We start from the raw sequence: 142,999 nt of genomic DNA on the forward strand, positions 1-142,999 counted from the left end.
GGATAGAGAACTCTTTCCTGGGACTTTCGCGGGACAGGCTGCTGCAACGGGATCGTTTGTGGATCTTGCGGATGATCTGACGAGTGCGCTTGAGGGCGTTGGGGTGTGAGGAACGGGACAGGGGCAGATGAGGATGCCATCATTTTTCCCCTATTAAGCTTATGCTTGCGGCATGCAGTATGCGTCTCTAGCCGTGTCCGGTCGTGATGCTTCTGAAATCTTCCACCGAACTTGTGAAAGATCGCTAAAGATGAGGAGTTCGAGACAACAGCTATTTTCTCTCACGGTTGGTTTTATGCGGCTACGATAAATTTGGCTCGTGTTGGTGAGATGCTTTGGATGAGAAGAAAAAACGAAGAAAAACTCACAACAGATGACGATGAAAATGAATCGTTCAATCGACTTGCAGAGAATGGTCAATGAGGAGTTGCGCTCGACAAAACTGTTGAACTTGGGAACTAAGTAAGCTCCTCTTCAATTGACCAATCTTTTTGAACCTTCGCTCGGAGACTCCTTTCTTCAGTCAGCTGTGCGCCTCGAATCAGTGGTCAAAGAGGAGGGAATTTGATGCGCGTAATGGAAGCTGCATCAATTTCCGCCACCGATAGAAGTAAAGAAATGAAGCAAAAAACCAAACCCACACACTTTCCACCCGCACAATCATCAAGTCACCCGGCTTAATCCGATGCAGGTCACCCGCGCGCTGGCCTAGGTTTGGCTTGGCAATAAGGTAAGGCAAACTACGCCACCGCATGACGGCGAGCGGAGCGGACCTAACAACAGCAGCAAAAAAAAGGTTGATTTTCAAACGAGAAGAAATGATGGACCACTTAGCGAAGGAAATGGTTAACGGTTTCAAAGGCAGAGGCAAGAAGCCAAGAAGTTTTACAAGAAAAACGCTTCGAGATGGCGCACGGGCTGGGGGGAAGCACACGAATTGAAGGTTAAATTATCCCAGGCGGTCTCGGATGGAAGGAGAATGGCGAAAGAGCCATCCCCGGAACGATTCCGGAGCGGAATGTTTGCAATGCGTTTCGTTACATCATTGCGGCCGGAGGGGAGGGTAAGTTACGGGAGTTTGGCAACATCGGAATTGTTCGCACGAACTACAGTCACAATAAGCTGAATTGAATATTTTAAACGTTACGTAAAATGGGAGGAATGAAAATATTGTTAGTTGTTAGTTAGAAATTATCCTAGGAAATCTTTGATTTTGATGTATTTTAGATATTTAGACATTTGTAAGGCAGTTTATAAACATAAGGAAACATGCCAAAAAAATCGGAAAACAATGTTAAATACGGTTATACTTAAAATCGTCCACCATCAGACCAGAAGTAACCTTTATCGGTGCATGTTTTGAACGAATAACACGACGAACGTTGCCGACGATGCACTCGGTGAACCCGTTTTCGGGATGGCTCGGCTTCTGCCTACATAATTTATTCCGACCGATTTATATCCGATCGCACCAGCCCCCAACATACAATAAATATTGTAACGTGATAAAATAATATGTATCACACCGGCTGCCACAACGTACGACACCGCAACCGGGGTCCAACCCGCTCGAGCAACAGCATCTTCCCTGCCATTTGCGCCATAAATCATCACCACCGTCTAATCATCTATCGGGCCGATTAGTTCGCTTTCGATCGGCCTATGTGGCTTGAGGCTGTTCCCCCTAAGGGCCGAGAGTCGGTCGGTGAAAATTAGTAGCCCCGCCCGACGGCATACCCGAGATCGGAAGGTTGCCGAACCGGAACACACACACACACCCCTCGGTACCATTATTTACGATCAACATCCCATAAATGTCGCCGGTCGACTTTTGTCACGCACCTTTGGTTGAACCGGGGTGGGTTTGAACCGGCAGTAGAACAGGCCACCGGTTATGGCCACGATTGTCCCCGCCCGCCCTTGTGGATCTCGCTAGAGCTCCTGCCCACCCCGGGAAACATGTCCGAAGCCGGTAGCGCGAAGCGTTGTGCAGCGAAGGAGTCCCGTCGTAGTACGAGCAGCATCGGTCACGCCATACGCTTGATAGGACGCAACCTAATCCGAACTCGATCCATAAATCAAACCAGCCCTCGCCAGGCTTTCCGGATGCCGCGCCAATGGGCGAGAACTTGTTTGCGCCGATGTAGGCCGGACCCTGGCAGTGGCAGATGTAGGACGCATCCGTAGCGGACGTGCCGATGCGCTTCCGTTTTGCAGGAACAGGCTAGCGGTGCGAAAGTGTAACAATGGCGGCAATTAAGCCGGTGACCATATGCAGAAGAGACCTTCCCGTGCAGAAAAGAAGAAAGTGGAGCAACCAGCGACGATCCTTGACGATTAGATCGATATCGAAGAGGGAAGTGAAGGGGTCCTCGTTCGGAATTGCAGGATCGCTGTAGACCGATAAGGAGGAAAGATATGCACGTCACAGAATCTACGCGCGCTTGGAATGCGGTGGTCTTTGATATCTTACTGTACCGGAGAATTTATAGCGCTAGACTAAAATTGCAAAGGTTCTTATATACATTTCCTCAGGCACACTCTCTACATTCACTTCTCGGACAAGGGAATACAGAAAGACACGAAATATGTCGATCACATCTATGAAACGCTGATCGCGAGCACCGATAACATCATCAGCTCGTTTCGCTAGCTCCCGAACGAACTCTCTGTTGAAAACCTGGTTCCTGGTGGACAAAAACATAACAAGCAGCATAACGCAACGCTTGGAACCGGCTTGGGACCTTCCATCTCTCCCCCTCCATTGTGGGCCACCTCACGCACTCTAGTCGCGCTCAATGATAACAGCTTCGACATCTTTCTACCTTTTGCTTGTTGACTTAAAACATGTCGATAAAATCGTCAGCGGTGTCCGCTACGACGGCTCTTGGATTCCTTCCAGCTCGAGACGTGCATTCTGCAACACACGCTGCATCAGCAGCAGTTGCAGCCGGTGCACGGTGGTAGCCCACGGAACAGGTTTTCCGCTTTTGGACTCCATTGGAACCTTTCCACAGCTCCCGGGTCCCACTTTTCTGGTCGGTCGGTCCAGACACCCGGTGGAAGCGGACAGGTAATGTAATGCGCCCGCCGGCTTGTAGGATTCATGAATGGGAATGAGAGGCTCGTTTCGAGATATTGGCATGTTCGGGTTCGGCGAAATCTCTGGTCCTATGGCGATCTGGACGGCAGGGACCAAGCAGATGCCGCAGTGCGTACGTCCTAGTGTTCGAGTGGTTAAGTTGAGGCACTGTTAAAAAGGTGCACTTTGGACAGCGTACGAAGGTTGCCAGTACTTTTATGCAAATGAGTGTCCGTCTCCTCCGTGGATATGCTCGTTCGATTCTGGGGTGAGGGTCATGCTGTTAAAAGCGCACCGGTTCGTTCGAAAGCCACCACTGGCCGGGCGTGTAATTACCCACTCGCGATGTCACCGCAAGTGTCTAGTTATTTTGGAGGGGTCGATTAAGGTGAGAGGTGCATCGAGGGTGTGGTTGGTTTCGACGCAATAGAGGAGAAGAGCTGGAAATTTAAAGATATTACACCGTCCGCGGACATGATTACACTATCACTCTCGCGAATGCCAACAACTCATAAGACGCACATCTCCGAGAAGGTTCCAAGGTCTTGTGGTGAAGATGAAAGCTTGCGCCCCGAAGAGGATAATTATACACCCTGAGCGCAGGTTCAACGAAATGATGACGGATATTAAAGGGTCTCGCGGAGTCCTAGGTCGGTGATTATAATGGAATCTTTTTTCTCGGTCTCTCTCTTTCAATGCATCACCATCAATGCCCCTAGTATTTTGTCGAAAAGGGGATCATGGCAAAGAAGAACCTACGTCTCGAGCCGGTACGCAACCACTCGCCTTTTGCATTGCCGTTACAGCTAAACGGTCGATTTATTACGCTCGGAAACATGATCTCGCCGTGGAATGTGAGACAGAGTGACATTCTCGTGCCCTGTGGAGACACACACTTGAAACACTTGTCCACTCGGCCCCGGATAAATCTTGCTGTCGGAACGAATCAAAATAACTTCAATCGATCACTTCGGCTGTCCGGGCCGTTGCTGGTGAGAGGTGCTTGGTTTTGATTAAACTGACCGCTGACTCGATCGTGGCGTAATACGAACCTCGATATGGTTATGCCTTGCTGACTCCGAAGAAGTTGAAGCAAAGAATAAAACAAGCAGGACAAGATTAACATTGAATAAGCGATCATTCACTTCCTCCGCCGGTTGCCAAAATAAACGAAGCAGGCTAACCTTGACTTTAATGTTTGGATAACATTCGTTGGTAGCAGCATCGGAGTAGGCTTCGACATCGTGGGATGGTCTCCGGAAAGAGGTCATTGAGAATCGTAGCAATAATTTAACCAGTTACGGAACAGTATTTGAATGAAGAAGTCTCTCATCATCGTGACTCCGTTCTTACCCATCCTTGCGTAAGTTTTGTTTCTCCAACATCAATTCGTGATCTACAGCTAAAGGCGTCGTGTTGTGGCCTTGGTGAGAACTCATTGCGCCAGCACGGAGCATCAGAACTTGATCGATCGATCAATCCCGTGGCCTTTGGCTGGGTGAAGTCTAGCGATGCTAGCGATCGGTGGTGTTGTTCATGTTGCAAAATTCTCCGCCTTCACACGGTTGGTGGTACGATTGTGGCAAGAACTCGAAACAATGCCAACAAGTTCATTAATCACCGGAGATGCAAGGTACGGACGACACCCAGCTTAAGATGGGATGTCCTCTCCTTGGAGTGACATTAGCAGAACTGTCTAAATGGTTGAGTTAAGATAGAATCGCAAGTATTGATTGAGCATCGAGACATTTCGTATCGCAGATTGTACTGACGGGGAACAAATGGCGATGCGGGTAAGAAATAGTGCACGGATTGATGGTAATGTCTTGCAGTTTGCGACAGCTAGGCGTGACGGAATGGAGTCCCGGAGTGGATCTATTTGAACACGTCTGAAGCCTGTACTTTCTCTTTGCACCGCATTATGCAACTGCCACGATGCCATTGTTCTAAGAGGCCCTGTAGACATCGATATCGGTGCAGACGAAGGAAGTTTTCTCTCGTAACTGGTAGATTACTTGGTTCCAAGAATTCCGGGTTATTTCTTAAGCTCGTGCTATATGCAAAGACTCGTCGTTACACACCCTTGGAAGGGTGTGATCGTCTTTTTTGCCAACCGCTTTTACTTGGCAATGCTGGGAACTTCTCCTTTCCGAGCAAGAGTAGAAAGTACCGCAAAAATGGTACCCAACCTTCCGTCACCCGTTGTTGGTTACTTTGCTGCAATATTTTGCCAACACCGCGCTGGCCAAGGTTCTTAAGCTTCGGTCGAGATTTATAGTGGTTTTCTACGCGAGTGCACAGCTTCATCTGGTGCGGCGGAATGGAACGCGACGGATCGAGGTTAATAAACAGATGAAATTTATAGTCTCTTCAGTGGTAGGGTTGGGAAAAGGGCACCAAGTCGGGGAAACGCACGCGTTTCTTTCCACCAGAGTACACGACCTGTTGTGGTCGCCATGGAATGAGATGTCTTTTTGCTTTGATAGAGGGGAATTGTTTTTGCGCCAGGCATCGGAGTGGGAGACCTACATCGGCGGTTCTTGCAAATCCTTAAAGGTCCCCTCTAGTTTATGGGTTCCCTGTTTTTGCTCTCTAACATTTGCGCCTAAGTAGATCCAGTTTATCCTCCCGGGGCCGGGCGTCATTAGTGGCTGACCTTTTCCGCTTCGACTCTCGCGCTATGAACGCCGCGGCCAGGTCGCTCGCGTCCTAGGCGACAGGCCATGCCAAATCGTGCCAATCTGTCAGATGTTGTTGCCAATCCGGATGGAACTGTTCCGAGGAGGTCGGCAGGCGCCGCAATGCACTCCAGCGGAACGGAATGTGACCAAGATGGCGATGGAGGCGTGTCGTTCTAACTCCTCGTCACGTCGTCCACCATGAACGTGTCAGCACACACATAGCTCTGGGATATCTGCATGCCGGTATGGCACTCCTCCGGTGCGTTTGAGGTGTCATTCTTTTCACCAACGTCCGTACCGACATCTCCACACTCGGTTTTTATCCGCCGAACGAGGTCAACCGGTGTTTTATTACAAACGTTACATGTCCAACAGTGGGTTTCCACCAACAAAAAAAGGGTTCTGTTTATTTACATACTTTTTTGTGTCATTCTCTTCCTCTCCCTTAACAGCATAAGAGAGGTCATGGAGTTGAATGTAGGTTGTACTTACAACGGTTGACACGCACGGAAATGGCGGCGGTAACCCAACGTCAGGCGAACATTGAGGGGGTTTGCTGGAGATAAACCACAACCGGAGCGCTTATGAAATACGGTTCCAGTAGCACGTACGCTTGGTGTAATACACTTCATCGTGATTAATGCGATGTTGATAAGTTTTTGCTCGCGGTGTTTGCGAACCGTGGTACAAATTATAGTTGAGGCGGTGGTTAACGAAAAAAAAAACAACGGAAAAGGGAGCTGTATGCATATCGTCCGGCTCGTCGGTTCGTCTGTCATGAATTAATAGGTGGTACTTAAAATATGGCCCTGTTCATGTTCGCCGGGATCTGTAGAGTCGTTAATAACTCGATAGTGGATCTTGTTCGTGCCATGTGCAGCATATTTTATCTTCGCCAGCGAGTTATCTGTGACGCCCTCGGGGAGAAAATGGGGAGAATTAATTGAATTTAGTGAAATAGCAGTTAAATACATTGTTTTATTCTGTCAGGAGATAGACGTTGCAATTTGTATTGTTCGACGTTTTACATTTCAACGGTTAGCGTTTGTTTCAGGGACGAGGAACCAAGGAAAGGAATCGAACTCTTTTCCCGGTCGTTCGCTCGTTCGGTATCAACAATGGCGGCATCGGTTCATTTATGTTTCAACGACCAACCACCGGTAGAAAAAGAATCGAAGTAAGGAGTTACATCAGTACCTGGCTCCATGGCGCGATCAAAAAGGGTATGCGAATAAAAACAGTAACTTCCAAAAAAGGACCCAAAACGTTGCCCAAACTCGACCACACTCTGCTGCGTGTGTGGCTTTGCACGACTGCCTGGCGAAGCGCCGATGGTGGAGCTGGATAGAAACATGCAGCTTGGAATCGGTACACCCGGTGCAGATGCAACGACGGCGACGGCATAGGCTGTACTTATGAATTTCGCTACGCAGTTTGGTCGATTCGGCGGCGGAGTCTCCCTCCTTGGTTGTTGTGTGTTGTGGTGTGTGCCAAAAGCGACCGACATTTATGATGGAGAAACTGTGTTACATTGCGTTCCGATGGCCTTATCGGTTCGCGCATTCATTCTTGGGTGTGTTTTTTCTTCCCGCGGTCAGCGACAGCCATGCGTGAGAGCATCTCCCGAGATCGTGGTCCCGATTGGAAAGCGCGTGGTGCCAACGGGCCCGAATCTCGGAAGCCGTGCGCACGAAATTCAAGATACACGCGGCGACGGTTTGCGCAGAACTGGATGGAGCATGATCACGTACGCGCTCCAAATGAAGCTTCCCCTTGCAGTACTCCAGCCTTCAGGAGAGACCAGGTCGGCCCCAAGGTTTGAGTTTATGCTCGAAGCGTGTTGTTCTTTTCTGTGCTGCGTTCCACGACGTGATCGAAGATCGTTCCCGCGGAAGGGTTATCATCCTCGCACAAACACCTTTTCAGCGTTGTTATGCTGCGCTCTGCTCGGCATGGAATGGGAAGCAAGGGTGTCCGTGGGGGTCTTAAAAAAGCGCGCATAACTTCCGTTGGTGTTGGTGCCAGGTTCGTTCGTTCGCCCGGGTTTGTTGTGCAGAAAATCGGAGCCCGAGCGGTGTGGCATTTTCGTGAAACCACAACCCGGCACCAACGTCCCCACAGAGGATCACGAATGGCGGAGGAGGCCCTTTTCGGGCGGCTCCAGGCCAGCAGCAGCAGCAACAACGCCACGTTTTCTCAAATCTTGCGGTAGTTGTGTGCTGGCTGCTGCTTCGCGTTCTCGATGTTGTCAGGTCGAAAGCTGTGCGGACCTGCCTGCGACGCAAGACCGGTTCCCTGTCGGTCTCCCCGGGGGCTTCTTCGCTTCGCACCGACCCCAAACAATCTTCCTGCCCCGGTTGCCGTCCGCCTCGATCCACCACCCCTTTGCCCGTTTCGTGCTCACTTATGTTGTGCCTCCCCGCGATGTTTGCGCCCCCCCCCTCGTACGGGCTCGATCCCTCCCCGAGGTTGATTTTGTGTTCCCTCCACTTCACTTTTTCGTTCAACTTATGTTTTGCCCCCCGAAACCGGGTCCCCATTGAATGCGGCAAACTTCGAACGGTTCGCTCAAGGATGGGTACAGCTTTGAAGACGGTAGAAAAGAATGGGGGGAGAGAGAGAGAGAGGGTGCACAAGGGGGTGGGGATCTGTAAAGGGAACATTTTTCGCCCGGCGAAACACGACGCGAAACACGACGCTGTGTTGTGTTGGTTGTTGTGGCGCGCCCGTTTTCGTCGTTTCTTATCGTCGAGCTGTCTTCAAGTCGAGAAGAAGTCCTTTGCATTTCTTCTCTCCCTCTCTCTTCGCTCTCGGACTCGGGTTGTTGTTTTGGGGCGGGAGGTATTTTCGTTCAGTTCAGTTTAAATTGTAACGAACTTGTTTTTGAAGACGGCATTTTTTTTTTGTCTTGTGTGTGCCATGCCCACTTGCTTCCCTGAAGGCGCGCTTCGGTTCGCAGTTTTAGCGTGTGATGCGACCTGCCGGATGATCTTTTGCCTACTAGAGGCGAGGCCTAGTCGTTTCTGGGCGAGAAATTTCAACCGGATTTGAACGGCGCAAGACGACGAACCGTATGTTAATGGGCATTCTATTTTTAGCGCTTTTTTTACGAGACTGCCACATGCTGACATGGACTGTTACTTTGTTTTGCTTCACAAACGCGCGTGTCATCGTCTTCCTTTCATCGTCTTAGAATAAAATGACATAATTTTGGTGTATTTTTTTCTAATTAAAACATTTTCCACCAAATTCTACCCTCGGTTCGCTGCAGGTGGAGTGTCCACCTCGTTGTTGGTTGTTGATGGGTTTTCTCATTTTCGTTTTCTTTTCTTTTCTTTCCATTTATTTTTCAAATTTAGGTTTCCAACCAACGGTCCGCGAAAACCGCAAGGAAGGCTTCGCCGTTTTTTCGCCGTGCCTGTGTCGATGTGTGAGTGTTTTGTTCCCCGTGCTTCGAGCCGGCATTTTCAGCAGCATCACGCAGCCGTCGACGCCGTCGTCCCTCGTCCCGCCTGCCCGTCCGCTTCGGAGCTTGTTTTCTTTTCTGTCGCTCTCGTCCTCTCCCTTTGGGGGGGAAACTGGTCCGGGCGCGGACCGAACCGGCGAGGACCCACGAGGATAACCCGTCACGAGCGCGCGCGCGGTGGTCTCAGGCTGTGTGTTCAGAAGAGTCAGTGATCGTCAAACGATCGTCGCAAGCGGACGCCAGAGCCGTAACCGTTCGGTTTTCGGGACGGGCAACTCCGGTGGTGGGCTCCGTCTGTTGGCGCCTTTGCCGTCAGACACACACACACACACACACAGGCCGGTGGTGAATTGCACGTGAGATTTGAGTGACGCTGAGGAGTGAATCGTGTGCTCAAGAATTTCCCCTTCGAAGGCGAAAGAAATAACAAGGAAAAAAAGGTGGATAGCACTAGCGTTATCACGGGGAAGAAGGTATTCCGGTGGTCTGCCGCAGCAAAATCCATAAAGCAAAAGCTTCCAGTGGCCTTATCGCGTACGCCGGTGAATGTGTTTCTGTCTAGACTGCGACAGAACTCGCTCGCTCAGAACGGATCGAAGGCTGGCAGGCGTTTTAGGGCGAAGAGTGAGTGATATGATAAGCGAGCTTTAATTTTCCCAAAACCATCCCTTTTTCCCATCAAGCGGGAGGTCGACGACGTGAGGAATGCCCATCGCGGTGACGGTGAACCCGCCGACGATCGTGGTGATGTTGAAGATGAGCCTAATGAGCATGATGATGATGATGATGATGATGCCGATGTTGTGTAGTGCTACGAGTGTCACGGGAAGTGCTGTGGAAAAAGTTCGTGGTTCGGCTAGCGAAGCGGTAGTGTGATTGTGTGTGAAACCGTCTCCGGGGCGCTTTAAAAAGGCGGTGAGAAACGAAGGCCAGCAAGTGATAGTGGTGGTATTTCCTTTTCCAGGATCCCATTTGTGTGGAAAACGTGTCGATTAAGTAAATCGTGCCGCCAGCACAGTCGTTTGTTATCTAACAATTTGTTTTTTTAGTTGAGATAAAAGTCACATATTGTGCCCATAGTGCAGTTTCGAGGGAGTTGAAAGGAAGTGAAAGAGTGAGCGTACCGGCACGAGTCGTCTTTGAGACAAGCGTTGGTTGGTGTTTGCAGTAGGAAAAGAAATCGTGCCGTTCTAAACCGCATCGAGAAGCAGCAGACCGCGTTGTCGTGCTTCGCCGCCAACTAATCCTAGGTTGATTCAATCCAGCTTTTTCCACGCCGGCAACCATTTCCCTCCCCCGTAGTCATGACAACGAATAGTAGCAACCTGAAGCTATCTGGAAATATAATCAGTCTGACAGGCAAACAATCACAACAACCGCACAACCAACAGCAGCATCAGCAGCAACAGCACCAACAGCACCTCCACCAGTTACAACAGCAGCACCAGCTTCAGCAGCATTTACAGAAGCAGAAGCTGAAGCAGTCGCAACTTCAGCAGCAGCAGCAGCAGCAGCAGCACGCCTTGGGCAGTGTGGCACCAAGCTCGGTGGTGACGACCACCACGCTCTCGAACGGAACGGGCCATCACCATCCTGGCGGCGTGTTCACGTCGGCCGCCAATGGTGGTGGAATCGTGAAGCCCGCCAGTGGCATCCCCTCCAACTCGTCGTCGTCGTCGTCGCCCTCGGTGCAGAACGGAACCGCTCTCCCCGGGAGTCACATTCCGCCGCGTTATCAACCTCCGCCCCACCCACCGGGCGGTATCCTCAAGAACGGCTACACCAACGGGCATCTGAAGACGTACCCGCGAGGAGCGGAAATCGGTGGCCAGAACGGTGGACCGACGTTCAACGGTGCGAAGGGACCGGGCGGTGGATACGTCGGTGATAACCTGAAGAGGCCTCCGAATCCTTCGCGGTTGCTCGCACCCCGACAGCACATTCGCTTTTCGAACCTTCCGCCGCTGGTGAACGGTGGTAGCGGGACGACGGCAGCACTTAGTCAGCAATCTCAGTCACAGCAGGCTGCGGCGATTGTCGCACATCACCAGCAGCAACAGCTTCAAGCACATCACCTTCCGGCACCTCACACGCGGCTCAGCTCGGAGTCTTCCTCGGAGGATCAGACGACCAGCTCGACTAGATCGTTGCAGGCGCACCTGGCGCACGCCAAGCCGCCCCAGCAGCAACCGACCGGGCCCTCCGCCAGCCACCTCCACCAGACGACGGCGATAGTGCACCACAGCAACAGTCATCAACCGGTGAGCAACAACCCGAGCAACGGTCCGAGCAACGGCGTCCCGAACGGACATCCGCCGACCGGACTCGGGCTGGTGAAACCCTCGCAGCCATCGCACCTGCCCACGGCGACGTCCACCGTAGCCCCCTCCGCTCACCCGATCCACGCACTCCAGCATCCGCCTCAGTCACAGCAATCAGTGCATCAGCAACAACAACAACAGCAGCAGCAGCAGCAGCAAAACCAACAGCAAGAGATGTTGAAGTTCGTCCGGAAAGCCGAGTCGGAGACCTCGTCGACGCCGACTTCCTCGAGTGGCGGCGGCGGTGGTGGCGGTGGCCGGATCTCGGCGCTCGAGCAGAACCGACACTTTCAGGTGAGGGAATGTTGCTGTTCCCCCCGGGGGAGTGCACAGAGGACAGGTGCCTAACGTAGGGAACACTTTCGAGCGGGAGGTCCGGCTTTCTAGGCATGCGCGTCTCTCGCTTGCGGCAAAATTCGATCGGTGGACCTCGCCTTACCAACCGTTTCCCGATTTCGAACCCGGCCGTCTAAACCTGTTTTCGCACAGGTTCCGGCGAAGCGAAGGGAGAGAAAGAACTGGCTCCAGCGGATCCCGAAATGCCGGCGTGGCAGCCGTTTCCCCGAGTGTTTCGAGTGGAGCAGGAAGGAGGGGGGGGGGGGGGCGGGGAGGCTGTTGTTTTGAGGCTGGCGGCACAAACGAAGGAGAAAGTTTTTGACCTTTTCCAATCGTTTCCAGCGCGTTGCGGGATTGGTGGATGGACGGTTTCGACAAGAGTGTTTGCAGTCGTTAGCTCAACCCTACCGCACACCCTAACCTTCTCGTCCGTCCAAGATCCGCCGGAACTGGTTCGAAAGTTGTACATGTGTGTTTATCAGTGATAAAATTTCACCCAAAAAATGTCCCCTATTTGTGGATGGGGCCAAGCGTTGGGGAGGGTTGGTTTTGGCGGAGCGATTAGCGTTGGGAGCTAATGGGAAGCCGAAAGAGAGACTGGGCCAAGTGCAACCTGCTCGCCCGTACTCGTCCTCGTTCAACTCGTTTTAAAGATCCGACCCGAACCGAACACAAAAAAAACAAGGTGCCAAAGAGTGGACGAAAAAGAGGAAAGTTATCTCGCCACCCCGATCTCCGACGAAGGCTTCCCTTTGTCGCGGATCGTTGTCGTCCGGATTATGAATCTCGAGATGTTGCCGATGTTTGGAGTCGAGCACTTTCTTCCTTGATTTTTTTTGCCCCTCAATCGCTGAATGTCGGCGTAATTTGTCAATTCGATAGGGGTTGTTACATTCCAACGGGTGAGGATTTTCTGGACCCGGAGAGTGTGTGTGCTGGTAATTCGCCTTTTGTGTGCTCCCATTAGATTCAGCGGTCGACTTTCTTTCCTGGCGAGTCACCGTCGATCGGTTTGCAACAATGTTTTACCCCGGAAGGGATGAAAGGTTGCTTTGGCACGTTGTGGGGTGGGAAGGAAACTATCCACTCTCGGAGTCTGATTGTGATGAATGTTTCGTGTGTCAACTAGTAACAAGTCTGGGGTCTCAGAGTGGACAACGAAGCAACGATCACTCGATGCAATGGATTGTAATCGTGTGTAATGCAACGCTATTTGTCATTGCTTCCGGTGCAATCTAAGCCAAGGCCCTTTCCCTCGTGCTTACACATATTTTCCTTGTGTTGGAAAAATTGCATTAATTTTGTGCTCCTCTCAACGGATCGTGCAGAGTTTATAAAAAAAAATCAAAACTGCTTTTTGTCTACCCTAAAAATAGGTTACCATACAATGTAACACACATACCCAGAAATTACGTAGCGCGTTGCTGCAATCGTTCCGCTGCAATGACCGACGTGTACTTAGTCCATCAGCGGAGGTTTCGGTTTGATTGAAAAATGCCAACAAATTAAAATCACATACAGCGTCCCCGCAAGGCTGTCATTACGGGAAAAGGCCACGGCATTCATTGAATTTTTCACACTTTCCCACCGACCGGCGCGATCAGGTGCGCCACCGGGTACACACAATGATACGCAAGATTCGTATGACACAAGCGAGCACCAGGGAGGGAGATGGGGGGGCGGGGGGAAATAACCCAAGAAGAGAGCGAACTCAACCACCAACCCTTTTCCAAAGGTCATCGCTTTCTCGTTCCGCATATGTTTTTTTTTTGTTGTTTACGGAATATTGCTTCCATTTGCACGATTATTTCATTAACTCGAAAAAAATTACCCTTAATCAGCCCCGCCGCCGGAGCCAGCAGCCCTTCCTCCCTCCCCCCCTCTTCGGTGGCTGTTCGAGGGCTGCCCTCCTCCGGCCTTCTTGGCGCTCGCGAGTGGCGCGATCGCGATCGAGGCAATAAAAACAAATGATTCAACTTTGTTGTACGCCTGTGGCCATACCATACTGTGTGTATGTGTGCGGCTGTTCACGGGATCCGTTGCATTTGCAAAAGGAAGGGAAAGGGTGGTTTGGGTGAAAAACCATCAGAGGAGGTGGAGGAGGAGGAGGAGGAGTCTGGATTCTTCTGGTTTGTTTTTGCTGATTGCTTTTCGGCGTTTTGCGCATTGCGGATCGAGGGAGTTGGTTTGAGGTGCGGTTGGACTCCGGCATGCATATATTCTCATGCTGGCCAGGTAATAATGCCCCGTTAGGTTAATTTTGCTGGTATTATTATGCCGATCGAGTGAGTGAATGTTGCACCAGTCAATGTGTGTGTGTGTGTTTATGTAGGCCCAATCAAGGAAAGGTGAACATATTGTAGAGAGAGGCTTTGGCAATTTGTTCTTCGGTAAGTGGAAGACATGCTTTTAAAAGCATCAAATATTGTTTACCCAATGATAACAAAAACTCTGGGTTTATAACAAATTTATTTTAAAAATTTTATCAACGTATTTCTGTGCCAGACTCATGAATTAGATTCGAAGTAGACTTCATTCAGGTGAAGCTTCATTTGGGCAATATTCCCATGAGCATAAATTATTTATTGCTTTTCTGGTGTGCCAATTCACACAAAAATGCTCCGGGAAAGGAAGCTCCCTCAAGTAAAAGAAGTTTGAAATACAATTAAAAGCATCTGGCAATCTTCTGGCAACCATTACCTGGCCCGATTCGAATCGCGTTAGCGTTTGTTTCGGTGGCTATAAAATTGTGCTTTGTTTGGAGCAAAACATGGAGTAATAAACGGGCAAGATCGGATCTGTTTCGCGGAACATAAAATGGAAATGGCTTCTTTTTTCTCTGTACACTGTCGTTTCGTTTGGGTTTGTAGCTTTTTTTTACATACGATCCAACCGAAGTGAAAGTGAGTGAATAAAGAACTAATCTGCATCAATTTATCTTCCCCGGTGTGGCAAAATGGAATAAAACGTGCTGTAAAAGTACGCAAACGGACAAGAATAGACCATTTCCTGTACCGATGTACGTTCCGGTTCCGGCATTACATACACCTTGCATGAAGGAATTATAATGGTCGCTTGTGTTGTAAGGTTTTCCCCCTCGAACGTCATTTCGCTCCTTTCGTTTGTTTGGTTGGCATTTGCACCGGAACCAGCTGGGTGCGCATCAGCTTCCAAATATTGTTTGTCCATCTGCTGCTGCGTCATAAAGAAAAAAATCCAACACTTCCTTTCCGATCCCCACCCGGGTGCCCGGGTTCCTTCACTCAAAAGATTTCCTCGCTCTTTGTCAATTTATTTTTCCTCTCCTTTGTGCGCGCGCGCGCTGGCGAGGGTTCCTCGGCTCCAGTTGCGTTGAAGTCTTTCGTCCGAATTGGCTCCATCTGCTGCTGTGGCTTCCGAAGTAAACGTGCGGTAGCGTTCGCGGTTCCGGGCGGTTCGACGCGGGATGATGATGAAATTTCAATTGCCCGTTTCGGTGGCATCTGTGCGCTTATCCTCCCCTTCTCCCCCCTCCGGCCGGTCGTGTCTAATTACGGAACGCGCCTTCGGATCGGATCAAGTGTACACCGGTAATGCCACTATGCAGATCAACCGTAACACCCGGCCGCCGACTTCACGGTGCGTTAGCTCGGCTTCATCCCTTCACCGAATCCGATTGCGTGCGGCGGTTTGGGGTCCGTTTTTTCGGTTATTTCTTTCCGCCGTTTTGTGTCCGAAAAATCACCGATTTTCGGTTTTGGCATTTTGGTGCCAACCTTTGGCGGTGGTTTCGTGTGGTTTTTCTGCGGTCATTTAGCCACTAAGACCTACACGAACGCACGCATGCACACATTCGCCCCCCGTTTTCGCACCCATTTATTAGCAATTGCGGAAAAACGAACCTTCCAACCGAAATTCCTTCCGAAGGGGCCAAACTAATGATCATTTGCGTGTCGAGCTCCGGAGGTGGATGGGAACTTTTCTTGGTCGATTCTTTGAATTTGGTTTGCCCGGGGTTTGGCGCTGCTGACCCTGGTCCGGTCCCCGCTGGCGACGGAAGTTGTAGCCTCGATAAATCTGGGCATTATCTTAATTTTCTGTCCATGGTTTTGGGTCCGCGGTGTGTGTGTGTGTGACTGGTGTCCGGTTTGAGCGGTGCGGGGCCTACCGAAGCATAATGACTAAAATTATGACCCGGCCAGGAGATTGTGCAGGGTTATTTTTTTTCGCCAGCTCTTCAACACGTTACCACGGTGGATTGTAATTTCCACATTCCCCTCCGCGTGGCCATTTGTCCTCCGCTTGAAGTTGTTCGCCTGTTTTTTTTTGTGCTGTCTCCCTCGCTTTTATCGTGTGGAGGATGTAAATTAGAAAAACAACTCTGTACTCCAACTCCAGCTCGTGCTGCAGCGACCTCCCGGGGCACGCGTTTTAAACATTCGGGCTGCGGAAAACGGGCCTGTCAAAACAAACCTACAACTCGAGTACAACGGCAACGCAATAGTACCGACTCCGAGCGCACACGCAAAACGCCATAACAACCGCTTTAATTGCATTAACAACATCCCAACCCTCCGCCGTTGCAACACCGACGACGAGCCCGGCACGCCATACGCAAATAAACATCTGTTTACGCATGCGGCCGCAGTTTCGTCATTTCAAAACGGCCGTTAAATAAACGGGCCGCGTGGAGTTGATTGCGCTGGGAATAAAGGGTGCGAAGAAAACCCGGGTTGGTGGTGGTGATGGTGGTGGTGCTTTATTGTGACCCTGGTTTTATGGTTTGTGCCGGCTCTTTCGGTGCCTTCTGCGCAGTTTTCTTGCTATTTTAGCAACTGATTGTCGTTTGGGCGGGAGTGAGTGTGCGAAAGAGTCCCACGCCCTACGAAATAAACCTCCTCCACTCCAGCGAACGATCGAACAAAGGGTGGACGAGTTCTTTTTTCCGCTCCCCCACCGGAATGGTGACAGGTGAGCATAAATTAGCATTATTTTCAATTTGAATGAAAATTGGGTGTAACATGAATGAGTTTTTTCGGTACGCATCGAGGGCTCCAAAAGGAAGTCTCTATTTCAAAAGGGAAAGAGAAAAGAAAATGAGGGCTCGGTAGAGAGTTGGAACCGAAAGCTTACACCGAACCATTCGAGATGTGTTTCCTACACAAGCCACGTATTTTTGGTGCTGATTGTGTTTGTTTGCGATGTGATCTACCTTTCCTGGGCTGTTTTGAGCGACATGACAGCAAACGGTTTGTAATGGTTTATAGTTATGCACGATGTATGACATGAGAATGTGTTCCAGAAAATGGAATTAAAAATAAATCTTCACCCCCCGAAATGGGAATAAATGTTAAACACGAACAGCGTGGGTGTTTGATTGAGGGTGTGTATCGTTTGTATGGCAAACAAACTCGATCATCCGTTCCAAAAAAGGGATTGTCAGATTTAGCAATTGTTTAACACGAATCAGTTTGATTTCGTCTCGAAACAAGACCCGCTTGGAGTTGCTCAATGCAGATAGCATTTCATAACTTCTTCCATCATAGCAAATAATCACCAAATCACGCTTTTGTTTTCATTCGAGTGATTGTTTTTCCTTCGCGCGAGCTGTGTTTCATAATTCTTCGAAGAAAAGATCTTTAACTGGCCATTAAAATCCATTTCCATCTTCGGTGCATCAATTTATGGGACAGGAAATCGAATTATACTCCCACGCCTGAGGAGGGTTCTAGCTTGAAGGCTGCCTGTGGTTGCAAGGAAAAACTAACTTCTAGTTCACCCTTCATTCTAAACCACGAAAACCCCTCCCAACCACCGGGTACCGCTTCTCCACATGCTTTGGTCTTTGATTGGGTCGTTAATCAGCATAAAACCAACAGTCGCCCACGATTGATCGTGCAAGGGGCCTAAATTCGTTGATCTATGTTGAGGCGACGAGGCCTTTCCCTTGTCTTCAGTCCCCCAGCGACAACAATCACCGGCAAGATTAGGAAGACTCGTACCATTCCGATCGAGGGTGGAGCGGAAGAACCGAAGCTGGCTTGATTAGCTTAAGCTAGTACCGTCGGATCGGTTGTCTTAGCGTTTCTTCATTCCGCAATCCGCACGGTTGTCGTGAGGCTGCTCAGCTAGTGAACTGGTTATTTATCTACCCACCGGCGTGGGTCCCCGGGAACACTTCTGCCGCTGGATGCCGCTCTCGGCGCTCGTTCGAAAGTCGTTCGGATGTATCCGATACTTGCGTCTTGTGCGACGGTGCGCCGGGTAGAGCTTAGACAACACTGGAAGGCGGCTTAACGAGTGAGTCATGTCATAAAATTTAACGAACCAAACCTTAACGCGACGGGTTGGGCGTCCTGTCGCCATGGAGAGGCACCCTGTCGGTATCAGCGTGCCAGAGTGTGGCCCGACGCCAGTTCCAGATAAATTCCACCGATAGGGCACGGTGTGCTATCGTCAACCAAACCAATTTTCGCTACTTGCCCGCACCTTCCTCCGGGGCTAATGTCGCTGGAAAACAATATTTACACACACTGGGGAATTACTCGTGAGAGATCGAGGCAGGGTGAACGATCGCGTGGCGGCAAAGGTGAATATCAATTTACGATCTGGATAAAATGCATGCGTGACATTTCACCCACTTGTGCCCCCGCTTCGGGAAAAACCTACTCAAAACCCCTGGATCAGTTCGATCCCACCCACCGGGGGGAGCTGTAGGGCTCGGGTCTCTGGACGGGATTTAAATCATTTCATACACACACTCAACCTCATCCAGCCGAGCCAGAAGCCTATCCAATGTCGGTGTACGCCGGCATGTAAACAAAACATAACTCATTCGTCCACCCGAACGCAATTACACTCCGGATGTATGGGGTGCACATCGACCGGGGACCAACCTGGTGGAGTCGCTGAACCGTGGCACACCGACCGGCCGACCGTTCAACCGACCGAAACCGGAGCGGATGCAATGGCGTTGCACCACTTGAGGTCCGGTGTGGGAAGTTACCAAGAATGGAGGCGTTCTGGCAAAGGCGTACCCGCCTCGAAGATGTAGAACAACGTCGAAGTGAAAGTAGTTTTCTCAGCCTTCGGCGTTCCTATCAGAGCAGATCTTTCCCAAAGGTCTTCGGGCTAGAAGACCGCCCTGTTCCGGGGCGTATGATGGAAATGTTTTAATTACCACCCTCTCCGGGTTGTTTCCCAGTTCCGGTTCGTGTTGTCATCGGAAAGTGAGAACTTTTCCGCCCCGGGACGGTGGGACAATGAGGCGGGAGCATTGGTGAATCGGTCGGAATGCATCTCACTGCAATCACGACGAAGAATTAATCATATTCCTTCGACCTCCTCCCGGTCGGGTCTGTCGCGTGACGTCTCTGTTTTCTCATTGTGTGTGTGTAGAGCGTCGAGGCACGCGGACGGGAATGATGTGATTATATGCCCCACTCCAGGCGTCATCGAAAAGGAAAGTGTTTTATGGCGGTGCGGTAATTTATGCAGCTAAGAACTCCCCAGCAAAAACCCGTGGAACGCCCGAGGCTTCGGTCAGAAGTCGACCTGGCACATTAAACTGCGGTAATAATTATGTTTTTTCCCTCTGCGAAGCAACCCTCTCGTGCCCAGTTCGATTGCAATGCAGTTCTGAGGGCGAAGGTGCAGTTGAAGTCGTATTCTCGGTTAGTTATATGCACCCATTACCCGGTGGCGTTCCGTGGGCGCAGCCGTTTTCTTCATGTGAAAACCCGTCGCTTTTTTATTATGGTTGTATGTACCAGACGTAATTTGGAAACGCTTTCGAGCTCGGTGGCTGTTGCTTTATGTTTTTACTGGTGGCCAGTTTCATTTATTTGTGCGAACAAAAGATCGGCAGGAAAGTGACTTCACCGGCCTTCAAGGAACTGGCCGGTAGTTAGCAGACATATTTATCGGTGCTATAAAGATGTTATTACCGACATCGGGTTATCGGGTTGTTTTGCGGGAAAGCGGAAGGCTCGAAGCACCACTGCGAACGTTGGTGCTCGTTTCGTTTTTTTATTGATGATCAGTAGGGAATATTTTCCAGTAAAAGAAAATTTGTTAAAACGCTTCCTTTCGTACACTTGCCGTGCGTCGGGGTTTCTTTGTATTCTCCCAGAGAAAGTGAGCGAGCGGAACGTAAATCATTGTGTATTTAGATGCATTTCATTGCACCATAAAAGCGCGTCCGTGTACTGCTGCACATTCGATACGCTCGATCCGGTTGTTTACGTACCATTACCGGCCATTACCAGACGTCCCGGGCTCGCCATCTTGGAGGCCACTGGCGGTTCGAGAAAATCTGACGGCTCGCCCCCCCCTCCCTCGATCCCCAGGTCTCTCGGTGGTTGGTTCAATAAACTTTTATGAACTTCTTCATCCCGGACCGGAGAAGAGCCGACGAGTCGAGCGGGGTCGAGGGGTTAGATGCCGAGCACCTTATTTTGCAACACTTTTCCTGCTTTCGTGCGGGAAAGAAGGGTGCCGGGTGTTGGATGTGAATTCCATGCCTTGGCGTCCAGTGATGGAGAATTTTTGCAACGTGGGCTTTTATTTCTACATCATTAAAATAAAACTGAAACAATTTAATGAGGTTTTTCATCGTAGACTTGATCAGAAGAATTTCTAAAAGTTTATTTGTGAATGTTATATTTTTCATTCATATTTTTCAATTTAATATTTTTCGATCATGAAATATTAAGAATGCTAGATTTTATAGAATAGAATTGAAAGATCGAAACAATTTATTTTAAAACATACACAATACTTAGAGGCCCACCCCAATACTGGACCAACAGCTTTTCCCATGTGATTTTAAACACCTAACCAACATTATGTTACTTTCGGTTATGATCAGTTTTCTACTAAATATTCAAATAAAAAAGACATGATCACTCAGTGTCATTGAGTAATTTAATATTCAATCGGAAAAAATGTTTAAATGTATATTTCAAGACTTGGCAGCTAATATGTTTCATTAAAGAAACATTGAACAACGATTGAAAATAGATAAAAATGCATTCAAACGTGAATGTTGTCAACTAACCAAGGTTAAAAAAGTATATTTAAAAACAAACAAAATTTGTATAGGTTTGCCAGCACTGCCGGTGTAACTTTCCGCAGGTGGTTCCAAAAACCCTACCAACATTATGTTGCTTTCGGCTGGGCTCAGCTTTCAACCGACGGGGAAACCACACAAGTCCATCGGAGAGAAGCTGGACAGGTGAGAAGCAAATTCCCGCTGCTTCACCATTCCTCGCGGTCTGTCAGATGATCGATCGCTCGCAACATAGTCGCCCTGTAGGGGTGTGCGTGTGCTCGTGTATGTGCCCCTCAAGAACAAGATTGTCAGGGTCAAGCCTCTTCGATCGATCTCCTCCCTTCGCGCCCTTTCCTTGCCTTCCCTTTGCGGGATATTTTTCTGCCCCGTATCCCTTTTCGTGTGTGTTTCTTTCCGATTCGCGGTTCGCAGGGTTTTCGTTTCAGTTTTGGTGGTATGCTTTATACTGTTGTTACTTTCTTCGCGGTCAACCAAAACTCGCGCTCTGATACGGCCCGGGGTACACACCTGCACTCGGCGCACCTCTCCTTCGACGGTCGACCCGCTGACTTATTGAGATTGTGGGCAAATATTTGCCATCGGAGGAGCGTCCAATCCGTTCCTTCGTTTCTTCCAGTTTTTTTTTGTTCTTGCTCATGTTCCTTTCATCCCGCGCGAGCCCCGGCGAGTGTCGATCAAACAGGATTTGGCAGAAAAAGGTGGCCGGTCCCAACAATGTGTCCATTCACATTATCCCCGTTTGGTTGGAAAATCGAGGACGCTTGGAGTTCGAAGCCGGTTCCGACTCGTTGGCCAATCGATCTTGCACTGGCTGCGATTCACCTGACACTGAATGGATGATGATGGTGATGATGGCGGTCAGGTTGGCGCGATTCCGAACAATGTAACGCGCGCGCACGCTCTGATGAGAGCGAAATTCCACCCGACCGAAGTTCCGCCGGACGAATCCGGTGGTGGCTTAAGTCGATGAAAAATGATTCCGTTCCTTGACGCGAAGGAATCCTCTACCCGCTGGAAGGGGTGGAAAAGGTGGCGGCACAAAATGAGGTTCCTTTCCCTTCCAACCGTTTAACGTGTGCAAAAGTTGATTAAGTGATCTCTCAAGACTCGGCGATCACCGGTTTCGGGCACGTTCCTTCGAGCAGCAACAAGTGTCGAGATTCGGAACCGTTAAGAGGAGAGTGTTTAAACGACCGGAAGAAGACCGCTCGGGGTGGTTTGTTTTTCTTCTTTTCCGCCCGGAATCGATCGTTAATTGGCCATTGTTTCCGGAGTGCGTTTTGATCCGGTAATAAGCGCCGAAGTTTACCGCCGATCCATTTTTCCTCGCGATCGTCCGTTTGAAGCGATTTAAAACCAAACTCCCTTCCGAGGCTCGGGTTTTCCGAAACGACGCGTTGATGAATTGTTTGCGGTGGCGCGGAAAAGTGGCGTTGTTTGCCAAACAACAAATCGCCCCAAAACTGCATCCGTTTACGTGCTGCAGGGGGAGGGTGAAAAAGAGCGCCCGAGGGCGTTCGGTGTGCGATTTGGACTTGTTTGACTTGATCATCACCCGGCCCCGGGCAAGATTGCCGTGCAGATGATGATGATTATCGTTATTACCAGCGCTTCATTAGACGGAGAAAGGCAAGCCCATGGTGGTGGTGGTGTGGATGGTGGCCTCACCCATCGCACGCCTGTAATGACAGGCCTGTCTCATTAGGCAAAGTGACGACTTTACTCCAAAAAATGTGGTGCACTTAAAGGCGAACCCGTCGAAAGCAGGCAAACGAGAAGAAAACGGCAGACGAAATCACTCCAATATCACGAGACGCACCCGGGAGCCCTGGTCTTGGTGCGGCCTTTCACTCCGGTGCTGGAGGATTTGGAACAATTGGAAACATTTTATCATCATTAGTTGCGACGTCGCCATCCGTTCTTTTTTTTTCGCTTTATCTCTCGGGTTGAATTTGTTTTAATCCTGTGCGACGTTGGACGAGGTGTTGGTAATGGTAACAAATTGTCCCGAGTCCCGAAGAAAGGATGATTAATAGTTTGTGCGCACATTTGGTTTCAAGCGCACATTGCTCGGCAGGTTTTTTTTTCTTTCCCTCAATCTTTTCTTCCGACGAACAATCGGCCGGTGGATAAGCAAAGAAGATCATCAGCGTTTTCAACAAAAAAAAAGGGTGACCTACAAGAAGGCCTCATAAAAGGTGGCGCGGCGTAATCGTATTAGTGGTTACTCCCCTTGCGTCCACCCGCATCCAACAGTTGTTGTTGTGTGTAACCCTGAGATATGTGAGGCGCAAATGAAAGAAGTCGCGCTAGTCCGCCATCATCCTTCGAGAAGTTGGTTGCGGTCGGGGGGTTGGTCGCGTCTCGAATATCGACATTTTCCATGGGCCGAGGTTTCGAATGCAAAGACCTTGCTGACACGTACACACACACACACACCCTGTGAAGCACCATTTCGGCTTCGGTTCCCACGGTGTTTTCCGAACATAGTCTGGAGAACCACACGGCTGGAACTTGCCCAAAAATCGGTGCGACCAGGGAACGGGCCGGGATCTCCCGGGAGGAAGCTGCAGAAGAGCGTGCTAACATGTGTTTCTGTACGGTGGGTAGAATAGAGGGACTCAAAGACGAATGGGTCGGAGGGACTCCGAAGTGAAGGGGGAACGCCGCTAGCCCTCCGCCAAACCGGACGCATTCGTTATTAGAGGCCAACTTCCTCGGGGTACTTAATTAAACGCACGGTCCCTCACCGCAATCCCACCGAGATGATGGCCGCGGTCGCTGCATGGAGACCTTGCATTTGCACACATCCCAAGTGTGTGTGTGTGTGTGTCCATGTGTGGACCCCAGTGGTGCAGAGGCGCTCCAGCTTCCGGAAGCGCACCGGGTGGCTACCGCTCGATTTACGATCGCCGGGCGAATCGGCGTCCACGCTGATTGATTTCCCAGCGACTGCTGCTGGCGGCTTCTCCCTGGCGATCGGTGGGAATCGGTCACGGGCTGCTGATCCGCACCGAGGCTCTCGGGTTTCAGGTGCCCGCCCGCTCGTCCGTCCCTTTCGGTCCCTGCTCCCGGTGGCATGCGGCGGGACGACAGCGTATCTCCTTTTAATCTCTTCATCGATGATGGAGCCTTCCGCCCGGGTGTTTATGACGGGCTCGAACTAATCATCGGTTACGCAGCCAGAAGCTATCCGCACACTCGGGTGCGAAGGCTGATTGAGGTCCGGTTGTGAAGTGGGTCATGCAACCCGCTCACCGTTTCCCCTTTGATGTAGGTATTAGCATTCTTCACGGTTGGAGTAAAAAAGTCAAGACCCTCAAGTTTCGCCACGCCATTCCTCGGGGGCCACGATCCACCACCGTCCGCCACGCCGCCAGGAGGATGTTGGTATTAATTTTTGTGTTGTGCTTCGATACGCGGGGATGATATGTTTATAAACAGGGTGGCCGTGATTATTGGGCGACTCTCGTTTGTTCGTTCGTTCGTTAGACAAATCAATCTCGGCACATCCCGGATGAGCTGGAGCTCGAGAGTCATTAGGCCGAACAGCGCTGGCAATCAACATTCCCGGTCTGGGGGAAAATCGGTTTCGAGGAACGTGTGACACTTCGAGAGTGTCAATCTGGGTTTTCTCGAACGTTTTTCTTAGACGGAAACATATAGACAACTTAGAGATTAGGAATGTGCGAACTGACTTAAAATAAGTGATTGAGTTGAATCTTACTATTGAATGATTGACTTAAATCCTACCGGATGATTTTTGGTTATTCCTTTTCGATTTGAATCCTTCAAGAGATTCACAAAATAGTGAATGAATGAGTAAAAGAGTAGCTGGTCGTCATAGAGAATCCCAAATATAGATTCGAATCCCAAGTAAGGATTTGAATCCCAAGTATTATTAAAAGAGTTACTAGTCGCCGCGGAAAGTCGAATCCCAAATTTGGATTCTACTTACGAACTATATGTGAATACAGATACAGTTTGGGATTCCACTCTCTGTGGCGACTAATAACTCTTTTATTCGCTGTTGGCATTTGAATCTCTACTTCAAATTCGAATCTCAATTTGGGATTCAAATCTTTATGACAACTAGCAACTCTTGTACTCACTTTTTCATTCTTTTGGGATTCGAATCCATGTCAAGGATTTAAATCTCGGTGACGACTAATAACTCGTTTTACACGATTCAAATCACAAAAGAGTGACTTTGTGAAGATTCGTATCATGATTGTTCACTCTAATTCAAATCTTTAAAAGCGTTGTTATTCTCATCACGGTTAGGGATGTTGTATGATTAATTCTAACTGTTCCACTCGACCTGAGATATCAACCATAGTAAAATTGGTTTCGAGGCTGTTAACTTTAATTGATCCACTGTGCATTTGTAAGATATATTTTCATCTTCCATCTTGAGTACTTTCCATGTGGGAGTTACCGTCAAATGAAGGAATTCCCATTCCTTGTCGGCAAGATCGGCGAGATTCTTCTCCAATTCATATTCTCTATGCCGCGAAAGATACGTGTTGATGTGATCCGTAACGGCTCGGGTTAAGCAAGAGGCCATAAATAGAATTCATAATCAAACTAATGACCCAATTTCAACGCTCTTACATAATGCTTCCTCGGTGTACGCTCGCGATGCCGTATGCCGTATGCCTTCTAAACCAAAACAAAACTCCAAACGGGCAAACGGTTCTTTTTACTTCGACCCCGAGGAGAGGGTTTCCTCGGTGGGTTTGAAGAACATTTGAAACACGAAAAAAGATTATCATCAAAGGGAACGATCGATCGACGGACCGGGCGGACCATTTCTCTTTATGCTAGCGACAAGGCACACGCCACAAGCATCACCCTCACCAGACCGGCCCAGTCCCCCTGTCTTTGATCTGTTCGTCCTGGAGCATTTCATGGATCGGGAATCTGATCGGATTCCAGATCGGCGGCTTGCGATAAACGCACGACAACATGCTGCCGACCGGAGGGATCGATTTTCGAGCAACGCTAGAAGGAGGATCCTCTCGCTGTCCGAGCAGTTGTTTGGTGAAGAGGGTTTTTCCCGTTTCCCGGAAAGTTTACTCTATCGGAGAGGTGTACTGAAGGAGGGTCGAGGCAAACAACATGATAATTGAGACCCAGGAGGGGTTTCTCAGGTTCTGGTTGAATTACGCCGCGTGGATGAGTAGTCCCCGTTGTCTGACATTCGAGTGTCCCCTTCCGCCTTTACCCTCCCTCCGATGCTTTCCATCCCTCCGCACTGCCGGAGAAATTAGGTGTGAAAAGTCACTTCGTTACGATAGGCCTTCCCGCCAGCTGCTGCCAGAAACGAACGGTTTCGGTTGTACGTTTCGGCCGGAGTTTCATCCCTGGAATGAGGGATTCCATGTTCCAACTCTCTCCCCGCCAGGCTCCACCTCCTCCCATTCAGTGCGGCAGGGTGGGAAAAATTATAAACAACTTGACCACATGACTAGCTTCCAAAGTCGCGCGAGTTTGCCAAGGGGACCGAAACCGTTCAAGCAAAAATAGGTTATGTTTTGTTTATTTGACTACCCCTCTTCCTGTCACGTGCCTTCTGGTGTTTGGTTGTTTTTTTTTCTTTCCTGTTTCGAACCCGACGACTAGAAGGGTTTCCTTCATTTCGGATGGTTTTCATTTCATTCCGAAACAATTCTCGCCGAAGACACTTGCAGCTTAACACTTGGAGCACATTCCACACGTTTTTCGTGTCGGTTTGCTGTGGCCTCATTACAAATGTCCAATTGCAGGGATGGAGGGGGTGGGGGAAAGGGTCGCTTGTCCATTTGAGTGGAACACAGCTGCTTTGCTGGTGGCGCGGATGCGGGTGTAGAATGGGAACAGGAAGGAAAAACATTATGTGAAAAAGAGAAGAAATGGAAAAAAACGTACTTAGAATAAATAGACGCGCCGTTGGGGCTAGTGCAAGATGACACTGGAGAATGATTGATTGGAAGGGAAATAATAAAAGAAGTACGAGCAAAGGAGTGGCGAAGAAATCGAGACGGAGAGAAAGCCAAGAAAGAAGTCTCAGAAGAGCAGTTGAAGACGGTCATGAAGTACAAAGGAGTGAAAGAATAAAAACGAATCATAAAAGAAAAGAATGCCCACGGAAAGTAGAGAACGACGGCGGTGGTTAACAAAAAGAAAGAAAGAAAGAGCAAAACGTCCGACCTAAACAGTTAGAGATGGGATTTTCTTCATGGGGGCCCTTTTGTGTTTACTTGCATAAGTGGAACATTAGCGGCACTAAATCGGACACTTTTCACCTTCCAGCATTCCGTGGTTCGTTCTCGAGGCGCAGTACCCCGAGACCTTCGGTTCAGTTTTTCGTAACGTTCGTTCGTTTGATCTCCATGATCGGTTTGCTCGGTGGCTTACGGGCTTTGGGCCTTCACTCGGGCGTCGGGCGCGGAGTTTAGTGCACTAAAAGCGGTGCTAAAGTGCTGGCAATTAACGAATTATAATTTACAATCACAATAAATCGCTCGTAAATGAATTGAGCGCGAGCGTGAGGAGGTGATCAGCCAGAGGAGGAAGTTGTCCGGTTTCGGCGAAGGTGGTGGTGGTGGTGGTAATTATGGGTGGGGTTCGTAACATTTCTATCGGCAAAGTGTGAAGTTGATCATTAGCCATGTGGAGGAGAGATCAGGCGAGGGTGCGGGAAAACGTTTGGAGCATAGAAAAGGGCTGCCAAATGAGTTAATCGTGACGCTACGTACGTGCGATATTATTTCTGACATTTAACTCTGGCTCTTGGACCGTGATCAACAAACCTGAAGGCAAATAAACGACGGCACCGCGATCGTAATCGCGAAAGTGGATCAAAGTAGGCTGTTAAACAAATACAAATCGCCTTCTGTAGGAATTAATTTGAAACATGTCGAGCACCATTTCTCCTCCCTTCACTGGACATAAATTGTATTCCGCGGAGCCCCAATCCTACCGGTTTTTATCCAGGCTGGCCTTTAAAGTGATAATTCAAAGGGCTCCCGCGGCTTTATGTGCTGTTATTTTTTTGTGTTCGTTTTGCTCTCGCTATTATTACAGTCCAGTTCATTTGCTTTTTTCTACCCCCCAACTGTCCCTCCAGGACGACCAATCCCTTCGAGCGGAGCGAGAAAATTAGATCTCGCCGGAAAAGGTGCAGCACAAATAATGTGGCGGGTTTATAAAGAAGGAAAAATAAAAACTCAGTACAGAAAAGAGAATAAATAAAACCCCAACCTTTTCCTTCGTCAGTTCGTGGTACGGTAGCAAAAGGGATGGTCTGGTGGCGAGGACCATTAGAGACTTTTTTGCATTTGCTACAATGCACCTAATGCAACACTGGCCGGCGAACCCAGAAAGGGTTGTGCTTCAAACAGCGAAAAGCAATTTAATTCAATCACTCAAGATGAGCGAGAGAGAGAGGAAAAGAAAATGAAGGTTTAGAAATACAAGGGAGGGGGAGGTATGCACAGAGAGGGAACAGAATAAAAAACACTAGTGAACGGGAATGTTGAGGCGTTTTTCGTATGCATCCTCTCCTTTTCTTATTGATCACAAGAAAGCCAAGGCGCAGAATGATCGCTCCCGATCGAAGGGTGGAAAATGAAATGAGCCCGCGAAGGAAACAAAAAAAGGCCCAAAGCATTTTCCAGCCTCTAGCTCGTTTCGAGAACGCTCCATTCTGAATGTGACCGGCGAAACGGGGGGAGAGTCCGGGATAAATTTGTAGCTTCCTGCTTCCAAACCGGGAAACGGTACCGAACGAAAAACCGATCGTTTGCCGAGAGTGCAGCTTTTCATTTATCCAAACCCCCAGCATATAGTCATTTTTCTTACGTTCTTCTTGGGTCGCCTTTTTGTGTTCATTTTTGTTGCTGATCATTTTTCTCTCCATTCCACCGTTTCCGACCCGACCCCCAATACAGGAGGAAGCAACATTTTATTTACCGTTTCATAAATCGCACCTCGCGATCGGTTAGCCACTTTGGAATCTTTGTTTTTCTCATTTCATTTTCTTTTCCTCCCACCGTCCCCGATCGCTGGAATGGGTGTGGGGTGGGCTTGGTGGTAGGATAATTAAAGCAAAATTCCAACCGAGCGAAAATTATGCTCCGTATGCTGTTCTTGATACCCCCCTCCCTCCTTTTCCGCCACTTTTCTCCTCCGTTGCATTCCCATTTTAATTCGTCCGCGGCTATTTAAGCAACTTCTCTCGGGCGTTCGAACACGATGCAGAACTTTGACTTCTTTCCCCGTCTTCATGGGTTTCTTACCGCCTTCCTCTCCGTGCGAATGAATCTGTTCTGTTTTCGAAATTGCTCCATCTGGCAGCGGCTTTGCAGGAGGGAAGAAAACTTGATTTTGCAGGTGAATGTTGTTGAATGAATGTGTTTGCGGAATCCTCGTGAGCCTCTTGCCGCGATGGAATTGGCATCGGTGTGAAGAAGCGGGGGGAAGGGGGGGTAGTCGGTTCACCCCGCCGACGGTGGTTAAGCTTTGGTGCAAAATTAATTCCATCCATTCTCATGATTCCTGCGCCGATGCGAGAGGTGTCGGTTTGCGTGGATCAATTCCAGAACTCGGTGGACTCGGTTGCTCGGTGCTCGGATAAATTGGATCACGGGTCTTTTTTCCCAGCGCATCAGTTGTGCGGTTGGTCAGCGGGAAGCTCGACAAGTCGTCTCTCCGTTGCGGTCGTGGTTGTGCCCGGACGGTGATTTTTCCCCCAGCCGGCTTGTTAGCGCTGTTGCAATAGTTTAAAATTGCTTAATTACGATAGCCATCGCTTAACCCTTAGTGGTCTTTGGTGGTTTGTTTCTTCCAATGGCAATAAACATCTCTACAGATTGATGTATGTTTACGACGCTGCTAAACCATGAGTGTTGAGCATTAATCCAATGGTGTTGCATTTTAATCTTCTCATGATTCAATTCGGACATCTTCAAGGTCTTTTACACTTCCGATAAAAAACAAACCAACTTAAATGCATCCGTTTAATCGTTCGACTGAACCTTCACATTATCTCGTCACTTTAGTGCGTTTGTGCGTATTATGCTAATTCGTGAGATCGTTTACCCTCCCATCCGGGGCATCAACCATTTTTGAGGGTCATTTAATAAACGCGATCACTTTAATTCGGCGCTTCGGCGCTTCAAGGTGTTACGGTTGGGTGGTTTTTAACTTTCGACCCGATTCCGTACGCTCGAGTTGCTCGTGGTACATGTGTTCTTTGTATTCGGGGCAGGTGTTTTGCCATGTAAGCAATTTGTTTTGGTGTTTTAAAAGTACGAAGATCTGTTTTCAGTTGCGTCATGCTTCGTGGGGAGTTTTTTTTCCCATCCCTTTTGTTTTATCTTAATCGCGGATGCTAACGACTGGGTTTCAAAAGTGGTGATAAAACTATCTCCTACCTTTCTTCGGAGAGAGAGCTTGATTTGATATGCACATTTATTAAACGATTATTTTCTTTTTAATCTAAATTCATTGAGTTTGTGTTCCAAGCTATTACTTTTAGCTTGTTTTTTTTTCTTTTTTTCACTGAATCAAATTAAAGATAACTGGAGTTTTTAATCACATTTCGTTTGAAATAAAACTTAACTGCATCCGATAGTTCTTGTCCGACGAAGATACCACATTCCATCGCACGCCATCCTTCCATATTGCACTCAAACCGAGCCGAAAGGTCAACAGCCAGAAAATGAGCCACAACACGAGATCTGCATGGGGAGAGATTTGCGAGCGCGCAAAAGCATCTTCCCGGAGCCTTCCCGTAAAGGCGGCAATTTTCGGTAGTTTTCACCACCCCCCTCTCCCCCCCCCCCTCCTTCGCCACACGGAAAAAGAGGTGGAAAAATTTCATAATTTGAAACCTACACGATTTTTCATCCCATCTGTCTTGGCCCGTCTTGGCTGGTGGATCGGCGTCGGCGAACATTTGATGGATCATGTTGCCCGCGAGCCCCGGAGGCCTCGGTGAAGATGGCCTCCCGACGGATCGCGATGATGGGTTTGAGTTGCGCGAAAGTCCCCCAGCTGGGAAAAGACCGGGTTCGTTACCGGGTGGCGTGTCCACGGGTTTGCCTTTCCCTTCCGCACCGAGCGACGTTGAAGTCTCATAAAAAGAGGGCTCGGCGGAGCGAGAGAGAGATTTCATCATTATCACCAAAACGTTTGAATTGCCGTTAGGCCGCGAGCAGACCACCCCTGCCCAAACCGGGGACTGGGTAAAGAAAATGAAATAGAAATAAAAATAAAATAAAAAAAAACCCGTCAGGAAAAGTCGCCCAGCGTGCAAATCCACCGGGGGTCCGATCGTGGAATTTGATTTCACGACGGCGAAGAGATGGGGTGGCGGTTTGGGGGGGGGAAGATCGCGGGGGCAAATAGAATGAAATGTAAATTAGTCTCACCGTACGTGACTTTTCACGACTCGGGCTCGAGCGTTCCACCGGAGGTTGCCATTTCGCCGACACCGACCGGTGGTCCGGTGGTTTGGTGCATCATCCGCTTGCGTATCATCACGAACGTGACGCATTTTCGTGATGGGATCTTTTTGCCTCGTGGATCACCATTGAAAGGCGATCTGGAAGATACCCGGTGGAGCACATAAAGGGAATTGTGACAGATACCGGGACCGGATGTGCCTGCTGTTAAATGTAGCTCATATTCCAACCGTGCGTCCATAAAGGAGGTTTGTTTAACCTCTTTTATTTTTTCGGCGTCCTTCTTAGGTTTATTGTTGTCAGGGGCAACGGCAGCGCATGGAGGCATGTTTGTTGTCGGAACGCCCGCTCGATGTAGGTTAAGTCCACCCGTCAGCGTCGTTCAGGTCGTTTTTTCTTGGGTGCGGGAGTACTAGCGAAATATCCAACTGTTTAACGACGACGTTAATGTTTACCATTGGTTTTTTTGGTGTTGTGTGGTTTCGTTTTTTTTCAGAATCTCCTCGCCGAGCTGCGGGCGCTGAAAGAGGCTAATCAGCGGTTAAGTGACGACAATCAGGAGCTGCGCGATCTCTGCTGCTTCCTCGACGACGATCGGCAGAAGGGCCGGAAGTTGGCCCGCGAGTGGCAACGGTTCGGACGGTACACGGCCAGCGTTATGCGGCAAGAGGTGTCCGCCTATCAGGTACGGATGGGTGGATGGACCCAAGAAACCCGTTGTTTTTCCATTTGCCTTGGGATGATCTAATTTTGACGGTTTATTTGAATTGTTTCCGTTGCAGACGAAGCTACGGCAGCTGGACGACAAGCAGCAGGAGCTGATCCGGGACAATCTGGAGCTGAAGGAGCTGTGTCTGTATCTGGACGAGGAGCGAAACAACACGAACGGTCGCACGGCGGTGGTCTGCACGAGCTGCGGCAACTCGGCCAACGCCGTGCCGCTGCGGGACGATGGCGATGGAAGCAGCTCCAGCACGAACGCCGACGAAACCCTGCACAACATTGGCCAGTTTGGACGCAACGGAATGGTACGTAAGGGGGAGGGGTCGAAACCGATGTTCAGAGGCGTTGGTGACAACGAACATTTAGACGGACTGCGAGCGAGTTCGAATATGTTTTTCTAGTTGAATTTTTGGCTTGCTTTGATAATTTCACCTTTAAAGCCTACATAATTTAATAATTTTTAATTAGAATATCTTTTCGTTTGTCTTGTTTCGGGCTGATCTATTCGTATGCTTTAAAGAGTTTGTTATCCACGCAAGAGGATTTATTTCCAATATAAATTATTAGGCAATATCGATTGAGGATTTAGAGGCTATAATGAAATGCAAGATTTGGACAGAAAGTGACATGTTTTTACTGATGTACACGGTGTCCAATATATTCTCATACAAATTCGTTCATACGTTTTTTAATCATTATTCAGTAACACAAAGACATCTGTTTTTGGTCTTATTTTTCATTGCATGCTGAGGCTTTAAAGATCAATTACAGCCAATGTTTTGGACCCATAGAATGTTTATACTCGGAATACCTTGGACTTGCTTTGAACAGTTTTAGACTGCTACAGGACAAATAAATGTCTTCGGAAAAGACTAACGTTCTGCCAGTGGGTGGCGAAAGTAGGAGAACTGCCTTTTTGAACTTCTTTAAGTGAAAGTTTTAAAAACTTCATAAAACACGACGTTTTTTTTACAGTTTGATACTCCAGGTTTTGTAAAAGTACATAGTGTGTGGCCTTTTTGGAGCCATTTTACGTACCTAACTTTTGATTTTCAACTTACGGCTTTAATCACTGAACGACATAGGGTAGATCTTTTTTCTTCACCAAACAGACTCTCAGATACTGGAAATTCTTCAAACCTATACAATATATGTGCTCTCTGTCTTAAGGTTAGGGTTTCATCACAACCCAGAACATTTTGAGTTTTGACTGTAGATGAACGGTGAATGGTAATAATCAAAAGCTATTTTCAGTTACTTGTCTGAACACAGTAGATGTATGGCAACGGAGAATGATCTGAAGAACCCACGGTTTATCCGAAGCACTTTAGGGCCCGGATTGGATTACCCGTCTCTTCCGATGGTGTTTGACTGGTTCGCTAATGAAATGTTGTCCATTTTCAGGATCTTAACATGCGCTCCACGCTGAGCGATCAAACGTTGCAGTACGTCCGAGCGCTGGAATCGCGAATACGGCAGCTGGAAGAGGAACGGGCAGTGGTGTTGAACAACTCGGCGGCGGCGACAACGAACGGCGGACAGGTGACCTCCGGTACCGATCCCATTTCCGGACGACCCGAGGCCGTGGTGCGCGCCCTCCAAGTGTTGGAAGTGCGCGAGCAGCTCGAACGGGAACGGATCGGCAATACGCCACCGGATCAGCTGGACGACGGCGAGAAGGCCCTGGTGCGCGAGATGTGCAACGTGGTGTGGCGCAAGCTAGAGGACGCTCCCAAAGCCGGCATCGACCAGCACGTTTGAGAGTCGGGAAGGAGCGGGCACAGGATGGTTGAAGGGATCGGGTGCGTGACTTGCCGGAAATATTGAGGTGTGAAGGTGGCGAGATAGTTATGTTCAATATCTTCATTTCTCTACGGCCGAAAGGTCGAACGTTTGACCCGATGTGCTCGTATTTTTCAAATATGACGATGTACAAATTAATTATAATGATCCTACGAAAACGTAACCAACGAAAGAGGCGTAAACGAAAGAAACTTGGACACACACGTACACACGCACACCTCGTGTACGAGCACATCCCGACGGTTAGATCGTTTGGAAAGGAGACGCAAGATTCAAGTATCGAGGCGTCGACGTCTGAAGCGTCTGGAGAGCGATCTTGCGTTCGTTGCAAGATCTACTCTCCACTTAGCGCCTTTATCGCGTGACGCCCGAGGCGAAAGGTTATCGAAAAAGTATTTATCATCGGTCATCGTTTATGTTTAGACACTTTCGCTTCGGTGCGCTCTCGTTTCCTTTGATCCTTGCGCCGCATTTTTCCCGTTATGATCAGTGTTTGCCGGCAATGTACAAGCTTTAGCATAGATATTTGACAGGAAAAGGAAACACAACACCGTTTCCAACCACTAAAGCAAACTTGAGAGGGGTTTTTCGTGAAGTTGCGTTAACGTGTCCCTTGATGTTTGGCTGTTGCTGTTGGGATGATATCTAACCGTACGTGACCGTACGATTAGAGTATCCGGATCGATATCAACAGGATAAGTAGGGTAGAACGGCTATCAAATTCAAACTTTATTGTACAGAAACCAATACAAGCGTTGCTTGCTACAGGGAAACAACAGATACAGCAGATTGGTACGATTTGTAATTCAGCTAAGGTATGATTAAGATTTCTTTGTTAGTGTTGTTTATGTGTGCATTCATATTTACGTATATGTATTTTATATTATTATGAGTAATATTTTATTATCATTATTAAAATCATAAATTGTTATCTTACCGGTTGCCTGCCGATTTTACTTGACGAATATCACAGTTGTTCAACGAATTGTTTTGAAGTTTGAAATATTTTGGACAAATCAAGGTAACTATAAAGGTAAGCCTGAAGACCAAGGTGTAGACATAATGCATTAAAACAAGGTTTCTAATACATAGCTGTACGAACTAAACCAAGGTTTAGATAAAGTAAGTAGTGCTTAGCAAATAATACAACAGATGTCGCTTAAATACAATTGAAACTGGTTTGAGTTCAAATGAACCGCAATTTTGTTTCCTATTTTAGATTATTTTTTAAAGAGTTCGTGCAGAAAATAGGAGGAAATGCAAAAAACACATTTCTTAAATGAAAAACCAGTCTTTGATACATGAATCTGCTTCACATCAACTTCTTTATTGATGCTTTTTAAGCAATTTTAAATGAAAGAATAGGAAATTTCTTGTTATTATTATACATTCTAATTACAAAACATTTTAGACAATGGTAATTCAAGTATTCACTTCGGATGAAATCGAAAATGTTTTTATCGAATCATTCGTGGCTCTTGCTTGTTATTAGTTGCATTTCTACAAAATGTTTCCTTAAGCTACAGTTCTCTTCCAGTTTAATGTTTCAAATCATCACTCCTTGCTTACTTTGGTCGTTTGCCGGAAATTTCTTCCCTCTACGCCTTGGTGACGATAGACAGATTGATGGAGAAACATCCAGTACACGTGCACCTTTCAACCCAACCCCGGATGGTCGATCCCGGCCAGTGCGGTGGGGAGTGTTTCATCAAACATGTCACCGTATAGCCCTGCCTTGGCCGTCGCACTTGACTTTCGTTTATGTGTTCCGTGGCAGTTCTGCGTTTTGTCGACGAAAACGACGAGGTTGGATGCCAGGAGCTCCGGAGGTTTGTTGGTGGAGTAAACACGCGGTCGGAAACACTTTCCACCTGCAATGGCACATACAAGCACACACACACACACACATGCATACATATCTCGCGGGCGTGAGGTTGATGGAAACCAGAAATTGAAAGAAAAGTGAAATTACTACAAACGAAGGGATCTCGTGCGGGCGTCGGGGAGAAAATGGAGAACGGCATGCGACGCCACGTGAAGATGAAGACGCCGCGCAGTGGACGAAGATAATTCCCATGTGAGCTCACGATGCTGCTGCTGCTGCTTAGTGGGTCGGTAGGTTTATCTTGCGGCTTAGTTCATTGCCTGATAGCGATGGGTAGTTTTTACGATATCTCATTTTACGTTTAGTTTGGTTTGTTTGTTCAAATTGGTTGGGGGAAAACATTTTTCTTTTAATTAAAAAATGCACCTACGAGCGGCATGGAGTAATTATTTTTTTCCGCTTGCTTAGGCATACGTTTTCAATAAGCCCTTAAGAAATGACCATGGTTCCACCCGCAAAGACCACCCGTGCATTTCTCCAATCCGGTTTTCCGACCTTGATATTTTTGCTCTTTTAAAAACGACATGTAACCCACTGAAAAGTAGGTCATCCGGTGGAAACATTTTGAGCAATGATACGAAACGGGAAACGGAAAGCAAATTGAACAACGAAAAAGCTCTCACAATCGAACAGCCCCACTAAGAGGGGTCGATGACACGCGAACATCAAGGGCCTCTCAGGCAATGTGTGAGGTTTCCTTTTAAACTTTTTCGGACACATCAGCAGGGCAGGCTTTGCTTTGATTTTCCCTCCTCGGGGTTCGGAGGAGACGAAACTGCTTGGCCTCCTGCGAGTTGGCTATTTGTCTGGCTGCGAAAAAGATTAACGATTGCTTCGATCGATCGAGAGGTGTGGGCATCTATCATTCATCATCGGGGATCGGTTTGAAAATGAAAGAAAGCAAAATGATGTGCTTTAAAGCGAGCAAACGTGAAATGGCGAAAGCTAATGAAAATTAAACCGGGGCTATTTGGAGATTAAGGGACCTTCTTTCCAGCGGAGAGCAGTGAGGGAATGGTTATGGAAAGAATTCAAATTGCTTTCGATACCGTTAAAATTTGCGAACGGTTTGAAAAACGATTAATAACGAACCATTCTGGAGCGACAGGTTGACGAGCGTTGGAAATTGCAAATTTACCGTCACCCGCAAAATTGAGCGTACACTAAGTGAAGTAAGAATAGTATCAACATGTTTTTGGCCATATTTCCAAAATTCGTGTACCAATTGTGCCTTCTTCAGTGTGCAATGGTATTTTGAGCAATCGTTTTGCTGTGAATCATTTGCATTTAATCCAAAACAGTGTGCCCAATATAAAAAGCTCTCTTTTTGCTTTTGTTAATTGATTGCGTAAATCCCAACAAATAACAATATGAAATCCATAACTGTTGTGGATAAATTGTGAATCTCTGGGACCAAAACAGGTTTCCATGACAAAATCTGCCTTCCTTTAGACTCAAATCGATCGACTTCAATGGTGACTAATCGATGAACAAAAGTGTAATAAACAATTAATAGGGGTTATCATGAAATCGTCGTTTCGTTTTAGCGGTCGCTAAAGGCGCTCATTCGTCGCTAAGGGTGCTCATTTGTTCATTATAATGAACTTTTAGCGACTGAAATGAACAAATGAGCACCTTTAGCGACCGCTAAAACGAAACGACGATTTCATGATAACCCCTAAGGAGTTATAACAAAGAAAGTTTACCGTTCTATTTTTCCAATAAACATGTTGTTTTAATTAGTTTTTTATATGTTTGTAAAAGACAACCTATTCCTCCTTTGGGTGTACGCTCAATTTTGGGGCCGACTATATTGGTTTAGGAATTAGTTTTCAGTGTCAAAATGCAATTCTTTAGGAATTTGTGGCATGATTTGATATAATTGATTTGATAAAATCCGCTCGATATAAACAGTTCAAAAACAAGAATTTTTCAAATCCTTCCTATGAAGTTTTCCAAGCTGTGGTTTATTATAATTGATTTATGCTACTTAAGACCTCTTCAGTCAATTGAATTCTTGGTTTCAAACAAATCAAACATTCATGAGCGAGTATGTGCATACATTTCCTCATCTCAAGTGGCTTTGGCTTCCGTTTGAACGAAAACTTTCCGCCGATCTCGACAGCGCTCGAGTGGCACGCGGCTCGGATTTTCTCACTCATCAACCTCAAGTGCATCGGTGCATCCCGCGCTTTTCCCCCGGTAGGCCCCTTAACGAGGTGCAAACGGTAGCGAAGACAAGCGGCTTGACCTTCCCTCTCACCGCGTTCGGATGCGAGTTAACCTCTTAGGGGTCTTAGGGCGTATGGGATAAAATATATCAAACCCCCTTTTGCGGTGGGCCCCGAGGCGTTGGAATTGGAGAACTTCCACCCAAGAGAAGCTCGGGGCTGTGGAGTGGGCTGAGAATGAGTCACGAACGAGATGAAGGAAGCTGTTTCTCCAGGGAAAAGAGAAAGAGAGCGATCACGACGAATCGAAGACGAAAGTGATCCGCCGGGCGCCGCACGCCAGGTAAGTCCATGGCGATCTTACAGCTTCAGTCTCAAGTGATCGGTCGAACAGGGACGGTTGGGTTCGGAGTTGTGTTTGCGAGTCGCGATCGCGAGTGAGCAATTGTTGTTTGTCGACTTTGTGTGTTGTTTCTGGAATTTGCGCATTGTGGTACGAAGTTCAGTTTCGAGGAAGTTTTGCTCAGTGTTTTGTTTACAAGTGTGTGCCATAAATAATTCGTAATCTTATGAGATGTTTGTGTATTGTTATATGTGTTTGGCATCATTACTTTAAGTATGATTCCTTTAAGTTGTAAATATAGAAGAATTTTAAACTTTCTGTGAAATTGTGGAAAAGCATGAAAAAAGGGGGCCAAACTTAAAATAAAATTTTAATTATTGTCATTTTTAAATTCCATGAACTCTATAAGAGCTACCCGAGGGATTATTATGCACAAATTAGAGAATGACCTTTGGTGGTACAGGTGACACGGTAGAAGAACGATTTCCCTTCCGTTTACCTCGTCTCTTGCCCGGATCCGAATGGTACGCCGCTCCGCCGGCCCAAAGCCAATGATTAAATTTACATTATTTTTGTGGGTTTCGTTCCACGCAAATGACCAACTTCGCACACGCATGTCGAACGATGATGGGCTGGAAAGCCAAACCAAAAAATGTAAAAAAAAAGACAAGCCACCAGCACAACACACGCAGTAATACTACAGTAATTGGAGAAAGTTTGTTGCCCGAAGTTGTGGTCTTCCCTCCCGGTGTCTCCGGCGGCCAGATCTGGTCAGACGCCATTCCGCACTGTGTGACCGGGTGCCTCAGTGCTGCGGGGTTTTTTTCCCTTTCCGATTCCAATACGTCGGGAAATGTTGGTGGTGTGGTTGGTGGTTGAAAGTGACATTTTTCTCTCTTCGCCTGAACCGAACGGTTGATCCGTCCATGGGGTTCGTTTTCTATCGCGTGTGTCCGGCTAATTGCTGGTCGGTTTCATTAGGTTCGGATAAAAATGGATGTTGGATCAGGCGTCAGGTGTATTTTGCAGCAAACCGTGTGAGCTGATGTGTTCCCAAACGAGTGTGTTTAAGCATTAGTTCAGAGCGAAGAGGACGTGCGGACCTTTAATAAAAAGGATTGTTTGTATCGAAAAAAGACTACACAAATATATTGTGAATGAAGGCAAGCAAATATGAAAAGAATTGATTTATGGCAACTTTTAATTTTGTGTAACGAATAACGTATGTTTTCATACAAAAATCCAGTGTAAGGCAAGCAAGAAATAAAAATTAACCTGATGGACTAAAAACAGTGGATTGCTTGAAAGTGCTTATTACCTGCTCCTAAACCATCGCCAGGCTTAAGTGTGTTAAAGAATTAGTTCAGAGAGAAGAGGAGATGCAGACCTTTATTCAGAAGGATTGTTTATAGCGAAAAAATACTTTAAAATATATTTTTTTAATCAACAAAAGCTAAAGAAGGCAAGCAAAAATGAAAAGAAATGATTTGTGACAGCTGTTAATTTTTTGTAACGAATAACTTATGCCTTTAATAATAAAAAATAAAAAAAATCCAGGGAAAGTAAGAAATAAAAGTTAACGATTTGTAACTTCTAATCGAGATCGGCTGAACACAATAAATTTCGTGTAAAGTTTATGCCCGTTATTACCCGACCAAAAACGCATCTCCGGGCGTAAACGGTTCCCACTGTGTCGTCGAGCACTGTCACATCATATTTTTTTCTCACCCCTCCAACCAAAAGGACACTTCCCGGCGTACGCTAGAGATTGTTTTCGAAAACAGTGCTGTTGAGAACGTTGATGTTGTGTTGCAATAATTTACGATCTGAAAAGTGCTTTTCGCATCCTTTCCACTCCCCTCCCCGCCCACCCATCCAAGAGGGGGGCTCGTTTTTCCGACCGGCGCGTGTGATAAGAACGAGTAATTTTCATCACTGCTAGTGTCGTAATTTATGCATTAATTTTACGGTACCATTCGTGCGTACCGCGTTTTCGTCTCTCGTCTAGGCCGCATCGTCGTGTGTAAGGATGTGCTTTTTGAAATGTGTAAATGTGTGTTGGAAAGCCTCCCCGCATCCCCCCGCGGGGTTGCAGTGCGAAATTGGAAAGATCTGAGCCAACGTGATGCCAGTAGTGTTGTGTTGTTATTCTATCCAGCATTTAAAGAATCCTCCGAAACCGAGCCGAGTTCTTCGGTGTGTTTGTGTTGTATCCGGTACGGTTTTGGGGTGAAATTTAGAGGGCAGTCGGTGGCAAATACGATGCGAAGCACAGTAATGCCCAAATTTATGGGATCGGGTCCTTAAAAACAAATCATACCCGCCAGAGAGCTACTGAATCCTAATAAATGATGAACGTTGGATGGAATTGCGGGGGAAGGGAAAACCCGTCTGGCAAAACGGTAAAAGCCATTTCCGGAGGCGCGCCTTTTTGTTTAACGTTACTGCAACCGTGCACTGCCAAAACGAGCCCCACCGGGCGGAAGTAAGGATGATAAAGAAAGCCGAAAGTGGAGCCGGGAAAGAAAACAAACAGAAGCCTGAACTCCAAAAATTCGCTCGCCCTATAAAAGTTTTATCGTGTTGGCCAGCCAGAGTTTCTCCCGCCTGACCTTTGGTGAATTTTGTGTGTGTTTTTTTTATCTAGGTTATTTTCGGTTGCTTCTCGTTCAGTTTACGAACCCATCGGACGGAGGCTGTTTCCGTGGGAGCAGCCTGGGAGCTTCGCTCGTCTGTGGCAATAATTTCTAATTATGTGAAAACGAAAAGTTTCGTGTGCAAGGAAAACGCGCGAACAGAACCGGAAAAGATGGTCGGCCCATCGGAGTTGCAAAGGACGGAGTTGGAGCATGTGCTACGGGTGGTGGAAGAACGAAAAATTGGGGGTTTAAAAAAGGACCCTAAGCCCCAAAACAAAACACACCAACATGACGTGCTTTGGTGCAGTGAAAATCGAAGTGGAAATAGGAAACGAAGAAAAAGGACTCCAATTTCGGCGGTGCCGAGGAAACTGCTGCCGATGCTCGTGATGTTACTGCTGTTGGTCACACTCTGGCTGGTGCCCCTTTCCTCCCAAGGTGCCCCCTCGCTGGCCGCCAAGTCTTGGCCCTGGATGAAGACGTACGACATCTGGGGGCCCGCGGAGGATGCCCCGGGTAGGACCGACCGGCGGTCAGGGGCAAGGTCGACCGAATCCACCTCCTTTGACCTAGATTCGGGCCGACCGAACGGTACAACCGGTTCCGGCGGACGTCGCAGCCGGTACAGCTATGGCGGTGGATCGACCGCTTCCTTCTACGGTGACGCAAGCGACGGGAATGGGTTGACCGGGGGCGGCCGGGCCGGCAGTGGCAGGAGACGTTCCGCGAAAGGTAAATTAAAGTACGCGGGAGAAAGTCGCTAATCGTTGGGCGGTGAGGGAGCGCAAGGGCATTCTATATACCGCCATGCCGTGTCCGGGAATGGGTTTCTGGAACCGTGAACTCATCGAGAAAGTGAGATCGTGCTGCGGTTAAAACCGGATTTAATCGGGACGGGAAGAACGGGACGGCGGAATGGCAGAGCGACACGTTCCGGTGTTACGGCGTCATTGCAGTGCGATTGCATCGAGCCGTTGATGGTTGTTTGTTTACTCGAGCGCCATGTTCATTCGGGTTGTGATGCAGAAAGTTCTGGAACATTAATCTTCCGGGGTGATTGTTTTTATCGTCGGTTGATTCAGGTTAATTGGCAACGTTTATTGAATGTTTTACTATAAGAGGTTTTACTTTATTGCATTTCGATCGGTAGGTTAAATCTTTCTGTTTCCATTTGAAATCGTTGTATTAATTTCGGGGATTTTAATGTGGATTTCGTGGGTTTCTGAAAAACTAGTAAGTTTTACGAAAAATGCTTGGCTACTCTTGTGTAGATCTAAAAGATGGCTATTAGAGAAGTAATAATAATTACGTAATATTTAAATTAATTTCCGTCGTAAGTTTTACTGTTTTACATTTTAGGTATTTCGTCAGTTACCGTATTTTCGCATGTGTAATGTCGTTTTAGTTAAAAATCAGTCACCTATACAATTTTTATTTTCGTATGAAGTAGAAATACCAAACAGAGAATTGTACTAAATTTATTTAACGTAATGGAAAATACTAACTATTTTTAACGCCGTACCGTTAACGCTCACTCAACTGTTATGTTTATTGCCACCTTGAACATTATAAAATTACAGTTTAATTCTGTTTATTTAGAACATAGTTTTTTTTAAATTAGAAATTCATCAGATTTTAAATATATTAAAAGGAATGAAAGATGTAAACATATCTAAAAAATAAACAATACAAAACCATGCATCAAGTTTTACTCGCCACGAATACAGAACTTCAGAAATGGGTAAAACAAATAATAGAAATTTAGGAATTCAGTTAGCGAATTTATTAAAAATGGCAACAGAAATATACAAATTTTCAATACATACACAATAAAAAACCATACACTAAGTTTTAATCGACGTGAGTATAGAACTACATGAATATAGAATGGCAAGAGAGATATAAACATTTCTAATAAATAAACAATACAAAACCATACAAGTTTTACTCCACATGAATATAGAACTGAAGAAATAAGTACAAAAAATAACAGAAATTTTGGTATTCTTCAATTCACGAATTTATCAAAAATGTGAAGAGAGGTATAAATTTTTTTTATAAATAAATAATATAAAACCATACACTAAGTTTTAACTGACATTAATATATATCTGCAGAAATGGGTACAAAAACTAATAATGAAACAAGTAGTGCTATTCAAAACAGTAATCGAAAATGAAAAAAATGATGTTACCCACGCGACAAAATCTGTGTTGGTTTGTAATAAAAGTTTTCCATAATTCAATTATTAAAAAGAAAACTTTTCTTGTCTCATAAAACTATAAGTTAAATAAATTGTAACTCGAGACACACAATTCTGCCACCGGCGTTCCTCGAAGTGGGTTATTTAATCAAATGCATCACACGCCCTTAAACAAAGCTCACGGAAAGCAAGTTGGTTGATAAACAGGAAAGTTAAGTTATTACTAAAGCAAAGATTTAACTTCACCAACGGTTCCAGGAGTGTGCTGAGACTTTTGAAACTCCTTCCTTGGTTCGTTGGACGTGGAATTGAAAAGAAACTTAGTTGTTCGTGGCTTTGCAAGGAGGCTGCAGGTGCTGGTAGCAGTCTAGGAAGTAGCAGTAGTAGTAGTAGTAGTAGTAGTAGCAGTTTGTTAAACAGATCTGACACCAAATTAACAATCGTCTGCGAGTTGGCGAGCGGGGGTTTGGAAGGGTCGCTGAGGACTTAATGCGCTTACGGAATATATACTTGTTACCCCGGTGTGCTGTGGAAGCACACAATAACAACAATGCGTCGTCCCAGAAGGTAGCTCGGAGTGACTTTCGGCGAGGCAATGCTTACCAACGGGTTGTAAGACTCGCTTGTCGAGCAAGCCGAACACGTCCCATGTCCTGGCGGTGCTCGTGCAGCATGATCCCGGTGCGAGCGTGCTGCATCTTGCCGTCCGCATGATGGCACAAGCATAAAATATGCTTACCAACGCCAACGCCGCCAAACGGGACGTCGCAAAGTTTGTCGTACGGGACGAGACCTCCGAGAAGCTCCGTGACGTACACACGGTTGGGGGCCGGGATGGGGGAAAGTGCATCGGTGAGAAAGGTCGAACCGGACCGCATTCTCGGCAAGGACCTTCTGTTTGTTTGCGTCCGCTTTGCACGAAGCAACCGAAACGGAGCAGGGAATGCAACGCGAATGGGTTGGGCTAATTGGGTACTGAATAATCCATGCGGCCAAAGCCAAAGTAATCGTAAATGGTTCTGTTCGAGCATCGTTCGAGAAAATGGTGGGAAGTTTTCGGTGGCACATCTTCCAGCCGGAGTTTGAAGCCTCGGGAAAGTCAGCGCCGAGTCGGTCAACAGTTGGTCCGGTCGGTCTGGTGGGGGGGGGGGCTAGCGATTTTCCGCACTGCAATTAATTTGCTAATGTAAAAAGGGCCAGTTAAGCTATCAGTTCGATTGGAACTTTTTTCTTGTAGCAACCATTATTGACGTTCGATTACGTGCTTTCCCGTTCCGCCGAAGGCGGATCAATCCGAAGGGATTACATGGCCGATTTAATTCCAACCGTTTTTAATTCCACCAGAATCTATCGAAAAACAAGGAATGAGTAAAAATTTAGCCTCCCTCTTCCGAATGTGGAAGTATCTGCGCTTTGGAATGTGGTGGAAACCCTATGGATGATATGAATTATAAACGAATTGCTTAACGAGTTGCAACTACGGCCTTATCCGCTTTGGGCCGGCCTTAGATGGGTATCGTGGGCGTCCGGGAATCGTATCTCGTCGGATTAAACCTATTTGCGGTGCAGTGATGTAAACAAACGTGCCATAAATCCCTTCACCAGGTAACGCTCCGACCAGGGACCTTCGAAATGGATTATCTTTCGAGCGGAGTGCGATCTTAAACTGCTCCATAAGCAATAGGGATGGACGTAGTGTTGGTGAATAATTTAACGACTCGTCCCGTACCCTCGCATCCTCGGTTCCGTTCCTCGAGCCTTCCGGAGCACACACACACACTAACCGAGTTCTATTTCGTCCACAGTGCTGAACTTCCTGCCGGTGCCGGTCGATGACGAGTGCCTTTCGGATGATGGACGCCGGACGGGCATGTGTATGAACGTGTACGAGTGCCGCATCCAGGGCGGGACAGCCCGGGGCCAGTGTGCGCTCGGGTTCGGCGTGTGCTGTGTGTGTAAGTACCGTGTACCATATTGAGCAATATGTGGACGTCCGGAAACGGTTGCTTCGGTGTGACGTAGGACGCCGTTTCCGGCGCAATGGTATCGTTTGCCTTAATGGGTTCTTCTTCCCTATCGGGTGTTGCTGGGTCCAGTCGTCGCCACCTGCAACGAGGAAATCGCCAACAATCTCACCTACTTCGTGTCGCCCAGCTTCCCCGGGATCGTGCCGAAGGACGTCGGTAGCTGCAAGCTGAAGATAAAGCTGATGAACGCCGAGATTTCGCAGCTCAAGTTTGACTTCATACAGTTTGCGCTGGTAAGTTTGGCTTTGGTGTTGGAGGAGTGCGATCAAAGGAGCCGATGTTGGCGATGACAGTTTTCGGTTCAATGCCAACTTTGTCGTGGAGATGTCTCATTGTTTTGTGGGTTTTACTTCTTCCAGGGCCAACCCAATCGTCGTACGGGTGTTTGCGAAGGTGACCTCTTCCGGCTGATCGGCGGCGTCGCACCGTTCGATCTGTGCGGGCAGAACTCCGGCCAACATCTGTACTACGACCTCAGCCCCAAGAGCCGTGCCGACGAGCAGATCGAGCTGGAGATGAACTTTGCCTCGCGTTCCTTCGCCCAGCGCCTTTGGGAGATCAGGGTGTCCCAGATCCCGTTCAGCCAGCGATCACCTTCTGGCTGCATGCAGTACTTCACCGGCACCGAGGGCCTCATACAGACGTTCAACTTTGCCGAGAACGGCCGGTACCTGGCGAACCACAACTATCGCGCCTGCATCCGGCAGGAGAAGGACATGTGCTCGGTGGCGTACGAACCGTGCGACGATCAGTCGTTCCGCATCGGGCTACCGAGTCAGCTGAGTGGAGGAGGACCGGCTGGTGGTGGTGGACCGCTGGGTGGCGGTGGAATACCGGGCGCACCCGGAAGCACCGGCGGCACCGGTCCATTTTCCGACCCCTCGCTGGCGGATGATCCACTTGCACCGGCGGCTGACATTCCAGCGGAAACGGCACCGGTTGTGGACCAGGTTATCGAGCCACCGGAGGCGAGTCCTCCCGCGGTGGAGGATGGCGCGGTGGCCGATCAGGAAGTGGCGGCGGATGAGCCCGTGCCGGCCGAGCAGGAACCGGCTGCCGACGACCCCGATACAGCAGCGGCCGATGACGAAGGTTCCGGAGGTGGCGGTGGGTTCTTCGATGGATTTTTCCCATCGTTTTTCTCCCGCAGCATCTTCGACGACGATGATGACGCTGTTGGCGTAGGTGGAAAACGAGTGAGAAAGCGCAAGGGGCGTGAGAGTTGGCAGAGTCGGCAGTTCGAGGGAATCAACTGCATCGATCGAATCACACTTCCGTGCATCGTGGAGGACTTCATCGGAGTCGGAATGGGCGATCTGCCAACATGCCGACCGGTGCATTGCGGGAACTCGCTCTGCCCGCCGGGAGTTTCGCCGTGCCGGGTGGAGACGTCCGTCACGCCGTTCCGACTGGGCATTCACTTCGGCGAGGGTTCGGACCGGGGAAGCCCGGAGGACAATTTGGGCGCCTGCATTCGGTACAGTCAGATTCCGTGTGCTGGATGAGCGCCTTACTAAAGTTTACTTCATTCAGGTTATACCCATTAGCGTTAGGTAGGCAGGCAGTAGGCCTTGCACTTACTGCGTAGCTTCGTTTGCGTGTTGTATATGAAGAAGTATTTATTTGCCATCGACGAAGCAGTGCCGGAAATAGATTAATAGCCCTTTGCGGAATGAATGTGCGTGCGTTTAGAGTGTATGAGTGTGTGTGTGTGTCAGTACAGTACCAAGAAAGTAAGTCAAATGTTGACGGAGGAGCGCGGGAGGGCAACAGTCAGAAGGATGTAATAAAATCGATTTCCCCACCCGCGCACCACGATGGTTTCGCGTGGACGTGAAATAGAATATGGAATGTCGTAAAAATATGATTCAATGTTGGGAAAAATTGTCCACGGGCAGTTATGGGTCCTAGTTTTACGATCCACGATCCCACGAAGGGAAAAGTGGTTCCACCGGGGAAGTAAACGAGATGACAAAATGGTAAGCGCTAAATGCTTGGCTCGGGCTCGGGAAAGGAAGAGACGTGCTCGGTCGGTTTATGCGGCGGGTGACAATAAAACATAATTTCTATCACTTCACGCGATGATAAGCCTCGCCGGCTTTATCCGTTCGTATTCGATGCTGGTGTTTGGTTCTTTTTTTACTCTTCGCTTTGATTCTCCCTAGGAATTTAACCGTTTCAATACGACCAGAAAGAAAAACATCCAAGGCTAACAATTGATAACAGACCTTTCGCCAGGTTGGGGATGCCATCATCATAAAACGGCATGGAATGTAAAAGCAACACCGATCCAATTTCAGCCTGTCGTCTGTCCGGTGATGAAAAATGGTTCCCCAGACTGATTTAAAATGGAGTGTTTTATGGGAAAGGTAAGCGTGCGAGAACGAAGCGTCAGTTTGCTTGAGACAGACCGAAAATGGGGAAATATTTGTTACCGATTTTTATGGACCTAGTGGTTTCAGTAGTACCAATGGAGTTGTACCGCTTACATTCCAGAAAGAAAGATGTAAATACCAAAGGAATGAATTATGTAACATCTGGATCACGCTGCAATTGGAAAAATGAATGTTACATGAAAATGTATAGGGTCGTATATCAGTCAAGAAGTGTTAAATTAGTAATGTACTATTTGTTAAAAAAAAAAGAATTATCAGTAGAAGCACTCATTGGAGAATCACTCAGTCAAGTGCAGTAAAAAGAAATAGCAACGACAGAAGAACGATGATAAACGGAACTGCATCGTTTCCACCTGTGCAACTGTATGTGTTGGAATATGGTGCGCTGTCGGTGCAGTTAGCATCTGGAATAGTATTCTTATCAATCGTTAACAGGGTGCTTATCACATTTACATACACGAATTCTGCAAGCGTTCAACTCGAGTACAGGCTGTAGGTTTTCGATCCGGTTGCGCTTCAGGTCAAGGTTATCTGTCGGAACGAACATGTGTATGGCTTCAGTACTTCGGGCTCCCATTCAAAGCAGGACACAATTCGATCGTTCAGTTTGTTACGTGACACCGATTTCGAAGCACACCGTCGTAGAGTTTGGAAGGACCATTGATTTAGTACCGAAGGTAGAAACAAAAGTACCAAAAGATGTTGTACACCTTGCTTACTGCAGTTGGTCTTTACACCTGTGTCTTCTGGTTGTATGAAAACCTCCGTGCACCAGTTCTTCTGATTTTGCTAAGCCTCAAGAACCTCGTACAGGGACGCAAGCTCTCCGAACGTTATGGAAAATGGGCTGGTAAGAAAACTGTGGACAGAATGAGTTGCAAAAATGTTACACTGGAACACATTTTACAGTCATTACTGGTGCGTCAGACGGAATCGGCAAAGGTTACGCAAACTACCTGGCTAAGAAAGGAATGCCCGTGGTGTTGGTCGCGCGAAATGAGTCGAAGTTGAAACAAGTGGCAGATGAAATCAAGACCAAGCATGGTGTGGAAACGAAGATCGTCGTAGCTGATTTTTCCCATGGACAGGAAATCTATGCGCATTTGGAAAAATCACTCCTTCCATTGGATATCGGCATTTTAGGTAAACTTCGCCTTTATCAAGATTATGAACCGTTGTGTTTCATAACTGATAACAATGTTTCGTTATCAACATCACAGTAAACAATGTGGGAGTGACGTATGAAAGGCCTAAACCGGTGTACGAATTGTCCAAGGAAGAGCTGTGGAATCTGATCAACGTGAATGTCGCTTCAACAACCCTCCTATGCTCTATGCTGGCTCCTGCGATGAAACAACGTGGTCGCGGGCTTATAGTCAACATATCCTCCATGACCGCGGTCTGCCCTATGCCCTACCTTACGGCGTACGCGGCCACGAAGGCCTACGTCACGAGCTTCTCCATGGCCCTGCGGGAGGAGCTGAAACCGTTCAACGTGGAGGTCCAAACAGTACTCCCAGGAGTCGTTCATACCAACATGACGGAATTCATCGCGTCTGGGTTACAAGACTCGTTTTACAGCAAATTCCTGGTCAGCGTGGACGGTTATCTTTCTTACGCAGGATACACGCTAGGAAAACTGGACAGGACGACTGGCCACTGGTCGCATGGACTTCAGGTAAGTTTTGCGTACTTCATAATGGATTTGGTTTTACTTTAATAAAACTTTATCAACAATTTTTCCAGACGGCGGGCTTGTATCTGTTTCCAGAATTCTTGCGGATATATATCGCTGGCAAACTAAACAAAACTATTGGAGATGAAGTGAAAGCTAGTAGCAAAATGAAATCTCGTTAGTTTATTGTAGTGTGCATATTCATATTACTAATGCGTTACTTTTTGATGCATAAACTATTGTAGTTTGTAAACAAAATGTGATAAAAAACTTTATAGTGAAGTTTAGAAAAATATAAAACTTGCTTCAATTGACTCAAGTTAATGAAGTTTTGTGCCAACAAATAAAAACCCCGTTGCGATTTCTAGCTGGAAGGGACAGTTTAAAAAAGTTGAAAAGGAACGGTTACGATCATATGGCACAGGCAGATGATGTAAACTAAAACCATTCAAGAAAGATGTGCAATGAGTAAACAGAATTGCAACGTTATCAGCCGTTAAACAACATGAGTTGCATCGCGCATGGCGCCTGGATTAGTGTTCTAATCAACCTTTAGCTCGGTGACTTTCGAAATCCGCCAAGCCTAGCTTTCGTTCTAATTTTGACAAAGTCCAACTCTTACAGCTGATTCGCGGTGTGTCATTCTGATAGCGCTTCGGGTCCACAACCCTTATCTACGCTGAAGTTTATCGGTTGGAACGAACATGTATGGCTTCAGACCTTCGGGAACCAATTTAAAGGCGAATACAATTCGGTCGTTCAGTTTGTTGCGTGTCACCAGCACATCGTTGCGGAGTTTGGGACAACTCCAGTAGTAATTACTCTAGTGGTCTGGACAGAAACTATAGCAGGTAAAAATGTTGTGTACGTTTCTTACTGCGGTCGGTCTTTACACCAGTGTCTTTTGGTTGTATGAAAACCTCCGTGCACCAGTTCTTCTGATTTTGCTAAGCCTCAAGAACCTCGTACAGGGACGCAAGCTCTCCGAACGCTATGGAAAATGGGCTGGTAAGAAAAATGTGGACAGAATGAGTTGCAAAAATGTTACACTGGGACACATTTTACAGTCATTACTGGTGCGTCAGACGGAATCGGCAAAGGTTACGCAAACTACCTAGCTAAGAAGGGCATGCCCGTGGTGTTGGTCGCGCGAAATGAGTCGAAGTTGAAACAGGTGGCAGATGAAATCAAGACCAAGCATGGTGTGGAAACGAAGATCGTCGTAGCTGATTTTTCCCATGGACAGGAAATCTATGCGAATTTGGAAAAATCACTCCTTCCATTGGATATCGGCATTTTAGGTAAACTTCGCCTTTATCAAGATTATAAACCGTTGTGCTTCATCTCTGATTACAATGTTTCGTTATCAACATTACAGTAAACAACGTGGGAGTGACGTATGTAAGGCCAAAACCGGTGTATGAATTGTCCAAGGAAGAGCTGTGGAATCTGATCAACGTGAACATCGCTTCAACAACCCTCCTATGCTCTATGCTGGCTCCTGCGATGAAACAACGTGGTCGCGGGCTGATAGTGAACATATCCTCCATTACCGGGGTCTGTCCTATGCCCTACCTTACCGCGTACGCGGCCACGAAGGCCTACGTCACGAGCTTCTCCGTGGCCCTGCGGGAGGAGCTAAAACCGTTCAACGTGGAGGTCCAAACGGTACAGCCAGGAGTCGTTCATACCAACATGACGGACTTCATCGCGTCTGGGTTACGAGACACGATTTATAGCAAATTCCTGGTCAGCGTAGATGGCTTTGTTTCTTACGCAGGATGCACGCTAGGAAAACTGGACAGGACGACTGGCCACTGGTCGCATGGACTTCAGGTAAGTTTTGCGTACTTCATAGTGGATTTGGTTTTACTTTAACAACACTTTATTCACAATTTTCGACCAGACGGCGGGCATGTACTTGTTTCCAGAATTCTTGCGGATATATATCGCTGGGAAACTAAACAAAAATATGGGAGAAGGAGCGAAAGCGAGCAACAAAAGGAAATTCCGCTAGAGTATTGTAGTGTACTTATTCATGTTAGTTATGCGTTACTTTTTAATGTATAAATTAATGTACTTTGTAAACTGAACTGTATAAAAAAATTTATAATGAAGAAAAATGGTATTGTAGCGAAAAACTAACCTTTTTTCCTGGGGATCTTTTTAATTCTATCGTCAGGTCTGATTAATTTAGAATGGGTATTTTTACAACATGCCGGAAAGCCAATTTTCCCTGCATATTTGCAGTATTTGGGAAGATATAAAATATGGTTTAATTGGGAAGGGACAGTTTAAAAAAGTTAAAAAGCAACGGTTACGATCATATGGCACAGGCAGATGATGTAAACATAAACCATTTAAGAAAGATGTACGATGAGTAAACAAAATTGCATCATTATCAGCCGTTAAACAATATGAGGTGCCATCGCATGGCGTCTGGATTAGTGTTCTAATCAATCTTTAGCTCGATGACTATCAAAATCCATGTAGGCTGGCTTTCGTTCTAATTTTGGCAAAGTCCAACACTAACAGGTTCGCGGTGTGTCATACCGATAGCGGTTCGGGTCCACAACCCTTATCTACGCTGAAGCTTATCGGTTGAAACGAACATGTGTATGGCTTCGGACCTTCGGGCTCCCATTTAAAGGCGGACACAATTCGGTCGTTCAGTTTGTTGCGTATCACCGCCTTTGAAGCACATCGTTGCGGAGTTTGGAACAACCATTATTCTAGTAGTGTAGGCAGAAAGTATAGTAGGTAAAAATGTTGTGTACGTTTCTTACTGCGGTCGGTCTTTACACCAGTGTCTTTTGGTTGTATGAAAACCTCCGTGCACCAGTTCTTCTGATTTTGCTAAGCCTCAAGAACCTCGTACAGGGACGCAAGCTCTCCGAACGTTATGGGAAATGGGCTGGTAAGAAAAATGTGGACAGAATGAGTTGCAAAAATGTTACACTGGGACACATTTTACAGTCATTACTGGTGCGTCAGACGGAATCGGCAAAGGTTACGCAAACTACCTAGCTAAGAAGGGCATGCCCGTGGTGTTGGTCGCGCGAAATGAGTCGAAGTTGAAACAAGTGGCAGATGAAATCAAGAGCAAGCATGGCGTGGAAACGAAGATCGTCGTAGCTGATTTTTCCCATGGGCAAGAAATCTATGCACATTTGGAAAAATCACTCCTTCCATTGGATATCGGCATTTTAGGTATACCCTCACCCTAATCATAATCAGCGGTGCCTCGAAACTGATAACAATATCTCGTTACCAACACTACAGTGAACAACGTTGGAGTGTCACATGGAACGCCAAAGCCGGTGTACGCACTGTCCAAGCAACAGCTTTGGGATCTGATCAACGTGAACGTAGCATCCACGACTCTCCTCTGCAACATTCTCGCCCCAGCGATGAAGCAACGTGGTCGGGGGCTGATAGTGAACATATCCTCCATGAGCGCGGTCTGCCCGATGCCATACCTCACCGCGTACTCAGCCACGAAGGCCTACGTCACGAGCTTTTCCGTGGCCCTACGGGAAGAACTGAAACCGTTCAACGTGGAGGTCCAAACGGTACAGCCCGGATTCGTGCACACCAACATGACGGACTTCATCGCGTCCGGGATGCGAGACAAGATTTACAGCAGGTTCTTACTCGGCGTAGATGGCTTTCTTTCCTATGCAGGATGCACGCTAGGAAAGCTGGACAGGACGACTGGTCACTGGTCGCATGGGCTGCAAGTAAGATTTGGCAACGTTGTTGAGTGGGATCAATTTTCCAGTGTGTCCTCACTGTTGTTTTATAATTTTTCAGACGGCGTTCTTGTACCTGTTTCCAGAATTCCTGCGGACATACTTTACCGGACAGCTAAATAAAACTTTAAACGAACAAATTAGAGCTAGCAGCAAAAGAAAAGCCCGCTAGATTTTGTGAGGTTCAAGTACAAAACTTCATTGATCAATAAATTAGTCATTCCCAACAAACAATCAACGATTACAAACAATTTTTGTCGTGCGGAAAAAAACATGATTGAACCGAAAAAACAATGCCGAAACATCTATTTTTATCCGCTGTATAACAATTACGAGGACTGAATTGGTTCTGCGGGTTATGATTTTAGGTTTTAGTGGACTTGTGGAGGAATGGCTATAATCGCAACCATTGAAATAAAAATATGAAACGTTCAGGTTGCGAGTGAGTTCGGCCATTTTAGCTCGGAAAGTTCTTAGTCATGTCGTTCGTTCTGATTTAATTCGAACGGGAATGTTTCCAACTTGCCGGAACGCCACGTTTCTCTCCGCGCTGGCAGGTTTGCTAAGGTATATAACTTTCTCCAATTGACTCGAGTTTAATGGTTTCTTTATGAACTTTTGTGCTACCGGACAAAGGCCCCGGTGCCATTTCCGGCAGGAAGGGACCAACATGAAAAGGAAGAACTGGGCGCTCAACTTCGGAATGAACGGTTCCGGTGAACTGGTGATGGGGAGGTGCTGTGAAGGGAGGTCGAAAAATGAAGAAAAAAAAACATGGCGGAATAACTGGGCAGAGTCGACTTTGCATTGTAGTTTTTCCATTCCGAAGCCCGGAGCTGCCCACTGTGTAAGTATATTTCCCTGCAGTTTTTCTTCGCCTCCTGCTACCGCTTCCATTTCATTCATATCCATGGCGAGCCAAAAGAACAGCTTGTAAAAGAACGCCTTGTTCTTTTGTTGAATGAAATTTTAATCTCGCACTTTATTACCTCCAGCTGTGCGATCGGAACAGAAACGATGTACACTTTGTACGCCGGGTCACGGGTTGTTTCGTCGGCAGATCCTCGACCGGTTGACCTCGGCCATGAATTGATTGCGAACGCGCGTCCTCGTGCTCGTGCTCGTTCCGCGACGCGATTTTAGTTTGAACGCGATGGCTACCAACGCCATTGCTCTACGACCTAAAAGCCCTCCCCATCGTAGGCCACTTTCATTTGGAAAACAGATTGCCGGATTGCTCCTGATGCTGAAAAAACGGACGGGTTTTCTTTCATTGTTATCCATTGTTGCTCTTTTCTACCAGTGAATAAAATAATAAGGGTTATATTACAAGCGAATGAAGTAAACAAAAAGAGATGAATGGAAAGCTTTCACACAGGATGGAAAATTACACCGAATGCTGGCACACTGAAAAAATGGCAGGGTATTAAATTGAAGGAATCGATTACAACATTTGTCCGAATGAGAAAATAAACACTCGCAATGAAATTAAAAACAAAATAAAGATGCGAAACATAAGATACACACCATTTGCAAATGAATAGAATGAGAAAACATTTCTTGTGCTGTCTCTTGCAATCTCATGGAAATTACTTTTATTTCAAACGTTTGAACATTCAAAACATTCTTTTTAAGTTTCACATCTCGTTTTGGTTGTAGCATGATTGATCGAATGGTTAGAGATAAAATAACAGGATAATAATCAGGATCCCGGTCGATGGTATAATGAAATGTGCAACTCACTTTTCCATTTTTTTATCCTATATTCATCTCTCATTCATTCTTCTGAAAATATTAATGACAGGAAATAAGATGGTGGATGTATTGAAATCTCTGCGCAAATATGGTGGTTCAGTAGAAATAAGAATTTCAAATTTTCACCGCCAGCCGTTTGAGTGACAATAGAACGCGCGCTCTGGACCTCATTTTTACTCCATCTTGTTTGTGTGTGGATAATAAATTTCTCATTCAATAATTTTATTCTTTGCCATTTATTTATTTATATCTTTTAATCAAGCTTCAAACGTTTGTTAGAAGAAGATTTGTGTCTGCTTTGTTGCGTAATGTTTCTTGCCTATAGGTTGCTGTTTCCATTATCGCTACGCTGACAACTGTTTACCTCGAAGCAAGTGGTAAGGAGCGGATCGGCCTAAGTTTTAATCGGTGCATTTGGCGCCCGTGGCAAGTGTTTGGCCCTGCCCCGCCCGACCGAGTTGTTTTTTTTAGTTTATTATTTTAATGCTTTCGCTTTGAAATACACGTACTTGAACTTGGCTAGGTTGGATCAAGTTTGAATGATACGCTAGCTCCCTAAACCTTATTAATTACAATTTGGTTTTGTCACAATATTCACCCACTGGCGTGTGTTTTGCTTTTAAATCTACTTTTTATCACATTCAATGCTTATGTTTCTCGTTTTCTTTGTTTCTTTTTTCAAGTGTTATACTGAACTTTGCACATCAAATAAAGGTTCCAAATCGCTGCCGATTGGTGTTTTTTTTTTCTGTCGGTACCCACATCGTCGCCGTTCTAGTGTTCTAACAGTTCCTGAAGGACACGGTTTCCGATTATCGTTGGCCTACGCAGACAGAGAGAGTGAGAGAGACAGAGCGGTGAACGCAAAATGTCTCTTCCATGGGTCCTATATTTATCATATTCGTTGGTATTCTTAGTCATCTAGGTACAGCGTTTATTTGCGGTATGGTTTAAGTACAGTACAGAGGCTGCGTGTTAGCAATAATTCGTTTTGGAGAAACCTTTGGCATGCAGTTTTGTTTTTACAAGATCACCACTGTAGAGTTGAGTGAAAATGTACACTAGAGATAATGTAGGAGTGGTAGTGTGATGTACAATAGGTAAGGAACGGTTAGGAGTAACAGTAAAGGACAAAAATATCATCTATCACTTAGTGTATCGAGTTCTTGCAACAATTTGCGGATTAAAAGTGTTCACCGTTGTGGCGCAAGCATGAAGGCATAATTGAAAATTGATCTTTTCTCGTTCCCCCTATGTTTCCTGCTCATTCTTGCAGCACGAGAGTCTTTCCCTACGATCGACGAACTTATTCTGCTGAGAGGAGGGTTACGTTGGGATGAAATTTGTTCAATGGCTTTCGTACAAATATTACACTGCAGGATATATTTAGAGACAGAGAGAAGGCGAACGTTGAGGAAAAGTGAAAATTTACTTGGCTCTCGACGCGACCACTTGGTGGTAATTTATTATTAAACTTTATCGACGATATTTACAGTGTAGTTTGCACGCGCGAATAGTATGCATATACACACACACACACACACTCGCTTAAGCTTCACCCTACACCCACCGTGGCGTGCACGAGGGTGGAAAACGCTCAGAGAAAACTTTTCTCCTCCGACGCCTCCTTGGCGGTGCCGTTGCTCTTGACGACGGCGTTCGGGCCGAGCTGGGCGCTTGCACTTCGAACGATGCTGTGCTGGCTGTTGCTGTTGCTAAGCAGCTTGCCGCTGCTGCTGTTGCTGTTGTTGTTGAGGAGAAGTAGGCTACTCTTGCTGGTGTTGTTGTTGGTAACCGCGGAGCTGTTGTTGTTGGTGGCGTTGCCGCTAGCAGCGTGGGGCACGGTTCCGGTGGTGGTGGTGGTGCTTCCGGCGGTCGGTGTTGGTAGGGCCGGGACGATCGGTTTGTAGCCGGAATCGCGCGGTACGAGCATCGCCGGCACGGGCGGGGCCGTCGGGGGGCGCATCTCGAACGTGGGCTTGCACATGGCGAGGGCCGGGTTGGTGTGCAGGCCAACGTTTTTCGGGCACATCGCCACAATGCTGGCACCGATCGGACCTGTCAAAGGGGCGGGAATGGAGGGATGGAAAGCGCATTAGCGAACGCAACGGACCGGGCTTCCGCCCTGGGGGGAGGCGTCTGGTGGGGTCTAGGGGTTCAGTAACCCGCATTCAGTAACAACAAACGGTTGCAGGAAAGTACACGGGAACAGAGAACGAAATGGTTTCCATCAAGAAGAAAGATACACATGCCGATACGATGGCTACACAGTCACCAAACTCATTCCGATAGACGGGTAAAGTAGGACAGAGATGGTGAGATAGAGAGAGAAAGAGAGAAAGAGAGAATAAGAGACAGGTGGAGAGAGAAATAGGGGTTTCGAAAAAAACAGGGGGTTGATCATCGATAGAGGACATTGATTGGATCGGAAAGGACGATCCTCTAGTGACATCGAAAAAATGTGATAACGAGCTCAAAGGGGATGTTTCCAACGAGATTAGTATAGACAATCAATTTCAATACATAAATTCACATATTAAAATAACGAGATATTATGTTTGCCTTATATAACTATAATAACAACCATTTCAATGTTACACACTTCTCGTAAACAATCACAAGAAAATTTGACCGATGAAACATTCACGTTCGATTTGAACTAATAGGTTCGCTGGTAGTTTTCTACTAAAGGGACAAATAGTATTGTATTTATTCGGGGTATTCTACACCTATATTCCGGCATTATTTAAAATATATAGTGTATTTAAAAATGCTTTCCTACAACACTAATAAACCATAGGCATGAGTTGTGTCAGAAACAGGAAGTAACGAAAGGAATAAGGTAGGGAACACTTTAACATGGCCTGCTGGAGCTGGTGAATGTTGGGATCAGTACAGGTGTGTTAATGTATGTGTATGGGTCCGTGCGGTTCACCACCCAGTACCGGAGGGTGGGTAGGAAACGATAATTTTCCACCGAGACGCACAACGGTTAATTTATGATGAAACTTAGCGCCGGAGATTGAGATAATTTGTTTTAATATTTAAGCATACCTGAAGGGAGGCTGAAGGTGAAAATTGTTAGGCATGGTGTGTAAAGCACGTTTTGAGCATGGGAAATAGATGGGTAGAGCTTGTTCGATGTTTGCCGCACGGGGCGAGGATGAAGGATTCTATTTTACGGGTTGTGTGTGTGGCAAAGATGAGTGAAACCCTAGAACCACCTTCCAAATACGTTGGGTGGGTTTATGTGTGTGGTTGTGAAGGGGGGGCGGAAAGGCTACTTAACGCGAACGAGAAACGGAAATGTGAGATCAGTGAGTGAGCATTAAATCTACGACTAGACATTGTTACTACTTAATGAGGTGATACATTGGTGGTTGGTGACGGCATTAACGAGGGCCCATTACACGCTTCACAATAGCAACACACACACAAATACATGCTACATATATGGCACATAGATACATTCAGTTGACAGACACACAGGATTAAGGCTACCCAAGGAAAGGACCTGAAGACAATGGATGACACCAACTGAGAACGTTGTGGCTGAATTAAAAATGAATATCTTTATGATGGCAATTTTGTCTGCGCCAGATTGAGAAATTCTGCGTAAGGTTGTCACAGATGTGCTATGTGCGACACAGAATGCCGTAGGTAATCGTGAATATAATTTGTTGGCGGTGATTAGTAGCAGAAAGAACAATCTCACGGCTTGCTCCCGGCTTTTTGCCAACAAGGCGTAGGAATCTTACCTTAAAACCCAAAATATCAATCATGGAAATGAAGCCATTCTCGTGGCGAAATTTCAGCTCCCGGCAGCACCCGGGGTCTACCCTACGGAGCATTACCTTCCGTTTTGACGGACGAGCATAATTTCACCAGCGTCTACGGATAATCTACGATAATCCCTCTAATCTCATCCGGTTCCTTCCCGCTCGCTCGGAGGGCATTGCAAATTTGATACCATTTCTCAGCGAGCCCCGGTGGTATTCGGAGGAAATGAATTTAATTACGTCCGCACAGAAGGATTTAAGACGGAATCGAATTCGTAGCTTAGAACGGATTTGATGGCCACGGTAGATGTATTTTTGGGCCGGCTAACGAAAGTCAGAAAACGATTTTTCTTATTTGAACGGTTAGGCAATGGCGCTCTTCTTTATGTTTTTTTTTTGCTGGCGAAAGCCCCAACTGAAAGCTTGGTGGGAGGAAAACCGGAAAACCTGACGAGCGAAATGGCAATCGATCGGGTTGTTTACTCAACCTTGTGCCCAGGTTGAATCAATTTATTCGCGTGTTGTGCAATTTGTCCAATTCTACTCTTCGCCCAATATTGACCGACGGTAGGGCCGTGTTAATAAAAAACAACCCCACACAACGAGGACGGCCCCACATCCGGTAGGATCAATATTTGTTTTAACGGATCTCTTTTCGCTTCTTTGGTTCCGATTGGTCCAGGCAATAAACGGCTACGTGGTTTTACAACGCGTTTAGGAATTTGATCTTCTCTTGTGTTGGTTTTGTTCGTACAAGAATTCACCTTTACAGCCTCTAATACTGAGTGCTTCGTTAGGAACGAAGCGAAAAAAAAATCACCAATCGTGTTATCTGTGCTGAAAGGACGAACTCCGTGTGAAAATGTATAACTGGTGTAAACATGAAGGCTGAAAATAAAAATCCTGATAGGAAAAACAATCTGTAACAAAAAATAAAAGCTATTTCGACAATCCAAATAACTCGTGGCGTTGAGGACAAAAAAAAGTGTAACAGCCATCGATCGAGGTTGGAAGAGGAACTTGATGTTGCAATCAAAACTAACATCATGTCGACCGGTGCCGGAGGGCAACATGGTGACCGCGTCGATCCTACCTATTTACATTTCAACGTCCCTCCTATCGGAGATTTTCTTTGTTTCCAAAAATGAAGTAACGAAAGAGTTGCCAGCGATACGCGGTAAAATATTGCTGCAGAGATATACGGGCCCAAAGTCGGTGGACAAAAACTTTGAAGATATCTTTTCCTTGCCTCGCCAAAGAGTATAGCCCGTGGGGCATTGATGGTCATGATAAATGATGCCAGCAAGGCGGCTAGAATAGTTAACCGGGCTAGTGCTCAACAACGGAGCGATGGAAATTGTAAGCTTATCCCGGGCGATGATGAGAGCGTACGCTTTGTCATTTTTGCAAAAAGTCAACAGCCAGACTTGTCCGGAGGGGTTTTAAAATGTTCGTGCACATGGATGTGTACATTTTCCGCATGAAAAAACGGGACTGCAGGCACACTTGCATTGCGGTCGATATATTCAAAAATTCCACACACAAGCCGCAGCGAACCCAGGGAGGGCGAAAAGCGTCGGTTTTGGTGCGCCAGTTTCGGTTTCGATGTCCTGGTGAAGAGAGATGTACAATGGAGTAAAATATGTCGGTAAAAAAGTTTCTAAAACCGACCGAACCGAGGCATTATTCATCGTTCTCGCCGGATGTAGTGGAACTAGGGTCCTTTGTTAGTCGTAGAGATGGATCTGAGGTTCATTCACTGGACCGATATCTATTCTTATGAGGTGTGAAAAATGAACTTATTTTTAAAGTGATTCCTCTTCATGGTTGGATAGTACAAAAGGTGTTTGTGGGTGGCAAGGTATTAGAGAAAAGTTATGTCTAATGACGCGATGAATAATTTATGGTATAAATAGTTTACTTCTAGTGTGTCGTATTATTTGTTCACTGAGATATTTAAGGAGTATTTCCCCAATCAGCTAAAGAAGTGCTTAGTCTTGTCAAACCCTGGTTTCCGAGGTACCAACTTTATAAAACTCAAAAAAGGACAAAATTAAATCAGGAATCAATCGTTCAAACGATGCACCATTGCAGTCTCTACTCTATAGGCAAACATATGTACACAAGTATCATTCAACGATGCGCTTTTGAACAAACTCCTGATTGGAACTGACAAGGCATTTTGCACGTCAACAATAACGTAACGTAAACAGAAAAACTACACACAGGTACGATCAGTGATTGGTTCAAACGGTGAAGGGACTTTCTCTTGCTAGCAACAACCAACGAGATAAAGGGATAATATTGGATTAAACTGCACCGAAACCGTGTCCTTTTCACCCAAAAAAGGACCGGCTCAGCGTGCTGTTTACGCTAACCGATTGTTTGTGCCAGTGTGTGTTTGTCGATTTGTCGATTTGCCGTTGGCGGGGTCTGGACGATACTGGAGTTTTTTGCCTTCGCGCAGGAAGCAAAAGCCGATATTGAGCGCGTTCGCTTATGGTGGTTATTTTCTCAGAACTTCAGAGCTATCATCTTCGTCTGGGAGATTTGATTTTATTTATTTTTAGTTCCACTCCCGGACAGCGGAGGGGACAGACATTGGTAGTGGCGGCGAACATTCCGACGGAAAAGAAAATTGGCTACCAGTTTGACTGATTTGTTTGATTTGCGTGTTTCGTTTCGCTTTTCCTCCTTCTTCGTCCGCCTTGCGCCTCCTAGTCCCGCGAGAGTTTCGTGTTGACTTTGACCAGATTCATGGCGTTCGAGATGCGGCGCTTCGTTTGCTCTGCGAATAAATGGGCACGATATTACGACCGAGTCGGACGGCAGAGAAATGTGTCGCTGATGAGACTTTCGAAATGGACTTTCGGAATGGAAAGGGCCCACCGAAAGGGAATCACTTTTATGAAGCCCTAGAGGATCGTTTGATTTAGTTTTTAGTGTTTGGCTTATGCTTCTTATGCCGGTGGTGCGTTTTGTGCGGGAGGTGCGGTGGCCATGGATTTAATATGGCCAGATAGTGACCGGGTGAAAGGAAAATGAAAGCGAACTGCGCGGAAAAATATTGTGCATCTGTGCACCATGACAAAAGATTAAACGAGGGCGAGCGTAATGATAGAATAGCAGATCGTGAATTGAGGAAAAATGAAAATCATCTACGATCAGTATTCGATCGTACTTCCACACAGTTGCCACAGCCGATATCGAGGACAGTTAATGTGCGGTGAAAAAGGCAAGACGAGCACAATAAAAAACATCGATCACAAGTGAAACATATTTTACGCCGTTCATGAACACATGTGCTGCAAAAGATTGGAACGGTCCGTCACGTTTAGGAGTTTTTTCTTCCCCGGGAAGGGTTTACCAATCGAAACCGAAAAGAAAGTGAAGGTGGACAACGTGAAGATACATAATGCGAAACGACAGAAAAAAGTGCCTTACATACACTCGTAAAAGGACACGAACGTTCGGCCGGTGATAGCTGGGGCGGGTATTCGAACCAATAGCAAAACACGGTTTGGAGCAGAGAGTGAGAAAAAAATGAAAGGATGTAAAAGTAGGATTCTATAAGAATAAAAAAAAAATGCTCACACTTGATCGTGTTTTTGAATCGCAAGAGCTTAATATCATTATGGAGCACCATTCGGAAGCAGAAACGGAAGAGTTTGATTTGAAAAGGATAATGCGTGGTATCAAAACCGCCACAAAAACCGACGCTGTGATTATGGATATAAATTTCTCTCTTCTCAGGTCCGGCGCTGGAAGTGGAGTTTGATTTCACATCTTATCCTTTTATTCTCGGGCACAAAAAGAAGTGCAAGAATGAAAAAGGATAGATCCCCAACTGGACCGAAACCATCGTGTTCTTTGCTTCGATTCCACATAAACGGTGTGCTACCGAATGGCATGATCCAACAGTTTTAGGATTCTCTCGGATCTTGCGAAACCTTTCCTGCTCGAAAGGACACACTGATTTTATATGAATTTATTCGCCATCAGGACACCGACACACACACATACACACAGGCTGCGGTCGGACCGATACGGTTGGACGGAATTCCGGTCAGCCAACGGAGAAGAAACCACCGGCAAAAGTCAGTATGTCTTGTGCCAATTCCCACCGGGCGATAGCGTCCGGGGAATGGAACTTTATTGGATTTGTACCGGAAGTTGGCCGGATGTATGTGTGCGCCGATGTGTGTGCCGGGTGCGACGACGGCGACGGACAAAGGCCAATATAACTTTTACCGCAGAGTCCCACCGGAGAGGTTGGTTTGGGATCGAATATTTTCTTGTTTCTCTTTTTTTATTTCAATCGTTGCCCGGTCGTCCGTGTCTTTTTTTCCGTCGGGGTTGTAATTCGCAGCAGTCCTCACTAAGAGGCTAAGAGTGTCCGGGAGTGTTGGTGGAAAACTAGCTAACCCGGAAACTGGGACGCAGCTTGCAACCGCGTTGCCCATCTCGGAGCAAATCGAAGGCAATAAATAATCCTATGGCCCGGTTTTCTGCGAGCAATCGCGCCTTAACGAGTGCATCCTTTTTCCTGCGGCAAGGCACCGGACGAGACATAAGATTTCTTCCACTCAACAAACGGTCGTACCACCCGGAACCTCAAACAACCACTTCCACACAAATATACTCCCGAAAGTAGAGAGGATTTCTGCTGGTTTAATACCTTCACGTGCACTTCCCATATGAATGATTAAATTGCAAAGGTGGTACGCAAAGAGAGAGATAGGGAGAGATAGAGTGTCCGGAAGTACACGAACCTTGTTTCACCTTGTTGGGATGCTATTTGGAACATGCCATTCCTTGCTGCCCGGATGAATTACAGCATTACGAAACATGAAAAATGTACCGCGTCTGTTTACGCACCATCACCAGGAAGCAAAACACAAGGGGAAGTCAATATTTAGCCAGAGCTCCAAATTTATGGCACGAACCCGGCACGCACACACGATCCGCATGGAAATAAGCGAACTTATATGCGGGTTAAAGGTCACGATGGCCGCTATGGAGAATTATAGCACTGGAGGTGGCTGAAAAATTGATGCAGCAACCGTACGGTGTTCCGTAGCGGTCCTGTTTGATTAGGATGGATGGGATGCTTTAAAGTTGAAAATAAAACTCATATCCGGTGGGGCCGCGTGTCAAACGGGAGCACCCGGGCCGGGGTCAGAAATGATTAGAGATAGTTGAATATTTATAGCTCTCGGACCGCGGGAATGGAGAGGAAAGGGAGCGGTAGGTTGGCCCTCCCTGCTTCATCAGTCACTTCCGAGGGAGGAGTGCGAAATAGCGGCCCGAAAAGCGGGGCTTTTAATTTGAATTTAGAATGAATCGAAAGATAATTTATTTGCGACCGCGTGTTGACCGGGAAATATTAAGGGGTTTGCGATGTGACAAATAGCTCATGATTTATGCGATCGCGTGCCGGTTGGCCGCGCGCTGACCGGCTGCTGCTGCCGTTTAGGTGCAAAACTAGGCAAACATCATAAATAATGATCATAAATATTCCCGCTTCTTCACCAACCAAGGGGTTGAACCCTGGGACGGGTCGGGGGGTAAGGTGGCAGCAAAATCTAAATCCTTCCAAAACGGTGTTTAAAGAGCTGTTGGAATAAATGTTAAAATTTTGGACGTCTTTCGCTGGAAGGAAGGAAGCTGGGGGGTGGAGGGCTGGGAAAGCCGTCAAATTTCCACACGACAAATCATCGATGAGCCGTCGCCACCGAAACGACCACCCAAGTTTTCCGATGCGGTGTGACTGGCAGGGTGAACCCCGGCCGGAGGATTAAAGTTAATGCCATCAGTTAAATTGAGCCGACTTTGGGTTTAGGAGTTTTGTGAAGTGAATAATGTCCGCTTGGTACGGGACGGGGGCGGAGGGGAAGTGCGTGACGTGCTTCCGGGACGGGCCAGCGGCGGCAGTAAGTGCAAAATGGTGGAATCACTCAAAGTAGATTGTTTTATTTTTCAATCTTACCCGGATCGACATTTTTACGACCCATTTAGGTGCTGCGCGTGGGGGGGATAAGTAGAAGGGGCCGGGTTTATGATCGGATTTACACGTCGGGAGGAAGGAAAATGGTCATGAACTGCTTCGCGCGCACTTGGGTATTCAATTAGGCGCATAAAATGTTTAACCAAGAGCTGTTGCAGATACGCATGGACTACGGTTTATGGCGGTTTAAGAAAGTTTACTATTACCGCGAAGGAAATAAGGATAGTCAATATCGGAAAATAATCCTTTTTGGTTAGATTCATATGCTTCATTGCAAAGATAGCTAATGTGTACAACACACAACAGGAGATTCATATCATTAAGCTATAAAATGTGGGTTTCAATCGATAAATCTTTCCTAACATTTAATAAACTAATGTTATGAACAATAAAATTTCCTGAACACTGCAGCTTATGGAAAATAAGTCATCACTGCCCTTATATTCGAACCCAAGCCATATACTTTGCGTGAACCAATACCAGGCGCACGTTCGATTGTATGAGAACGGCTCAGTATTTCATTTTTTCGGCCGGCATGCAACGGAAATATATCGAACCGACGTGACTGGCAACGTTTTATTCCGGTTCAGCTGTTGTGGTTCCCTTTTATCGCGATGCTGGCAGGATCGAATTCACTACCCGTATCCTTTCCATTTGGCCACATTTATATTCTGAAACAGATTCCTCTATTCGCGGAAGTGCAGCTGCAATCGATATGAATTTTTCGCTTTGGTACGGTACGTGGGAGCAGTGTTTTGGAGTTTATGATTTTAAAATGCTTAAATATGAACGGTATTGTTTTTTATAATTTTAGGGTGTAAGGACTTTAAAAAAGAAGGGGATAATGAACGATCGATTGACACTAAGTTCCTTGTAAGGTGCTCGAAGTTGAGAATTTGTATTTCGGTGTGACATTTAAACCTTTTTTTTCCGAAAATGATATTTCAATAATTTTTCCAGGCTAACTTCAATTTCAAAATAAATATACAAATATTTGAGATGGAACCCTCGATAATTCATAAAATCATCCGACCCAACTACTCCCTGCCAAACGATCATCAATCAATATGAACTCACCGCAACGACGACAAGAATTTGCTTCGTTGCGAAACGCTAACTCCTCATTCGAGGCGTTCCGATTTTTGTATAACGCCCGCAGAAGCACCGTTTCAGACCACCGTCCTTCCAAATCCTTAAACACCACCTCTACACGCCCTGAATCGTCTGATGTTTCACTAATGAAAGCACGAGTCGCCTCTAATCGGCACACCACCAAAGCAAAGGAGGATTATCGATGGCCTGCCGGGGCCATCAAAGTGAATAATTGCATCCGTATGGCCTAACGACGCAGAGTTTTCCACTCGCGAGGTCAATGTAATTGCCCGTAGGCCGCGTGATTAGATGGTTCAGACGGTGGATATGGATTTGCGGATACGAATCGGCTTTGGGAAGTACGTCGAAGGTGAATTGGGTTTAACAGAGTTGTTCGTTGGATTATATAATGGAGTGCTCTAATTTATTAAAATATGTATGCATGTTCCTGCTACCGTTGATGTGAAATATTTTTCATAGTCCTTTGTGCAGTGTGGTTTAACATAATAAAGTAAGGTAACATTATCCATGAGTCAATCGGATGAATCAGTGCAATGAATATGAATACCAGTTAATTAGTCAAGTATTATCAGCTATTATCGATAATGGGACAGCTATTGCAATTATCCTCATTTTTTCCGAATGGCGAAAAAAAAGGTCGAGAGAGTACGAAAAGTGTGTGCAATTTTTCATCCGTATGAACAATTTGGTTTGATACCATAAAGCGGGCTCTTTGCATAACTTATGCCGTGCAGGTTTTACTTCCTGTATTCAATATAATGCAATCGGAACAATGTGCCGGAGCTTCAAAGCGAATAAATGCCATATCGTTCGTTCTCGTGGATTCTGATTTGCATAACACTCCGAACACCTGTTTCTTATTCCACCGGGATATGATTCGTGCGCCAAACGGCATTGGGAAAGGAATATGTTATGTTTGAGCGCATAAACGGATCCCATTACGGCCGACGGGGAGACGAAAGGAACCCATTAAAAATGGACGCCTTAAAGACTTACCGTGTCCTCAGTGTGCGCCAGCCACTGATTAAACTGATTATTGCCGTACGCGAAGCGGAGCGTCCAGTCGGCTTTTCCAAGCGTTTGCAAATTCACGGTTCCACGGCGAACGACACCGGTGAGAACCATGGCCAACTGTTTCCCCAAACCCCCGGGACTGTGACAAAGTTTGCTTCGTTAGAAATGCCAGGCACGAGTTGTAAATATAATTTCGCTACCCCCGCATACCAAAACCGGGTGCTAATATTCCCATTCTTGGATCTGTGGAAAGCACAGGGGAAACTGTTAAGCATCGGAAGTGAAACCTCTTCGCAGGCAAAAGTATCGGTTTGTCACGTGCCTGCTTGCTTGCAAGTGATTTTGTGATTGTTTGAGAAAGAATTGCTTCGGAAAGCGTTTGCGAGTGGAATATTGAACACAAATGAAGACATGTTTAAGCTATCCGATCAGAGGGGCATGACAGGCGAGATTATGATGATCATCCGGGTACGAAACTTTTTTATGGGACAACAATTTCGATGGAACAATTTCCTTCTGCACAGGGGGTTTTCCTTCTGCACACATGATTTTGATTACAATTTATGCTCACCGCACGTGTTGGAATAAAAGAGTCACATCAGATCGAATCGATTGATTGTTTACCATATTCTTTGACGATCAAGTCTGATTATCCTTGGGAGATTGAACATAAAAGCGTTCGAAAGGAAGACTGTTCGAAGCTTAGGCGATTTTTTGCCTTTAAATTGTGATTGAAAATCAAAAGTTCTTTGTGAGTATGAAAACAAAGGCTAGAAAAATCATGCATCAAAATATCGAAAACATGACATGATGTTTCTTTAACATCTAAAACGTTGGTCTCAAGCTTTTGGCCACTCTGAAATTGCCTTCTTTTTCCTTCACGACGTCTGAATCTATTAATGTTGGTGATAAAAAAATTTGAGACGTTCATTTGATACGTCGAATGGTACGACAAAACTGAGCGGGAAAAACGCACCCAATCTCCAGGGATTACGATATACTTTATGTTCCACTCGAGACCAGCTCGACGGCCGATGCGGCTTGCACGCATGTAACACGAGCTTCTTCGGGTGACCTTCGACTTGTTCGAGGCCAGGGAAGTGCGCGGGCCTGACCTGCGGAAAAGTTTGCTACCATCATCAGTTCATGAATATTCATGGGTGGCGAGGGTGGCGTGGTGACGGGACACGAAATAAAAAGCGAGTCAAATGAATAGGGTAAACTATTATCGTTTCGCAGACGCATCTCCGTTGCGTGGGGCTCGCTTTTCGTGGGGCTTGTTGTAAAAGGAAAAAAATGTGATGGGATAATATGGTGAAGAAAAAAAAGTGATATTTTCTTGCATGAAAGAAAGTGAACATCAACCAGCAGTGGGGGGGTTGGAACGAAAAGGAGAACTCAAACCCATGCTATGGATTCTCATCGTCATCGGGCGCTCCGGACACCCGTATCAGTTTGACGTGCGTGTTGATTGAGTTTCCAGCAGAGCGGCATAACTTTGTTAACGGTCGCCGAGAGGGCAGTTTCGGAAGATCCAAACAACCGAACCAACTCCCTCCCGACTGCGGTGACCTGGGCTGCGAACGCGAGGGACAACGATTTCGAACTGGCGCAGGATCCTAATTCAATAACGCAACGTCTTGTCACGGCCTGAAGAGGCGAGGCAACAAGAAGGGGAAGTCGAAGGGCGGGTTAGTCCAAAAATAGTTTTCCATTCGTTTATCGTCGTTCCGTGATATGGCTAAGCGATGTGACACTTGTTCGCGCACGAATACTTTTACGAGACGAGTTTATTTCGCTCGCTGCAGGGGGGGAAGGTTTTCCACCCCATTGGGTCGGTGGCGTCCGGTTGCGGTAACGCGTAACATAAACAAGTGCGGGGGACACATAATGAAGTGAAATTTACTGACGGTACGGTCCTATTAAAAGGCTGCCAAGCGTGTTGATCTTGCGAGTGGCCGGGGGGAAAGGAGATTAGTTTCTTAAGTTCACGTTTTCCTAAGAAATTAATCGAGTTCTCGTTTGTTTTGTCGATATTTGCTATTTGCTGGTATAACAAGCGGAGACATTGGAGCTTTGTTTCTGTTTTCTTAATGTTAAGTTTTGTAGAGGTAGTTTGTATGTTTTTATATAATGTTTTCTATTTTGTTAACATTAGGTTTTTTTATTCATGAACCAAAGATGTTCTTTTTTAACTTTTATGTTGTGAATAAAATAATGCCAGAAATAAATCCGAATGTTTATTCGTACCTGAGCAAATGTTCCCTTTAAACCTCAGCATCAAACCTCCTGGCCTACTTATCATATTTTTTCTGCTAACACATAGGAAACAAGCTTAATTCCCCGCCTTTCAAGTCAGCTTCTTGTCTGAATCTAGATTAGGTGATAAAATTTGTGTTCTTTAAAACCAGAAAGTTAGGCTGCAGGAGCAGCGCACGAACCGCCATCATCTTCGACGGAACGGTTTTTCACAAGCGGAAAGAACGGAAAGTTTAAAATACTCATAAAAAGGCACACAAAATGATTTCCAACGTTTGCAGCAGCGGAAGAAAAACACGAAATCTCACCCCGTTGAGCTGATGGAAGAAAAGTGAAAAGTGGATCAGTGAACACAAAAGGCTGCACCCGGGAAAGTTCAAATGCTTGCCTGAAAAAGACAACGTTCATTCGGAAAAGCTCGGCAGCAGTAAAAAGAAAAAAAAAACGAGTAGAGGAAGCTGCCACACACTCGTCGTGAAACGTCTCGCTTACAGCGTTCCGTGCGCTGCCTGAAGACAGCTGGTGAAAAGTGTGTTCGCTGGGATGGAAAAACCGGAATGTGGGGAACCAGCGGGCGCTAAGGGTGGCGGCAGTAATAGGATAAGGAGGAGTTTTCCACACCTGAACATGAAGCAACATGGGTACGGGCACTCGGGAGTGAAAGGATGAAAGAGTGAAAAAAGTTCAAACAACCCCGTTTCGCAAGCAAGTTCGCTCGGGCACGTGTTGCAGCGGGTCGTTCTGAATGAAATGATTTCTGATTGTTTGGAAATTTAGATTCGATTGTGTGTCGGTGAATGGCGCAGTTCCTTTGGGAAGGCACTCGTTGAGGTGAGCAAAGGCAAACGGCTTTTAGCACCACAAACTTGGTAATGACTTTTGGGTCGGATGAAGGTGATGATTTCAAGGAATCTTTTAAACTTTTTTAACGAGGAACCATTATGCAAGCCCGTTGGAAATGAGCTTAACAAACTATCAACATTTGCTAATAGAAGTATAGTGTTTTTGTCGATCACTGTTTGTCCCAAAAACGGTGCCTCAATTGGACGTTCGCTGCGCAATATGGTGTGATTTTGCGGTTGCTTTTCCATGTTTATCTTTCATGTGTGAAAATATGTTGAACGGATAAACGCTCACACGCCCGGCCCGAAAAGGAAATACAAGCAGCGTAGACAAACAAACAAGAAACCGTTCCGTTTAAGCGTGGAAGTACAAATTATGGCGACAAACTATAATCCCCTACTCGAGTGTGGCAGTGTGTTGCGAAGAGTGCTCTGGCTCGAAAATAGCAACACGTTCCAGGCCAGGTTCGAGCACTTCACGCTGCTGCGGCACGGCGGAAGTATGTACGACGCCAGGCGCACTTTCCCTAGGAAGCCCCGTTGGTGACTACAAAGCAATCAAAGGCTTTGCGAAAGCGTATGCAAAGCGTGCAGAGCGCTCAACAATGGCGGACACCGAGGCTGCTTGTTCTGTTGCCTCGCGTTCCTTCACGAGCCGTGGAAATGGGTTGGGGTGTTGGGTAGTTCTTTTTTTTAAATTTTGTTGTTCACTTTAGTGTTGCATTTTCGCGAGCATTTCCCTTCCGGCTCGGTTTGCATTTGCGCGCGCGGTCGAGAATCAACCGCAACCGGATGTGGTGCTCGCTGCCGGATTTCCTGGTAATAGTTGCGGATTAACGTTGTACACGGCTCCATGCAAGCGATTTGATTCGCGAGCTCCAAATTGCACTCCAAAAGTGGCCGGGTGCGAATACGAAACCGAAAGAAATCGGGAGCTAACGAGAGGACGGACCCGGGTGGTTCGTTTTTTCCTTCCACGCTTTCCGTGAAATGTTTGTTAAGCCAAAATCATGCGACCACAGCCGGCAGCGTTGGTGTTACGCCCCGGCCCTACGGTGGTGTGTTAGGTACCAGATTCTTTAGAATGATTTTTCTCACCTCTTCTGGGGCAACCAGCATGTGAGGGAAATTCCGTGGAAAACGCGCCCGACGAGCAGCGCCGTTCTAACGAACGTACTCCCCAATGCCTTAACCGGAGACGAATGATGTTAGTTGTTTCGAATTTCGTTGGTTTCTTTTTTCTGTCCACACAGTTTCGCCGTGTCCTCGGGGAAAACGTTTCCCATTCCACGGTCCGGTGTTCGGTGGCCAGCCACGTTCTCGCCGGTGGAAGCGAAATTTTATCATCACCATCGTCAGCCGGGCGAGGGACGAACGTGGCACGTGGGTCATCGCAAACTTTGGCGTCGATGGGAAAATGGGCTTGCTGGTTGCTTTTGTCATGCTTTACGACTACTGCAGTGTACTGCTGCTGCTTCTGCAAAGTCATAAAGGTCGGATGGACCTTTTCGTCGCCCATTTTGGAGCGACGGAATGCGTTTATGACGGACCTGAGCGGTACGTGTGTGTTTGGCGAAAGGGTTAATGAAGAAAAAATCTATTTCGTCTGAGATGAAACTGAGAATATAATTTTGTATCGCTGGATGAGCTTAACTATTAGTAACAGTACTGGAAATAAAACTTATTCTTGAGCAAGACTAATGAATACCTTTATTTTCATTTTATTCTCACAATTTTCATTATTTTTAAAATGTTTGTAAACAAAATTGGCCTTAAAACATTTCTTCTACGTGGCTTGCTTCAGTGCGCGTTATTGCCATTTAAGATCAGATGGAGCATTCTCAAGCAACGAATGGATCCATTTCCATCCCCAACGCTCAAACGATGGCGTGGTTGATTGGAAAAGCGATGGGAAACTGCCCTCAAGCTGATTCCGGCGTGAGTCTTCCAAGCAACGAGCTAGAAAAGCGAAAACGTGCGAAAGCACCGCAGCTCGATTCGCAGCACCATGGGTGTATGTGACAATTTTCCTAGGCCATCCAAGATGGGAAAAAGGGAAAAACTGTTCCGTCCATCGATCGTTAGAGATTGGAAAAGCTCGCTCCGGGGAAGCAGCGCGTGACGACGTTAACAGGCCCATAATCTGGACCTCCTGTTGACATTATCGTAAGCGACCATCGTCGGCCGACGGCGTACGAGTGCAATCGTTAATTGTAACGGTTATGGTGCATTTTCCGCTTTGCATCAAGCGGCAGGTCGTACGAGGGCAAAGCTAGCGCCCCCAGGAGCAGCTGGTAGCGAATAGTTTCCCCACATTTCTGTGTTGAAAATAGAAGAAAAACATCGGTCCATTTAATAGGGCTTCGTTTCGTTTCGACGAATCAATGAACCATCGTTTAATGATTACGGTTTCTGTTATTGGCAGATTCCGACCATTGAAAAAGTCTCACACAGTTGTAGAGAATTTATACCGCGAGGGGTTTTAAAGTGAATATCGTGCCCCGGTTTTCGACCACAAAAACGACGGAACATTAAAGGACTCTTATCGATATTGATATCGCATTCGAAGGATGACATTACTTTTATGAGGCTGCAAAATAAAAGTTCAAGCACATTTGAAAATTCATCTACAACAAGACGAGGAACACAAAGATCGCGAGCACGACAAAGAACACGGCGAGCTGGAGGACGAGCAACATTCAAAATACAAAAAGGAACAAATATTTTAGAAGCAGGACGTTGCTTTTGCTCGGAAAAATGAAAAACCAATCATCCTAAAGGTACACAAAAATTACTATCAGTACAGGGACAGGGGGCTTAGAATGTAGGGTGTACAAAATGCAAAACAAACCCTAAGAAGGAAATAAAAAGATACTATCATGAAGCACGGGACATTTAGAACAACCACAGGCAATACAGAGAGAGAGAGAGATGGTACCAGGCGACAAGAAGAGGTTATGAAAGTAGAGGATATTTTTGTATTTCTTTTAATTTTGAGGATGCTAGAATACGACTAGAGTGATTAAATGCTTTTCCAACGAACCCTGCGAACGGCCGGTTTGGGCTCGAGCGGACCTTCTAGAACGGAATCGCCATCAGCTGCACATAGGCACAGCAATACACACACACACAACACGTTCCCCATTGTGAGTGTCATTCGAGATATGTGGTACGATTTTTAAGCCATTGCTCGAGGCGTTAGGATGACTATTTTCTCTTCTCTGTTGTTCACTTGCGTATTTTAGTACCGTGCATAGGATATTTTTACTTGACGTTCCGGAATTATTTGCGAGGAAAACAGATTCATCTAAATTGTGCTGTCGTTTTCTTTATCATACTATCAGTTGTACTTTACGCTTTTGTTTCACCGTCGCGAGATGGTTAGGATGCAGTTTTTAGTTTAATTCGGTGCCTCTGCTAGCGGACAAATGTTCCGATCGGGCAGATATTATTTAATCACCTCGGAGCGACTCGGTTTCCTTTTGGGTTAGGAATTGCATTACGGGACGAGACACAATATGTTTACTATACTACATGCCACCGCGACCCCTCGGAGGCACGACGGATGGATAGGTGCTCCCGTTCGCGAGTAGTGTCTTGGTATCGCCCCGCACTGCTTGGCGTTTCGTTCGTGGCGGACGTACGGCGGGAGGCTAGCGGGACGGGACGTGCTGCAGGCAGCCGTGCAGGGATTAGCGCGGAAGCTTTTCGTTATAACAGCTGTGCCATTTTGCCACCCGCTTTGCCTATGTAGGCGGAGGCAGCATCTAGGAAAAATCCGCCCCGCGGGAAAGTGCAGTGCGCCGCGCAATGCAAGCGACGAGGTAGCGACGAATGACGAAGAGAGATTGGAATTTTATTATTGAACGGAGGTGAATACGTTTCAGACGAGAGAAGCATATGTTTAGTGGATTTTTTTTTCTGTGATTCAGTGTGATCGATTGTTTTGCCAGTGGAAAAGAGACACGTTTTCGTGGTTGCATGTTTGTGTGGGTGGTTGGTTGTTTGAGTTTGCGAGCAATACTTGTGGCAGGAAGAAATGCGTGTTTTCGGTCTTAAAGTTTTCAAGACGAGTGTTTCACAAATGTTGTCCGAAAAATGTTTGAATATACAGCAATAATAAGTTAAAAATTCTATACTGGGTAAAACAAATCGTTATGAAATAAAAGTTTGTCAGAATGGGTAAATAAAAGAATTAAAAAAATTAATAAAATTACGATAAGCAAACGTTCAGGACTTCAGTCACCAACGATGAATTGAATTTCCAATTTTAAAAAAAACTTCCTAATTCCAGTTAGACCCGACCCGAATGTCAAAAACGATATCAATTAATATGGATCGAGAAAATTTAACTTCGATCGAAAGGTCGGAAAGCTCATCTAAAAGCTACCAACAAAAAAAAGCTGGAACTGTTCCGTTCATCAAAAATATTTTTGAAATATACAGGATGGGCAGCTTTTTGCTTAGTTTAGCGTTGATAATCGGATCGAATAAAATATGATGAGGGACGAGTTTTGATTTTGCTCTCGCCCGATAACGTGCGGGTCAGTCGAGGATTACCGGATGCATGCTCTAAACATGGAAAAAGTGAGAAAAGATATTTGCTTTCACGGAGTATTTAAAAAAACCGCCAATTGTTTTGTTCACTCGGAACCAGGAACTTTTTGGTATGAAACCCCTTTTTCCACTATAACCAAAAAAACGCACAACGCAACTTGTCGCAAACAATTTTCTAGCTCACCTTCATGTCGACGATAATCCACACACATACACACAGTTTTCCTGGAAAATGTTCCCGGCCATCTGCGTGGAGTGCCTGGTTTGGTGACAAATGTTCCACGCTAAGGCTCGCTAACAGGAGGACGCACGCATCAGGCGAAGGGGGAAGGTGTGGATAAATACTCCCTAATGCGGGCAAATTTTCCCGAATCCATTTGCTGATGAAGCAGCAGTTTAAGCTAATTAACTAAATGAACTGTCTCGGGCAAGCCTGGCAATGCTGTTGTTGGGCTCCCGGCCCGAACCGGAACCAACGAGGTGTCTTTGGGCGATGTGATGACGAAACAAACGTCGGCGTTGTCGGGGAAGCGACTTCCGTTGTTCGTGGAAAACGTGCCAGAAAACCCTTGTTTTTCGGTTGGGAAAAACGAAAGAAACAAGCGAGCGAAACCCATAAACACGGGAAATGTTTTATTTTTTCGCGGGCGTAGGACCTTCGCTTTCGTTCGGAAAAGTTGGCGTTTGTGTGTCCAGATTTTCCACCGATTTTTATGCGGCCGGATGCGTTGTAGGGGGCAGCATTTTTTCACTTGTTTCTCTTTGCCTCCACGGGCCGAACCTTTCTGAGATCCTTGCTTGGAAGCTTGGAAAAATAAATTCCCCATCATACTTATCCACGCTTTTGCGCTTCCAATTCGGTTTCCTGGGCGCATTCGTCGCCGGTGATAAATGGAATAATCACGTCCATTTATCTTCGTTTTGCTCGGCTTGGGTTGCTGGTCGGAAGAAAGCACAAAAAACACAAAATCGCATCGGTGAACGGGTGCGTTTCCGCTCCACCGTGAGAAATGCGAACCCCGAAGGGAGCTTTTCCCTCGGAAGGTTAGGACCGAAAGGAAAACTTATCATTGCGGCAACATATGGCACTCATGTGTGTGTGTGTGTGTGTAGTTGCGCTGGGTAGCTCACACAAATCACTGGATGGTAGCGAATAAATTAACCATGCGGTGAGAGTGAGCCAAGGCTGTGGTGGGCACGTGATGAAGAGGTAGAAATTAATCATGCCGATCAGTCTGCGGACCATACGCACCGTAGACGATGGGACGGAATTTGACTAATTACCGATGTGCATGATTTCTGAGTGCGTTCAACAGATGGGCTATTCTTATTTCCTTTTTACCCATGGATGAGAGAAATATTTTCTCTTCCTAAATTCGTTCCAAACCTTCAAATAAAAAAGGGCTTTGAACGGATAACTTTAAACGAAGGAAAACTTCAAGTTTCTTCTGCGGAAGATCTGGAGCAGGAACCTTTCCTGTCATCCTACCGAAGTGCTCTGCAATTGTAGAACCTTCTGGTACGCCAAAAAACTAATGAGATTTTGATCGATATTCGCCTTCCGGTGTGGAAAAGTTCATGCTAAAAAGCAGCGCAAAACTTTACACAGCGTGGCTTATCCAATGGAGAGACATTCACCGGTTCAGAAGCCTCTCCTCTTGCCGGTACCATGACGAACTTTTTGTCAAACTTACAGTGACACCAAGGTGCCACCAGGTTGATGGTGTGTCGTTGCGCTTTGCGACGTTTACTTTTCCACTTGCTAATCCTTTTGCGGACCGGGATTCAAGGAACCGGGAAATGTACACGTGTGCCCGTGCGGGAGTGTCTTCTCTTTGTCCAACGGGCATATCTGGTGCGGGCACAGTTGACACAGATGACAGATGGTAAGTGGAAGAACTGGTTTCCCGGGAGTTGCCAGAAGCGTTTTGGATTTCTTGGAACTGGGTTGTTTGAAGCCGTCTACGATAGCCGAGGAAGTTTAGCTTCCCAATGTTCCCAAAGTTATAGTCGATGATCGTGTTAGGATTTGAGTTTAAGGTGCTTTCAAAAATATTTACATGCACTAAGGAATTCTCAACAATTTTGCAGGCTTTTGTGTGACTTACTCAAATTGAGGAAAAAGAAACGATCGAGTATAACCTCGATGTATTAAAGAGACTTCGAATGAAAGGTTTCTCTTTAACCTCACTTGACCTTAAAGGTGGTCGTCGGCCATCGATTTCCTATAAATCCCACCTCCATTTGCGACGGCCTGCGGTTGACCACGGTCTAAATGTTTGCCCGATTAGATCGTCCGTCCCCCGCCGGTGTCGCCCAAATTGAGCAGCAAAGGGCAACTGAAGTTGGAGTCCCGCAAGTAAACACTTGTGCTACAAATTTCCAATCGAGAAACCCACCCCCTCCGCCCACCAGCGTTCTGGTTCCGGTGGGAATTTTCGGTGCTTCCGTTTGCCTGCTGGCGTTTGGCCATTTGCTTTTGGCTGTCTGGCATGCCGGTGCGAATGAGGGCACAGAAGAATAACATTCGAACCACTCCTCCGAGAAGGGGAGCGGGGGGCAAAGGGCTGCCAGAGGGAAGGGACCGTACTGGGCAAACAGGCAAGACTTTCCTCCACCCCAAAAGGAGACACCGTGCATGGAGCAACTGAAACTGGCCAGCCAGACCACCGACTGTGAGTTGCGGATGCGGAAAATTGTACATATTTACCTACATGCACAGGGTGGGGGGGAGGGAAAACGGCACCCGGGAAAGTGGTCGCTAGCGAGCATTCCCGGACGCCGGTCGGTTCTCCACTTCATTGGGTTTTCCCATTAAAACGAATCGAACCGTGCGGCCAGGGCGAAACGGTTGTATCCATTTTCGTCCAATTGAATCGAAATGTGTGATTGTGCTGTTCATTTTCTTTTTCCCGCAGCGTCCCATTTCCAGCAGAAGACGGAACCCGACGGGGTTTGCTTCTCTCGGCACAATGTTTGATTTCTTCTGCTTCGGGGTTTTTTTTCCTTCTCGCTCAATTACTCCACGGCGTCTACTGGGAAGCGGTTCGGTCAAAGAACAAAGCACAACCGAACGAGTACGTGGAGCGGTTGTTCTCGGTGGAAAACCCATTTCCTTGCCCTGAAGGGCTTTTATTTATCGCTTCCGGTGACCGGGAAGGAACACCGTTCCACCCGGATCCAGCTTTCGTGGATCTGCAGCGTGGTGTTGCGAAACAATGGTGTCGCCCTTGTAAATCACCCGCCGAAAACCCCAACCGCCCCACCTCAGCGGGCAAGGAACCCGCGAAAGGAAGCGACATCGAGTCAACTGTCATGTTAATTATTTCCACCCAAGCACATGGCACGAGGGTTTGCAATCGTGTCGTCCGCAGACATCCAACGGGATGAAACTTCTCCGGCCCAGCGCAGGAAGGAAGCAACTTCCCGAAATCCCCTCGGGAGAGGAGGGTTTGATTGAAGCAACGGGAATTCGTCGGGCGTGTTCGGTCAATCGGAACGGTGTCGATCGAAGGACAATGACGATGCTACACGCCGATGGTGTTGTTCACGGGCCACCGGGTTCGGTAGCGACTTCGGTCCGATTGGATGCGGGTGGCCTCCGCGTTGGGAGAAAATAAACCCCGGAGCCATCCCGTTCTCGGTGGTTGGCTAATTGTGCGTGTTTCTTGCCGATACTGAGGCTCCTTTTTGGAAATGGAAAGCTTTACGGAAAGTTTTCGACCAATTATCAAAGAAACGACCCAGCTCTTTCCCTCGCGTGACAGCGAATTAACTTTAGTCATCAGAGTTTTCGGTAAGTTTTGGGAACAGTTTAAGCCCATCCTTGACAGCCAACCCTTGTTGCTTCGGTTCGGTACTTTTATTATCTGATGTTTCGGGGAACACTTCGTTGTTGTGTTTGATTATGCTAACATTGTCTTGTTTAATGTAAAACAATAGAGGCAACACATGGCCTGTAGAGCAACTTTTACCATTTATTCGAGATGTAATAGTCAAGATAAGCAAATGTCATTGGCTGCATTATTATTACAAATCTTGAAAACCCCTTCAAACATATCTCTGCTAGGAAAATCCGTCTCATCTCGTCTACGATGCAACAAGTTCATCGTCGCTGAGCTGTAGAAATAAGTCCTTTTTAATAAAGAAGTTAAATCATTTCCGCAACAATGCAACCAATAGAACAAAAGAAAAAATCAATCAAAACGAAAAAGATAATCGGGAAATAAGTTAGCGCAAATATTAACTTTGTTTTAAGCGTTCGAACAAACCTCAAGATTTAGCCGCGAAGTGAAACATAAACGGCAAAAAGGTAAAGGAAAGCTCCAGTCGGGAGGAAAATTGGAGCACGAGCAGCGCGATGAAGGATGAAAAATAGCTAAGACGAGATGGGTAAAAAGGTAACAGAACTAATTGACAGGGGATGAAAGCGAGGAATGAAAATTGCTCCATGGGAAAACCCGGTGGAACCCATTTTTCTTTGTTCCATCATCGATCGATGCTATCGGCGATGGCGTGAAGGCTGCTAATAAAAGACACCCAGCAAAGTGAAGGTGTTCGATAAGCGAAAAAGAACTAAGATAAAAAAAATAGAATAATCGAAGGTAAACCGAAAGGTAGAGGATGGTATAAAATTGGACAAAAACAGGATCCGCTCGCTATGTTGTGCACAGCTCTGAGCTTTGAAAATGTAGCTTTTCTTTGGGTGGTGATAATTTTCTCGTGGAAGGTGTTGGTGAACGAGTTTTACAGTGGAAACAGAAAAAAAAACATGGGAATGTTTTGCTTGCTTGGAGCGGTTCGGTCGAGACTGCGCCAGCCGGTAGTGAAACATTAGTCTGGCGATCGGCGGAAATGGGTCTGTTCGTGTGAAAATGATTAATGTGTTCCGGCATTGCTGTAAGTTTGACCGGAAAGTTACTATAGGTAAAGTAATGGAAAAGAAAGGTAGTTCGACGTTGTGCTTATGCTTCATGGTGATAAAATCCTTTCATCCATTTCTTTTGACAACACGGCTGCGGAAATGACAATCGTACGAACTGACGGTGTGTGCGTGTATGAATGAGTTAACATGTATAATCTAGTAAGCCATGGTCCGCAAATGCTGTAGCCACCTCTGGAAGCAGTTTGGAGTAGTTTTACCGTGTGAACTGCCTTCTCAGTAGGCTCTGACCAGCAAGCCAAGATTAAGCCGGACGCGATGCTGGACGTCTTCGCGTTTGTGTTTGTGGGTAGTGGAAGAAAATGCTTTTCGGCTACCGGAAAGCGGCGCTTCGAACGAGCCAAACTTACCTATCTTCGGGCCCAGATCCTTCGTCTTCACCTGGTTCATGCGGCGCGCCATCGGCCCGGAACCGGGCATACCGATGCCACCGCCTTGACCTACGGTGAGATGGTTGGGTCACCAGTCCAGTGCGAAGGCGGCCATTTGCAATGGAAAGGTTTTAGCAGCGACAAGCGGTGATGAAGGAGCGATTCGTGAACGGAGCGGAGTGAATTTCGGCAACATGGAACGAGTACATTTAACGTTTGCGTATGAGCAATTAAAGCGAGGAAAAGGGGGAAGAAAAATACAATGGGAGGTAATGAGTGGTAGTAGCTGTTCAAATTTAGGATATTACAATTTCTCTGGAGATAAGGAATCATTCCACAAATGACACTCATTTCGAAAAACATATTTCAAGATTTAAGTTGTTCCATAAAGGGGGCACAGACTCACCTGCAGAACGAGGCTGTCGAGGCTGTTCCACCGGCAGGACCCTTCGACGTTTCTTTGGCAACTTCGCTCGGGCCTGCGTGTGCGAGTAGTACATCGCGAAGTTACTCACGATGACCGGCACGGGTAGGGCGATCGTCAGCACACCGGCCAGCGCACAGAGCGCTCCGACGAACATCCCGATGTAGGTCTTCGGCGCCATATCGCCATACCCGACGGTGGTCATCGTGACCAACGCCCACCACAGCCCCAGCGGGATACTGTTGAAGTCGTTGTGCGGGTTCGCCTGTATCCGCTCGGCATAGTACACCAGGCTGGCGAATATCACGATGCCGAGCACGAGGAAAAACACCAGCAGCGTCAGCTCCTTGGCCGAGGCGCGAAACGTCTGTATCAGGATCTTCAGGCCGGACGAGTGGCGCGTCAGCTTGAACAGCCGCATGATGCGGATGATGGAGAAGAACTCGAGGATGTCGGCGTTCTCGAGGTGCGACGCGAACCGCTGCAGCACCAGATCCACGTAGAAGCTGAGCGTCGCGATGTAGTCGATGATATTTACAGATGATGTCACGAACTCGCACTTGTTGGGGGACGAAATGAAGCGTACCTGTATGGAGGGATGGAAAGGAGACGGAGCATATGCTAGAATAATGCACCATTAACCCAGGAGAGTGCGATCTAGCTGTGTTTGAAGTGTTGGAACACTAACGATTTATTCCTCTGTTAGCCGCAGTTTATGGTTGTCACGCAGCACGCAGCGGGAAGTACTCCTTTATTGCATGGTCTGTAACTCTGGCACCCCCGGGAGATGATAATCCCACCGTGCTAACCAACGTTTTGTGGTCCCCATCTATTCCTTCTCCGACGTTCGCTTTACCACCGGATTGTCGTTTGCACAATGCAATGCGGAGTGAGAAACCATGGGAGCACGAATCTCGTCAACGACCGCACAGTGCACTCCAACCCGGTGTTCGTCGGAAAAGGATCTATCTCGAAGGAGATTTTCCAGGAATGGCAGCAAGCGCCTTAATGCGCTCATTTACCGAGAGTGTCTCGACGGGTGTGCGATGGCGTTTTTCCTTCACGAGCAAGCAGAAGAATGCGAACCATAAAACTCGCTTTCAAGAGCACGCTGTTACACGCGGTGTCATTGCCTTTCCTCCACCGTCAACAAGTAACAAGTTGTACCGTGATTCCTGTCTTGCACCGGGGTGAAAGAAGGGCTGTTGGTCGGGGGGTATTAAATTGCATTGCCACGTTGCCTTTGGTTTACTTTGCGTCCACACGATGGAACGATGCGACTCTCGGACGGCCAGTGAGTAATCTATATCATTTTCTAAAACGAGTTGGAGCACTTTTCGTACCCGTCTTTAACTTTACACATTAATGCCTTTCACTTTAAAAAATACTTTATTTCCTCTCCTACCTACTCTGAGGCGTTTTGTTTCGTTTTGCTTTCCTCGCGAGAAGTTTTCCTCATTATATCAATATTAGCTTTTTCCTTTTTCCACATAAATAAAGCTTGCGTTCTTTCGATGCAATTTCAGATTCAATTTCATGACTCATTTCGTTAGCGAGAAAGTTGTACGATGTTGCAAAAACAAAAATAGTCTGTCGCTCGTTTTTTTTACTTTTGCCGTCGAGACACATTCCTTAACTTCTCGCAAAGTGCTTATTGGATTGGCTTGTGTCTTTCCGCTTTCGGGAGGGGGGGGGGGGGGGGGGGGGCGGTGGTCTGAATTTAACTTTCAACATTTATCTGTCTGCAGTGGAGTTTGTGTTTAGTTCCAGTTTTCTTTCCACCATTGCGCAACAAATAGCTGAGTAAGGGGAGTTACGCAATGCTAGAGATAGATAGTGTTGGAAACGAATTCGAGTTTCGTGCTACAAAAACGAAAACTCCCCTATGAACTTACCAAAATTTCGAACGTAAACCACGCGTTGCAGACACACTCGATGTAGAAGAACGCCACGTGAGCGTTCGTTTGCGTCTTGTCCAGCACCCAGGACGTGTTCTGGTGGGCCGTCTTCACCGAGATGTTCCGGATGTACGGCACACGCATGTCCGGGTGCGTCTTCAGGCAGAAGGACAGGATGGACACGCAGATGAAGAACACCGATATCACACCGATAATCTGTAACGGGATGTGGTGAAAGTGTACGATCATCAGAAGGGCAAGCGAAAGGGAACATGGGAGCGAAAAAACGGACGCTGGTCATCGCAAAGATAATCACTCATCCTCCCACGGTCAGCCGGTGAGTCCGCCGCCCGGAGTGTATCGCTCCTGGTGGTTCACCGGTTTTGTAGTTCCGTTTTTTCCTGCCGATGGGGGGAAAAGGGGGGATGCGAACGACCCGTCGGGGGCGTGACCGGACCGCAAGCTCATATATCACCCTCGTACCCCTTACCTTGGCAGCGTTGGAGCTGTACGGTTCATCGAACAGCGACCAAATTTGCGGTTTCGTGTGCTGCCACCAGGAAACCGTACCCTTAAGATAATCGTCCTCGTAACCGAATTTCCTAGCTAGTTCCTCCTCCGTCGGCTTCTCCGTGTCGAGATCGAGCCGCTCCAGCACGGCCAGCGTTTCCTGCGTATCACGATGCTGCAATGGGAGGAGAGAATCAGTGAGGGGGAGAAAGATAAAACATGAGAGAATTTAGCTTGCTAGCATCGGGTGTTGGGATGGAATTAATTATTCAATATGATTTTGGGGCAAGACGACAAAGTTACCGACTTCACGCCTCTCGATTTTCGGGGGTTCGATGGATTGGTTTAAGCCCGGAATTGACCGGTGAAGCGAGCTGGTGTCGATACACAGATGAATCCTTTTTTAACCCGGTCATGGACAAGGTTCTCGTGGGTGGAGCTTGAGGTTCCCCGTGGGTTAGTCAATTCGATTAGTGACTGGCGCTATAAGACAGACGGCTTTTGCTGCTTTGTTTTACCTCCCGAACTCAATTTCGTGTGTATATGTGTGTCGCTGTGTGCTTATCGGATTGTGGAACCGTCTCACCCATCTCAGGGCAGGTTCACTCCCGGGCACCGTAAAAACCGCCAACGACTAAACGTTACCAACCGAAGCCAATTTTCGACTCACGAAACCTTCGATACCGCATGTTTGTGTGTTTCATTTTTATTCGATCCTGCTGATTGGATCCGGTGGGAAAAGAGAACCATCGAAAGGTTAGGCCTACGTAGGATAATAGACCCTACCTTCCTCCTGTCCTCTCTCGGTGCGGTGAGACTCATACGTGTATAGATTGTACACGGAAGGATATGGATGGTCCCTCGGGAACTCGGTGTGGAATATTACACGGCTCAATAAATCATTACCATAAAACGAAAGTGAAGCGCCCAGGGAGTACGTGTGTGTGTAAGTGTGTTGCAAACATGTTGATGGAACCCACCGGTAGTGAGTAGAGGGCTGGCCCTTCTATTCGCCTACTTTCATCAAAACCGGCCCCATCATAACTCCAACGGGTGATGGCAGATATTTGCGTAAATAATAAACGAGAAATGACGATGACGTTGGCGCCAGTGGCCCGAGGACCCGTGTCGGTCCCTTGTCTGTCTCCGTGTGCCCTAACGACCGGGGACTCGACACATTATCTTTGGCAAACATTTCGCTGGAATCTTCAGGAAACGGGTTATGGCCGGGGAATAAAACTACTCCGACGTTTACGGAACGAAGAAGGGTGTCTCGGTGGTTATAGAAGGGCCCGGGTGTCCGGGCCGCGTCACCGAGCGGGTGATAAACTCAGCGGACGTGCACGGATCATTTAGTGGCATCATGCGCCAGTTGAGCTGTGTAACCTTGCCTTCTACCTTTCCTGTGGCTCGGAAGCGTGTTGATGAGTTCTGCCGGACGTGGTACGCTCCTTTACGTGGCACGAGCTGTGTGTTGGTGTGCGCCTTCGAACCTCCGTGCCCATCATCCGTCGGCGGGAATGGTGGAATTATACATTTTTAAAGCCTTCCCCTATTGAAAACCACCACGAAACCGGTGCGATTACTTTCACGTTGTATCAGGCGACACTGGCGATGATCTCCGTGCCTCGAGGACCAGACCGAAGAGGTTGTTTTTATACCCACCACCCACACAACCGGCTCGTGTCACTCTGGGCTATCAAGGACCTCAGACTGGAGAGTATGCTGGCGCCAGGTTTTTCTTCCCTCAGAAGGAGGAATGCACGAAACCTTGCTGAATCTTGTGACGGGTAAACAGTTTCACTAATGGAAGATAATCATTTCTTGCAGACGGAGTCGACAGTCAATGCTACCCTCCCCCTGTGTGGCCCGTGTCTTTGCCGCAACTACTTAGAAGTTGCGAAGAAGAAGGCCAAGGCTCGTTTTCCCATTTACTCAAGAGGAGATGGAAGCCACCCGTGGACGATTGACTCGAGGAGTCGACGTGGGTTTGGGGAAGAGGAATTCCTTTTATAGCTCGCACACAAACCATGTGTTGTAGTGTCTTTCGGGGTCGGGACGGGGTAAAGTAGTCCTCACGAGATGACGCACACGGACGGGCCTCTGTTCCGACCTTCACACGGCACATTTTATCGACCACCTACCGGTCGGGCTGGGGCCATATGTGTGTGTGTGTTATTGTGGCGAACCGAACTTTTCCATCTGAAAGTCTGCGAGTGTAAATATTTTGCTTAAAATTTTCGATACCGCTAAACCACAACCGAAATGAAACCGCGCGCGCTGATGATGATGCCGATGACAATGATGAGTGATGGGAGTGACGAGAGTGGGAGTTAATTCCCTCCCTCACTCTCGTCTTGCTGCGGTTCACCACATGACCGACGGAAGAAAATGTCAAAGTTTTCGACAGATAGAGCTTCCTCGATTCCCGTTCGATATAATGATGGATTATCCATCGTGAGTGACACATGGGGCGGATGTGTTGAGCCGACGGATTATCGACGGGGGAAAATGGAAATCGGTTTTCCCACGGCACCGCGGCAAGCGGAAAGGCTGTTTAAATTCCATCACCCTGATTGCTAATTCGTTCGGCAAACGTTTGCCTCAAAGTTTGCCCCAAGTTCAACACGATTGTTTCTACAATTGGGAAGTAAAACAAGTCAATATTATGAACAGTGTTTTTGAAATGTTTTGGAAAGCTTTTGATCTCTCGTGATATTTTTTGGTATGTTTTATCAACAGCCCTTTTGTTGGTTCGAATATTGTGGCTTGAATTTTTAATCCAGGCACATTACGGCTGCAAACCAGAAACACCAGATGATGCGCACATGAGTGAAACTTGGTTCGTTTGAAATGACGTTGGCAACAGCTCGTTGGAGAGGAGTTGGGTTGATGATCGTGGCAGTAAATTAGACTGCAGGCGAGATTGTTTCAAAGCGAACGTAGAATTTGGCTTGCTGCCAAGCAACGGTCCGGACTAGAGAGCTGATGCAGGGCTATGAACGCATTAAACACATTCATTCGCATGCAACCCCGGATGAAAAATACTTCTGTTTAGAAGCTAATAAAGTTGTCTTGTTAATGTGGTTTCCAGTTCAGCTGGTGGGCCCTGTTTAAAATAGATGTACCGATTTAATTCGTTACGTACGGAAGGTTTTGGATACTATGGAGACTTAATAAGATGTCGTAGTTAAAAGTAATGCTTGACACGTGGTTTCGCATATAGAAACTGATAAAGATTTTCAAACGGCACTACAAGCGAAAAATAGCAGGACTGGAAACTCGACAAAAAACGGTTCCCCTTTGTCTACCGCATAAGAAACAAGCCTCATCATCGCGGTCCCAGAGAAGCCTCGGGGAAACTTTCAAGGAAAATTGAAAATACTTTGCACATTCTCCGGGAGGCCATTCGCACATTTGCTTGATGAAACTGTAGCAAGCTTTCCGGGCCGAGAGGCACCTTCGGGACTTCAAAGGCAGTGCCAAGATCCAACGGAGACGCTGGGGCGCAGACATCAGACGTACAGTTGTGTATCATTCTCTGAAGAAGTGAATCCTTCTTAGCACGCAAGCATAAATTCTTGAGCGAAAAACTTTCCATTCGATTGTTGTTTCATTCCAGACGTAGAGCGTGCGGGCATAGTTCTGGGCAAGGATTGTAGAAACTTGACGCTAACTTGACTGGCGCAGGGAGCGATGGCAATGGTAGAGGGAATTATGCTTCGGGCAGAATTTTATTTATGCGGCAAAATTTCTTCCCTAAGAAAGAACGATTCAGACGAGTAATATTGCTTATTATTGCCAGCTTTCTCCTGGTGGAAGTTGAAGTGTCTCACACGTGGAAAATGCTGTGTCTCCCGAAGCGCGAAGCTCCAGATATCGATTGGGGTTGTTTTTATTTACTTTCGAAATAAGTCAGATCCGTTGCGGATACTAAGACAGGTACACCAAACCATCTCATCTAGGATTTCAAATCGTGTTTGATTTTCTTGGAAAAACATCATCGGTTCAGTGAAAGGAAGAGATAAATTCTTAGAATTTTCATTTCTCAATAGGTCGGATATTTCCTTCTTGGCGTGATCATCGAAGAAAGTATACAAAAAACATTACCATTCTCAAAAAGTATAAAATGTTGGTATCGTTCTCTTCGGGAAAAGCTTAGAACGATCGTTTCTCCGTAACTGATCTTTACGTGATCGTTGGAGTTGACTTCCTAGAAATGCACGTGGAATATTTTGCATCCTCATGAATTTTCATGTAAATGAAATTCATACAAGATTGTTCGAATACATTTTCCCGACAAATAACTCCTTGGCGCAAGATTGGTCTTTTCTCCACTTCGAGGTAGCTTTTTTGACATTTGTTTTTTTTTATAAAAGTAGAAATTCTTCGAATTTAAGGTGATTTTCTTGAGAGTGGGAATTTCACACCTTCGCACTTTTGAATGATTTTCTTGAGGCTGAGATTTCACGGTTCCCTTTGGGATGTTGTTTCTTGGAGAGATTTCTTCACGTCTTTTTTAAGACTTCTTGCAGGAAATTTGTTTCCTTAGAATACCGAATCGATTTAGTGTCGTGTATTGGTGAATGTGTGCTCTTTGAAGTACACATTCAGTATGGCTTCCGGAAGCCGGGAAGCGCCAGCGTGCTAGACATTCGCGTAAGCGATCCAATTTGCGTGTGGCATAAGCGATCCGTTGTTTGTGGCCCGGCCCAATCGTCATCGTGATATTGCGATCATGTTGAGGGGCGAGCATCCGGGCGAACGTCCTCCTCACCCGGATGATATATCGTTCGTCCGCCCGCCGTACGGGGCTTTGACTGTTCGATTTCGACTGAAGCGTTAAGTTAATGCTAACAAATCACGTTCCGTAACAAGTTCGCTCTCATCAATCTTTCCTCGTCAAACTGTGGCGTCTCCGGACACGGTGCGGAATGTGTTTGATATGTGGCGCGTTCGGTGTCGGAGCGTGGGCGAACCGATAAACCGGTGACGTGGGGTTTCCCGTGCGTTGTGGGGGAGGGGAAAAAAGGAAACACATTTCGAGGCAGGTGCGAATAAATCAAATTTGCTTTCGTTAGACACGCGCTACAGGAAGAACATTCATTTTGAAATGATAAGGGCGAATTATAAGGGTTTGTTGCAGCTTGTTTTGATGGTCCAATTTCAAGCGAAAGCAGTGTTTTATCTCGATGGTTCGATGGCCTCGACATACTTTGCTGATTCCAATGTTTTTCAAACATGTATCAACACAGGCTTGAAACACTGAGATCTGAGGTTGGCTGAACAAAAATGTGACGGTGTTGGAGTAGCGTGTTGAAGCCGACCCTGTGAAGCTGTGACCGGCGATCAGCTGAACAAACACCAGTACGTGGAGCACGCCGATTGAAGGCGAAAGAAATATCGCGTCAGATGATGCATGGCGAAGGTTCTGCTTTGAAATCAGTTTATTGCGATCGTTTGCATCGGCGGATCGGAGAGGTTACTAACAGAGAACGTTTCGACGTGGAAAAGTGCATCAAGATGAAGCTGGTTTCGATGGTGGTGATTTTTGTGTTTCTCCTGTCAACGTTGGTTCAAGGTTACGAACTGTTTCGACGACGTAATGGACAAAATTACACGTTGCTGTATTCAACACCGTTCATCTTCTGAGATTGTGTGAAAAACGAGACAAATCCTGCAAGAGTTTACATGTGTGAAGAATGGTTAAGACTGTTGAAAACTGCACAGCTTATGCATTAGAGTGAAACAATGTTAGACCAAAGAAAGCGGTGTAAAATGTAAAGAATATAAACTAAGATTACTCACATTGCAAATTGTAAATTGACTCGCTTGTAAACATAAGTTTAATGTAAACATGTGATGTATTCGTAAAATATAAACCTTCAATAATTAATTTATTGTGGTTTCGATCTCTAAGCGTCAAAACTTGAGAAATAGTTTAAAAACACCGTTCCAATTTCCCCTATCTGAAAATTGGTGATATTGAAACTGTCACACGATGTGTATCATTTTACTGAGGTACGTTAAATTGTGTAACATTAAATCACCACAATATATCAATGCGTTTCACGATCACGATAAAACGCCAGCCATTACTGCAAGACTCGCAGTAACGTGTAATAATTTTCGACAATCGTGTCCATTGCAATCACCACCCACGGCAATTTATCTCTGCACACCCTTTCAATTTGTCGTCGCAATGTGCCCGGCAGGGTTCGCCGAGGTCCCGTAAACTACGCCCCAGACACGATCGTCGTGCCGAAGGTTCCGTGACCTAGGGAGGGATTTATATTTTCCAATTTCGATGGAAATTAGGCTCCCCAGGGTGGTTGGTTGGTAGGGCTAGCGTACGCACACACACTTGTTTCGGCACGCATTGGAGTGTAATTTATGTTTTCAGAACCACTGGATATAGCGGTGTTAGAAGATGGCAGAATTTACAGTTTATTGCGGTGCCGTTAGTGTTGTTCAAAAATATGCGTACTCCATCGTGGGGAGGATCAAATTTCCTGTGAATAGTTTGTCTGATCCCGCTTGCAGATGGCAAACAAACGTACTACCTCGACGCACTGCACGTGTAGACACAATTTTGGGCAATTTCGCTTACGATTGCTCCCTAAAAATTGAACTGAAATCAGCCCCCCATTGGGGCGCCCTATGAGCCACCATGCCGGCCGATTTTATGCGTAGCGAAATGATTGGCTGTCGTCCAGGAGAAACGATGCCCCGTCCAACAACGAGCGCGCGCGTGTGGGGCCAAGAGTGGCCATGGAATGAAAACCCCCGGTCGTATCCTAAAATCGTTCGAATGGAAATGTCAATATCATCGGCCAATATTGATCGGACGGTAATGTTGTTTTCCGTCGGCACCGATTGATCAGGGGGCGGTCCCGTTATCAATCAGGATTAAATTAGGATCCATTCATCATGGAAGCGGGCGGGAAATGGCACTCGGATGTCCTTGACACGGGCGGGATGGAGGCGCCCGGTACCTCACAAATCAATCAAATCGAACGACTTTTGTCGAAGGGTCGAGGGAAAGCTGTCATGTGTCATTGGGTGCTGTCATTGCGTTTCGTTCGCGAGGCCGGGATTGCCGAGCGTTGCTCACTTACCTGCGTGTAGGTCATCCAGCAGCACGGTTCGACCTGGTTCGAGTCGAGGCCCCAAAATTCTAGCTCCTCCTCAAACAGCGGACCGCACACGTCGGTTGGATAGTGCAGTTTTCCGGTGCTGAAAAAGAAGGGTAGAGGAAACAAAACAGACAGGAGGCAAACAGTTTTAATCTCCGTTCGACGTGAATGAATTGTCACAGTTCGTAGTCGTCGGGGAGTGGGTTTGTAAAACATAAATAAATTATCAAAATTAATAGGCCTTAATAAATATGAAAAAAAGGGGGTCCGCGACAGCCGAGCGGTAGCGCCGGTTAGAACATCGGCCCATGAGCGCCGGGGCTCACCACCTCGACGGCGTGGGTTCGAATCCCAACCGAGACCGGACCCTCCCCTGTACGAGAGGACTGACTATCCACGTACAACAGGGAAACAAGTCTCGTAAGCCCTTAACGGGCAGGCATGACCAAGAGGTCGTTACGCCAAGAAGAAGAATAAATATGAAATGAATTTCACATCCTTCCTTGCGGCAAGCAAACATTGATCATCACATTCAAAAGGGATCAAAACTGGTGTAAAAATTCCGACCTGCATTGTTTGTATGCTTCCTTCGTTTGCTTGATCTCCCCCTTTGTCAGTTTATTTATTGACGAAAATTTTACAAATTTTCTTCAGCATCTCAGCAAGCTCATGGAAATCATTCCGTTCACCCCAAAACAGCATGAAAAATTCAAACGAAAATTCATTACGTTTAATAGCTACATGGTAAGCGAATTTTCAAACGCCCTTTCCGGATGGCGCTTGGAGGGATTGGTTAATTTATGGTGTTACCGTAGTGGTGTGCAACGCCACAACGCTTTCACTCGGGTCAGCATCGGACGGAAACTGTGAAAACACCACCGCCAGTTAATCAACGGATCTGCACGAAAACGCAGAATTTTCTCAACCCAAAGGAGGGACTACATATTTTGCAATGTGTGGGGAAAATTTGGCGTTGCTATGCAACCACCGGTATAAAATGAACAGTTTGCCACCGTTCTCCCAGCCCTAGGTGGTATTTATATTCATCCCGAAGCACAGAAAAACCAAACCGAAAATTCCGTGGCAAACTGTAATGGAATTTTTGTTTTTTGGTTACTTCCAAATGAACAAGTTTACGAAGTTGTTACAAACGTACAATGAAGCTGCATTTTAAATCATCTTCCAACCCCGGGTCCGGGCTTTCTACCGTGGCGTGAAAAAGGTGTCGTTTTGCTTCGTGAATGTAATTACCCATCCCCAAAATTCAATTGCATTTTGCAACTCCGACCGAGCGGGCGGATGGGAAGGGGGAGCTTATTTGATTCACAAAACAAAACGGCACCCGACGGTCGGTGGAGAGTTAGACCGTACTTAAATATACAAGTAACCTTGGTGGGGGAGGATGAAAAGCTGTTTGTACTAAATTTTCCACCTTCTTTGCCACCTGAAGCTTCGGATCGTAACCAACCGGTGGACTTACTAAGGTTAAACGAACGGAAAAAGTCATACCATAATGTATAGGCTCGTAAATTGCCTCGGTCTGAAATATATTTGCGGTTTGCGCTAAACTTGGTCTAAGTTATGAGTACCCTTAGCACACGGCTGGCGCGATTATCTGCGAGGACGAATTCGAGGGGCCATTGGAAAACTCTGGTACTCCCGTAGACAGACGATTTAATCGCGCACTGGCTTTGAACTGTGCCGCTTTTGTTGAAGTTTTTTATCTGTCTTTGTGTGGCGATTATTTCAACCAAAAGTTTAGTAATAAATTTCCCCAACACCAGGAAAGTCTGGCAAAAAGAAAACTTATTCAGGCCTAAGGCTGCTATTGTGATGGACGAAAGACAAGGTCTGTTTGCTAATGAATCATTTCTCATGTTTAAAGGTAAAATATCAAAAGGACAAATGAAACCACACGTGCCAAGGAGGATTTATAAAGTGAAGGATGAAAAGTAGTAGGAAAAGTGCTCACTTTATTATAAAGTTCCAGGATATCCTAGACGGTGGCTTGCGGTTGACATTATTTCAAGGAAATATTTTATTGAAAGGTCTTTATGACTATTGACGACTACATTAAAAATGGATCGAAGGGAAGGGATTCATTGTTGGCCGTACCATTCGAAAAGGGATCCCGTTGATGGGGCAGTTGTTTAATATGCATGGCCATTTAACAGTTTCAACAGCCCCCCCCCCTCCCTCTTTTACCGGAAGGCAGTCCCAATATAGAACCGCAAAAGAACGATTCCGCTTGGGGCGAGTAGGAAGATGTTTAAAGTTTGCGGTTATCGTTTTCCTGGATCGGACTTTCTTTAACGGTCTGGCAAGCTAGACAAATATGTGGAGCGTGTGTGATGGGTTTCTAGTGTCCTACCGTCCTCCCCCCGGGTCGAAATGGTTACGGGCCTTCTCGAAATGGTTACGTGGTGTCCGCTGCAGGTGCTCGCTTAATTATTCATTCGCAGGCACGCTTTCGTTTGTTTTGCGCCGCGTGCAAACTAGCCGATAAGCAGGCTCATTAGAAGCGAGGGACGTTAGCAACGAATGGGAACCCTTGACAACGTCCGAAAAATCACAACACCTCGCAATAAGCTCTCACATCGAAGGGATAAAACTACCACAAAAGTTGAAGCCCTTCGTAGCCTTTTTTTTCCTTGTTGTCTCTTTGACATGAATATGTATGCACACTAGATGCATCACAACTTTCTCGACGCAGCATCCGAAAACGTGGAGCATCGTTCGTCATATGTAGCGCACACAACGCCGCCCGAAAAAGTATACAAATGGTGTGCACACCGGTTCCAGGTCCAACCATGGCAGACCGTGTGGCGTGAAACAGCGGATATGTTCCGGAAAATTTTCTCACCCCCCTTCCATCGCGCGTTTCGCTCCAGTGACAGACTGCTGGAAAATGCTGCAGCCAGCAGAACGTGCGCTCTGCCTGTACCATTTCGGCATGACACGAGAATGTTGCCCAGGACCAGCCTAGGCGGGAAGATAAACGAATTTAGGGATAATCTGTGAGTTTTGGACGTCTTCTGTTGTCCGAAAATGAAGCGTCACCGTGAAGCACAAACGAACGTGAAGCTGAGGGCCAATAGAAGGCATCGGAGATAAGTCACTTTGTTTCCAAATCTACCCCAAACGAGGCTAGATGTGAACGAGGAAGTTTTTGGTAAACCTTATTGCTGTTTGGCCGAAAGGTAGTTTTTATTTTACACTTGCCTATGATTTTTGATGGCAATATTGTTATGAATGACAATTCTTTTTGATGAGTGGAGATTAAACAAAACAACGAACCTAAAAACACAACGCATGTCGTAAAGTGCGTTCATTTACTGCTGCATGCGAATTATTCTAGGATACAATACATTATACCAATGCCCATAAATTATACCAATAAAGGTATCCAATTGAGTCCGTCCCGTAGTACCCCCCCCCCCCCTTCCCCCCCTGTGCTCGGTAAGGTAAAATCGACATCCATAATATTCCCTGTTGTAGTACGAAAATGGTTGAATATTTTATCCCCGCATGCTTACCGATAGTAATTGAGCACCTGGGCGAACACGCCCGGATGCCGATCGAAGAAGTACTCGTTCAGGATCGGATCGTAGTTGGCGAGCGCCTCGGTGAGCCGGGAAAGCCGGGTGGCGGGAATTTTCTTCAGCGTCGCCTTGTACGTCTCGTGCCGTATGCCGCCCACGTTCAGCACGACCCGATTCTCCGAGTCCATAAGGTTCATCATGCCGCAAACGCACGGGGTGGCGGGTGAATGCAGGCGTCTTGCACCACCACCCTCCGGCACACACGTCCCTTCCTCTCCGACCCCGCGGAGGGACCGAAGTTACCGAAGAACGATAAATGAATTAAACACGACCGGGTAGTCGCCTTTTCCGGGACGGGCCCTTCCCGGCTCGAGGGACCACCGGTGAAACCGAAACTAAAAGGAGTGATTTGCTTGTAGCAATCAACTCCGACGCAGTGGTACGTGCGTTTGCTGCCCGTCCGATGGTTCTTCGCCACTCAAGGGCCACTGGTGTAAGCCGTCCGCTCGCAACCGACTCATGCTTGGAGTCTGCGGAGCGCTGGATGTGTCCTTCGATTCGTCCTTCGTCCTGCCCGAGACGGTCCGAGGCCCCAGGGTGCTTGCCAGGGAACCGGCACAAAACGTCGACCTTGGCCGTGGGTCGTTTCGTCCCCGCTTCCGAGGGTAATAATTTTTCAAACCTCCTTCCGGACCCGTGGCCGAGGGCACAGTAAGCTGCTTAGTTGTACACTTCACTTTTCCGCACCACTAAAACCGCAAGGAAACATTACTTCTCCGACACAGATGAAGCTCGCCGCACTAGAGACACGGTTTGAGGGGCACGGACAGTGTATTTTACGTTTCCCCTTCCTCGTTTTCACTATCTTCTTAGTTAAAATAAAATGAAATAAAAACATAAATTAACAAAATCACACTGGCACCCGTTTTAAGCCGACTTTATGGGGCGCATTTGCTTTTTGCATTGCTTAAATTTATCTTTTCCAACCAGCGTCCGCCGTTGGACACACCCGCACGCCGTTCCGGTCCTTTTTCCGGAGGCTCTTTTTGCAAACTACACACTAAACTAGCGCACACCACTTTGCACGAGGGATTTCTTTATACAACTGCGGAACAGCAGCAGAGAAATCGAAGGAGAATCACGCGGGCAAAGGCGAGTCTGGTGCTGGAAAACTCGCCCCCACCCAGCAACACATACCCGGTCGGTGGCACGGTCAGTCGGTTGGCATGATTAACACTTTTGCACGTTGTGCGTCACTTTTCCGAACCTCACCCACTCATCCCCCGAACCAACCTACGACGTTGGTTTGATGCGTTTGCGTTTTCTCATTTCCCGTCGGGCACTGGCCGGAAACCCTCCCGGCCCGCAATCGACCAGGTCCGGAATCGGTTACGGATTGACAGATCGAACACTGCGCTGCGGAAAAACTCGGTCGAGCTGTTGGAAAAATGAAAACGAAACGAAATGAAACATAGCTTCGAGGAGAACTTGAGACGATACGCGAGATAGGGGCTTAGGAAGGACTTATTAGCCTAAAGGGGTCCTCCGGAAGTGTCTTCCGCACGGCTCACGCAATGGGGTCAAATTTTATGGTCACGTCCTCTTACGTTTTTTCTTCCCTTCCTTGTAACCTTACTACCAGTCGACCTTGGGCCGGGGGCGAAGAGTTTATTGTGATTTATTGAACAGATCGGATCTATTCGAGTGAATCCGGCAAGTGGACCGGAAAAGCTGGAAATGAAATCGATCACGGCGAAACCTTACGACACGCGGAAGTTTATCGAACGTTTCGTTTTCGTTAACTGACAAGATATGGTTTGCTCTCGACTCTATTTTTATTCACTTAGCAACTTCCGCTTCTCTTTTTGAGTCCGCAGTCCAGTTTAATTTTCCGAAAAATATTTTAAAAAAACAGAGCGCAGCGAGTAAACAGAATTACTCATTCAGAGAAGCTTACAAGCAATGTAAACAATTGCTTTCCTCACGGAAGACTGTATTTTACATACAGTTTCGTGGTGGGGCGTTTGTTGACGATCGTATTTCTGGAACGAAAAATAAAACGAATGATCGTATTAGTCTCTTACCACAGATGCTTGATTTATTTTTAAGTGATACTTATATGTTTTCTATTTTTAATGGCCGAGAAATGGTCCGACTTATTTATGGAAGCTTTTTCTTTTCTCGAATTGTTTGGGAGAAGCCTTATTATTTTGAAAGCAAAGTTTTACAGCAAATTAAACTCTGGGAAGTTATTTTATACCGACGTTCCTGGAATCAGGACACGACTGACGATGACGCATTGCTTCTGCCCATGTCCTAAATATGTGTGTGTTTTGCGGCAAAGCAGAAAACCGTGTGTTGTTTTTTTATTTCTGCTCTTTTCGTGCTCCCTTCTGGAACCGTCCCAAAAACACATATAAACTTTGCGGAACGGTCTCGGCTTTGAAATAACCCGTGTACCGCTCGCGTGTTGGGCGCTGCGCCATCCAAATGTTTACCGTAATAAAGGGCTAACTTTGAAGATTGCAACAGATTGCCCGCACCACCATCCAAGCGAAGATAAATCAAATATTACCCAACTAATCCTGTCCGTCCGGGAGTTATTACGCTCCCCCGCTCCACCAGCCACCATGTCATGGTGAGTCTCGAGGTTGACGACGCTCGTTCGGAGCAGCACCACGGCAACGACGACGGTTCCCTCCTCCGGTCCGGATGTGCTCATCAAAGAATTATTCGTGACCATCCGAACCGTCCTCACCGTGGGCTTCCACCGAGCTAGCGGGAGTTTCCTGACGGGGCAGAGTACCTCGCACCGGGCCGTCGCAACGTCAGCGTGATGTTGTTCTTTCGAGTCCCCGTGCTCAAACAGTGCTGCGCCGCAGTTCAATCTTGAGGGTAATTGTTTATTTAGCCGAAACAAGCGCAACATGTACCTTTTCCTCGAGTTCGCGGTCTTCGCTCGCCGGATACCCAGCGCGGTGGAAAAGGGCAATATGCAGTGCAGTACCCATTTGCGAGTTTCGGTAATTTTCCGGAGGGTTTTCATCTTCATTTTTCACGCAGCGAGAGCGCGGAGCGTTTTGCGGATATCCGGATGAATCGGGCGGACAAGGTCGGTGGGGGGTAGGGACGTGCGGGACGTTTGAAGTGGTGCTTGATGCGACCTTGAGTTGGAATTCTCGCTTCCGATCTCGTACCTTCGGTTGCATCATGCCGTTGCCTTGTTTTCTTTTCCGCTTCCGGAGAGTGTAAATAAAAGTCCATTCATAATCCAACGAGCATCACAAAGCTGATTTCGAGAATTGCTGGAGGTTGGTCGGAAAAATCCTACGAAATGGGAGATTTTCCAGGAAAAATTTTCTCTTCACAAGCCAATCTCTGAAGGTTGTGTTCTATTTGATTAGGTTTATTCATTCCGATTGAGATGAGATGAGCCGTTTATAAAAAGATCTAGTGGATTATGTTGTGCATTTCCCTTGCATCTTGCTTAATCTTTATCATACAAAATGATTTTTAATTTCTCATAAAATTTTTCCAAATTTGTCTCAAAAGCAATATTTTCATTCAGCGAAGCCGTTAACATAATTGTGAATAGAATTAATTTCATTATTGCAATTATTTACAATTGTTATTGCCGATCGTTGAAACAAATCATATCAGAAGGGACCTTTGTTCAACAATGCAATTGAATTTGGGAAACATCGTAAAACAAGAGCATAACAGAATGGGACCAGCATTGTACTTTCGTTGTGATAATCTATAATTTTATAGGTATAATTTATATTGATGGGGGCAAAAATGGGGTATATCAGCAATACCGGTATAACTGAGACGATTCTATACGACAAGGGTTTATCGTTGTAAAATGACCCCGAAAACCTGCGAGGAGCGTCCGACCAAATTCCCAACATTTCCAGATGCCCGAAATGTGCGCTAGATTCGAATAATTGGTCATTGGCATTTACGGTTTGGTATGGTAAATATTCTGCCAGATCATTAAATCCCTTTCTTGGTAAAAAAATCTTACCCTAGCAGAAACATTGAAAAAAATGTTGCCCGTTAGAAAGCATAAGATCGTTTTATTTTTTGCCACACAGCGCACAAAGGGTACGATTAAAAAATCCAATCAGCAATATTTGAGCGGATATCATGATTGGATAGTTATGCAACAACAGCTTTGTCACGCTAAGGACAGCTTCGAGAGGACAGTTTTAAAATGACTGATGATGCAAACTAACGGTTTACCAGCTAGTGGTGGGTCAATGGCACCGAGCTTCTGTCGCTGTAGATGAAAATAATAGTGATTTTTCCAGCATGATTTATCAACTTTTCTCGCCACAGAAAGGATTGATGAGCTATAAAAGCGATGGAGTGAAATATGATTTATTTGACCTCCGATGAAGGACGCAAAGTCATAACATCTTCATATTTTATACCGAACTGCTCACCTCCCCCGTCGCTCCTAAATGGCGCCGTTAGAATTTCATTAGATTTTATGACCTGCTCGCTCGAAGGTTTTAATTTCTCCCGTGTGAGCGATTGTGAGGTAGCATCCACTGCAAAATGGGTCATCGACGGGATCGTCTGCATAAAACGATCCACTCTGTCTTTCCTTGCCTCATGTGGGTTTTCAAGCAATGCCACATGCAGCCCTTCATCGTTGTTTGACAGGAGGCGAAAACAACTAAACGAAAAACCTGCCAAAACATATTCCACCATAAGGTTGTCTAGGTGTTCTACTCAAGCAGCATGTCGTGGACCATCTGGCAGTGTTCAATCTTTCAAGAATAATTTAAAATTTTCAGCTTTTCAAACTCGAGGAAAGCTACACTTCTGAAGGCGTGCAAATGGATGAGGATTTTTTCCCCGCCATCGGCTGGGGAGCACGTTGGATAACGATGAGTAAAACTAATCTTTGCCACACGGTGGCATACTGTACCATGGTATCACATTTTCCTGCAGGCTGCTGCAGTGGCAAGAATGCTTGCAAAGCACATCGATTTTTTCCCGTCCTAAGATGTAGTTCGAGTTTCTTTCATATTCTTCATGATTCGGTGATGTGTGAGCGGCAAAACTTTGAAGACGTTCTAGCATCGGCATATACAAACATATATCCTCACATAATCCTGATCCTGAAGGTATTGTTTAATGTTTGCCTTGTTGACATGTCTTCTTAAATATTCGGATCCATAGCAGCCATTTGGTTTTTGAAGCAGCAAAATGAAACACAGAAAGAGTAATCGAATCCAAGCATACATTGACCCTTCATTACAGTTTCTATCCTCAAGTTGACAGCAGGTTTAAAAAGTAAAATGGCCAGCATGGGAACGTAAGAAAGACATCAGCTTAAAGCGAAAGTTTTCAAATAAACTATTAATTTCTTTATCTTTCAGCATTAAAAAAGATTGTGTGGTTGAATCATCCTCAAAACCTCGACTTTCGGATTCTCAGTCGCGGATTCCCAAGCCACAAATAATTCAAACGAGTCCTTCCACACCGCCAATCAGATTAAAGCGGTAAGTTAATTTTATAAAAAAGCAAACAAAAACTATTAATTGACGAAGTAATTTCTTCTACAGATTAGCTTTATTCGGTACAGATCAGAAACAACGAATAGGCGATGGACAATCATGCCTCACCACTTCCATCAGCAACATGGCGGTAAGATATGAGTATTCGCCTGATCCGACCGGGACAAATCCCACGGACTGGATAATCGTGAACGCCTGCGTAGAATGTTCATGCCTCAGAAAGCGATGGCCAGGCATGATTAAGAGTTCATTAACATGTGTCTTGTTAATCATGGCCGTAACTTTAATGTACTATGCCGCGTACCAGCTATACTATTCCTACGATCGGAAATTTACTAACCAATTGGGTGCGAAAACCGTGAAAATGCCGGACGAAGATGGCATTACATTGGACGATAATGTCACGATCCCAGCAAACCAGCAGTTGGTAGATATTTTTACAAACAGGAATTCTTTTGGACTCACCAATGCTGAAGAAACATGGAATATTATGAAAATTATTCAACATGCTCTGGGAGCACTGTTCGGTTGGATGGGATCGTTTTTCATGGCACAGGACGAGTGAGGAATATTTATATTTTTTTGGTTTTTCTTTGTTAATAATCTCATTAAAATATGTTTCAAACGTTTCATTTGATATTCGGAGATATTATTGTAAAACAAATGCTAGCAACATGTTCGCTATTCTTATTCTACATCATGTATAATTACTCCACCACCTTAAAATTGGGTAATTCATCATATCGTAGCATATAGTCGATTCATTCGACATCTCCAAGGAGCCGCATGGTATCGAAAATTGCCCGAAGTCGATCGAATGGAAACAGAACACAATTCTTTGATGAGCTTGGATGAGGTACGCTGGAGATCGGATTTGCATCGATGACACCACCATTGCAAATTCTGGCTTCCCCGGGGACCGAAAACGTATCGAAACACTTCGCGTAGTCGAAGACTGGGCGATGGAAATAGATCGATCTGCCGACATGACAAAAATCTGAGTTCATGGAGGCTTAAATCGATGGGAAGTGCTGTCGAGAGCGATGAGCCGCAGCGTCGTGGTTCAATCGATAACCGAGGCAAGAGTCGGACTAGCTCTGCATTTTCAAACCTTTATCCATAGCCACACAGCCGTGAGCCTTTCCGGATGGTGGATCGAAATGTTGGTTTGTGGTTTGTTCAAAAGGACAACATTTCCTGCTCTTTGCAACACTCCTTCTCTATCCAGTACACCAGCATAGCCGTTCGTTGCTGATGATGGCCTTTTGCAAACCGGATCCTCTACGAAAGCTTATGTGGCGGGCAGGCGGACCGGCGTCCCTTACATCCGCGGTTTCGGCTAATCCGATTGCCAATTGCAACGCCCTTTTCAGTGTTTCATCACAGAAAAGGTCTTCCGGTTTTCCTTATTTTGTTTTATTCAAAATTCAAGTTGCAAGTAACCGAATTTAAGGAGAGTTGAATATTCGGCAAGTGCTACCCGGTAGAGACCGGGTCAAAAGTAAATTGGATCTAAATAATTGATATCTCCTTATTGTCACTTTTCTGGCATTTTCCCGTATTCCACGAAGGCCAGTACATCAAGTGGTACTTCAGAGTCTGTAAGGGTTGTCTGAGCGGTTCCTGTTTCTTCTGTTTCCCGAATACTTGTTACTGTGTGGAATAACCACCGAAAATCGACCGAATGTGCTCCTTTCTATTCTAGTCGAAAAGACCAATGTGGAATGGTTAACCTATCTTTAGATCACACGAGACAAGACGTTATTGTCGTGAAGGGTCTAACTAAAATGCCTCCATTGATTTTAAAGCTGACCTATTTTATCGCGTAAGAATCAATTGAAACACATAAAGGAAAAGAAGATCGGATTGTTGCAACGAAAGTGTATCAAAGACTTGAGGCAATGGAACATTGTAACCCGTTGCTCTGTCGGAAAGGATCATGAGTATTTCGTCATAGGATTATTACACGTAAGGAAATTGTTTCAGTTTGACCGATGATAAATATACAACTTGCGCAAACATGTCGCATCTGAATAAACATTATTTTTATTGAGTACTAAACTTGAAAATAATTTTACGACACATTCAGTGCGCCAGTAAACCACATTCAATCGAAACGCCCTATCAGCGCTCGAACTCCGTCTCGAGCGGTGGTGGTCGATTATGGTTGTGTTTTTCCTTTTTGGTGGAAAATTTTACGATGCGGTCCATCCGTGCGGTCTGCACCGTTTATCTGCACCGTTAGCCGCACAGGCGATTATTTAGAGATGCAGTAAAAGTATCATCACCATCATCACCATCATCGGGATCGACGTGGACTGTCCAACCTCTCGCCGAACCTCATTTGTTGCATCAGGCCCGTCGGCGTCGAGAGGCCTGTTCTTCGACCAGTTTCGATTCCCGCTGCGAACCATACGGTGAACGCGAAGCACAATCGATACTTCGATTCGCGCCGATGGTGGGTGTTGCTCTTTTCCTAAGAGTTGGCCCTAGCGTAGCGCTGATGGTGCTATTTTTATGCCCGGGCCAAATAAACACCCAATCGTACGATGTCCACCCAGCGCGACGGCGGCCAACATTAGCATCAACAAGCTCCGAGGAACGCTGTTGGCGGAAATGAGTCATCGGCGTTGCTTTCTCCGTTCGTCCGCACAAACGCGTATCGACAAGCCGCCAGATTGTGGCCGTTAAACCGATTGCTTACGAAAAAGACGTTCGGATATGGTGTCGGTGATGATGGTAATGTGCTGAATCAATGGCGGATAGATTAGCGTCCCGCAGTGTGTTCACGATGTGGCTGCAAACATATCGGGTGGGGTTTATTTTTTATGAATACACAATCGCTGAGTGAATCCTATCGTATGAGGGAAATCCGATTAAACATAGGTGCATCAAATGAACCCTCGTGAGAAATTTAAATCATTTAATTTGCTAATGTGCATTCGTAGTAGCCAAAGAAAGTTTTATTTCCAGCCAAATGTAATGCGGAAGAAACAATCTATGGGATCACAGTGCACTGTGGAGTATCATTCCAGACCGTGCAGAGAAAGCAGCAAAGTTGCAAGTTGATTTCGTGATGGCCAGTGGAGGAAGGTAGGAAATACATAATACGTATGTTAAATTGAATATGCGTCATATTTGAAACAATTTCAGGAATGAGGGTGACTGCTGTGTCACCTCGGAGCCAATCTTTATCGCCCGCGATGAAAGACCATATAGCTGGAAATGGCAGCCCTCGAAAATTTACCGATTTTTCGAATATCTCGTGATGTTAGTTTGTCTTGTCTTGCTCTTCGGCTATTTTTATATAAAAATCAAGAATCTGAAATTCGTGGGAATCCGAGAAGAGACTTCATCATGGACGATGATCTGTCTGTTTGTCATATAGCGCATCTAATGGATAAAATGTGAGCTTACGTGATTTCATTTGTCAAAATCTCTTTTAATTGAAAAGTTCTATTGTTTCTCCATAGAGCAATTTGTATTGGGAAAAACAAGTACCGTTCATTATCGAACTACCAAACTCGCCATCGGATGGGTGTATTTCGATGCAACCCCAAACGGTCCCGCAAACAATGGGCAATTAGTTTGGTGGACCACAATATAACTGCAGCTGCATGTGAATGCATTGTGTTTCCCGATCACCATTTCCACCACCTCGAACGATGCCAATGCATTAGTGACACTTCCGTAGCCGGTCGGAAACAAACCAAATTCAAGGCCCACGGGATGCCGATTGTTTGTTTGTTTGTTTGTTTTTATTTTTTGTCCGCCTTCCAGTTCCGGTTGTTGCAGGGAAGTTTGCTTTCACCTCTTGCCACCACAATGGGAAACCTGAAATATTCCGGCATGCTGTCTCTTTCCGACACCCGGCACCTGCTCGCTCTCGGAAAAGCTGGTTGCTGGATGTGAAAATTCAACAGTTTTGCACCACACCATATTGGTAGGTGGAATGGTGGATGTTGTGGTGGAAAATAATCGAATGGCGCACTTTCCGGGCAGCTGAGGGAAAATGATCCCCAAGCTGGACCAGCGAAAGACTGGTCCGCCAGTCCGAGTGACAATTGGTGGCAATTAAATAAAATTCAATTGAAAGAATTTAATTTAATTCACTAGATGAAATGCCGTAGCGTTGGTCGTAGCTGACGGCGCGGCGTGCCATTGCCATGGGGGGTGGCTTCCGGTCGTGAGAATTGTTGATGTTCGTGCAAAACCGAACAGTTATATATTATTGTCACGGAACTGCATTTGGAGGTAACGAAGCAAACGATCCGATCCGCGCCGAAAGGGGTTGTGAAAATGGAGGAAATGTAATTTAGCGACTCATAAACTAATGCCACAAATCGGTGATTATTATTGTGCCCTTGCAAACAATACATAACTGAACGACAATGTTGAACTAGATGTGGCGAGTATAATTATTGTCAAAAAATTAAAAACAACCGAACAACAGTTGTTTATTTTTAATTTTTGGAAAAAAAACGATACGGGAAGGAAGAAATAAACATTTTTAAATTGAATATACTGATTGCACTGTTCATTAGAAGCTTTTCGACAGTCATGCTGAAACAGAAAATAACTAAAAACAAATTGTGGGAGGCAACACCGTTGAAAATCGTTCATTAATTTTCGTTCATATGAATCATCGATCGAATAAGTATTCTTTCTATTCCGAAAACCATGAAATCTGGATTAAATCCAAAGGTGATACATCGCAGTTCCATGAGACTGTTATGATTTCATCGAACAAATCGTTCACAAGATTACTCACGTTTCCGAATTCATTTGGTTTGTTTTTCACCCTCTCGTTTTTGTAACCGGAACTTTCACGTCATTCCACACGTTGTGGAAAAGCAAAGGGTTTTCTCCTACTGCTCAGCGGATTCAGAAAGCCTGGTGGAAAACCCAGATACCGGATGTCGGCGCTGCGCGCACTGCACTGCGGATTAAAATGACGCCATCGCCATCGACAAGATGTTAGTAATTTGCATATAGATTAAAACATCACCACAAACTGCGGCAATCGGTATGTCTTCGGTGTCTCCGTGGGTTTTCGCCGCTTCTTCGGTGCGAGCGAAAAAGGGCGAAGAGGCACGATGATTAAACGATTGCTTCGAAGGTGAGGAATGGCAAGCTTGGCCGACAGTTGGAACAAGATTTGTTGTCGAGTTCCATTGAGGGACGTCAGGCCATCTAAACGCTCCATGCCGTTCCTTCCAGATGCAACGAAACGCGTTGAACTGTAATGCGTTTGAGTTGTGAAGCGCGTGCCGAAATGCGGGTTGCGGAGTTCGCTGTTACATTGATCGATAAATAATAGCTGCGAAATTATGTCCGTTCAACGTTCGCTTTTACAGCCATCGCCCCAAAGGGAGGCCTACCCATTGCTGCAGCAACGTTGTGCTTTGTCGATATTATTACTCGATCAATGCGATGGAGGGTCGACGATGCAAGGACACCCTGTCGACAAAGGGCTCACGTTACGGGTGCCAGCCAGGGGCATACATGCCGTGTGGAGCTCAAGAATAATTGAAAAGAATAAATGCAGGCTTTCCAGGGACTTTTGATCTTATCAAGCTTACAATAACTTTTTTCCCCCCACTGGGCTTTTACGATGGGTGGTGAAAAGCGCCATTTTATGGTTTCATTTCATACTGTAATGCGGGTCGTGTTGTGATGCAGTATTTTCTCTTTTTGGTATTGGTTAGGACAAACATTTTTTTTTAAACCAAACCCCTTCAGGGGCAATTTTATTGGAAGGGGTTTTGACCGACATTCAGTTTTGCCCCGATCGGATGGAAAAGCAAACACTTTGCCTGGAGCTTTGCGTAATGTTTTAATCACGCCTGGTGCCCAAAATTGCGCCAATTTATGCTTCAATTTGTTCGCTTCCGAACCCGGCTTATACTGCATTTTACTTTTGGTACCGGTTATTGTTTTTGTTTATTTTCTGGAGCACAAAATGTACCTTTTTTACCTTCGCTTCTCTTTCATATGTATTCCAATTACTCAAGTTTACCCAAACTGATCGTGTTTGTATTTAATTGTTATCACTTATGTTTATACATGTTTCCACCCCCGTATTGCTCAAGCTGGTGTGAGTAAAAATATTCATCATAAATTGGTAAGCACCACACTAACCTTAAAACCAGAAAATAAAAACACATAACTGAACAGAATTGAAAGCAGAGAGCATTTCCATCGTGTGTTAAAAATATCCACTCCCGCCGCGTTTTGCTTTGTTTCGATCGATTTTATTACTCGGTTTATCGGTGAGAACGAAGTGCGCCTCATCGTAAAAAAAAACCGGCTGGATGTCGGTGCGACGACATGGAGGCAGCGTGTTTTGTTTATCCGGTTCGGTCTTGGGCCGTATCTTTATTTTCTTTCTCCCACCACCTCACTGTTTATAACACATCCAGTTCGGGGCGGATGCGGTGAAGATTTACGAGATTCTACACAATAAGAGATAATCTTCGAGCTGGTGAAGGAAAAGAAATATCTTTCCGCGAGCGACGCGAGGGGTGTATTTGATTGCGGTGGAAATTGGAGACGGAACGGACGGAAAGTTTGAAATGGAGGAGGTTTCGGCTTTGCGATGGAAGTAAAAATTAATTAAGTGCTTACGGGGCCTCTTTCCGTGACCGCAGTGTCAAGTGGGCTTGTTGTTTGTGGGCTGCATGTATTACGTTATAATTACATTATCCAATCAAGCGCATGAAGAGGCTTTTGAATCGATACTCCCACGCACACACGCACACAAATATGCATTTCATCGTCATTCTATAGATACCTTTTTACGCTTTATCTTGCCCTATCAATCAACCAAAAGCCATTGGCAGAGGAAGAGTTTAAAATTATGTAAGGTACGATCGGCTGGAAAATGTAATTCACCTGCCATTGCTCGATTTATTACACTCAGTAATCAGGAATGCCTTCACCATGTCACATCTTTTAATTGAGTTTTCCACATCAATGTGTGGTAAAAACAGCATCATTATAATCGTAGGTTATGTCACAGGTTTGATTGTAATTAAATGCTGATTCAATAAGAACGCATAAAGGTTAATCAATCTCATGCCATTTTCAAACTTGAACTCGTTTGAGATAGTTATTTTCCTAGGTAGTTTTATAGAGCTAGAAATAGCAACCGGGGTTAAGAATTAAATCCCACTTTTGTTAACTCCATCCGGTAGGCATTTTCCGAAATACCAGGAAAGAAGTTCACGGAAGCGTTCTCGAGCTCCGTCGGCCTTCGAGGCGACGTCTCGGGCCTAATAAATCAAATCGTCTGCCAGGGTTGACCTCTACACACGGCCCGAAATGATCGAAAGGTTGTGCCGCTTTGCGGTCAGGACGAGTTCGGAAAAGCTTTCAGACACGCGCCGCTCGAAAAACGGCCGAGGTGAGACTGTACATGAATAAACATTTCTGCAGTGTCAAACGGTTTGACGAAGCGGAAGGTTTGCTGCGGTGGTTGCTTTCAGTTTCGGTTTTTATTGCTGCTCGTTCGGTTTCACTGGCCGCTTTGGGTATGTTGCTTCTTTTCGTCTTCTTTCGCTGGTGCTTATGGTGCACTTTTTTGTGTGCATTCGGAGTGAGCTTTAGCCACCGTTGCCCGTCTTGGGTGACCGGTTAAGTCGGTGGACCAATGCCTAGCGTTAGTTCAAGGCCAGTATGCTAAATCGAGAAAGCCCTTAGCGACGGTCGAACCCTCCCGACAGATACTTTCCTTCGTAACGGGGAGTTCAACTTCTAATTCCGATTCCCCGGCGACGGCGTCCGGTTGAATTTATATGCAAATTACCACGGGTTGCAACTCGCCGGTTGACCGTTCCCGATTGTTCGGGGAAGTAGGGAGATTCGTGTCCGAATGAGAGAGGATGAAAAGTGACAGCTTTCGTTGAGACGTTTTCTAGTGCGGTGTTTCCTATTTCGTCACTTAAACTAGGTCTCCCGGGAGGATCAGTTTGCGAAGCCTCTTTCGTCGTGATTGCTAGGGCTTCTTTCCAATTAGAGGACACCTTTTTTTTTTTGCTTGGAGCTGTTAAAGATCCCAGAGCGTCTTGAAAATGGATGAACAAATCAATCCATGGAATTTTTGGTAGGTTTAAACGTTAGTGTCACAGTTTAGATAGTTGAATTCAAACATTTTCTTATGCATATTCTTATTACTAAATCATGAATTTTATTAGTCAAAACCTACTTTTGAATTAAAATATTCTTGACAAAAAACTCAAATTATGTTATGGTCAAATCTGCAACACTTTTATTTAATTTAAATAGTCTTGAAAAATAATTTAAACCTCACCATTTAGCTTAAATATCCTTGGCCGAAGAGTCTTTTCCATTTGATTTAAGAAAAATCAAAGCGAAGGTGCAAACCAACTTTGCAGATGCTACGTAAAACTTCGTAACAGGTTTTTTAAAGCATCAGTAACATCCTTACGCCTTCTCTGCCTTTGAGCAATGTTCAAGATAAACAACGAAAGGCAGCAAGATTCATCGGTGCGAGGCACTGAATGGCGCAAATCTTCCGATCGGTAAAGGGAAGTGAAACAAAAACACTCTCGAAACACGGAAATCCTTCCCGATACGCAAGTATTTCACCAAGGAAATGGAACACAGTTTGTCGTTGTTAGCCAAGAAATTGCCCCATTCGGAGCCACACACAATCACAGGTGATGCTTTCGCGGTGGGCTGAATGTTTACGAAATTTGGCTTTGTTAGAAATGTGTGCCTTTTTTCTCTTCTAAACTCCTACCTACTTTCCGCCATATGTATGAGCAGTCAGAAACAGGCGCTTTTTTCGGTACGGCTTGGGCTGGAAAATTGGACCGTGTAGTCGTCGAAAGAGTTATGTTTATTTAATTTATCTTTCAACGAATGGATATTTCCCGAACTGCTCGTTTGCGTGGGCCACCAAACCCACCGGGATCCATTCCCGTTGGCAAATGGCAGCGCCGGATGGTTGTTCTGAATGGGATGAAATTTCGGTGCTTAAAGAAGCACGTTAGGAGAACACTGTACGAAACATGAAAGAGGTGGAAAAAACGACGGGGAAAATCATGGCCACAATATTTGCAATCGCGATACCACGAAGACGATGACACCCTTCGTCGCCAAGTTTGGGCGCTAAGAGGAAAACAAAAAATAGGAACAACACTCCGCTGGTGCGAAAATGAATCCGGAAATCCTGGGGACTCAGTGATAACGTGGGGGGACGCCCATGGTGGCGTCTTTCGTCGGGCCTGTGGAAAGCAAAATCCATCTCCATCGTCTGGTGGGAAAAGATGGCAAAACCATCTTTTCGTTGACGTTAGGTTGAGATTGGAGACAAAAACGGGAGCCGAGTGGTGAGTTGTGGGCGCGCGAGTTGTGTCGAAAAATAGAATTTGCGCCCGATTGCGGATGTTTAATGGAACACTGTTCGTTCGATCGACGCAAAAGGGAAAAACAACGCCTCCCCCGGCCCGTTTTCGAGGCGGAAGGGGGTTTTCGACGAAATTTATGGCAATCGGGTGCGAGTCTTAGCGGGGTCACAGAGGGGCTTTTAAACGGAGAGTGAGGAGGAAAATTGTTGTTTGTGGCCCTGGCACGGTAAGGAAATCCGGGAGGAGATAGGAGTTGCTGATACGCCGTTGCCGAAGCTGTTGGCCCTTCTTCGACTCTTTGACAAGAGTGCGCGAAGGTGAATAAAATCAGCGTGTCTTCAGCCTTAACGAGAAAAGTGTCAATGAAAAGCCGCTGAAAGCTGTTCGGGTACTGTTCGTTCTTCTAGGTTCACGGACGCCACCAGTATCTTCGCTCTTTTGATGAGTTGCAAGTGTTCGATTACCTTCCTTTCAGCTCGGCTTTGGTGTAGGCAAATCCCGCTCAGAAATTGGGAACAGTTTTCCATTACGTGGTTGCCGATAGATGGGATCATTTATCCATCGCTGGTTCGCTGGTGGAAGCAGTCTGTTGTCGGTTAAAATGTTTCCTTCTTGAGTAGGAAAATTTCGTTACACTGAAAAATCTCTCGTCAATCCAGCAGATCCGTTGCCCAAACTGTACGGTTTGGGTAAAGCAGCTGGTGCGCCACCAGTCCAACTGTTCGGCGGTCGCTCACGACACGAAGCGGCGACTTCGAACGGAGGCAAGATTTGAATTGCAAATGTTCGTTTCGCTGCATATCGCTCATGCCACCGAAACCCTCGGTGGACAATGATGGACGGCAGGGTTGGGCAGGGAAAGCGCGAAACACTCGCGGGGGAGGCGTTTTGTTTTTCCATTTTATTCGACCGGCTCCCAATTTCCGATGACAGAACAATCTGGTTGTTGTAAATTGGTCTGGTGTTTCGCGTTCGTCATGTCGGTCGCGGGCCAGCGACCGAGCTCGACGCCAGCGTTTGAATGATTCATAGGAACGTGGCCAAATTGGAGGAAAAAGCTCTCCAGCACAGCTTAACTTCATTAAACCCGGCGTGGAGCTGCGGTAAAATGCTAAGTTTTTCGCTCGATCACCCGCGCTGCTGGAGGCGGAGGCTGAGATTGGTGCCTGGTTCGCTGGTGATGAAGTCAGCTTCTACATCGAAGTGGAAATTTGCTTATTATGGAATTAGGATAATTCGGAGCAGAGAGATCTGGCAGCGCACGACAAGGAAAATCGATGCAGAGCAAATGCATTTGGGTCATGTTTGGACGCTGTTTCTTTGAATGCTCTCAATGTTTAATTTAAGTCTTGAAGTTATGTTTTGCAGTTTAGAATTTGTTAAGCACAAAAATTTTCTACAACCAATATAAGTTTAGTTTTTCTTATAAAACTGTAAAAGTGTTTTGGAGATAAATTTTAAGCTTTAATTTAAGAATATTTTTTGTAGTATATACCTCCACAGCTAACTTTTAGCGATGATTTGCTTCAAATATCCGTTAGAATTTTACGTTGTCTAAAAGGAACACTCATGCAAGGAATCACTTTCACCAGACAATGATTTACACTTTCAACGTTTTTTTCATTTTTTCCGGAAATGCTCCAAAGTCCATCCATTTGTGTTCACAATTTCTTTCCTTTTTTCCATCCTTTGCACGATGGCACGTCCGGAGTCTTCACATTGTACCAGTCAGACATAAAAGTCCACCACACCACCGTCGCGTATCGTAAAACCGACACTAAACGTTCAATGGGAGTAATTAAAAATTTCAATTTGCCACACTGTTAGTACCGTTGCGCGGGCGGAGTTGGGGGGAGGCACACATTTGCTTTTCCGGACACTTTCAGTAGCAGGGAAGCTTTCCCACGTACGGCGGAATCGGTTGAATTGAAGATCGTAATCAGGGAAGCGTTGCGCCCGATGAGCATAAATGGTTTAACGGCCAAACATTTATGGGGTGCAAACAGTTTTCCACCCAGTGTGGTGGCGTGACTGTGCAAAAGCGAACGAAACGAGACGATACGATCGCCGGCCAAGGTTTGTGTTGTAATTGGGGGATGCTAATTGAAGCTGGTTCAACTTTATCCATTTTTTATTTTTGCTAAATAGGATTTTGGAAGAGCAATGTGAAAATCGACCAAGGAAAAGTTAAAATTATTTAAATTAATTTTGATCTTCCGAACGAGTCTATCCCGTCAAAAACTTGATCATAAGCATGCGAAACCTTCGTTAGTGAAACGAGATTAATTACCAAACAAAAATGGGAGAAAACCTTAGTCTTTGATGTTTTTCCGAGGATCTGTTAGTATAACTCAATGAACCGTTTTCACTAACTGCCCTCCTAACGATGCGTTGCACTGGGGCAAAACGTGCTCGAAGTTTGATGAAAATTGCTTTATTTATGCTTCGTTTGCTCTCTTCGAATAAAGAACGAACGAACAAGGCACGTGGCCAAAGATGTAAAGGCATAAAGTACGTTTAACAATCTTAAACGATAATGTTGACTTCAATTAACACAATTTTGATGGCATGGCGAAAAACAGAAACGGTTCCTAATGGGCAATTACGGTGCCGCAATGAGTATCTTCACTTGATCTCGTGTGATGCACAAGGGGGGAGCGAGTGATTGCCTCGGATGTTGATGAGGAAAAACAAATTTTGAATATATTCACGCTCTTTGGAAGTAACATTCACTTTCTTTGTTCGTTTTTCGTTTAGCCTGGTTCAACTTTAAATTTAATCATAAATTAGTCAAAATTATTTTCACCGATCAAACACTCAAAGGAATGATCTACTCACATCCACAATTCCTTAAAATTCTAACTTTACGGTAACTTTCCCGAGGGCTACGGTGTGCGAACGCGGTCACGATTTGGCACCGACTAACCGTAAATTTCACGCTTTCCACTGGCGGTTCCGCGATTCGGGCAAAAGCGTGAATGGAAAAGTGAAGAAAATCCACACGCTTCAAAGCAGGCGCTTGAAGGAAACAAGATAGAAGGAAATAGACGTATGCGCATGGTCTTTTTCCTTCCTTTCTTTGTTCCGCACGAAGTCAGACGTGTACGAACTTCTATGGAGCGCATGCATGCTGCGTGCTGTTCGGCTGAAGTTGCAAAGGTAAACAATGAGACCCGATTGAACACAACTGGCCCTCGACGGAAACTGTACGTTTCCGGCAAGAGACAAAATGCACGCAAGGGAGACAGAGAACGAGGAAGAGTGATCGAGAGAGACAGAGAGATTTGGAAAGAGAAAGCGCTAGCAAAAGAACGAAACAATCCGAGCAGATGTGTTGTCAAAAACGCCGGGAGTGAAAAGGTCAGCACAAGTCTTTGCATGAGTATGAGGAGCACAAATCGAGGTACCGGCAATCTGTTGACTGTTGGCTTCCGGCAAGTCATTTTTGCGCCATTGATGTTGCAGCAGGTTTTTGTCGGGAAGTTTGGGAAGGAAAAACGACCGGGCGCCTCCATTGACAGCATATGCTAGCAGCTGATGCTGGCAAATGCTGTCAGTTGAGTAAAAACTTCTCTGGTATGGTTGAATGTGTTTGTTCAGGCTGGTTGTAATGTAGCGTTCGAGTTTGGCATGAAGGAAAGTTATCGTTTTTATCGTTTGCATGATGGTTTGTTTAAAAAAACCGTTGTGTTACATGAAACAAAATGAAATTACACGCATCATTGGGTAATGATGATTTTTAATCTTTATTGCATGTGCTATGTACTCGCCGCTGATAATTTATTTTTATTATTCCATCCGTATTGTTGCTCTTTTGTTTCGAGACCATGTTAAATCACGACATTACTTTGTTGAATAAACACATTTGTTAAGTGTTTTAAAATAAATAAATATCATAAATCGTACCATTGCAATTATATAATGTTTGAAAATTGACCCTAGTGTTTCAATTAGAATACTAATCTGTATTTGTCCACTCCCCTTCACACCAGAATATCCTGCACTCGAATCGGACACCGCATTGCGGGACGAATTGGGATGATGTTATTGCTGCAAAACTAGCCACAGGGGTTTCGGATAGCTTAGCCGCCGATTGGCTTGCCGGTTCCGAAATCAATTAGCCACTAATCAAACTGTTGACACCTTTATCGAAGCATACTCCATCGCCAACTCTCGCAAATATAATAAATTATCGCCACAATAAATGGAACGACTAATCGATTGGTTCACAATCCAGTTTTTGATGAGTTTGCCAACCACTAACGGATGTGGACGGAAGGCTGTTTGCTTTCGCCAGAACTCGCCCTGGAAGACCATCACTTTACCGGGCGGCCCCTTCTTAGCCATGATTGTTTGTGTTGTAAAAATGGGTTTCCTGTCAGCGCGAAAGGCGGCAATCAAATACGATCGTCCTGTTTCGTGGCCAGATTTTCCTTGGCGGCCAGAGCATGCCATCTATATGTCAACGTTGTTGATTGAGTTTCTTCGGAGGTTTTCCGTCAGCCAGCTCGCCGGTCTTACTCATGGCCCCAGCCAAGGATCAGCTCTGAAGGGAATTTCTATTTGAGCATCAATATTTGAACATGTGTGTACGTGTGTTTGCTCGCGACACCCAATTCCGTTGTCGGCTCGGTGGAAACGTTCCCCTTCCCCGCCCCTTCCATTGCTAGTGTAGCACCAACGCCACTCATTAATCATTTTCTCAAGCTGCCTCTGTAAATAATCACCGTTCAAACAGTGTACTCTTTCGATTTGCGGCACACGCCAGAACACGCCCAACCGGTTGGTGGGAAAATCTGGCAGGAAGCACAACTCGAGAGCTTGCAGAAGGACCTCAAAGTGGTGCTTTCGTTTTTTTTCCCTACGGAATGTAGGTTCATTTATCTTACAGTGAAAAGGCGGAGCGTTTGCTTGTTAAGATCAGATGTTTCGAGAGTGTGTCTTTGTGTGTGTTTTCTATTTTAAGTATACACGAACATGTTGTAATCCTTATTTCAAGCGTTGAGGATGAGTAGGAAAAGAAAGAATACACGTGTGACGTGTAGGTTTTGCGATGCAATTATAGTCGTTCACACCAGCAATTTTTGGAATCAATAATGAGTGCTTCGAAGCCCTTTGTTTCATGAGAATCTCTTGACAGCAGAATCAATAATAATTACATGCATTCCTAGGATCTATTTTTATGATTTAAAAATATTCCCATGTCTGTCTACTGTTTTCGATTTCAGATGTGGCGTTCATTCAATATCCCAAAATCACAGTGTTAACACATCTTGAATGTAATGAAGTCCTTTGAATTACTGATTCATTAGCTTTGAAAACACATTCAGCCATCTTGTACTGATCGTATGGCATCACGAACAATGACCGTCTGAACTATGTACAGTCATTCTGAATAAATTTATTTTTGTTCCATATTTCTAATACTATATATAATACTGTGGACGTGGTGATGAAGTCGATGTTCAACCACCTCGTATTTTTGATAAGCATCAATACCTAGAACTGGGTATATTCGTTTGTTGAATCGACACCTGGTTGCAACATTTCGAATGAGTTTTATTTGTTCCCACTTCACAAACGGTTGCTCTGGAGAGAATTTTCCTAACATGTTGCTGTTTCTTTTGCTTTTGTTCAGTAAATGAGTCCTTGTTTGCTCAATGATATACACCTCACGATTCGGGTACAACTTTTCATACATTTTATCTAGCGATGGTTGGGGGAAGAGAAAAGTTTGATCATTCTTCTTCTTTCTTTCTGTTGATTTCTTCTGGCTCGGAGCGTGCAGTGAGCGAATGGATTAGAAAGGACGTAATGCAAAGGATCGTAAAAACAAACAAACAAATTATCCATGTGCTTTTGTTTAGTCGCAGCCTCGCTATAGGGTTGGTAGGAAAGTTTTCCCTGGCATTTATAAAAATATGATGCAATAAACATTTCTTACGAAAGTTTTCTGGCAGGTTGGAAAAACTGTTTCGATCGTATCGCGTATAATTGTAGTTGCAGAAAGAAACGGTCAATCTCGCCGTACTCTTTCATTATCTTCAAGTACCGTTTTTCTTTTTCAATATTATTTTTTGATGTAAAAGGTAATGTTTATAAACATTTTAACTATCCCTTTCCCTTACCTCTTTGGAAAAGGGTTATTACAAATTTGAACCGTATAGCCATACTCACGAATCGTTCTCTGGGTGAAAGTTGTTGAATGTGAAAAGCATCCATCTTTTCCTTGCCCTTCCAGCGCGAAAGGATCATACCAGCCAGATGGGCTAATTAGAACGCCGTCATTAAAATGCAACCAGTTGGTGCAGCTGTAACCCGTACAGAGTCGAGCGGAAAACATCGGAGGCGCAATTGTTGAGCCTCATTTGAGGCGTTCGGACGTGAGTGGACAAAGGTGGCGTAAAGAAACCCGTTAAAAGTAGCACGGAAAATGCGGAAAACATGCCACGAAAGTGTTCGTCTAATGGCCACCGCCGGAAGGCCAGGCACACCGAAAGCTGAGATGCTGACCCGGTGCAACAGAAGGAACAAGTTTTTCGAGCGGCCCGCTTTTTGAGGCCAATATTTTTTCCCGTTCATTTCACGACCGAGTGCTCTTACGCTTCGCGGGTGTGAGTAATTATGTGCCGCGCCCGTAACCTTGGAAAATAATGAATTCCATCCAGTACAGCTGTTGCACGGCACCGGGGGAGGGCTTTCGAGGGTGCTCGACAAAACTCGTAAAATATTCGTGCCCATTAGGGTGTATGGGGATGCTCCTCATATTTTGCTCCCACCCAACCATCGTTTGTTCTGTCGAACATCAAGCATGGAGTAGTTAAAAATAAAAACATAAAGGTGGAGCATGATGGCAGCATAAGGATGGAGGGTGGGATAACAAAGGAATGCTCCAAATCTTCTTTCCTTCGTGACTGCTGGCAGAGGGCTAATGATCCGTTCGGTGTAAGATGGGATGATGGAGCAGTGTTTGGAATTCATCAGCACCCCATTTTTCCGAAAGTGTACACTGAGCACGGCGCAGTTGAGTGTTCTTTTGGCTCCTGGCAATCAAATATGCGACCGGAGAAAGAAAGATCCACTCCGGCTCCAAAGGGGGCCACAAATGCAACCAGTGACTGTGGTCGGGAATTCGAATGGGAAGAGTTTTGTTGGCAGCCATGTTGGAATGATAATCTGTTTGGTGTTTTGCTTGAATTATTATGTAGAAGGATTAGTGAGTTTATTTTTGAGAAAACATTAGTTGAAAACAATAAAAATAGGTACTTACTGTCGTTTTAAATCCATACCGCTAATCTTTCTCAACTTATCAAATAAAATGCATCCAACCAAATCAGATGGGTTCAAAATGCTAATCCCTATACATCGTTCCTCAACAGGGAAGTAGTGAAACGGATTGGTTCGACGCACACAACTGCATCCTAATACACATTGCGCTACCCGAAATTAGTCATATCCGATCCGTTACTACTTCCCGCCATAGGTTGACACGGTGCAAAAACGTTATAATCCGGTCCGCATGGAATAACCCATCGGCAACAGCCTATGCACGGACAAGCCGGCTCAAATCATAATTAATTGAAGATTCGAGCTGTGATCCGCCGACCGCTGTGAACACAGTGATAGAGATAAAGTCAGGATGACATACACGCGTACAAAATGGAATGATTTTATCGTCCGCCCGGATGTGTGTGACCAATGTCAAAATTAGTCGATAAAAGCGAGCAGGACCGGATCATTCGGATATCCGTGGCCAAATCACGGGAGGCGGGATTAATCAATTTATGATTCGCAGCTAATTATGAGCGCGTGGAGCGCGCGGAATTTGCCCCGAACGAGGTCGGTTGCCGTACAACAGACGATAAAATTGGATTTATTTCATAGTTACTGTTCGGGGCGCCCTGTAACGCCTGTGCTGAATTATGGAAGTTATTATTGGTAACGTGTTGTCGCAGTAGCGTGTTGTTGGTGTAATTAAGGCACAAAAATATCATTTTAGCACGATTAAAGTGTGCCAGCCATCGTTTGACGTTTGATGATTTTAGAAGTAGAAATAATACAAGCCACAATGTTGATGTGATTTTGACGAAGAACTGTAATTTAATGTGATGGATAGAGAAACATATTTTCCTTTAACTATACATTTTCTTAAGAGTTTTGTCTTTAAAAAGGCGAAAAAACCTACGCACCCACAGTGTGTTGCATACAAGGAGTACTTCAACCAGAAAGATAGTGAATGATTGGGATTGTATGAACCGAAGTCTTTATTGAAAAGCATGATAAATTCAAACACCATCAATCAAACACCCACATCCGGTGCCGGAGGACTACACTGGATGGTTGAAAAGGGAAAATGAAGAAAGAAAAACACCAGGACCTGGAAAATCCAGACCACCCACGTGTTCGAGAGATGCAGGGAGAGCAACCTGCAGCAAAACATCACCGAAGAACGACAGATAATGGAGGACATAACGGAACCGAACCCAAAGTGAAACGAAGATTTTTCCCGTGCCGTCTCGAAGCAGGTGATGGCCGTATCCGGCCTGCAGGTTGCGCAACGCGATAGCTGTCTGGCAGCGTTTTTTCGTCTTTAATGGAAAACCAGGACGATCGATTTGAGTGGCTGAGATTTGGCTGTCTTTCGTCGGCACACAAAAAGTGAGTGAGTCCCTTTTTGTTGGTTGAGCAATACTGCCAGGTTGTATTTTTTCGATTTTACTCCATACACTTCTGTTCAATTCGTCACACCCGTTTATTTAAAGAAAGTCACAATTTTCCATCATCCTCTCGGGGTGAGAAATTTGGTACTAGCGTGTGCTAACGTCTTAAGTTTTACTTTTCATTTATCCACACTTTTGAACAATATTTAATCTTCCCATTTTCGATCCCTTATGGCACACCGGGAGGAGCTGGCATGTCTCGAGCAAGTTTGCTCCATTCATAGTTTAGCCAATCGGAAAACTTTATCGATAGTCACTACATTGGCCGCGTCCTTTGGCTTCCCATCTCACCGATGCATCCCGTCTCATCCTCATCCTTCAAGTGTGGGGAAGAGTTCTAAGTTTCCAAGTGTGGCTGTCGCAGCTGGCAATCGAGCCACTGCCGATGCGGATGGATGAGTAGACGGAGAGTGATTATGTGAGTGAAATTGATAAAGCAAAATAAAAGCATTGGGTATTGATCGGGAAACTTGATACATTATTATTCGTCAATTCTTCGGGATATGCTTTTGATCGAATAGGGGCAGGGGTTGGCACCGACGGAGCAGCTGGTGGTGAAAAATGATAACGATTACTTTCATTGTGCTCCGAGGTTTGTATTGTGAGCGTGCTTGGGTACGTGTGTATGAGTGTGTGTGTGTGTATCATACGCCAATGCCAATGATAATCATTTATTCTATCAATTTCCATTTCCGCCGCCATTGGGAGAGAACGTAATCCAGCGGGATGGAGGAGCAAGAGTGAAGAGGAAAATGTGTTAGAAAATTGGTTTCTCGCTTCCTCCGCACAAAGAACGGAGAGAAACTTGCAAATGACTATAAAGACGTACCGCAAAGTTGTCTGGATGCAAATTTGTCGACAAACTAATTCGCATCGTTCCAATCGACTTGTTTACTCCCAAATAGACTCCTCAAAGAAAAAAAGGATAATAATATGTTTTCCATCACACGATACGTGCACTAACGCGACGTTTTTTGCTATGTTTGTCCCACGGGCGGGATGTATGGAAAATTGTTTTTCACATCCCACCGTCGATAATGAAACGTGATACGCGCCATTGGAGGAGGGCAGGATGTCAGCGTTTTGGGTATCATCAACTCAATCTGGTCTGGCGTGCATTATCGGTTTCGTTTCGTGGGATCGACTCTATTAATGCCGGAGCTGATGGTCAGAAAAAGCCATCGTGTGAGTAGAAAAATTCGGCTCATCACTGGACCGCTTTCCCGTCCACTCCAGCGGGAGTCGATGTTTGGGAGGAATCTGATAAAAAATTTGTCATCAATTTGGCTAGCATAATTGTGCGATGACCCTTGACGGTTGGCTTTTACGCGTAGAGTGGCACACTGAAAGGACATCGTAAAGTGCGCTTCAACGGCTAGAAATGATTGATATTTTGTCATCCTGCGCAAAGTCATCCCTACGGTGGTCTCTGGTGATGGTGAGCTTAGAAGCTCGTAGGTTCCACATACTTACCCCGAGATTGAGTGCGAGTATCACGAAAGGCAGCTGCACTTTTGATACCCGTGTCGCAACGCAGCGCTGTTAGAATGGAATTTTGTTATTAAAGTATCTATCTTGAGATTCTGCACCAAAGAAATCATTCTAGCGGTTTGCGGCATCGTGTGGGAGAGCTTTGGCCCGGGATTGGTTCTTTGAGTATTTCAATCTGCAAACGAATTGCATCTCCGCATTCCGGGACAAGCGAATTTACGACGGTTTCGAGAGTAATGTAAGGCAATAAACGAAATATGGGACACTCTACCTCATCGTTCCTTTCAGCTTCTTCCACGTGGAAGGATCCATTTTACGGGTAAAATTTGAAGATCTCACGTGTCAAGGGAAGGTGCACGCCCGTGTGCACATTGTTCAGTGTTCAGATCATAAAACGACACACGTTTGAGTCGTTAAAGAATACCAAAGCCCGCTCAAAGACCGAGGGAATCATAATTGTTTGCGCCATCATCCGGAAAAGTCACAGTCATCGAGGATGATTTATTGTCGCTTCAAAAAACATACGTTGATTGAAATTTCTCCACTTCCTAGCTGTGCATTACAGACATTGGAATTGGATTTTCTTCCAGAAATAAATTTTTATCCGTGCTCCTCCAAGGCAGCTCCCGATTGCTTAAAAATACTTTCTCAATATGTTACTTTTCTATTTCCTCCTGAAAAATGTTCTCCTCAATGTGCGGACACTAAGCTGTCGATTGAAGTCACTTGGATTTTGTTTTGAGTCAAATTGACAGGAGAGTTAGGAAGTTGGTGGGTCGTGCCTTCAACGGCATCCATTACTTCTGTCGAAATGAAATCATGCAAAGGAAAGACGTTCCACCGTTTAAGTGTTCATTCGGGGTGATTTTTCCCCGACCAGCATGTGTCACTTGGAGGAACGAAAAAAAAAACACCAAATCAATTTTGGTGGCATGAAGTCGTCAGGAAAACACTAAGTTATTGATTCCATGCCATGCTTCGCGGGCTTTGCGGTGCTCGTAAACTTCTTGAAACTGACTGTTCCGATCGCTCAAGTGTGATGGTTCCGGAGCATCTTATCATACCTCTTGACGCCTCACTCGGAGTGCGTGAGACGAGTATCACGGACTCACTGGTGGATCGGGTGGGAAAGCAGAGGAAAAAAGAATGTTTCGAAACATCTGGTAGCCATATTTCGTGTTATGACCGTGACCATTCCCAAATCATTCATCGCATAATATTTTTCTTCCACGCAAGCGACGGGGAGGAGAGAAAGAGAGGCCCCGTTAAGGGCAAGATCCCTCCCACCTGCCCTTCTCGATCTCATCCCCACAGTGGCTGAGGTGAGCAGACCTTATGGACCATAAATTTTCCCTATTAACTTCATTACGCATTTCGGTTGACCGAATGTGCGCCGGAGTGGAAATAAAGCACATTCCTTGCATTTTATGGACGATTCAACAAGGAACATAAGGAAGAACGCACTGGTGGCGCCATCTTCGGGTTCGGTGTGTGTTTGTGTGTGGTCATAGTCAAGTGCTGCTTGAAGGGAGCAGGGCTTAAGGTAGCACATTACGGACAAAATGGACCAATTCCTTGTGGAGGAAATTTTTAATCGTATGGTTGAGTAACGGACGCTGTTTCCAGAATGGGACCATAAAATATGTTTCGCCATTTTCATTACTCCAAAACAGCGCGCTCTGTCTATGGAGTTTTTCAACGACGGTTTCCTCACTTCAAAAGCCTAAGTTTGGGGCTGTAATAAAATCCCATTTTACTGCCCCAAACCTGTGATGATGTGTTCGCACTGAAGGTCAGTCTTTTCCAGCGGACAGGCCAGGAAAGTTTTCCGAGAAGTTGACTCATTTAATATTTTATCGGAAAACCCCTAATCCCATGCACTTCATGCCTTACTTCCGCCCAATGTTTGCAGGCCAGTTGTAAAAATTGTGATAATGAATATTAATTTAATCACCGGTGCATAAGAGAGTCCCCTGAGCTTCGGTGTCACCTAACCGAACAAGTTTGTGTATAATTTTATTTTCCTTCCGAGAAGTCGTTTAATAATATAATTTTTGTAGCTTGTTTGCCCAACCCGAGCGGGCGAGTTTCCCATGAGGTAAAAACCCCCGCTCAGATCCTCAAGCTAACCCGTTTGCTCGGTAATGATAATAATCGCGAATGGAAATTAGTGTTAATGAGAGTTGATTCCGAGTTTGATCCCGGGTAGCAATTATGCTGGCGGTTGGAAAACTGCACCGGCTGGCCATGGGGTGTGCGGTTTTTCCAACGATTTTATCCCTCATATGTCCGACCGCATTGGTGGCCACCTTGGCGATAGCTAGTGGCTGGTGAAGACGGTTGCAAGACTTTACCACTGCAGAACGTTCTCACGTACTTGACACTAGCTTCACTGGAAGCGATAGAGGGAAAATGAGAATTTAGAGCAATTTAATTAATTAGACTCTTCATTATGGATCGGGGATGTGCATCGCTCAGCCATCTGGAGTCGTGATATGGTACGAAAAAAAGTATAAAATAAAAAAAAACTACTTCCTTCCCCCGAGTGGTTTCACAAAAAACGAGCACCTACTGAACAAGACCACCGAACGGATAACGGATGTGGCAAAAAAGTGCATAATTCATTTGCTTTCTTTGCACATCCGCTACCCAGCTTTTCCAACAAGACTTTCCACACCATTAACCAACTTACGGACCGATCAGTTGCGACCGCTGGCGGATCAGCCAAACGTCAGCCAAAGCCATCGAGCGGCGGAGGACACACTTCCCCTGGAGGGCGTTCTCAAGTGGCAATTAAAACACTCATTAGTTATTCATTTTGTTTCATTATTTTTTCTTCCTCCGTTCCGTTTGTCTCTTTCGTTCTCGTTTTCTTTTTTCTTTGTCCTGGGAGCAGTATTTGTTTTTTGTAGGATAGCATTCCCTGGGTTTCGGTTTTTCTCGTTAACCCTGGCTGCAAGCCGCTTCCGTGTTTGGGTTTTGCTCTTCCCTTCCAGAACCCTGCCTGTTCGATAGTTCTGCTATGAAATTTTATGTAATAATGGTTTTGTTTTCTTTTTTAATAAAATACTTTTTTCCACTCAACCATCTCCCGGCGCCTGTTCTGTTGGACCTCGTCTATTTGTAAGGGTGCACTCGCTGTGCATATCGATATTTTATTGAATGCCGTTGAATGAACTGGTCTGCTTATGCTGCCGTCATTTTTCGCACCTTTTTGTTTGTTTGCTAGGTATTTGAACCGGGTTGATGTTGGTTATATTCCGCCGCAACGATTGCTTCTGATTATTAAATTGTTTTATGTTTTACGATTAGCAAAGTGTTGTTTAGATAGTTTCATTATCAAGCTGATATCGTTTTGTTTGAGTAACATCTTGTTTAAAACCGTTTTGCTAGAAGTAACCGAGTACGGAAAAACAAGAACGCAAAACACTTTCTCTACTTGGCGTGTCGTCTTCGTTCTTTTCTTTTCATGTAATGACACACAGATACAGTCCGAATCGACTCTGCTGATTACGAACATCGTTTCTTTTGCTGTAATCTCTTCTCATTTCCGTTGTATGTACACGTCCATCACAAGATAGAATGTGCCACTCTGCGTTAAGTGTAATGGATTCACAATCAAACGTCACGACCGTTTCAATTCATTCCACCAAAATCTCGATAATTGCTACGTACCTTAAGAGTAGCAAACGTAAAAAATGTACACTTTATTTAATTGTTTACCTTTAACTATTACTATCAAATGCATACTGCTATTAATATTGGATTTAAACACCACTTGTTTGTATTGTTGTTTATTCCTCTTCGATACCTAACGATGCGTGCATGTTTAACTTCCAGTAGGTTTTGTTTATGTTCTTGTTGGATGTATTTATTCGTTCTTACAAATATATTTCGACATGACTGATTCATAGTTGGATTGTGTTTCAAACTGTTTCTCCGGCACCTTTATCCTTTGATGACGTTTAATTTTGCTTTTTGCCGTTCTTCTATTTCATATGGACACTTGTTTTCCTGGCTGTGGCATATTTACTGTTAATATCTTGGTAACATTTCATATGTTTGAGTCTCGTGGGTTGTAATGGGTTGTAAAATCATGTTAATGGTTTAGTGCGTGATTTTTATTCGCCACCAGTATTCGATTTACAGCGCTGCACGTGAAGTATCATTAAGTTATCTTGTCCTACTCGCTGCTTGTTGTAGAAACAGAACAATTCACGCTGGTTTTTTTTTGCTATTTTTAAGAGCATAGTTAGTTAATATCAGTTTTATTGTGTATGTTATGTGTGTTTGCGTGTTCGATAGTAAAGCGGTAGCAAGTACCCATTGCTGCAATTTGCTTAATATCTTTCCCCATGCCTAGCAGTATTGCTCCATTCATTGCACAGCACTCCGTAAAGAATAGTCGCAATCTTGCATCAATATAGCAATTATCTTATATAGCTAAGCTTATGTATTTTTCACTGTACATTGATTTGATAAAACATGGGAAAATCACTGTTTACAGAAAAAAATTAACTTTATAGTAATTAGTCAACTTCGAAATGCACATTATGCTTACGTTTTATTTATGTAAATCACAGATCAATGTAAGTGTGAAGAAGTGCTGCTGTAGCGAAACGCCCTTAGAACCCATGGTCAAGAACGCAGGAGGCTAAGAGAAGTGCGTGTTCGTGTGTGTATCTGTGTCTCGTTGTTGTGTTGCCATAGAAATTAAGCAGCGCTGTGTTTCCATCCCAAATTCAACATGGCAGCTTTTGCAGCTTGTCAATCACAAGGGCTTTGATGGATAAGCCTCATGCAATCCGTAGTCCGCTGGAATTTGTGTAATATTTTTTAGGCGGGATCGTAGGTTGGGCTGATGAGGGGTGGGAAAAAATTGAAAAATATTTTATTCCAATCCATATTCCGCAGCGAGGCCGAACAACTCCCCAGCTGGCAGATTTATCATGAGATCCCGTCGTACCATCGTTCAATCTTATCCAGCTCTTCAAATGACCTTATAATAAATCTTTTCCAACAGCGAAAAGTGCTGTGCTATCGGATCGACGAGAACAGACACGTCATGTGGTCATTTAGTGATCCGTCTGCTTAGTCGAGTTTTCCACTCCCCCCCTCCCTTTTTATTATACAATTCCAAACAACGAGGGAAACCATTAACACGTGATTATCACCTCTCATTTTTTGCTTTCGCTTTCGCCATTAGAGGCGAAACCGTTGCTAGAAAATAGCTCGGGTCCATTTTCGATCAATCAACGTAAGTGTATGTTTGGCAGCAAGCCCCTGTCTCGGGTGGTTTTTCGGCCAAATGAAGAATGTCGGAATCCTTTTGATTGCACAACATAACTTCTTCATAGGAAACTCGACAAACCTTATGTCCAACGGCTTTAAAAAGGGGAAAGTAAATATATGTGCCCATTACATAAACCACCAGGCGCCTCCATCGAGAGGCTTTGGTATGAAGATTAATAATTTATTTTAATCAAAATAACAACACGAATAGATTTTTTTGAAATAGCGATGAGCGGAAAGGAAAAATCAATTAAGGTCATTCAATTCAGTTGCTAAAAGACCACATGATGCTCGCGAGGTGATGTTTTTATTTCAATTTACTGCTGCTTGTCTGTCCGCTTTGAATCTGTTTTCGTTAACAACATGTTTATGGCGTTTGTTTTCTTTGTATCTTTGACAGCGTTCATAGTTCTTTTTTCCGCTTCATTATTCTTCTCTTTAGCTTTTCATTTTATAATCGGGTTGTTCTTGCAGAAGCGGGGGATAATTTTGGTTTGTATCCGGTTTTTTATCTCATTGAACTTCTGGGCACCCAAGTCCCTTGGCACGGTGAATGAAGCGGCATAAAAGATTACTTTTAAGGCGATGGGTAAAAAATAACTTTCTTTGTTTACTTCCCTCTCAGAAGGGCCTAAGCGCGAACGGGCGAACGGGACAGTGTGAGCGAGTTCCGAGGGCTTATTTGCATACATTTTCCAGCCCATTGATTGCGCCCATAAAGTCGCTATGTTTTGCTGGCATCAGGGCTGTTTGTGTGTGTGTGTGAGTGTTGTCGAGTGGTTTGTGTAACCCAGTTTCTCCCCCGTAAAACTCCCTACGTTCAACCGTAAAAGAACAAAGGGCTGATGGGTCCCATATGTTTTATCGTCGCTGGTGTGTGACATGTTTTTCTGGGACATTGTGTTTTTTTTTTACTTCCTTAACGTATGTTTTAAATCCTCTTTATTACTGGGTCATCAGTTGCACACCGAACGGCAACGGAGTGTGACAGCGAAGCGTTTGTATGTGTGAGCATAAATTCATATGAAATTTAACGATGTTAGGAATCGTGGTACCGAAAACGGAATAACAACTGAATAGAAGAGTTACGCAACAAAAACCATATTAAGAGAACTTAGACTTTCTTCCATAACCTGCGTTTTATGGGCAAAAGTTTTCCTGCTTTGGGGACAATCAACTAGTATTGCCCGGAGTCAAATTTTTGCCTGCTCCGAAAGCGAAACCGGAAGTGGGTCACTAGGTGCCACAAACAGACGTGCGTCGGTAGGGGGAATTTTTCGGCTAAAAGTTTTCCAATTCTTTTCGCCTCGAGCCACGTCGGAAGAAGTGTTTACCGTTTAACGCCTCACACGTCTTTTTGCTATTGCAACGGTTGTTTTCCGTACGTCGAAACGCAGCATGGGAACAAGAAGACAAATATCAGCGATGATGAAAAACGGCACGTTCGACGCCGTGTTTGCGTACAGTGTCGTCTCATCGGCGCACCGTCACCTCATCGGAATTCGATTAAGAAGGCGAGAAAGGTGATGAACGACAGCTATCGATGGAGGGGAAAACTTGGTGCGAAAAAGGGTTAGGGAGAAAAGTTTCCCGGAAAAGGTGTAAGGCAAACAGGTAAGCCACGATAAGTGACGCAAAGTCGAGCGTGTCACTGGGGAAAAGAGCATGCACCCCTTGGAACGAGTGATAGATTTTGGGCGAAGTGACGGAAAAACAACATCAGGTACTTACTTAAAAGATTTTTCAGTCGGGGGAAATGAAAAAAATAGATAAAATTTTCCAAATTCAAGGAAGTAATTTTATTAAAAGTAACGTTATTTGCTACAGTATTATTACTTTAAGTGGGAAATTTTATACTTGGCATGTTTCCTTCTCGTGAAAGCATCAAATAAGAATCCATTTTCATCCATGATGGTATGAAGGTATTTATTCAAAGCAAAACTGTCCCCAAAAGTGAAATTGAATTTTCAAACATCCATCTCGAAGATAGAGATAGGTTGTTTTGGTACCATAAGGACTCTCTCGGCCTCCCTAAGCCGGATACCATTTTCCAGCCGTTACATCGGAAATGTATTAAAATGCAAATAAACGCAGGTGCAAATTTATACGTTCACTTTTCCGCAACGGTCAATGGAATAACTTAGTTTGGAGAGAGAAAAAGAGACAGAGAGAGATACAAAAAGGACGGAGAAAAATGCACGACACGACACGGAATACGCCTTCCATTACTTGAAACCGTTGCCCTCCCCCTGGAATCGTCATCAACATGCATTAGATGAGTTTTCCACCCCACAGAGAATAAGTTCATCGTTGCCCAGTTCGTCTATTGCTTCTTGTTCTTCACCGGGGGAAGTAGATATACACGCACACACGATCCTGCTGGTGTTTGTCCTGTTCCGATGGTCATCGGTTTATTGGTCGGTGAAGCTTGCTAACAAATTCATTTCTCGCCATTAACATGCAAATTTTTCCCCCTTGCCGGTCCGACCGACTCGGTGGTTTCGTTCACTGGAAAAACTTTTTTCCACTCTACTCCCCCCGGGGGAGCGGGGACCACTCTGTATGTATATGTGTGTTTTGGATGTGTGTGTGTGGGTGTGTGGGTGTTTGTTTCAGAGAAAGAGTTACAAGCACTATCGGAAAGGGGGCGGTAAAAACAAAAAGTTTCGAGAAAGGTTTCGAACTTTGGTTGTTGGTTGTGTTTGTTTTGTTGGTCCCATTTGGTTTTTTTGGTAGGTTTGTTAGTTAATTTATTTCCGTGGCCGAAAGGGGACGGCCATCCGTCCACCGGGAGAACAAATTGTGTGAGTGTGTGTGTGTGGTTTGTGGACAGCAGTCTCTCGTCACCTCAGCCGCGTCACCGTGAGCGTCACGGAATCGCTTTTGGGGAGAAGCCTATTGCTTATCATGTTATGGATCTTCCGTCCCGTGGCGACTGCTTACGATCAAATGTGGTTCACTTTCCACGCGCACACAGAAATAGCTTTAACCGGAGCCATTGGACCATATTGAAGAATATTCGTATCGATGTTTAAAGTACTTCATTTTTAATCGACCAAAAAGCCAACTTACAAGCCAGCAGTAGGGCAGCGAAAAACATATACAACTGTGTTTATTGCTTGGATAAACAAGTTTTTCAACATTTGCTAAGCGATCACTTTTGAGTTGTTTTTCTTCATCTAGGCTTTTCCTTTATGACCATATGTACATTCCGTTCCTTCAACGACTTGCAATTCGGATGAGGATCGAATCATGTTTGCGAATAAGTATATGCTTACGCAAGACATCTCATTTAACAAAAAAACAAACCCCTGCCCTTAACTTGTTTAACATTACCGTTTTTAAACTTTATTTTATCATTTGTACGAACTTTAACCACAAAATAGCGCAAACGGTTCGAGCGGTTTGCCAAGGTTGAAGGTTTGAGGAGAGGAGCGAGGATAAGCAAAAAGAAAAGAAAAGAACGGAAGGCTTCCCGGGGGTCGTGCGGTGGAGCACCTTTGAAGTTCGCTTCGCTTTCACGCGAAACCCTTCGCCCATGCCTGCCCTCCACCATCCCCGGGATATTTTCTTGTCCGTCCATTCCTTTTCCATTGAAATAACTGTTTTATCACTTTTCGATTTGCCTTTTGTTTTCTAAAATATACATTTGTTTGGGAACGAGGGGAATGTTCCCCCGCGTTCCATTTCGCACATTTTCTTGCCCTTTCGTCGTTCGAAACCACCCTCCCCTGCCCATCATCGAATTGGAGCGAAAGTTTCTCGGCGGAAGTTTTCCCCTTTGTTCCTCTGGAGCGTGAACTCCCACCGGGGAAAACGCAGCTTCAACCTCGCTCGCGATCGTAGGTTTTATTTGCCTTATTTATCTTCCAATCTGCTTGTTTAACTAGTTATCAATATGTTTCGTGGGTCTTTATCATTTTCGTTCATCGTTAACGCACCTTTTTCTTGTTTCGAGTTTTCCTTTTTCGCCGGCAACTGTCATTGCTGCGTGATTCATGTCCCATTCGGGCGGATTCGAACAGCTGGTGGTACGTATTAAACTGCCATTCGGAGTCTTATGCATGTAATTCCCGATCAACCAGCTGCTTTGGGAGTCGGTTCAGCTTGAAAGCAGCAAAGAGAAAGGTAAATCTACCAAAGTAAAAACCTCAACCAAAAGACACATAACCGATATTAATCATCCTCGCAGTTGGTTCGGCCAGAAAGTGGAACGCAAGACGAAAATCCTTCCAACAATCGAGCCGGAAAAGGACACTCCCGGGGTCCACCAGTTGCACGGGGCGAGAGTGGAGTAAACCTCGGGCCAGAGAAAAACTCTGAATATTCAATTCGTGCGCTTTCTTCAGGTTTTGCTACAACAAACCGCTTTCCAGCGGGTGATTTTTCATTCCTACTCTGCCCCGGCACACTTGGCCTTTTGATGCTTTTCATGCCAGCTGGAGGAGATTTGCACGATTTTCCATCCCTCAAGCACTCCCTCCCTAGAAAGCAATCAAGTTCTGAATCCCTTCCTCGAGCCTTCCCCCCGATGCCGTAAAACTGAAAGGCATTGTCTATCCCCCGGTCGACCGAAAGAAGGAATGGAAAACAAAAAGGGCCAAAGACAGATGCGTTCCCGGAAGGCGGAAAAAGGGCGAGTAGGACAAGTTTTCCACTTGCCACCATTCTATTCAATGCGAAAAGGCAAAAAACGAAACATCCCAACCTCGATCGATCCATCATCTTTTCACCGACTGAAAAATGGTTTTGCGTTCTCTAGGATTGCGCTTTTCTTTGGCGTGCTTCTCTTCTGCCTTCTGCCATGCTGCCAAACAATCCGGTCAAGACTTTATAAAACAAAGTTGCTCTCCCGGTGCCTTGCGGCGCTCGTAAGGGAGAACGATGCGTGTACCACGCCTTGTTCGGTGGGCCCAAGTTTTTCCTTCCCTTGCTCAGCCGGGGTTTTGTTTTGGGAAGTTTCGCTGGTTTCGGTGAAGGAAAGTTTTGCCGGAACGCCGGCGCTCGAAGGGAAAGCTAAGGCTTGGCCCACGACACCGCCCCGGTTGGGCGATAAAAACAGATCAAAGGCCGGCTGGAGGCTCTGAAGGAATGGTGCAGGAGTTTTTCTACGTATTTTTCTTTTTTGGTTCTTTCCCAGACGCATATCCCGGCTTCGTCGTAGGCCAAAGAGATGGTGATCTCTTTAATCCACCGCAGGGCACATAAAGAAAAGCGCAGAAAAGCATCGGCATCGAGAAAGAGACAGTTTGATCGTTATTTCTTGACAATGTAAACCAAATGTAACAACTATAGATGGAAAAACTTGACGCTAGTCACGGGATGCAAAGCTGTTCTCCGACTGTGGCCTCCGCGCGCAAATCCGTCCATCTGGGAATGTGGTTCACGGTTGTGTGGTTGTTCTGCCATTGCCGACCATTTTCCGTATCGGTAGTTGATGACATGCTGCTGAAGCTCTCAAAACGCCTGGTCGTGCTCCATATCTTTAACGCTCGGCTTAAACGTTGCCCACCGGTTCTTTCGTTTCTGAAAGTAGAGGAAACCCGAAGAGAGAAAGAAGCCGAGAAAAGGAGAAAAATGGAAGAAAAGAACCCGATTACTAATGCGCTCGAAGCTGTCCGAACACCGATGATCGATCGTGAAAAGGGTAATTGTAATAATCGCAGTTACGCAAACTGCCTGGCAAAAGGGGGGCTTTGGTGGAAAACTGGTTTTACGGAAAAGCGTTGGAAAAGCCGGAAAGTCTAGTGGAGAAGCATTGTAGCGTCAGCAGTGCAGTGCGCGTGGGTTTTGCGGTTGACGGGCTTGAATTTGCACTGATTTAGAGCCCTCGAGCAGTTCGGGTTTTGAGGTACGGACACTCGAAAGTTTATTACGTTGATTGATTGCCAAGAGATGGGTTGAATGTGTTTCTGTGGCGTTGTTACGTAGTCCACGTACTATCGTGGGTGATTAGATAATTGAGTGTCGTATAGCTACGCTTGGAGGGTCCTGTTGAAACTGTTCCGGTTTATATCCATTATTTTTTTGAATTAAAATGACTATCCAAAATAATAGCAGGAGGAATGGCCTTTCAAGGTAGATAGAGAGTGCCTAACTAGATTTTCTCATTTACTCTTTTTTTAATAATCCGAGCCTTCAAAGATGTATCCCATTTCTAATGAATGAAGACAAATTGTGACCGACCGCACAACTTAATACCTTCGCATAAATGTTGAAACGTGGAAACATTTTTTGTGGCGTCATTTCCACACTTTAGGGCGGTGGTCGGCAAAGTCTGGCCGGCCAACTGAAGATTAAAATTGTTCAATACCAAGTGACTTTCTTGTATACCTTTTGTTAGATTTGTTCTATCATATTAGAATTATTGATCGTTATAACATATCCTAGCGCCGAGAGTCTTGTCCAAAATCCGACTGCATTAACTCGTTTACGTTGCATGTAAAATAGCTTCATTCAAGGAATACAGTTTTCATATCCATCACAAAATAAAATAAAAGGCTCAAAATATTGAAAACTATTCGAAGCTGAGTAATGTTAGAAGTACTCAGAGAGTATGCCAATAAAAATAAGATATTTTTAAATAATTGTTTTACAGGATTAGTTTCAAGTACAATTTAAAAAAAATATAGTAAAATAAACTAACATTTCTATGTTGATAGAAATTTAACGAAAATAAATATGGCAATATTAAAAAAATTTAACGAAAAAAATTGAAATATTGTAGCTTTTACCACTCTTAATACAACTTTCTCTCCTCTTTAATCTCTTCAATCATCTGGCCCTTTAAGGAGAACGTGTGTCGATCCCTGTTCCAGGGGACAGTTTGGCCCATTCCCGGATAGCGAGCCATCAAAAAAGAAGGATACATGTGGTTGTACTTTAATGATAACATTTCCGCAATCGGGAAACCACCGGGAAATATCCTTCTGTCCGTTCCGTCCTATTGCCATACGTTGGGTGTAAAATATTAGCCTTCGGTTGTGTCCAGTCGGGGAGAGGGCAATATTTTTTCGTTGCTGGGTGTGTGTTTCACAAGATACCACGGTTTTGAAGGGTGGCTGGGTGCGCTATTAACTGCCACACAGTGACCAGAAAGGGGACAACAAAATAAGCCCAGCGGAAGCGCCACGTTGTGGAAGGCTAGCATTATTTTTCCTTAGTCCATTTATATTTTATGGTTTTAATCATTTTCTTTTGGCCATCATCGCCAGTAATGGCAACGTTCCTTCTTTTCCTTTTTTAGACAAAAGACACCCCAAACCGAGTGAGACCCAGTTTTCTTGGCGGCTATCAGCCATTGGCCAGGGGACGATTTGGTCACCCCGAAATTGATGTGCTCGTCGAGGGTGAATGAGACACTTTTATGAAGAGACAAAAAGTGTCTTACAAGTGTTTAATGATTTTTTTTCCCTCCGAACCGTTCCGATCCGGGTCGAGATGGTTCCTGGTGATACTTTTTCAGCAGCATGCTCAGCTTCGGAGGTTGACCGGTGGGAAATCTTTCCCATCGCATTTCATCCGAATCGGTTCCCCTGGGTTGCATAGCGAGATTTCATAATGTTTCGGGTTTTATGGACTGCCACAAGAGGAGTGCGCTCGACGACGACGACGACGACGACGACGACACGGCGAGTGGTTCACATCGTTTTTCAACATACAAAACGATATGGACCTTGCGATACCCTTGTAGGGTTCATTGGTCACACAGAATTGGGTAATACTGAACGAGAAATAGAAAAGAAAAACCGAAACAGAGTACCCTCTTTCACTTCCAACCGATGCAAGAGCTTGGATATCATACAAATTTTCCCTTTGGAAGTTGGCCATCACTTAATTAGAACAAGAGAGTGTTTTTAATAGGAGCATAAAGTGTGTCCTATCTCATTTTCACACTCACTTCGGAAGTTAGTTGGAACCAGGAGATTTCCTTCATCGACTCATTAATCCTTCCCCGTACGGAATAGCTCCGTACAGCGTACAACTAGAGGACGATTATTGGAAAACCTCACCATTATCGTAACCGTTTTCCAAAGTGCCCGTCATAAAATGCAAAGCGGGAGGAGTTAAGCTCCGTGTGGCGTGGATTCGAAAGCCAACGCTCGAACGGCAAGCGATCGAACACGAACTCAATCGCATAATATTTGTCATTCAAACCCTCTCGGGAATGTCAATGTCATGGCGTGTGTCCTTTCCGCGCCCTTGGCCTTGCCCTTTGCCGACCGGGCGATGTTATTTTCCCGTCCCCGAAGCCTTAAAAGTCATAGTCAAAAAACGAGTCCGATAGCGAGTTGTGTTGGTCTCCAAAAAATGTCACTCCCCTCCGAAAACGTCCAATCGCATGACTCATGGTTTCTTACCCTGTCACAGTTTCAAGTGGTCCAGCGGTTCCATCCTTCCCTAGAACAACAACACTTCCACTTAATCTTCCCCATGCGATCCGGTCTACTCTCAATGGCTGATGTTTGCCTTCCCACTTTCTCCCTTGCCTGCTGGAATGTCGAACCCATATCCAATTTCCACCCCCCCCGGTCTAATGTCTCAGTTGGACGCCGGTGGCCATGTCCTCCACACTCCGCTTGCATCCCCTTACATCTTCTCCGATTCGTCAACCTGCTTCCAACACGAACACATTGATCCCCATCTCGCCAGAAGGACTTTGATGCAAATCGAAAACAAACAGTCTGCATAAATTATGCTAATTCAACCGTAGTGGCCCTCCGTCGCTAGGAGGTGTCCCCCTCCCTCCCCTTCGTTAACAACTCCAACTGGAATGTTCGCTCGGATCGACCCTCGGGTTCGAAATGCAACAGATACAATGATGAGGAGCGAACGCTGTGTTGCGGCTGTGGTTGAGAAATTTGACGCTCTGCTGAATCGATTTGTGCGAAAACAAAAAAACAAGCGAAAAAAAGCAGACGTTTTGAAGAAGTTTTCCGGTTGATTGATAGGCGATTGGTTTGATCGGAAACGATTGCTAACCGGAAGAAAGGGATCCCTACCTCCGCCACTCGTTTGGTGATGGAGTCAAGGATAAAAAGCTGACTGATGACGCTTCGTGAGAGTCACGGGGGATTACATTGTTGCTTTCGCGCCTCGGACATACAATCACACACACCACGAGCCCTTCGTCGCACTGCACTATGAAATGTGCAAAATGGCGGGGGGGGGGGGGGGGGGGGGAAGAGGGAGAGGAAGGTTTTCTACGGGGATCATTACAGTTGTGACTAAAACAGTGAAAAGCAACATACCACTCCAATAAAAAGCAGAAGCTCTACTACAACGTCGCACGTCTAAGCACTACTCTATCGCAGCAAGCAGCGGGGCACACGCTTAAGAACGCCTTTTCGAAATCGTTACCTTCAACTTACGCATTGCATTTTCTTCTTCAGCGGTCTTCAGCTTTCTTTTTTACTTTCCCTCCTACCGTTTACTGGAACGCACAGTTCGATCGATGGATAGAAGCGTATGGGGTTTTTTTTTTGTTTTTTAATCTCGTTTCCGACAGCCGGTACCAATTTTCCGAAAGTTTCAGCTCAGCAGCGTTTTTCCTTTCCTGCCGGCTTTTCTTCTCCTCCGCTGAAGTTTCGTTCGCGTGTGGACGATAGACGACTTCGAATGTGTTCGATGATCGATTTCAGTTCCGAGCTGTCGGGTAGAATCCAATTTCCGGTAATTTTTGCGGCTTTCACGTTGATCACAAGTGAGCGCTTTTCCTTTCGCCCTCGACACCGTTTCGCTTTTCGACGGCTCGACGAAGTTTCCGATGCAAAACATAAACAGTTTTGCAGCACACGACGACAAAACTCGACGCTCGACTGCTTCGATTCGAATGGATTTCTGTTTGCGATATGGTATTTTAACGTTGATTGGGACCGCAGTGTGCTATGATGTGTTTTTTGTGGACTTTATTTGAAACATTTCATAGAGTGGCCAACATTTGGGCACGTTCGGTTGTCAAGTTAGCAGTTACTGCGTGGCTTATTTTTTCTTCTCCCCCAACGGATGTGTGGTTTCGGTTATGTGATAATAGCAACACGAGAATTTAGGCAGCAGATACACACACACGTAGCACATCGAACGGAGATTGATTGTTGTTTATGTACAGATAGCCACACCGATAGTTATATTAGATCACACAGAAAGAAACATTGATGTTTGTATTTGTAAGCACAGCAACGATTTACGAAAGAATAAAGGATATCAAATATGGGAAAACAGAAGAGATTCGATTTGAAGAGTTGAAACAAAGTGAGTAAACTGGAATGGATTAGTTCTTAATCTGTTAAATTTATGACAAAGTGTTCACAGGATGTGGTTTTTCTTAATTCCATCACTTTCCAGTCGTAATATAAGTTCAATATCATATACACACTGCTAGGCTTGGAGATAGTAAGCGACAAGGATAAATCGGCAATCACATCATGCTGCGGGAAGGAGAAGAGAAACGATTGTAAGAAGAGAGAAACAAAAAGGACAGTGAAAGGTGGAGGAAGAAGGGCGTAATAGCGATAGAATCCACTGGACGGAGCTGATGGAAAAGCGTTCACATTTTGTACCCAGTTCTGGGCGTTCGGGGTTCACACGGAAGTATTACGAGGACCGGAAGTTTACTGGGAGTATGGATAGCAACAACTGGGATCTACTGAGGGGGCAAGCCATCGATCAGTTACCAAAAGCTACGGATTTAGAGAAGGCCGAGGAGGGTGGACAGCAAACACGGAACATCACACTGAGTGAAATTGCTGAAAGGCAGCATACGGCGCTTACCCATCTTCGGCAGGATGACGTCCTTCGTTATGGTTCGGTTGGCGTTCATGCGTCTAATCGCCTGGTCCATGCTTCCCGTGCTCGGCGCGTTGGAAGATGGAAGCTTACCGGATCCGGTATTGCAGATACCACCTGGACCCGCTTGGCCTGAAAAGGAGGGAGAGAGAGAGAGAAGTGACCAGATGTCAGACATGTCGGTTTTAATCAGGAAGGAAGCAGCTATTGAGGCGAATATGGAAGGAAGTGGGACTTAGAGAAGGCAGAATAGAAAGGCGGAGTGCATATAAATTCGGTTCTGAAGGCGTCGGTGCGATTGGCGTGGTACGTACTTGTATTACAATTACCTGGCAGCCGCGGTGGCCTCGACAGTTCCACCGGGCAGACGCGTCGCCTCCGCTTGGGCAGCTTCGCGCGGGCCTGCGTGTGCGAGTAGTACATCGTGAAGTTGCTCACGATGACGGGCACGGGCAGGGCGATCGTCAGCACACCGGCCAGCGCGCACAGCGCACCGACGAACATCCCGATGTAGGTCTTGGGCGTCATATCGCCATACCCGACGGTGGTCATCGTGACCAGCGCCCACCACAGCCCCAGCGGGATGCTGTTGAAGTCGTTGTGCGGGTTGATCTGGATGCGCTCGGCGTAGTACACCAGGCTGGCGAATATCACGATGCCGAGCACGAGGAAAAACACCAGCAGCGTCAGCTCCTTGGCCGAGGCGCGAAACGTCTGTATCAGGATCTTCAGGCCGGACGAGTGGCGCGTCAGCTTGAACAGCCGCATGATGCGGATGATGGAGAAGAACTCGAGGATGTCGGCGTTCTCGAGGTGCGACGCGAACCGCTGCAGTATCAGATCGATGAAGAAACTCAGCGTCGCGATGTAGTCGATGATATTTACAGATGACGTGATAAACCTTAGTTTACTTGGCGATGATATAAAGCGTACCTGTGGGTAGGATGAACGATAAAAAGGCATTCAGAACATGCATACTGTTGTGGGTGTTTCCGTAAACAACTCTTCCACAGAAACTTTAGTATAATCCCGTTCAAGAAGAGTCGTTGGAAAATGTTTTCTAGGGGGAAACCCTCCAAATTACCATTATTTCGAACGTAAACCACGCGTTGCAGACACACTCGATGTAGAAGAACGCCACGTGAGCGTTCGTTTGCGTCTTGTCCAGCACCCAGGACGTGTTCTGGTTGGCCGTCTTGACCGTGATGTTCCGGATGTACGGCACACGCATATCCGGGTGGGTTTTCAGGCAGAATGATATGATCGACACGCAGATGAAAAACACTGATATGATACCGATTATCTGAAAAAAGGGGAAGCGAGAAATGTGTCATGAGTGTACGAATAAAGAAATTCTTTAATTTTACAACTTCCCGCTTTGGGTAACTCTCTCTCGAAAAGCTCATCCACAGGCTCATCTGTAGTGAGCGGCATAAATTTAAAGTTTCATGGGTTTTAACAAAATTAAACGATCTCAAGTTTCACGAGCGGTGCAGAAAGCGAGATAAGAAAGCGGACCCAATCATCATAATCATCACCCGTTACTTCCATTTGACAACCGAACCGTAATCAATCTGCACTTCCTCATCGCCACGTGGGCCGGTGACTTGTGCCCGCCGGTTCGGTTGCAGAAGGCCCAAGAGCGCTCGGTAGCGGCTCCTTTATTTGCATTCGGCCATAAAACACTTTCATTTAACGATCCTTGTAACTCGCTTCCCGTTTGAAAGGAACGACTCGTCTTGGGTTGTTAGGCAAGAAGACGGTTTGTGCGCCATTTATAATCCATTCTGAATATCGCCCTTTTTTACGCCTTTCCATCGCTGACCAGCGGCTAGCTGGTCGTTATTATCCCCGTGTGTGTGTGTGCCGATGCCGCAGGGCTCGGAACATCCTTTTGAATGGTGAGCATTTGATGAAGCCACGCTCGGCCACGAACCAATAAATCACATCCTGATATAACCTGACGGTGCTGGAAGCCCTTCACACACACACACACACACACACATATGGACAACGGGATGGTCGACCCGCTCGTCGACGTAATCGAAACATGCTCCCGTTGGCACGTTCTCATATGGGGTTTTCTAGCGCCAACGAACTAACCACTTCGGATGGCGTGCATCAACGATTGGTGATGACCTCCGCCGGCACCAGCAGATCCAATCGGTCGCTTGATTGACAGATTTGTTTACCGAGGACCTCTCGGCGGCTTTTGGGACGGCTGACGAAAGTTCTTTTATGTGTGTTGTTCCTTTTTAACAATACTGTTCTACCCACGGAAAGCGCCTGATGGTTGGTGAACTTTTAGTAGCAACATTATTTTTTGTCGCTCTTCCCCGGTACCTCCTCTCGAAGGAACCGTTTTCCGGGAAAACAAAAACCAAATGCAAAACAAGCAAAATGAATAGCAAATAACTTCTCATCCCATTCCCAGAGCCAAGGGCCCGTCCGGAGCGAATGGAACCGCAGCCGCCTTTTTTAACTGTGTTTGCCCAGCCGGTGAACCGAGCCTACGGTAAAGGCAGCGGGCAAGAAACTTTTCCCATGGTCATTCGTGGGAAAACGCTGCATCGGGTGGGAGGGTGAGAACGCCATTTTTCCACCCCACTCTCCCGTCCCACCATTCGTAGGAAAGTTATAAATTACAGATTCAGTGAGTTGTTATTTCTCTCTTTTTTTTCGGGTGTTTGGATTTTTATGCCTTTTTCGCTGCGGCCGGTTTTAGCTAAAGCTCTTTTGCGCTTCCTCCACTCGGGAGTGAGATGTTTAATGAAGTTGAATTAGTTTATTGACGTGTCGAAGGCGGCTGAGATTGGATTATTAATGAGTAGGAAAAGTTTTTTTGTTTGTTTGCTTCCCGCCTCGACGAGCGTAATATAGTTCGATAATGGATGATGATGTTAATTTTACTGTTTTTGTTTGCCTTCGTGTGTCATTTAAAGATGAGTTAACTTGGAGTAATTGGATAAAAGGTTCGTAGGATAGGACCACAGAAGACAAAACTAAACCATCCACCAACTAGCTGAAAACAAAATGCATATATTAAAGATTATTTTCTCAGCATATTTACCTTGGCAGCGTTGGAACTGTATGGCTCGTCGAACAGTGACCAAATCTGTGGCTTCAGGTGCTGCCACCAGCTCACCTTGCCCTTATTGTAAGCGTCTTCGAAACCGAACTTTTTCGCGACCTCCTCGTCGGTCGGCTTTTCCGTATCTAAATCTAATCTATCTAAAACAGCCAACGTTTCTTGTGTGTTTCGGTGCTGCGGAAGAAAAGATAAAGTTGAGCGCAAAAGCGAAAGAATTAAAAAAGAGAAGCGAATTATGTTTCAGATTGGCGAAGGACCTTCAACGCAAACACATACACCGGTTGTCCTTTTGGGAAATGGTATTTTAATTGGATAGATTTTTCACCGGCAACGAGTTGGGGAACAAAAAGGCCATTCGAAAAAGACCAAAAGCAGTATATGTGTGTGCATGGGGGAGGGTCAAATAAATGATAGAAATTAATGACCGTCTAGGTCAGTCCTGAGGCATGGTTGAAATAATATCAGTCCCTTTTCCTTAACTACCACGATACGGAAGGAATTCGATACAATCGGGTTGGCTTTCAATTCCAACGCAAATCAATACAACCTCCACCGGTCGGTCGTGTTGCAAACGATTTGTGACCTTTTACGTAACCGATCACCGGCACGATTGAGGACATTCGATGGAAAGCGCTTCAACAAACTCGCCCATTAATCATAGGCCCGGGAAAAGCTACGGATCGTTGTGCTTGAGGCTCGGAAAAACCCTAACCACGGGATGTAACGTTTATCTCAACGGAGCTCAAATTTGAATATCTGTTCCTTCTACTCTTCTCTTCGTTGCCTGTGTTGGGTGGATAAAACTTTTCCCCCAGTAAAAACTAATCAACGGTTCTCGAACAATCGGAACAATGACCGACGGCGTCCTCCCATTCCGACTGTCGTCTGGCATTTCAAGAATTGGCGTTTTATCGGACGGGATTTGTGGCTACTATCAATGGGGCCAGAGTTTTTCCTGCCTCCCATCTTGGTCCTTCCTTGCGTCTTCCATGAAGGCCATCCATGGAACCGAGGCCGAAAGTAAACACAATCGAACACAATCGTTCCTTTCATTAATCATTTTTGAAACACACTTTCCCATCTGCCTGTGCAAGTTTCGAAAGAAATTACAAATCCAACAAGGCATGGGGTGGCGCACCCGGACGAAGGGGTGAAGGTAGCGCTGGTAGAGATAAATGTATTTGTTTGTCGTGCCGTTAAATCCTTCCCGGCCGGGGGTCAGCCGGCTAAAAGAAAAGGCACAGATTAACGAGGCGCCATCACAGTGGGATTCAAATCGTACAAGAAAAAGCGAATAGACTCGGTGAGGATTCCTGTGGCGTTTTTGCTCGTCGGGAAAAACCTCGCCCGAGCGCAAGGCTCGAGATAAACGTTTTTCGAACGGTGCTAGCTACAAACGACCTTCCGATGGGCTTTCACGGGGGATGCCTTTGTTCTGGGGTATTCATTTTCCCTTCGGGAAAAATAGAGCAATGTTGAATGGAACCTTGCTTTCCGTTGAATGAATTATTCTAGGATATTTTTTCCGAGTACGGCCAAGAAAATAGGCATAAACATGCAATAATCCTGGGAAACTTCTACCGTTGTTTCATTGTCGCTTTAAGGTTACGTTATTTAATGTTAACGGAATCGCTTTTAATACAACTTTTATGACATCAGGCTAGGAGTGGCCTTGAACCGGTTCGCATTTTCTTGGAATGCTCGGAACAGCCCTTCGCCTTGGGTAGACAATGACTGTCATTATTAGATTAGATCCTGTCACCAATGGACGAACGCCCATTGTGGGGCACACATAAAGCCGAAGCCCGTCCCACAAACGACGACGACGACGGCGATGGTCTTATCTTTCGAGGTTTTTGCGACCGAAGACAATCCTTTGCCTGCGAATACACTCCAATAATAGGATCGAGTCGTCGCCTTTTGTATCATTTGGTTCACTTCCCGGTACCCGGGTCTCGTTTAACCTGCTTAACAAAACGTTAGCGCGAGGGTGGAGAGCAAAACAAAGAAAAAAAGATAGGGCAGCGCTATCGTGAGACACGTGAGAAGTAATTTTCGAGCGGGTCACAAATGTTTGGCCAGCCCGCACGGCCCCGAGGAAAAAGGCGAAAGTCAACTGATGACAGCGCCATGACGTTGCGAAACCATTTCCTACGCAAGGACATTTTAATGCCCAACGACAGTTACACGCAAAAAAAAGCGCGCACACACACACACAAACACGGGGATTCTCGCAAATATACTAGGTTTCCCGGAGTACGTGGGTCGTAAAAGTACTTCCTGCAACGTCCTCGAGCACCGTGACATTGTTGAGTGTTGCTGCTCATACGCAGTAAAAAACGAACAAAAAACAAGAAAAAAACGCTAAAGCTTAAGAAATCCAGGCCGAGTCACGAATGACGATGGTGCTCAAATCGAAAATGAAGCTGACTGCCCCTTGGTTAACTCCATCCCCGGGGCGAGGGAGTGTTTCCGTTTCGACTTAAGCAAAAAATAAATAAAAATCCTTCGCCCGGCAAACCTAGCGATAAAAATCTTCTCCCACACACACACCCTTTTTCCGTCCGCTTCGACGGATGTTGTCGCAGCAGGTCCTAATGGTCGGTTCGGAAATTCGTTTGTTAAAATGGTCGATAGCGTTCGCTAGGGTGTATTATTTTCTCCAAGCTTAGGTACGGTTTTAGCTTTTTCAATTTTGGGACATTTTTTACAGCCTGCACCATTCGATTGGTAGAATAAATGCTGTGTAGCAGGATATTTTTAACATCGAAACCATCGCCATGTGCTGGTTCTTGTGGTTACGATGGGTTGCTTCGATTTGATTTTTCTCTGCTTGGGTGCATTACTCTGTGTGTCGAGTGGGGCGAATTACACTCGGATTTAAAAGCTTTAAAATAAAGCAAGGAAAAGAAATATAGATAAGAAAAATTAATGGAGAATAACTAAAGATATGAAAAAATCTGATAAATAAATATTAAAAACAAAAGATAAATAAAGGTAAAGGTAAATATTACGAGGAAAGTATGGTAGCTCAATCATTTAAAATCGCCATTTGTATAAACTGTTCTACTTTTGCCATCAACCGTATCCCAAAAAAAAACTGATTTTTATTCGTTACAGAAGCAAATAACGACATAGATTATTTAGAAATGATATTACAATTCCAGAGAACCAAACCGAAAAATGACTAGGCATTCATTTAGACAACCACTCACCTGTGTGTACGTCATCCAGCAGCATGGCTCCACCTGATTGGAGTCGAGACCCCAGAACGATAGTTCCTCCTCGAACAGCGGTCCGCAGACATCGGTCGGGTAGTGTAGCTTTCCGGTGCTGTCGGTGTAAAATAGTTACAACAAGAAAAGGTAGTGAAAAAAAAAATGAAAGCGTGACTGAGCAAGGAAAAATAAACGATGGGAAAATTAATTTATAATGAACGACACATTTTCCACTGCATACGGAGAGTTCCTAGGCGCTCGTACAGGTTACGAGTAAAGGTTTATTTTTCCTAGCGTGTTTTTGCAGCACTTCTTTACCTCCGCTCAGCAGTTCGCTTTTCTAACCCAGCTGAGAGTAAATTTTCCGGACATTTTTCCCACCCCATTGCACTGTGTTTTTTCAGCGCAAATTCAACATGTGTGCTAGTTTCTACAGAAATAGCTACATTTGCGAACGAACGGGCCCGAATTGTGTTTACTTTACTTTCGAACCAACCTTACAAGCTTCATAAATGGGCGGCCCGACGGGTCGGAGGTGTTGTGGAGGTTGTTTTCTTTCTGGGCGGTAGATTTTGGTTACGGAAAGATCAAGCATATATGATATGCTCGAAACGTTCCTCAAAAACACGGAAGCTTACGAAGGAAAGAGAAAACTGGAAACGACTGTAAGGAAAATAATCATTACTGTCATAACAAAAGGCGGCAACAATGAGTGGCTGGTAACATTTCAACACCCATTTACGCCGATGTTCGCGCCCGATGGCGTTTACCGTTGATGATGGTAATGATGGCGGCAAATATGATGATAGTAAACGAGGCTCGTGTTAGTGCTTATCTTGAAAGTTGTTGTTACTGTAAGGCAAGCTCTTCTGTTGTGGTTTTCTACGAGTTTTGATTATGGTGGTTTGAAAATTTAAAATGACAATTTAATTGGAAATTTGAAAGAAGGAAATGAAGCTAAGATATTACACGTGAGAAAGTGAAACACTTTTTAAATTAAATAAACGAACATTCTTGTTATTTATTATGTGTTACAGCATGAACATTTTCTTTTCTTTTTCCACTTTTTCCATTTGCCAGATAGGGTTCCCTAAGCCTCCCAAATTCACAGAAGGTCATAAAATGCGAATAAGCCTCATAATTATGGGAGCAAAAATTTGAGGCCGGATGTAAACTTGGGAAGCTTGCGAACAGGAAAAGCTAATCCCATAGTACGATTGTAGATACAGCAACGGAAATGAATATCGTGCCGTAGCGCCCGAAACAGGCCTTCAGTGAAAAAATCACCGGTCCGATGTTTGACGCACTTTATTTACTTTATTCACGGAATTATTTTCCTTCCAGGAACAAAACCAAATCTGCCAACATCGAGCTAAATGCATATTTTTATTAGCCTTTCTGATGGGTTTATAGACATTTTTTCGACATGAAATCGAATCCCATCCCCATCACGTCCGCCGCAAAACTTCTGTTTCCCTAACGTACCTTTATTAGTTATTTTTGACCCTTTTTTCGGGGTAATAATTTGTCCTCATTATTATACTTCCCGGTACTATTTATAAACTTCGCAGAACTATGCCAGGAATAAGGAAAAATTGACAAAGATAAGTTTTAGTTGCTTCCTATTGATTTGACCTAGTTTGCTGTTTTCTTACATCTTCTGCAGTTCGCTTCTGATTTGGCTATTTGGTGCACCATCCCACGAGCGCATTGTGTCCCGGTTCGCGAAGCACCGGTCGGAAACGAGCTTAAACTTCATTCAGATGCAAATTTAATATGCTCTCCGGAAGCGTCTCAACGTTTGTCAGCTTTGGGTCGCGTGCATTTCAAAACGGGTCCATAACTCGTAAGCGTAAGGGTTGAGTAGAGTTTATCACCCGTTTCCTGTGCTCGCAAATTGTGCCTTCTGTTCAAGCGCGCGGCTTTTCGTTGCACCTCGACCGGGGAGCGCCGAAGATGGCTGGCTGAGAAGAATGCGCAATGAGCTTTAAAGCATGAACACGGAATGGTTTCGTTTGACAAAAAGTAAGAAATGAAAATAAAAATAAAAAAACCGGTGGAAAGCCACGGAATGCTGTGTGCTAGGGACATTGCACGAGCTTCCACGCAGCCGTTCAGCTGGAATGCAACCACGAACGGTGCTGGCGGGCTGCGTGACCGCCATCGATGTCGTGCCGGTTTGTTGGATGAATTAAATCACGTTCGTGTGTAAAATTTATTCCATCATCCCGAACACCATTCCGGGGCCTAGTTTCCCCCCCCCCCCCCCCCCCCCCCCCCTTAGGGGAGGGTTCGATCCTGGAAAGTATCGATCGGGAGCGAACCACGCTTTTGACTCGAGG

The 142,999-nt window shown here is 45.8% G+C and overlaps 7 protein-coding genes across 8 annotated transcripts in view; 5 read left to right on the forward strand and 2 right to left on the reverse strand.

Annotated features, from left to right (window-relative positions):
• The first annotated feature begins 10,533 nt into the window (after window positions 1–10,533).
• LOC131265826 (methylcytosine dioxygenase TET-like) lies at window positions 10,534–33,994 on the forward strand. The gene is made up of 4 exons (XM_058268157.1): window positions 10,534–11,844; window positions 31,886–32,074; window positions 32,172–32,417; window positions 33,517–33,994. Exons 1-4 carry the CDS (start codon window positions 10,534–10,536, stop codon window positions 33,871–33,873), a joined length of 2,103 nt encoding a protein of 700 aa, XP_058124140.1. The 3' UTR covers window positions 33,874–33,994.
• A 7,129-nt stretch (window positions 33,995–41,123) lies between these two features.
• LOC131264256 (uncharacterized) lies at window positions 41,124–46,688 on the forward strand. Its single transcript, XM_058266540.1, has 4 exons — window positions 41,124–41,685; window positions 44,962–45,111; window positions 45,253–45,416; window positions 45,543–46,688. The coding sequence occupies exons 1-4, from the start codon at window positions 41,124–41,126 to the stop codon at window positions 46,686–46,688; spliced, it is 2,022 nt and encodes a 673-aa protein (XP_058122523.1).
• A 1,590-nt stretch (window positions 46,689–48,278) lies between these two features.
• Window positions 48,279–49,436, forward strand: LOC131264257 (inactive hydroxysteroid dehydrogenase-like protein 1). The gene is made up of 4 exons (XM_058266541.1): window positions 48,279–48,429; window positions 48,489–48,722; window positions 48,800–49,257; window positions 49,326–49,436. The coding sequence occupies exons 1-4, from the start codon at window positions 48,279–48,281 to the stop codon at window positions 49,434–49,436; spliced, it is 954 nt and encodes a 317-aa protein (XP_058122524.1).
• Window positions 49,437–50,111: 675 nt separating this feature from the next.
• On the forward strand, window positions 50,112–51,271 carry LOC131264259 (inactive hydroxysteroid dehydrogenase-like protein 1). The gene is made up of 4 exons (XM_058266542.1): window positions 50,112–50,262; window positions 50,322–50,555; window positions 50,633–51,090; window positions 51,161–51,271. The coding sequence occupies exons 1-4, from the start codon at window positions 50,112–50,114 to the stop codon at window positions 51,269–51,271; spliced, it is 954 nt and encodes a 317-aa protein (XP_058122525.1).
• A 749-nt stretch (window positions 51,272–52,020) lies between these two features.
• LOC131264260 (inactive hydroxysteroid dehydrogenase-like protein 1) lies at window positions 52,021–53,178 on the forward strand. The gene is made up of 4 exons (XM_058266543.1): window positions 52,021–52,171; window positions 52,231–52,464; window positions 52,537–52,994; window positions 53,068–53,178. Exons 1-4 carry the CDS (start codon window positions 52,021–52,023, stop codon window positions 53,176–53,178), a joined length of 954 nt encoding a protein of 317 aa, XP_058122526.1.
• Window positions 53,179–56,171: 2,993 nt separating this feature from the next.
• On the reverse strand, window positions 56,172–93,355 carry LOC131262671 (potassium voltage-gated channel protein Shaw-like). Its single transcript, XM_058264725.1, has 7 exons — window positions 93,150–93,355; window positions 89,596–89,713; window positions 82,458–82,652; window positions 81,965–82,183; window positions 80,052–80,655; window positions 79,625–79,714; window positions 56,172–56,819 (listed from the first exon to the last, which is right to left on the reverse strand). Exons 1-7 carry the CDS (start codon window positions 93,353–93,355, stop codon window positions 56,359–56,361), a joined length of 1,893 nt encoding a protein of 630 aa, XP_058120708.1. The 3' UTR covers window positions 56,172–56,358.
• Window positions 93,356–128,786: 35,431 nt separating this feature from the next.
• The window catches only part of LOC131262640 (potassium voltage-gated channel protein Shaw-like), a 16,625-nt gene continuing 2,412 nt past the window's right edge, over window positions 128,787–142,999 (reverse strand). The window contains exons 2-7 of one of the 2 annotated variants that reach the window (XM_058264692.1): window positions 140,655–140,772; window positions 137,419–137,613; window positions 135,433–135,651; window positions 134,678–135,281; window positions 134,334–134,480; window positions 128,787–129,089 (exon numbers count right to left, since the gene is read on the reverse strand). In XM_058264692.1, coding sequence (XP_058120675.1) covers window positions 129,061–129,089; window positions 134,334–134,480; window positions 134,678–135,281; window positions 135,433–135,651; window positions 137,419–137,613; window positions 140,655–140,772 — 1,312 coding nt within the window. In that variant the 3' untranslated portion in view covers window positions 128,787–129,060. Of the gene's footprint in view, window positions 129,090–134,333; window positions 134,481–134,662; window positions 135,282–135,432; window positions 135,652–137,418; window positions 137,614–140,654; window positions 140,773–142,999 lie in introns of both variants that reach the window. The other variant, XM_058264691.1, reaches the window with a different exon arrangement.

This window comes from Anopheles coustani, chromosome 2 (assembly GCF_943734705.1).
Source record: "Anopheles coustani chromosome 2, idAnoCousDA_361_x.2, whole genome shotgun sequence".
Taxonomy (NCBI): domain Eukaryota; kingdom Metazoa; phylum Arthropoda; class Insecta; order Diptera; family Culicidae; genus Anopheles; species Anopheles coustani.

Coding starts and splice junctions, on each gene's coding strand:
- LOC131264256 (XM_058266540.1), top strand. CDS start 41,124: ATGGTCGGCCCATCGGAGTTGCAAAGGACGGAGTTGGAGCATGTGCTA. Junction 41,686..44,961: donor CAGGAGACGTTCCGCGAAAG/GTAAATTAAAGT, acceptor TTTCGTCCACAG/TGCTGAACTTCCTGCCGGTG. Junction 45,417..45,542: donor ACTTCATACAGTTTGCGCTG/GTAAGTTTGGCT, acceptor TACTTCTTCCAG/GGCCAACCCAATCGTCGTAC.
- LOC131264259 (XM_058266542.1), top strand. CDS start 50,112: ATGTTGTGTACGTTTCTTACTGCGGTCGGTCTTTACACCAGTGTCTTT. Junction 50,263..50,321: donor ACGCTATGGAAAATGGGCTG/GTAAGAAAAATG, acceptor CACATTTTACAG/TCATTACTGGTGCGTCAGAC. Junction 51,091..51,160: donor ACTGGTCGCATGGACTTCAG/GTAAGTTTTGCG, acceptor ATTTTCGACCAG/ACGGCGGGCATGTACTTGTT.
- LOC131265826 (XM_058268157.1), top strand. CDS start 10,534: ATGACAACGAATAGTAGCAACCTGAAGCTATCTGGAAATATAATCAGT. Junction 32,075..32,171: donor AAGAGGTGTCCGCCTATCAG/GTACGGATGGGT, acceptor TTTCCGTTGCAG/ACGAAGCTACGGCAGCTGGA. Junction 32,418..33,516: donor AGTTTGGACGCAACGGAATG/GTACGTAAGGGG, acceptor GTCCATTTTCAG/GATCTTAACATGCGCTCCAC.
- LOC131262671 (XM_058264725.1), bottom strand. CDS start 93,355: ATGATGAACCTTATGGACTCGGAGAATCGGGTCGTGCTGAACGTGGGC. Junction 80,656..81,964: donor GGTTTACGTTCGAAATTTTG/GTAAGTTCATAG, acceptor CCCTCCATACAG/GTACGCTTCATTTCGTCCCC. Junction 56,820..79,624: donor GGATCTGGGCCCGAAGATAG/GTAAGTTTGGCT, acceptor CCCCTTTGACAG/GTCCGATCGGTGCCAGCATT.
- LOC131264260 (XM_058266543.1), top strand. CDS start 52,021: ATGTTGTGTACGTTTCTTACTGCGGTCGGTCTTTACACCAGTGTCTTT. Junction 52,172..52,230: donor ACGTTATGGGAAATGGGCTG/GTAAGAAAAATG, acceptor CACATTTTACAG/TCATTACTGGTGCGTCAGAC. Junction 52,995..53,067: donor ACTGGTCGCATGGGCTGCAA/GTAAGATTTGGC, acceptor ATAATTTTTCAG/ACGGCGTTCTTGTACCTGTT.
- LOC131264257 (XM_058266541.1), top strand. CDS start 48,279: ATGTTGTACACCTTGCTTACTGCAGTTGGTCTTTACACCTGTGTCTTC. Junction 48,723..48,799: donor ATTGGATATCGGCATTTTAG/GTAAACTTCGCC, acceptor TCAACATCACAG/TAAACAATGTGGGAGTGACG. Junction 49,258..49,325: donor ACTGGTCGCATGGACTTCAG/GTAAGTTTTGCG, acceptor CAATTTTTCCAG/ACGGCGGGCTTGTATCTGTT.